Genomic DNA, 102127 nt, shown 5'->3' with positions numbered 1-102127 from the left:
TGAGAATTCACTAAATTGGTGAAATCACTGGTCCATACCAAAGTAAAATCTTTTATGCCTTTATCTAAAAGCAAGTTGTGGTTGGTGATGTATTACCACCTAATTAATTAAGCCCATCATACACTTCTTTATTGCATTTTGAATCTTCTGCCCTTTTCAATTTGCAGAGATTGTTTTTGCAGTGTTTCAGTCTAGAAGGAGAAATTAGATTTGTGAGTCACACAAACAAGACAGCTAGCTTTTTCTGGATAGATACTTTAAATTAATCAACTTGGTAATGCTGTCTATCCTTTGAATGGAAAGAAGAGCAGGAAAGAGTTCTAAATGTGACTGCTTGGACAAGTTATAACTGACCCATATCTAAATAAATATAGCTTACTTATTTTGTTTGTGATTTAGATACTAGGGTTGACCACTTCCATCAAAAGTTTACCTATTCTTTAAGTTGTTAATGTACTAAAAAGCACTTTGCTTCCTAAATCTCTTTTTAATTTATTTTTTTAAATGAAAGCCTCCTGTAAACACAGGGATTTTAACCCAAAGTAGTTTTCTGGTGGACAATTGATTGTAGTTCATTTTAGGAGCAGATAGGCAGTAGCTACCTGGCTTGCGAATTTGGATGTTGAAACCTTTGTTGTTGTTTATCAGTTGTGTCCATTTCTCCCTAACCCCATTTGGCAGATGCTGAAAGGGTTTATTTACCATTTCCTTCTCCATATTATTTTAAAGATGAAGAAACTAAGGCAAAAAGGTTAAGTGACTTGAACACAGCCACCCCAGTTAATGAGTGTCTGAGGCTGGATTTGAACCCGTCTTCCTGACCCCCCCAGACCCAGAGCTCTGTCCACTGCACTACCGAATCACTTAACCCTTAATTTAGTTAGGTTAGATCTACCATGTTGAATCACATAGTTACTTATGATACTTGTCCATCTTTCGGCTGTGCCATTGTACCACGTTTCCCTTGCCATCTCTTACTTTGGAAATAATAAAAATCACATTCTGGGAAAGAACAGTTCAGTCAGTTGCTCTATGACTCACTATCCCTGTGACATCCCAGATCAAAACACATTTTCCTTTATTAATGAAAATCCCTTGAAGACTGAGATTATCTTAAATTTTTGTCTTTGTTTCTCCAGGGTTTAGCACAATCCTGCATAATGAACACATAAATACTTTTTCTTTCGTTCATTGTCATTCATTCATATACACAAATTCAACCAAGTTCTGAATCAGGTTTGAATGGATACAGAAAGAATGCTTATGGGGCAACTAGGTGGCATGGTGGCATAGTGAATAGATCACTGATCTGGATGTCAGGAAGATCTGAGTTGAAATTTGACCTCAGACACTTGATAGTTACTAACTGTGTGACCTTGTGCAAATCACTTAATCCCATTGCCTTGCCAAAAAAAAAAAAAGGAAGAAAAAATGCTAATGGATTCATCTAAAATTCTCTTTCATTGGAAAAAATGGATGTGAAGTGATTAAGGACATGATGGATAATCACTAGCATTCAGGAAAACAAATGTAAATCACATAATTTAGCATAACTACTTAATTAGCTTATTAGAATTTTAATGTATTGATTTATTGATAGTTTCTTTTGCATAATGCTCTCTTCTATTTAAGCTTTTATGGAAAATCTGCATTTTTAGGAGGTATCCATTTCTTTTAAAAAATATTTTAATTGATAACTTTTGTTTTGCCAAAGTAAAAGTTCTTTCCCTCAATTATCTTATATTCTATTGAGGGGTGAGGAGTATACAAGGTATAAACAAAATAAATGCACAAAAAAATCCTCTTGAATGAAGTGTCACTTGATGAAACTTGAAGAGAGCTAGAGTTTCAAGAGGCAGAAATAAGAAGAAAAAAGTATTTTCCACATGAGAAGTAAGCCTCTTCCTGCAAAGTAATTGAGGCAGGAGATAGGAATGCTGCATTCTAGGGCAGTAAGTAAACCTCTTTGCACATTAAAGTGTGTAAAAGGATATGATGTGTAATTAGCCTGGAAATATAGGCTGGAAGCAGATTGATAACAATTTTAAGTGCCAAACAGAAGAGGTTTTATTTTATCCTAAAGGCAATGGAGAGCCACCAGAGAATCTTGTTCAGAGAAGTGATATAATCATGCTTTCTCTTTAGAAATATCAATTTGACAGCTTCATGGAGCTTGGCTTTGTGAATATTGGGTGCAAGGAAACCAATGAGGAGGCTGGCTGTTGGGGTAATCCAGGGAAGAAACAAGAAGAACCAAAACTTGGCCAATAGATTGTATGGAGAAGGGAGTGGTGGTTTGAGGGAGAATGAAGAGTTTTAGGATAATTCCTACTTTGCAAACCTGAATGACTAGCAGGGTGATGGGACCCTCAAAATAAATAGGAAATTTAGGAGGAGGGATGAGACCGGGTATAAGATGAGCTTGGTCGTGGACATACTGTTGGAAATATCCTAGCTCATCAAGGTATATATGATGCCAGCAAGTAATTGAGTATGAACTGCTCAGGTGAAAATGAAGGGATGGCTATGTAGATCTGGGAAACATCTGAATAGAGATGAAGGTTGAATCCAGGGGAGATAATGAGATCAGTGAGTAGGAGAATATATAGAGAGAAGAGTAAAGGATCTCAGAAACCTTTAACCTGGAAGAGAAGAAAATGCAAGGGCAATGTCATATTTTCAAGAACTTAAAAGGTTCCCACAGGAAGAAGAATTTTATTTGTTTTGTTTGACTCCAGAGAATGAAACTAAGAAGATGTAAAGAAAAACCATTTAACACTGAACTACGCAGCAGGGGAGACTTAGAAGATAGGTTCCCATCCACTTAAGGTCTTTAAGCAAATGGAGAAATGCTCAATACAGACTGGACTAGCTTGAAGCAAATTATGCCCTCCAAATAAAAACTTTGTATGATTCTCTAATCTGTGTGTGGGGGGGTTTCAATGCTAGTTTGAAAGTTTAATCTGGGAAATCCTGAGTTTTACAGTATAGGAAATAATGATTTGAGTTTTAGAAATTTACTTTTGTACTGTAAAGCTGCTCATTAATCATTAACTGATAGTGTGGAGGGAATAGTATTAATCCACCCCACAGTACTCAAAAGTGGATTTGAAAAGAGTTTTGAGACCTCTCCTCATCCCTGTCTAAACTTTTTTCTTAACAGTGATATATAGGGAGAATGAAGACAAAAACTATCCCTCTCCAAAAAAATTGAAGAACAGAGAAAAATCTCCTAAAAATTAGCAGATCAAATTTCAAACAATTCATCAGTATCACAAAGGTAATTGAGAGCAATTTAAGTTGATTCTAGAAGCTTCAGGCATAGAAAATTATAACATGAGCATACCCAACATAGAGCCAAATGAGGATTCCTTTATCAGTCTTATTTAGCATGCCTACCACACTTACCTACAACCGTTTCCTCCCACCTGTGTCATTAACCACTATGTTTCTCTTCTCCAGGTACCCCTCTGCTTCAGTCCACATCCCCCATTTCATCCTCCAAATTCTCTGTCCATTTTCACCTAAAGAGCACATGTGTGTGTATGCCTGTCTTGAATATATGTGTATCTGTTTTGGTTTCTCTATTCTTGTCTTGTCTATGTGCCCTTCTTTAGTCAAAATTCAATTGTTTTGATTTCCTTGACCACTACTTCTGTTTCTTTTAGACTGAGTTGATAGTTGTTAATGCTATCTTACAGCAGATTAGTCTTTTTTACCTAGTTTTCATTTTACGTTCAGAAAATAAAATACATAGAACGGAGCCTCAAGCGAATTCTTAGTAAACTAAAGGCAGTAAATTAAATGCTTGTGCCACTGCAGAGTATGAAAAAATAGTAAAGATGAGGAGATTTGCCTAGTTATTTTACTTATGAAGTCAAAGCCAAGCTAAGTTTAATATATCTGTAAATGTAAGAGAAACCACTAAAGAAGGAGTGGCCATTTAAGCATATTTTATTTTCTCATAGAAAGCAGATGTGAAAAGCTTAAATTGCTTTAAGCATTTTTTACTCAGGGGGAACATTTATTTTTCCAACATGAAGTGGTAGTTTTCATCAATCCTTTTTGGGGGGTCAAGATTTTATTCCCTTCCCCCTCCTGCCCGCCCCTCCAGAAAGCAATCCAATATAGATTCTGTGTTATTATAGTAAACATAAATCCATAGTAATCACGTTGTGAAAGAAGAATCAAATCCAAACAGAAGGACAAAAGACTTTAGAAAGAAAAAAATTGACATAATGCATAGAACAATTTTTAAAAATTGAAGATAGTAAGCTTTGGTCTGAATTTAAACAGTTCTCTCTGGATATTGATAGTATTTTTCAGGGGAACTTTTTTTCTTTAACGTTTTTTTGTAAGGCAATGGGGTTAAGTAGCTTGCCCAAGGCCACACACACAGCTAGGTAATTATTAAGGTTCTGGGGCTGGATTTGAACTCAGGTACTCCGGAATCCAGGGCTGGTGTTCTATCCACTGCCCCGCCTAGCTGCCCCCTCAGAGGAACTTTTAACAGTAATTCAAGTCCAATTTTAATTTATCCTAGGTGAAAAGGCTTTATAGAGTTGAATGTAAATCCAGAACATATCAGATACTTCAAGTGCTTTGTTAGTATTTCCACTCATCTCCAAAAAATATAAGAAAAAAACAAACCCCACAGGTTTCTTATTTTAACACCTTTGTAAATCATTCCTAGTTGATTTGGTCTCATTCGGCTGTTTCAATCGTGTCCAATTTTTTGTGACCCTGTTTGCAATTTTCTTGACAAAAGCACTGGAGTGGTTTGCCCTTTTCCAGCTCATTTTACAGAAGAGGAAACTGAGACAAACAATTTAGTGACTTGCCCAGGGACATACAGCTAGTAAGTGACTGAGGCCAGATTTGAACTCAGGAAGAGGAGTCTTCCTGACTCTCTACCCTGTGTTCTATCTGCTGCCCTCCTAATTGAGGAAGATTTTAAAAGTTGTTGTTCATCCATTTCCAAAGAAGACCAATGACATCACAGGTAATGTCTTGACTTGTTTGTGAATTGGATTTAAGTGAGGCTTAGTTGCACAAAGTTGTCAGCCTCATTCTCTCCTCCAGTCAACAAAGTCCAACAAAAGTCAAGTTGACTGGTGATGACCCAGGATGTAGTGGTTGACTGGTGTCTGATGTCTGACTATTTTGATGCCTAAGCATTCCACAGCACCTCTTTTAGCTGCCTTCATGTTTGTTGGAACAAATTGTTCTCATTTGCCCATTCAACTGGGGTGGAGATGTCTTCTCATGCTTGGGGTAGACATCTCTCTTAACTCACTGATGGCTTTGAGACTCATTTGTTACCCTACTCTGCTGAGACAATTTAGCTCAGGTGTGGCCCTTCACATGTTACAGCTTCTTGGAACCATAGGTGAAAGTTGGCAAAGGTGCGCACCAAAGGTAACCTTGTCATAATATCATAGCATCACAAATTTAGAATTGTAAGGAAACTCTAAAGCCATCAAACTCAGCCTCTTCATTTTACAGATGGAGAAAAGTGGCAAAGTGAATAGAGCACTGGGCTTGGAGTTAGGAAGATGAGTCTTCCTGAATTGAAATAAAACCTCAGTCACTCAACTGGCTACAAACACTCCAGAGTTTCTCCCAAACACTAGCTGTTTCAATATGGCAATTTAATATTTATATACTTCACTTTGCAAAAGAGATATGTTTCCAAAAGTTTCAGGTACACCAAATCATTTTAAGTACAGCAAGAAAACTCAGCATTTAAACAAATCCTATAATGAATCTTCTATTAGAAGGTTAACAAGTATAACAGAAGGCCTCATGCCATGGAATGGAAGGAGCTAAGTATAAGATTAGGGGGGATAGGATAGGGATATACCAGCAATCTTCAAGTTTTTGAAAAACTCTATCATTAGGTGTGAAAAACTTATTGGGTAAGTGACATAGTAGAAATGAGGATCATAAAGATTGTGGAGTTATTTTGGGAAAAGGATGTTCAAAAGTTAATATTTAGGGCCATGTAAAGTTTCAAATATTTTCATTTTACAGATAAAGAAATTGAGAATAACAAAGTCACTTGTCTGTAGTTATGCAGCTACAGTTTTGGAGCTGGAACTTGTTCCCAACTGTTTTGTCTCATTCAGTGTGCTTTCTATCTTCCTTGTACTCTTTCTTCTTAAATTACCTCTCTTACCATTTCAACCCTCTTCTTCATATAAAAAGATTATTCTTCATTTGCCATATAACTGGTCAGGAACATGGTTCATTCCTCCTAGTCAGTAAACTAACCAACTGTAGGAAGTTAGATTTTTGTTAGCTTTTCTCAGCACTTGTTGTCTTAACTAACAGGGATTTAATGTTTTAAGTTTTTGGGGTTTTGGTTTTTCCTTGGTTGAGGGCTCTGTAAAGTTGATTTCAAAGAACTAAATTTTCACATAGACTAGGGAGAGAGGCACTGAATATTGAGTAGTTCATTTTCTATTAAAACGTTTTCCTTTAGTTGTATCCCCTGGATCCTGAGGAGTGAAAAGGAATTGTACAGAATAAACATTGGCCACTCCATATATGGAGCAAGTATTTGTTCTGTTTACTTTAAGTAGAAGCACAGTCAGGAACATCATCCATCACAGCTTTGCCTTTCCTCAGGAACATGCATGGTCCAGACCATTTTATCATCACTCAAGAGCTGATGTCACCCTTTTTAATGACTGCATTCATTAGCCTAAAAGGATCTCAGACACTTCAGACTTTCCAGGCAGTCCTTAAAAGGCCAGCCAGGTCCATGACATGATCATCTGCAACCCTTTGTAACCCAGCAGTCCTAAGACACAGAGCTTTTTAGTGAAGCCTGGGGCCATGTCAGAGAGGGTTTCATTGATGCCTCACCCAGCAGGTGGCACTCCATTGAAGCTGATCAGGTGATTTGTGCATCAGAGACTCCCCGCGGGAGCAGACACTTGAACAGCAAGAATCTGAATAAGAGCAAAAGCAACACTTTTTTACAATCCTGGGGGACCAACCAAGAATGGGAGGAGGATATTCCTACCAGAGGAGGCTTAACATGAAGCGACTGCTCCTGAAATGAATGGTGACCTGTGGGGCCCCAGGCTCTGGAGGAACTCCTGTCATGCAGAGAAAGGCCAACCATGAATGGAACAAGGAGACCAGCCTCTTAGGGTCCCATGTGGGCTGGGAGCTCAGATCCTTGGTGCTGGGGCGGGCCCTGGACAAACGTCATTGAGGCCTGGGTTCAGAGCTTACCTCTGACCTTGAGAGGACATGTCATACTAATAAGAGCATTTATGGAGCACCTACTGTGTACTGGATACTGCATCCTCACAATTACCCCAGGGCCTCAAAACATGGAGGCAGAGGACTTGCCCAGAGTCACTCAAGGTTGGCTTTTCCTTCTACACAGGGCTTTGCCCACACTGTTTCAATATTGCCTAAGTCACTTCACCTCCCTGAGCCCTGATTTCATCTTCTACAAGCTGGATCCTAGGATTCTCTGAGGACTCTCACAACTCTGGACTTACCCCACTATCATTCTTCACAGTAACAAAATGGCAGATCTAGAAGCTAATGGACCTAGTCTCCTTATCCCATTATATGCTCTTATCCCTCTTATATGCTTCTAGGACATGACCTGGTAGTCAGGATGACAAGAAGAGACAGATAACATCCTCAGTTGTTAGAGATGAAGGATAGAAGGAGTCATGTTGTGGAAGGGTCAGGACTCCACAAAGATTCTGAGAAAACTCAGCTAATAATTGTGATTGCCAGAGAACCAACCAGTCATATGCTAAGACTAGCCATATAATGAAGGTCAGCCTGCAGGTGTGGGTCCTTGTATGTCATGGAAGTACTGCAGACCCTTGGGAAATATTTCTGCACTTCAAGTTAATCTGAAATAACAGAACAGGATCTCTAGGAATGCTTCCCACTACACCTTGGGAAGCCAGAAAGTGGCCAAAAAGGACATAGTTTGGGAGTGCCACCTCATGGGCTGCTGAGGCTCACACATGGCAAGGGAGATAGTAGGAGCTTTGGCAGCTTTGTCAAAGGTATCAACCAAGTTGACAGTTTTCTTCATGGCAATTCTCATGCCTTACTAGAGGAAAGAAACATTCAGATATAAAAGTGGTGCATTAGTTGTAAATCTTCCCAGATAAAGACAAATCTGAATTGCAAGGGGAGTATAGCCACGTAGTAGGTGCCATACTGTCCAAGAAGGAGGAGTTTTAGATTTTAATGTCACAAGTATAATGGAATAATTTTATGACAATGCCATTGAGCTAGTAAAGACAACTTTGCCCTCACAGTCACCTCATGCTTCTCTAGATTTTATGAGATCTGTCCTCCTGCTAATTATTAGAATGGCCAAGTAAGAAATTCCAAGATTGAAATGGTATTTAGCTCAGCCATACTCCATTGTCATTATTATGTTCAGTGCATGGATGATCTCAGAACATTTAAAGGACAAGGACAAAACAAGAGATACTTCAAACCTATTTTGAAGCCAAATGCCAAAGAAGAGACCGTTAATTAGTTTGGACTCTTTGATTAAAGATTTTATTTATTTTGAGTTTTACAATTTTTCCCCCAATCTTACTTCCTCCCCCCCCTCACAGAAGGCAATTTGTCAGTCTTTACATTGTTTCCATGTTGTACATTGATCCAAATAGTTTGGACTCTTCGGAAATGACAGTAGCTGACATATTCTTCTTATGAATGGCAATCCATGCATGGGACAGCTGTTTTAAAAAATCCAATATTTATACCTACTCCTCACCTAAGAGTCTCAGACAACAACAAATTACAGACAAATAATTGCTATTGCTGCAAATTAAACAATCTTGCATCTACAACTTGTAGAAAAGATCATCACCCATGAAAGATTTTAACTTTGAGGACACATTTATAATCAATATAAAATCTTTGAATTATAAAACCAACAAAATGTATAAGATAAATATTTTTAGCAATTGAACCAAAATAATTAGAAAATAGGATATTTTAATCTATTATTCAAATTTCAGAGGATTAAAATGAAAAATTATACGTAGTACCACAGCAAATCATTCATTTCTTTTGAATGCATTCAGAAGTTATTTTAATATCTTATATTTTCTCAAAATCAGTTGACAGTCTCCTTCATGGAGATCTGGGTTCAAACTCACTTCTAGTACCCCCTGGGAATCTTAGGGCAAGATAATGAACCTCTTGGACTGCAGTCTTATTTGTATCTCATTTCTTTCCCATGATGTTACCCTATTTTGATTACTGAATGTTAACTAGTAACTAGTTAACTAGTCACATGTCTAGGTGTTTTTTTATTTTTCCTTAGAAGCAGAATTAGATGGTCCTTTCTATGTTTGTAGAGGTACCATTATTAAAGTTTTGGATATTATAGAGATAATTGGCTGGTGTCTCTTGATTCTCTTATATCACTTTGAAAGTACGTTATATAGTATGTAATCAGTCAGTTTGTTTAGTTGTCTTTTTTGTCTTAAATTATAAGCCTTTGGGAAAGCTATTACCCATATCAAATTCAATTCTGTGCATTTAACCTTCATGGTTAACTCACTTTTTTCCATCCTGGTTTTTCTTTGTAACATTTATTAACCTTTTCTCTCCCTCAGCTTTGAAATGCTTGAAAAGGCAGGCAGTTGAAACTGTAATGCTATATTTATCTGAAATATTCAAGTTTGCATGTTCAGAATTGTTCTTTCAAATAATTCAGCCATTTTCAGTTAAACTATCTCTTAGTGTGTTGTGGTGTCAAACTTTTTAATCACTGCATTATAGAAAGAAGGAATTTGACCATTTTTTTTAAGGCAAATGGGGTTAAGTGGCTTGCCCAAGGCCACACAGCTAGGTAATTATTAAGTGTCTGAGACCAGATTTGAACCCAGGTACTCCTGACTCCAGGGCTGGTGCTTTATCCACTCTGCCAGCCGCCCCGACCCGAATATGACCATTGTTAAACCTGATGTTACTGTATTTTGACTAATGTATATTAACTAGTAACAAGTTACTTTCTTATCTAGGTTTTTTTTATTCTTCCTTTAGAAGCAGAATTAATCCTTTCCATATTTTGTAGATATCAAACAATTTTTAATAACTTTCAAAATCTTGATGGAGAACAATACTCAGTCATCTTTTTTTAAGGCAGTAATTGTTGGCTCTGAAATTTGTCCTAACATTTAATTAAAAAAAATACTGTTTACATAGCTTAGAACTAACCATAAAAGTCTTCCCTATTTTCTAGGATAAATAGAGTCATGGGAATTATTGCGAGAGATAGAAGAATGGGAGAATGTTTTAATTACTTCAGTCTATTTTACTACTTACATGATCTACATTTTATTTTACAGATGAATTTACAACTAATTTTCTGGTTTGGACTGGTCAGCTGCTCAATCTGTCAAGTACTGGGTCAGACAGGTAAGCTGTTGGATTCTTTGTTTCCCTCAAGGCTGTTTAATCTACATCTCTCCCCCACCCCCACCCCTTTCTTTCAGGTTCTTTATTTCCATCTTTTTCCTTTTCTCTTTCATAGCATAATGGAGTAGGAAGCACACTGTGTAGTCAGAGGATCTGGGTTCAAATTTCTCTTCCAATACCACCTGGGAGACTTAGGGCAAGTCACTAAACCTCTTGGGCTGAAGGCTTCTCTCTTGTTCAGGAAAGGTAGCTTCTAGCTCAAATCACCACCACATGACCCTAGCTTACTCCTCCAGATCTCCAAACTCCTGGTAGCCCAGCTATTGCTTCATCAGACCTGCAGACTCTCCTGCCTCAACTCACCAACTTTGGGGCTTCCTGCCCTGGCCCAGTCCAACCCTAAAGATAGCAGGAGATAGTGGAGAGCATCCTGGCTGATAGGGATGTGAATAGGGAAGTGAAAAAGCTAGATGAACCATGGAGTGCAGACCTTCAGCCAAGTGCTGGGGACACAGAGATAAGCAAAGAGACAGTGTCTGCCTCCCAGGAGCTTACATTTTACTGAAGAAAACAAGACATGGTGTGGAGGGAAGAGGGGCAGGGAGAAATGAAGGCACAACTGCCCTGGGCATCCCTCTTCTGTTGGAACCAGTTAAAGGGAGAGGCCACAGGAACAAAGGGTCCTTCCAGTGTGTTGTGTCTGGGCTCCAGGGAACTCCAGAATTAAGTTTCCAGGATATTGTAAGGAAAGTTCAGAAGTGCATCCTGAAGAGGAATCTTGTATGTGGAAGACATAAGAGGAAAGTACTGAGACATCAAGAAAGAAAGAAATTTTTGAAAGAATTCAGGTAAAACTGTGCAAGGGAAAAGGAACTTTACTAAGGAAAAAAGAATTGAAAATTATCACATCAAGAAGTCAATCAAAAGTGATGTTTGTGTACCTGACAGTAGGAAAGTGGAGAACAGGAATATGTCCATGTCATACAATAAGAAATTCAAGCTTGATTATAATAATGATTGATTTAGAATTTTTAAATATCCCTTTTTCTGCATGTATGTGTTCATACACCCATATAGGTACATCTCTGTAGAGAATTTTACCCCCGAGAATTTTAAAAACAAACTACATTTGTAATTATGAAAAGCAAACATTCTTTCATTCAGATAAAATTCCCAAGGCTTACTTTCCTTACAGACTCACTATTTGAATACAGTTTCTGTAGGAGTGAAAAGTGGAGTCTGTTTTATAAAGGATAACAACATCACTGAACATTCAAGCAGTTGTAACCTTTTGTAGTGAAATGTGTCTCATTAATCTTTTGGAATTCTTTGAGGGGACACTGTCAAGCCTTGGATACAAACCTCTCATCAGGGACTTTTTAAAAAATTAGTTTATCAAAGAAGGGATTGAGGAGTGGCATTGAATTTTTACCCATAGAAACAAGGATCCAAGACTGATAAGATTGTAGATTCAAATGTAGCAAATATAACCAATGAGCACAGACAACCAACATAGTCACTACATTTGACAGCATGTACAATATTTTCTTCCTATAATCCTCCCCCTTCCAAGAGGAGGAAATTAAATTTCATTATTTATTTTCTAGGACCAAGATTGATTTTTTTTCAGTTACTAGTTTAGCTAGCTACCATTTAGCATTTTTTAATTTACATTGTTATAGTCATTGCATTTTTTTCTTCTGGTTCTGTTTACTACATCTTCCATCGATTTGCATTCTTCAATTCATTCCCGTCCATGCCAACCATTTTTTCTCTGAATTATATTTTTTCATTTAATATATTCCTATGCCACAATTTTTGCATCCATCTTCAATCAATATTCAATCCTCAGTGGGCATCTAAATTTTTTCTAGCTTTTTATTACTACAAGTAGTATTGCTACGAGTATTTTGGTACATCAGAACCTGTGTTTCTGTCTTTGACCTCATTGGTGTTTATGACTAATTCTTCAGGAAGAATATATTCATGACAATAGGCATATCTAAGTCCTTTAGTGACTTAATTCTGAACCAGGTTTTTCCTCTTTCCTCTCCTGTGCCAACCTTCTCTTTGAAGCTGCTGAGTATCAATGTATTTGCTTCTTAGATTTGGAGGATTTTAATTCTTGAAACAATGTCTCTCTCTTTAATATTGGAATAGGTAATACCACAGAAAAGGTATTTACTTTCATGGTGATCTTTTTTGTTTATGTTCATCATGATGAAGAGGAGATGAACAAGTATCCTATGAAATAATGTTTTCCCCCCTTCCTTTGGATATACGGTGATTTCCTCTATATGTTACAAAAACAAATCTGTGAAGCTTTCCTACATGTTTGTTTGACAGGATCCTGCTGTTTGTTTGCTTATAAAGAATCTAAACCCAATAGAACAGAATTCTGCTTTAAAGACTCTGCTCTAGCCCAGTGGCTCTTAGATGAGTGTTCAGATCATACAGGACTTTCTGATAAATACAACTACAAAGATAATTTTATTCAGTAATTCCCTAGTTATCCAAAGCAAAAAAGCAGTGAAGTGCTGGCCCAAGGTGAACTGCATCAGATCCACATTAAAACAGGATTTATTAGAGATGGAGATTTTTTTAGCAATACCTACTTGAAAATGATGTTTTTGCTTAGTGCACAAAGCCTCAGAGTATCTAAAGGCCTCCTAAGGGAAACTCAAGGACCACTGACAAGATCAGCTTCACAATTCATGCTGAAAAAAATATAGAGATAAACAGTGACATAGATTGTGAAGGATGACTGAGTATGTTGGTGGTGAAATAGCATAATAGCATAGGACCATTCAAAGTGCTTTATAATTTCCCATATGTTAGAACAGATAGCTCTTTGGGAAATTATAGAGTGCTTTGAATGGTTCCATTTTACTTCCTCGCACAATTAACACTAATACTTCTCTGGTAATTCTTTTTTTAAAAATGTTTATTTGTTTAAGGCAATGGGGTTAAGAATGATTTGCCCAAGTCACACAGCTAGGATGTAACTGCTGTTATTAAGTCTGAGACTGAACTTGAATTCAGGTCCTCCTGACTAGGGTCAGTGCTCTAATCACTGCGCCATGTAGCTGCCCATTTCTCTGGTAATTCTTAAGTAATCATGGCATGGATAAAAATCATGAAGCAACACTCTTAAGAATCATTCAGGTGACTCAAAAGAGCAGTAGAGAAATTTGGTGGGGTTAAGTAGAGTGTATCCCATTACTGTTGGTGATTTACTTAGCAGAGGTAGAAAAGAAGAGATCCTCCAGAAAGAAGGTAGGCTTAAATGTAACAAACATGAAGGGCCTAGAGATGATTGGAAAAAAAGCCTTCACCATCCATAAGGATTGTGAAAGAAGGAAGGAATTTGCATCATTGAAAGTAACCCTCACATTAATGAGATAAGAGAAGAATTCTAAAAGCAGAGGCTAAGGGGGCATGCATTCCATTGACTGGCACTGCATTTGTGAATTCATGGAGACAGGAAGTAGCATACTGAGTGGGGAGGTGGCCCAAGTGATGTAGTATGTGGAAATGGGAATAATGTGAAATATGGCAGGATGGAGACTTCATATTGAAAAGCCTTAGAGGCCAAGCTGAAGAGTGTGTGCTTTGGAACTCCTGAAGGCTTTGATTAGAAGAGTTGCATGATCAGACTAGATCTTTATTTTCTCGATATCTGTATGAAGTATGGGGTCAGAGAAAAGAAGGGAGTGAACGCGAGAGGCATTATTGAGGTTGCTGCCACAACACTTGGCTGCTTAAATGGAACAAGTAGCAGGAGACTGACAGATTTACAGGACTTACTTCCCTTGGACAGTACAATCAGCACTTATAAGCCTCATCTGTGGATTTCTGTGGGCAACTAGGTAGAAGATGATAGAACTCTGGGCCCAGAGACAGGAAGATCCAAGTCCATATCCAGCCTCAAGCAAGTCACTTAACTTCTGACTACCTCAGTTTTCCTCAACTGAAAAATAACAAAATGGCATCTACTTTCTACAGTTATGAGAATCAAATGAGATCCATTTATAAATGATTAGCTAGGGGGGCAAAGCCAAGATGGCTGCATGAAGGCAGAAATTCCTGGAAACTCATTCCCCCCCCAAAAACTTCAAAAGCCATCAAATTATGAGTGATACAGTTTCCCAGTCCAAGACAACTTACAAGTTCCACAAGAAAGGACTGTACCACCAGGACTGGGGTGGGGGGGCAGCCTTAGGGCAGCACAGCCAGGCTGAGCGCCTGGGTCCATGGCAGAGGGGGAGGTTTCTAGACCTCTTGGCCCAGGGATCACTGGGGACAGCTGGAAGGGGTGGTGAGAGAACTCTGCCGCACCAGATTGAGCGTGGAGCAGAGCTCCAGCCTCAAGAGAGCCTTGTGAGGAGAACCTGCAGTGGGAGTTGGCAGAGCCACCCAGCATGTCCAGAGCTCTCAGTCATAGACAGTAAGGGGATCAGGGGAGACTGCCAGAGGTCTCTCTGCTTTCCCTGGGAAAGAACTCAGCTGTTGACACACCACACTGAGATCCAGATTTCAGTCTGGGCCTCCACAACATCACCATAGCCAAGCAGGGCCTCTCCTCCAGGGCAGAGGGGCGGGCCTGAACACAAGAGAGCAAGCAGAACTCCTAAAACTTTGGAGGAATTAAGATCCCTGTGGATTGTCCCAAAAACTCAAAGCCTTGAAAGTGCGATAAATCAGTCATAGGCTGAGAAAATGAGCAAACAACAGAAAAAGAATAATCTGACCATAGAAAATTACTTTGGTCCCATGGAGGACCAAAATACATACTTGGATGATGACAAAATTGAAGCTTCTGTATCCAAAACTTCCAAGAGAAATAGAAAATGGACTCAGGCTCTAGATGAGCTCAAAAAAGACTTTGAAAAGCAATTAAGGGGGAGGTAGAGGAAAAGTTGGGAGGAAAAATGAGGGTGATACAGATAAATCATGAAAACCAAGTCAGCAACTTGGTTAAAGAAAAACAAAAAAAAAAAAATACTGAAGAAAACATATTAAAAACCAGTTTAGGCCAAACAGAGAAAACAACACAAAAGGCAAATGAGGAGAAGAATGCCTTAAAAAACAGAATTGGCCAGCTGGAAAAGGAAACAAAAAAGCTCTCTGAAGAAAATAACTCCTTCAAATGCAGAATGGAACTAAAGGAAGCTGATGACTTTGTGAGAACCAAGGAAGAAATAAAACTATACAAAAAAAAAAATAGAAGAAAATGTGAACTATCTCATTGGAGAAACAACTGACCTTAAAAACTGATCCAGGGAAGATCATTTAAAAATTATTGTCCTACCTGAAAGTCATGACCAGTAAAAGAGCCTAGACTTCATTTTTCAAGAAATAATACAGCAGATTTGCCCTAAGATCCTAGAAACAGAGGATAAAATAGAAATTGAAGGAATTCACTGATCACCTTCTGAAAGAGATCCACAAAAAAAAACTTCCAAGAATATTCTAGCCAAACTCCAAAACTCCCAAGTCAAAGAGAAAATACTAAAAGCTACCAGAAACAAACTACCATGGCTCTATAGTCAAGATTACACAAGATCTGTCAGCTTCTACATTAAGGGCTTGCAGGGCTTGGAATATGATATTCTGGAAGGCAAAAGATCTTGGTCTATAATCAAGAAGCAACTACCCAGCAAAACTAAACATCCTCATTCTGGGGAAAAGATGAACTTTCAATGAAACAGAGGACTTTCAGACTTTCCTATTGAAACAACCAGAGCTGAACAGAAAGTTTGATCTCCAAATACAGGACTCCAGCAAACCCTAGAGGACGTGGACGAGAAGGGCCAATTATGAAGGATTTAATAATGTTCAACTCTTTGTATTCCTGCATGGGAAGATACTGATAACTCATGAACTTTCTCATTTATAAGAGCTGTTAGAAGGAGTATATATAGACAAGGCACAAGAAGGAACTGAATATAATGGTGTAAAAAGTAGTAAAAAGATGGAGTCAATGAGTGATAAAGGAAAGTACTGGGAGGAAGAGAAAGGAGAGGAAGAAGGGGCTAAGACAATTCACATAAAGGTCAAGAAAAAGCTTTTACATTGAAGTGGAACGGGGGGATGGCAAGGGTGCAGAATGAGTAAGCCTACATTTTCATCAGAAATTGCTCAGAGAGGAAATTACATACACACTTAATAGGTTTTAGAAATCTCTTACCCTACAGAAAAATGAGAGGAAAGGGATGGAATTGTTGAGGAGTAGGTGATAGAAGAGAGGTAAGATCTTGGGAGAGTGTACTCAGGTACATCACACTTCTGAGCAGGGACAGGATGAAAGGAGAGAGAGTGGAATACACGAGAGTGGGGAGGAATCGAGTAGAGGGAACTCTACAGCTAGTGATAGCAACTGTGGGAAAAATATTGAAGCAACTTCTCTAGTGGCTACAATGGGGAAGGCAACTCATCCCAGAGACAGAGCCAGTGGATCTGTACACAGACTGAAGTACACCTTTTTTCCTCTCTCACTGTTCTTGAGGTTTCTCGTCTTTTTTGGGGGGAGGGGGGCTTTATGATTACTCTCACAATAAGATTATTATAATAAAATAAACAAAAAATTGTAAAATAAGGTATAATCCAAAATATTAAATTTTATCATCTGAAAGTTATTGTCAGTGTCTAGGTAAATATCTTTTTATGATACATAGCTGGAAAGGATTTTGTTATTAATAAAATTGAATCATTGCGATGATTAAAAAGTGATCAAAATATTCATAGCAACCCTTTTCATGGTGGCAAAAAATTGGAATTTGAGGGGATGCCTATCAGGGAATGATTGAACACATTGTGGTATATGAATGTGAGGAAACACTATTGTTCTATAAGACATCATGAGGGATGATACTTCAGAAAAGCTTGGGAAGACTTGCATTAATTGATGCTGAGTGAGATGAGCAGAACACATTAACAACATTGGATGATGACCAACTATAGTGGACTTGTTCATTTCAGCAGTACAATAATCAGACAATTCTGAAAGACTTGTGATGGAAAATACCATCCATATCCAGAGAAGGAACTACGGAGCTTAAATGACCAAACCTTAATATTTTTAAAAGTTATTTTGTGTTTTATGTTGTTTTTTCTCTCTAATATTTTTTTCTTCAATTTGGATTTGATTCTTTTTTCACATGATGGATATAGATCTGTGTTTAGCGTAAAAAAAAAATGTTTAGCTAGTGCCTGTCTCTGCTGCTGAGAGCACAGTCTGATATGCTGACCTCTTCAAATATCCTTTTACCCAAAAGACTGTTTTCTGGAGAACTCACTCAAGGCAGGCCCTCCCTTCAAAGAAGCAATACAAGAACTGCCCTAATGTCTCTTTGAAGAGAGATTTAGAGTCAGGTGTATGATGTAGGAGACACTGACACAGCACTATCAGTATTCTCCCATCAGGGAAGGCCTGCTGCACTCCATGACTGGAACAGAATTGCAGCAGCTCAAAAGGAACTGAGACTTGCAGATTGAGAACCATCTCCACTCCCAAGTGTTTGTTCACATGGATTCTTAGTGCTCAACCTGGGCTCAGACTTCTGAGCTCAGGACTGGTCTGATCAGCCACAGGCGGGGTATATTGTGCCAGCATGGTGATATTGTTTTGGTCCTTTTTGAGAACCCAGGTCACCACCTTGCCGGGCCCATTAGTTGTTGACTCCCTTTACCAGGACATCATATATTGAGTCCCTTCCTGGACTCCCTCAATCTTTCCCAGGTGAGTGTTGAAGGAGTGGAAGACAAGGATAACAAGTTCTCCAAGATCCCCAAAGTACTCTGTTTATTCACCAAAACACAAGTGCTTAAATATCCCTCCCAGTCTCTAATCTACTCCCACTCCCATGGCACTTAGTAAAACAAGGTTCTGGTGCTCAAGGACAGCAGGTGATGATAGTTTACAAGCTCCCACACACAACAGTCTCTAACACATAGTAGCTGCTGTGTAATGTGGGGCTTTTCCCCTTATCCCTCCTCTTTTCCTTCAGAGTAGCCAAAATATGGAAACTAAGTTGTAGTGTATGAATGTAATCAAATACTTTTGTGCCATAAGAGGAAAAAAAAACAAATGGACCATTTCAGAGGAGATTGGGAAGACCTGTGATCTTAGGAAGAGGGAAGTAAACAGTTTACACAGTAACAGCAATTCAGAGAAAAACCATTTTGACCTCTAAAACTATGAGGAGTATATTAAACCACAAGTCCAGAGAATTAAAACTCAGTCCTGGGGCAGCTAAGTGGTGCAGTGGATAGAGCACCAGCCCTGGAGTCCCAAGGACCTGAATTCAAAGACACTTAATAATTACCTAGCTGTGTGATCTTGAGCAAATCATTTTGCCTTGCAAAAACTTAAAAAAAAAAGAAAGAAAGAAAGAAAAAGCTCAGTCCCCACCTCCACTTCCTTCCAAAGAGACATTGATTTAACATCCAGTTAACAGTGTACTTACGGACTTGGCTGTTGTGGGGATTGTTGATTGGACTATGCCTGAGTATGAAAGATTTGTTGTTGAATGATGGTTCATTGGAAGGAAAAGATAATAAAACATTATCTTTAGTTAGAAGAGATCTAGAAAAAAGATCTTTGTGATCTCTAGGGCCTGTAGTCATCCTTCCTTACTCCAGGATTTTATTGATTTTGAAAAACTTCATTGGAAGGAAAAGATAATAAAACATTATCTTTAGTTAGAAGAGATCTAGAAAAAAGATCTTTGTGATCTCTAGGGCCTGTAGTCATCCTTCCTTACTCCAGGATTTTATTGATTTTTGAAAAACTTTAGTGTTTTAGCCTTTCTCTTTGTATTCCATCAGTCACTTCCTGATCCCTCCCCCCCCCACCTCAAGTACTTCCCCCAAGACTGGACTTGGGAATCTCCTTGAGATTCCTTTCAACACCTTGTCAGTTTGGATCCCTTGCCCACAAGAACCTCAGAGTTGCCATGTAGGCTGATCCTCTTGTTCCCATTTCTCCCTAGACTCTCTTTCTTTCTTTCTGTTCATCAGTGTTCAATACAGAAAAGTCAAGGTTTTTTTTTTTTTCAATATGGGAAGATGGTGGAGAGGATGTTTGGGAAAAAAATATCTTTTGCCTTGGGGGTCCAAAGATAGAAGGAACACACTTCTCCCCCAGCTCCTTTCCCTTGTTTTAACCTAATCCCCTTCTCCTGAACATGTCTGAGTAGGATCAGTCTCTGTCTTTATAGATTCTTGGGGAACCAGCAAGGAGAGTGGTGCAAGGAGGAGATATCAGGCATGGATCCAGACTCAGACTTTTCTTCTCAGTTTGTGCAGCCCTCTGTGGAGATGGAGGCTGGTATACCAAGTGCCTCAGGGATTAGTGTTTTTCATTTTTAATTCATAAAGACTTTATGTGGTCAGAGAATTCACTTTTTTTTTTGGTTCTGTGAATTTAGTTGTAATTGCTCAAAAATCTGACCTATATTGTTTCTTTGGGAGGGGGGGGAGTAAGGGGATTAAGAGTTAGTAGGACTTGGGGAAATTATCGTTTACTTTTTCATTATGACATTTATCAATGAGAACTAAGTTCATTTTATTAGAAAATCATAGAATCATAAATCTTGAGCCTGACAAAATTCAGAGACCATCTAATTTAGCACCCTTTTTATAGATGAGGATAATGAGGTCCAGGGAATCAATATCAGCTAGGATGTGAACCCAGATCTTCTGATTCCAGAAACAAGAATGGTTTTTCCATTCTCCTGTGCATAATTCAGCATTATTATAGTTTATATTTTATAATGTTTTGAATTTAAATGACTTCAGGGTTTTTTTTGGACAGGTGGAAATGATTGCTTAAAAGCAAATGCGAAATCATGTGGAGAATGTATACAAGCAGGACCAAATTGTGGATGGTGCACAAATTCTGTAAGTAGTGTAAATTGCATATCATTTTTAACATGAATTATAGTACTTTCATATATATTCATTATGCTTGGTTTTTAAATTTTTGTTTTTGTTGTTGAGGTTTTTGGGGGGGCAGGGGAGGATTCTGCCACCATATTCCTTTTGGAGACATTGGATAACTCAATTCTATGATTTGTTATTCATAACTTTTCTTGGGTTTGTGTGCTTATAGAATGACATCCTTTCCATTATATCTTTTGAATATGCCTCCTGCTCTTCAAAAATAGTTCATATCTTCTACAGTACCTGCCCCTTCTAACTAAATTAAATTGTGGACTCTCAGAAACCCTCAACTTGACCAAAAAAGTATTTATAAATATGTATATATCCATATCTAGTAAACTTTTAAGTTATTATAGAGCATTTTGTTTAGATCTCAGCTATGACCAATCTCTTTTTATCCCTCTAAGATAAATACAGCCTATTACAAGGAAGGGCCTTCTCATTTTTAAACTCTTTAAATTGCTATCACCTAACAGACTTTTTGCATAGAGTAAATGTTTGATAAATATTTAATTTTAACTTACCTAAGTTAATGAGAATATTTATCCCAAGAAGCACAAAACCCATGATTCACATGTATTTGACTTTGAAATGCCCTAGAATTATTTTGACTTTTGTCACAAATGAATGTTTCTAATTTCATTTGCTTTGACTTAATTGTAAGTTAATTTTTCATTTTCTGAGTATGCAACAACTAATGATAAGGGAATCTAGTCAGAAATGGGGTGAAGCAGTAGGGGGAAAGCTCAAGGGTTGACTGTATAGACAAAACTATAGGCAGATCACACCAGATTGCATGCTCTGACTTGTAAACATAGATACCTAAAGAACAGATAGTATTTTCTTAGCCTTAGCTTCACATGGTTAAAATCTCCAACTATTCTAGGTATTCATGGTTGGAAACTGCCCAGAACCCTGTTCCCCTCCTTTAGGAGCAGTTGTGCCAACCAACTGTTGATTATTCAAAGTAATGTTTATAGACTTAGCATACTCAACACAGTTTACATTTTTTTATTATGAAGTCTCTTTATGATATGGATTATCAGTAGGACAGAGAAAGCTGAATTATCTCTAGTAAATTATTTTTTTAAATATTTCTTTTTTTAACTAACTTATTTTTTGTTCTAACTACATGCAAAGATAATTTGCAACATTTTCCATTAGTCATATTGTGAAAGATGAATCAGAACAAAAGGGTACAAAAAAGTCATGAGAGATTAAAAAAAATTCAACATAAAGACATAAACCAGTTTTTAAATTGAAAATAGTAATCTTTGGTCTGCAATCAGACACCATAGTTCCTTCTTTGGATGTGCATATTTTCCATCACAAATCCTTAAGAATTGTTTTTGGTATTATAGTGCTGAGAATTATCAGCCCATCAGAGTTAATCATTTGATAATGTTGCTGTTAGTGTATACCATGTTCTCCTAGTTCTGCTCACTTCAGTTCATGCAGGTCTGTTGAGACTTCTCTTAAATCCAATCACTCTTGATTTCTTACAGAATAATAGTATTCCATTATTTTAACATACCATATTTGTTCAGCCATTCCCCAGCTATTGGGCAACTCCTCAATTTCTAATTCTTTACTACCACACAAAGAACTGCTATAAATGGGGTTTTTTTACACTTAGATCTCTTTGGGATACAGATCCAGTAGTGATATTGGATGCAAGGGTATGCATAGTTTGATTGCCCTTTGGACTCCACGAAACCTATTTCTCAAATAATTCAGTTAGTTGTTGCTGATGATACTAAATTGTGTTTCAAAGAAAAAGGATTAAAGATCTTTAGACATGAGCTGTATGTGTAGTGTTCACACCTCTTGTGACTTGCATAGCTGGGTGTGATAATGCCTGGAAGAGTGGAGGTTTGGCTTAAGTGATGTTCTGTCCTTTTAATGATGCAGATTTTCTTAAACCATTTCTTCCATCAAGTGCTATTTATCTTCAGGCCCCCCCCCATACAGACTAGCTTGTAAAAGCTCATATATTTTCTGTGATATTTCTGTCTCAGGCAGTTTGATATGTTTTTTGGATGTTTAACAAATATTAATAATTGACTATGATGAAGACAAATTATAGCTAATATTTATATATCACTATTTGCTTGGCACCAAGTGTTTTACACCTAGTCTCATTTGATTTCCTCAGAGCCTCTGAAAGGGAAGGTGCTCTTATCCCCATTTCACAGTTGAGGAAACTGAGGCATGCAGGTTGAGTGACTTGTCCAGAATCACCTAGCCAGTGATGGCTGAGGCCAGAATGAACTCAGGTCTTTATTGACTCTAGGCCTAGTATTCTTTCTACTGTGCCACCTAATTGCCTCATTGAATTAGTATGTATTAGGAAACAATTGATCTAAGATTTATTTAGGGTCTGTATTTCAAGAAAAATAGTGAGTCTAGGTTGTTAAAACACAAACCAGTCCTTGAATGGTATTCTTCAGTTCATGCTTCCTATAGAATAAATATAGTTGTTTTTCTTTTTTTTTTTGAAAAAAAAGATTTTACTAATTTTTTTTAAAGAAAAACTTATCATTTCCCAGTAACTCCTATCCACCCACCTAATCGAACGTTTTTTATGGGTTGTCTGACTATAAATACCTCATTTCATATCTGTAGTTAACTGCTTCTCTGCTGAGAAAAGGGAAATAGGCCTCTTTATCAGTCTCCTGGAATCAAGATTGGTCAGTTGCTTGATCCAGGTTCTGATGCTTTTCCTACTTTTTTGTTTAAATTATTGTAGTTGTGTATATTCTCTTAGTTCTGCTTATTTCTTTTTCAATTCACCTAAGGACTTCCCAAAGTTTTCTCAATTTTTCATTTTCATTCAAATTATTTTCTCTCTAGTGAAAGTACAAGCATTCATACCTGGGTAAGAGAAGCTTGTTCAAAAGTTAGAAAATGAAGTAAATACCTACCAAGTGTGTTGAATCTTTTGTGTAATGAATTGTATTTCAGTTCGATTTTTTAAAACCATAATTTCTATATATATTTATATATGATTTAGACATTTTTACAAGAAGGAATGCCTACTTCTGCCCGGTGTGATGATTTAGAAGCATTAGAAAAAAAAGGCTGCCGTCCAGAGGACATTGAAAATCCTCGAGGCTACAAAATTATCCAGAAAAATAAAAATGTGACAAATCGCAGTAAAGGTACAGCAGAAAAACTGCAGCCTGAAGATATTACCCAGATTCAACCACAGCAACTAACCTTGAAATTACGCTCAGGTACTTGTGACTTTAACTCCAGTGTCATTGCGATTTCAATTTCACAGGTGCTGCTGAGGACTGATTTTCATAAAGCAAGCTGGCATTCACTTAAAGACAAAAAGCATATTGAACTTTAGAAATTAAGTTATTTTTAGCAGATTCAGTAAAAAGCTATCAGTAACTCCTTCATTTAATATGTCCCCAAAACTTTATTTTCATGAGTGCTGCTGGTACTTATGCTCCGGTGAACTTGAGCAACTCTCCTTTAGTTCCAGCCTCATCAGCCTTTAGCAAATGGTTTTATGAGTTACTCTGACCCAAAATGTTGTCAATTCATGAAATTAATTGGCTGGACTTGTCAGAGGTTGTGTTCTGATGAGCTTTCAAAAAAACTTGGAGCCATCTTCAAACCACAGTGAAATGTCCAACTCTTTAGAGGAGGCCTTGTATAGACTTACATTTAAAATAAGCAAATTGGTCTTCCCTCAGGAAGCTTGTAGTTACTAAAACCTTCCTATCCTGTCACAATCACGGTTGTAGAGTGTTTTCTAAACAGTGTGTCACTGGAGAATTTGATGTCAAAATAATAGAGAAATTTTTAGGAACTAAAATGAAGTAGAGCTAACTCTTGCATTTATGATTTTGTCGTAATCCTATTTTCTAGTACTGTAAAATGAGTACCTGCATTAGTCAGCCGTGACAATATTAAAGCCATAAATTTTTAGTAGAAATGGTAAATCAGATATGAAATGAATGTAATATTGATCAAATTATTTTCATTTTTTCTTATTAATTTTCTTTGGACTTCTAGTGACTTAATTTGATTTCTTTTTCCAACATTTGTCTTACTAGGAGAACCACAGACATTTACATTAAAATTCAAGAGAGCTGAAGACTATCCTATTGATCTCTATTATCTTATGGATCTCTCTTACTCTATGAAAGATGACTTGGAGAATGTGAAGAGTCTTGGAACAGATCTAATGTATGAAATGAAGCGAATTACTTCAGATTTCCGAATTGGTAAGAGTATTTGAAAGATACAAATGGATTTGATTTTAATTCCACCACATAGGAAACATGCTTCTTTTTGTAACACAGAATCCTAAAAATGAACAGATAGATGCTTTATTTCCCCAAGACAAAACCAGAATCCCCTTTACCATGTGTCATTTTAGTACTTAAATTTATCTGCTAGCCACCAAATTTATTTTAGACTTAAGCTTCCATTTCACAGAATTCTCATTTCTGATTTGTTCATGTTTTCTACTTCACACATATATAACTCTTTCGTGTCTTTCTCAAATCTTTATCTTTTACATATACTAACTGGAGCACTAAAGACCATATGTTGAAATTACAACATAACTTTTAGAAATCTCACAATTGGTGTTTGAAAAGACTAGATCTTTTTCTCTCTTCTTAAAACAATTTTTATTAAGGAAATGCTATACTTCCCAAGTTTACTTACTGCTTAAAAATCTGATGGGGTGGTTATAAGCTATTTGTGATAAGAAGATAGTTTCCCAGATTTTCTTGGATTGTCTTTAGGGTCAGAACATCAGACTTAACCATATTGTAATTTAAGCAAAAACACATTTCACAGCCAGGATGCTAGGGAAAAAAGATTTTGGGGGGTTTTGAGTATGGCATGGAATTGTTGACTTGAATATAACAAATTTTAAACTCACAACTTATCATTTTTCTGATAGGATTCGGTTCCTTTGTGGAGAAAACTGTGATGCCATATATTAGTACAACACCGGCTAAACTCAGGAACCCCTGTACAGGCGACCAAAACTGCACCAGTCCATTTAGCTACAAAAATGTACTCAGTCTCACAGATAAAGGGGAACAGTTTAATGATCTTGTAGGAAAACAGCACATTTCTGGCAATTTGGATTCTCCAGAAGGGGGATTTGATGCTATTATGCAGGTTGCAGTTTGTGGAGTAAGTAGTTAATTCTTTATAATTGGTTACTATCAGCAGAAATAATAGACATATATCCATATTATACTTTGGCCTTCCAGAATTGTATAATGCTATATATGTACCCTGTGAAAAAACATTTATTATAATAATAATTGCAATGATTATTATAATTCCACTTATGGGGGCAAAGTTTGAAACCCCCATATTACATAGGGTTTCAAAAAAATCAGTTTTTTAAGAGATTTTTGAAACAGTAGAGGAACTCAGCCAGAATACTGATTCTTGAGCTCATGTCCTCTTCTCTTCTGCTCCTGGTTTAAAAACATAGTTAACCCAGGTATCCCAATATTGTGGTGCTTCTTCCTTCTTGGTTTTATGGCATCAGAGAAGCTTTGGAAGAAAAACTTTGGAACTTAATCCATAAGATTAATTTTTATTTTGTGTGTGCTGTAAGAGGAAATTAAGGTACAAAATGACACTCTGAACTTAAATCAATAAAATCCCATTTTAATCTTTTCTTATGCTATATATGTGTCTGTGTATATAGTATTGTGGGTTTTTTAAAACAAACTTAATGGTTTATATTTAAAATTCATTCCAGAGGACTAGTTTTTCAGTTAGCATGTTTTAATAGATATCTACAGGGTCTCTACACTCAGCACTTAGGGACTATGTTGGGCAAGGGATTGGTAATAGAGTCAGAGTTAATCCTAGGCAAAATTTTGAAATTTATGAAGTTTGCCTTTAATACATTCTTCTTTTCTGCCCTTCATCTTCCATTCCTGGCCTTTTTATATTCCTGGCTCCTCTAGGAACCTGGCAAATGCCCCTTTCTACTCTCAGTCATCTAAACATTAATGGTTCATTAAGGTATAGCTCCATTGTTGTGACCCCCAGTCATGATCTTTGTATTTCCAAAGAGGATCTTAATGTTAGTCTCGTTTAGAGGGTGATAGATGCAGAAGTGCCATGGCTGCAAAGCCAAAACTGAGAGGGCATTTATAGCATCTTCAGAGTTGTAAAGAACCTCAGAAGTTTAGACAACTATTTTATCCTCAGTGGTGACTGTATTCCCACTTCCTGCTCCCTTCTCAAAGAATGGCATTATCTGTTGTCTACTTCACTCAGCCCTTAAGCATTGGAGAATTAAAGAATCCCTACAAGTAACAGTCTTCACCTTCATGGAGTTCATATTCTTGATTCTCTAATTAGGAAACAAATTGAGACAGATTTATTCAATAGATCAAGAAAAGAATGTGAATAAAATAAGTAAAGAACTATGAAGGAGCCCTAAATCAGTAATCTTCTAGTAGGTTAGAACATCAGTAGAGTTCATTGAGAAAAATATTCCTAGAAAATGTGGGTTTGGGATTACAAGCTCTAAAGAGAAGAATGTAATATGGTGGTGGCTTAGCCAGAAGAGGCAATGTGAATAATTACAGTTTGAGGATGGAGTATGAGACAGACACAAGACCTGACAGAATAAAGGTTCAGGAGGGTTCACAATCAGATCAAGAAAGAGGTTTCAGAGTTAGGTCGTGGTATTAAAGGAAGAGTTCCTGTTTGTTCCTCATAGTCTTTTTATTTATCATCTTTTAGGTATTTAAAAAGATAGGAAAAGCAATCCAAGAATGATAGAAAAAGGGTATCATTAGAGATTTAAAAGAACTGAAAGTTTAAATATGTATGTTGGGTTATTTTTGTTTGGTGTTTAACATATTATTTTTCTTTCAAAGCCATTAATTGGTTGGAGAAATGTTACAAGATTATTGGTTTTTTCCACTGATGCTGGGTTTCACTTTGCTGGAGATGGCAAACTTGGTGGAATTGTTTTACCAAATGATGGACGATGTCATCTAGAAAATAATATGTACACGATGAGCCATTATTATGTGAGTGCTTTATTCCTTCCTTATTAGATTTGTTGATGTTCCATTAAGTGTTTTCAAGTATTTTGGACAGCTAAGTTATGAGGTTTTGGGGGTTTGGGGTTTTAGTTTTTCTGTAGGTATGAGACCTAACCCATACTTAGAAAAACTAGTATTACTGTTTTTAAACATGTGGCTTTGCATTCACTTCCTCCTAGACAGTCATGTTTGGTTTAAGTAAAGATGTTTCCTGCTCCTTCTCCACTTTCATTTATTCCCATGTGGACCACTCTTTTGTGGATTGTTATAGACAGGATTTTTCTTTTCCTTTCTCATCTTAGGGTAGAACTTGTTAATTATTTTGAATAATGTATTTTATTTAAACATGAATTCACATTAACCTTTGTCTCCTCTTTTTTTTTGACCATTGCTAGCTCTGATTTAAGGCTCATAGTTGCAGAATTTTTTTTTTGTTTCTTCTAATTTTTTCTTTATGTTTGAGTCACCTTTAAAATGAAATTTCTGTCCCATGTTTTTAATGAACCATTTGAATTTTCATTCATTTCTGCATTACTTTGGAAAGCCTCCTCAAAGTCAGCTTCTTCATTATTAATTTTTCATTTGACATTAAATAGCTTTTTAAAAGATATTTGTTTTTCTGATGTGGCCAAGTGAAATGAGAGGTCCCAAGCTTTACCATTATATAGCCATTCATTATTTTAGATCTTTCTTCTGTTATATTTCTCAGCAATTAATTGTTCGTAGTCCCCAAAGGCTTCCATTCTTGGAGGAAATGCTTCTTATGAAGAATCAAAGAAATGCTATTATTGTCAATCTTTATCAGTATTTCAGAAGAGCTGTTATTTGTCTTTGTTGCTAGAGCTCCTGCCTTCATTGACAAGTGTCACAAGGGCTGTACCTCATGGTGACTTCAGAAGTCACTGTGGTTGAAGCACCCCAGTGGGCCCCTACCCCATTCTGATGCCCTTCTCTACAGTCTGTAGCATCAAAACTGGCTGCTGGACTGATCTCAAAACCTTACTACATGTAGGCCCTGCTAGAGCTTGTACTCCACTGATATTTAGCCTTTGAGAGTCCAGGGCTAGTTACACACAGTAAAGCTTTGAAGCAGGGATTCAGTGGTTAAGTTCTATGCCACCCAGTGCAAAATTAATACAAAGATTGTAAATTTTGGAGTGCCCCTAAATTTCATGAAATATTTGAGTTGGGCGAAATCTTTAAAGATCATTCAGTCTTTATTACTACATGTTATATTTCTGATACTATAGAATTAAAGTAGAGAATTTTATAGAATTGCCCACATTGAACTGAGACCTTACATACTTTATCATATCAGTAACATCTTGCAAAAATTTCTTGAAAACCAGAATGGATTTTAGATTATATATATATATATATATATATATATATATATATATATATATATATATTAATCAAATACTGATTCTTTATTTCCTAGGATTATCCTTCTATTGCTCACCTTGTTCAGAAACTCAGTGAAAATAACATTCAGACAATTTTTGCAGTTACAGAAGAATTTCAGGCTGTTTACAAGGTAAATACAGAGTGGCTACATTTGTCTTATATAAGTTCAAACAAGCTATTCATGTATATATTTTACTATTTAGTGTATATGTATTATATATAGTGTATATATTTTACTATTTAGTGAAAAAACAAGAAGTGTACATTAAACCATAGGAAAGTACTCTCAAGGCAGACTGGTCAGAGTTGCAGGTTGTGTCTTAATCACTTTTTTCAAAAATTCTTTATGTCTAGCTTCCAAATATTCAGGCTATTTATCTGAGTTAATTAACCCTGGAATTTAGTATTTCAGAATTAGAATTTATTCAAAACAGGTGTTAGATCATTTTAGTACATGGTAGTATAATAAATATGTTCATGCTCTTCAAATGTTTTATATTCTTTTAAGGAACTGAAGAATTTGATCCCCAAGTCAGCAGTAGGCACATTGTCTGCAAATTCCAGCAATGTAATTCAGTTGATCATTGATGCATACAATGTAAGTAATGGAAATTAATTTGTCCTCATACCTGTTTAAAGTTTGTCAAATAAGAATTTTCACTCATTTCCTTAAGTTAGCAAGACTTTAGACAATATGGGAAATTTCAGAAACTGCCTAGTTCAAATTCTGAGTAAAAATTATATTCTCCTGGACTTTATCAGTATTTCCCTAGTCCAAATAGAAAAAAAAAAATTAAACAAAATGTCTTGTGTAGAGTTATCCCTAAAAAAAAAATCTGAATAATTACAGAATGATCTTGTTACTATCAGTCAGATGTTAGAAAATACAACTTTCATTCTTGTTCTAGCTTCACCCCAAAGGATACTTGCCTTTAGCTTGAAATAAAACTTACTTCCCGACTCCATTGAAGGGAATCTCCTTGTCCAGTTCTTCTTTGCTATTTCAGAGAACAGAATTTCTTGGTTCAAAGAATATTTATGTCTCATCTGTACTTTCTAGTTTTGCCTTTGAAAGAATGGAAGAAATAAAATTTTCTGATTTTTCTGATGAGATCCATATTCTAATTCACATTGTTTTTAAGAACATAACAAATATGGTTGTTGAACAAATATTTGTTCATTAATTTATAGTCATTTGCAGAAAACAGTAAAATAGAAATATATACGCTTTCATGGAATCCCATTCATTTGAATTTTGAAAGAAAATTTTTTTTGTGTGAGCCAAAGTCCTCTGAATTTAATAGATTTAAATTTTTTTACTTATAAATTAGAATTCATTTTTTTTTGGTTAAAATTCATCTTTATTTTAGTCCCTATCTTCAGAAGTCATTTTGGAAAATGGCAAGTTACCAGAAGGAGTAACAATAAGTTACAAATCTTACTGCAAGAATGGAGTGAATGGGACAGGAGAAAATGGAAGAAAATGTTCCAATATTTCCATTGGTGATGAGGTGAGTGAAGATCATTACTTAAAGTTAAGAGTCATCACGGGACAAGCCTAACACATAGTAGTAATATAGATAGATGTCCATTCTTCACCTTACAGGTTCAGTTCGAGATTAGCTTAACTTCCAGCAAATGTCCTGAGGAAATGCGCAACTTCAAAATTAAGGCTCTAGGTTTCACTGAAGAAGTAGATATCACTCTCCAGTTTATCTGCAAATGTGACTGCCAGAGTGAAGGTCATCCAAATAGTCCAGAGTGTCACGAGGGAAACGGAACATTTGAATGTGGTGCCTGCCGGTAAGCAGGGGCTGGTCTGAGAGGGGGATTAGTGGGGGGTGCTGGCATGCTTCTTGAGTCAGGGAATCTTACATTTTTGTCTTTGAATCACTGGCATTTTGCCTGTGATCACTGCTTAATAAGTTCTTGTTGAATTGAATTTGATGAATTATTAGTCATAAAGCTTTATTCAACAGCCTTCTGTTTAGTCTGTTTCCACAGCACATAAAGAAAACCCCACAGGGATAACAAATGATTTAACAGGCATGGAATAAGTACTTTTACATATAAACAATTAAACAATCAAGCTACATATTATAGTTTTTTTATAGCTTTAAAAAATTGTATTTCATGGAAAAACAGATTTATTTTACTGTAGAAATTAGCATTTTGTCTCATAAAATAATTTGAATTTTTTGAATCCACATATAAGTAAAACTCTTAAGAAAATGAATGTACTCTGAAATCAGTCTTTATCCTTTAAACAATAGATTATAGGAAACATCAATAAATCAGCCAGCATTGAGTAAGTGCCTTAGAGGTTCCAGATAGTGTGTTAGGTACTCAAGATATAAATTTAAGGTGGAAAACAGATACGTATATAAGAAAATACAGAGAAGGCAGTGGAATTAAGGAGGAAGGGCATCACTAACTGTTAAGAGGATGAGAAAAAAGCTTTCTTTAGCTACTCTTGAAGAAAGACGGTGTCCTGCAGGCAGGGAAGGAGGAAGAGCATCTGAGCTAGAGTGAAGTCTTCGAGGAATAGAGGAGAAAGATCTGTGTTTTGATAGATCACAGAGCTGGGGTGGGATGGGGGGGGTGGCACATCCTTCCAGTATACTTCCATTATCATCAGGACTTCAACATGACTCAATTTTAATAAATTTTTTTGGAATTTTTTTATTCATAGAGGTTCAATGTTAATTGCTCTTCCCTCAGGTGCAACGAGGGGCGTGTAGGGAGACATTGCGAATGTAGCACGGATGAAGTGAATAGTGAAGACATGGATGCTTACTGCAGGAAGGAAAATAGTTCTGAAATTTGCAGCAACAATGGAGAATGTGTCTGTGGACAGTGTGTTTGTAGGAAGAGAGACAACGCAAATGAAATTTATTCTGGCAAATTCTGTGAATGTGACAATTTCAACTGTGATAGATCCAACGGATTAATTTGTGGAGGTAAGAATATATTCTGAAGTGTTTAATCTGTGCTTGATTATATTTGAAGGAGCATTAGAGGCCGTTCACTTGGTGACAAAGTGGTAGGTTCTGCAGAACAGAGATGACTACCTCTATCTGCTGCCCTGGATAGAGATTTTTAAAGTGCTTGTGCAATTGTTATGTTGTCTTGTGAAATATCAAATTTTGAATTTCAGGAAATGGTGTTTGCAAATGTCGAGTATGTGAGTGTAACCCCAATTACACTGGCAGTGCCTGTGATTGCTCTTTGGACACATCTTCATGTATGGCATCAAATGGTCAGATCTGCAATGGTCGAGGAGACTGTGTCTGTGGCTCCTGTAAATGCACCGATTCAAAATTCCAAGGGGCAACTTGTGAGATGTGCCAGACTTGCCTTGGTGTCTGTGCTGAGCACAAGTGAGTATTTCTTTTTTTTTTTTTACTATATTTATTTTCGAATACAATTTTCCCCCAAATCTTGCTTCCCTCCACCCACCCCCCACAAAAGGTAGTCTGTTAGTCTTTACTTGTTTCTATGGTATACATAGATCTAAGTTGAATGTGTCGAGAGAGAAGTTACATCCTTAAGAGAAAAAGATAAAATGTAAGAGATAGCAAAATTACATAATATAATAATGTGTTTGTTTTATAATTAAAGGTAGTAGTCTTTGGTCTTTGTTCAAACTCCACAATTCTTTCTCTGCATACAGATGGTACTTCCATCGCAGATAGCCTAAAATTGTCCTTGATTGTTGCACTGATGGAATGAGCAAGTCCATCAAGGTTGATCATCACCCCCATGTTGCTGTTATGGTATACAGTGTTCTTCTGGTTCTGCTCATCTTGCTCAGCATCAGTTCATGCAAATCACTCCAGGCTTCTCTGAATTCCCATCCCTCCTGGTTTTAATAGAACAATAGTGTTCCATAATGTACATATACTACAATTTGTTCAGCCATTCCCCAATTGACAGACATTCACTCAATTTCCAATTCTTTGCCACCACAAATAGAACTGCTATGAATATTTTTGTACAAGTGATGTTTTTACCCTTTTTCATGATCTCTTCAAGTTATAGACCCAGTAGTGATATTGCTGGATCAAAGGGTATGTGCATTTTTGTTGCCCTTTGGGAGTAATTCCAAATTGCTCTCCAGAAAGGTTGGATGAGTTCACAGCTCCACCACCAATGTATTAGTGTCCCAGATTTCCCACATCCCTTCCAACATTGATCATTGTCCTTTCTGGTCATGTTTGGAGTGTTTGTTAATAACTGTCAGGCTTCATGAATTGTGTCACACACTATAAGCCAGTCTCATTCTTATCAGTTGGAATAAAAGGTATAAAGCCATGCTTATATGTGGCTAAATATTAGCTCCTGTAGAAGACCAATCTAGCATATTTATCTAAAATATTTTCCTTGTTAAATTTTTTCCCTCTAATTTAAAAATAAAGTAACAGAAGAATAATGCAACATTTTGCTTCCATTTCCCATTCAATCAAAGCCAATATATAAGTTGAGTTTAATTCTTTACTTACATATATAAGCTGAAAGCTAACTCTTTAAGACAGAGCCAGGCAATCATGTATCTCAGCAATCTAGCAGCCATATAACCTATAATTCCCTTTAAAAGTACATCATTGGCTTCCTTTTAGACAAGGAACCTACCTATGGAAGTTGTTTTACCCCCCTGTTTTAATGTTCCTTTTCTGATTAAAATGTTTTTAAAATTCAGAAATGTTGATCTAATTCTTATTTTACATTTGGGAAATTATTTCAAACATTTAAAATGTTACAAATTTGTGTCTTCACAGAGAATGTGTTCAGTGCAGAGCTTTTGAAAAAGGAGAAAAAAAAGACACATGTGCAAAAGAATGTATGTATTTCAACCTTACCAAAGTAAAAAGTCGAGACGATTTACCCCAGCCTGGCCAGCGTGAGGCCCTGTCCCACTGTAAGGAGAAGGATGTTGATGATTGCTGGTTCTATTTTACATATTCAGTCAATCGAAACAATGAAGTTGTTGTTCATGTGGTGGAGGCACCAGGTATGAAGTTTCAGAGGGTCTTCATTACCTTTCTTTTTCATTCTTATTTGTCTGTTATCAAATTTTTCAGTATTCAGAAAAGATTCCCAAAAATCTGACTTGAAGGGAATCTGTAAAAATTTGTTTTTGAACAGTGCAGTGTTTGAAATAAATTGTAATTAATTTACAAAATAACAACTTAAGTAGGAAAAGGACATCTTATATACAAATATTCAGACCCAAATTTGACCCTAACTTAACAGAAAGAAAAACCTATGTGTTTTTGTGTTGTAAATATATTACAAAGTAGAACTATTCTGAATGATTTTAACATTCCTAACTCATCTGCAATCTATGTATAAAAAAGCCTCATTCCCTTCTATGCCCCAAACTGGAAGGGACCTAGAGCCCAGCATTGGTTGGCTCTCATTCTACCTCTCTGTCCATACTATATTGCTAAATAAGAATGCTAAACTATGACTGGGGACTGAGTGAAATGGGATAAATAAGAATACCATCTCAGGTCATTCTAGAGAAAACAGACATTACTGAATTTAACCCATGTTAAGTTATGGATTGGCAACAGAAACTCAAATCCTGACTGAAAACCCCAGGTCCTTCTTTTGCTTCATATGTTGTTCCCTTACATCTTAGTGTAGAAGAATAGAAAAAGAGTACATCTATCCTAAACCTAATGCAGTTGTTTATTTGGAAATGCCATTGAATATAAATATCACTTTTGAGATTCTATTTATTTTTAATTCACAGGTTTCTTGAGTTAAAAAAAATTGATGAAGGAAAAAAAGCACATCTAATGTAGTTCCTGTTCTGCCCTTTCATAGGGCCAAAACATATTAAGTACTTTGAGTTTCTGGAAGTGTCTAAATGGATTTTCTTTTTTGCAAGGCAGTGGGGTTAAGTGACTTGCCCAAGGCCACACAGCTAGGTAATTACTGTGTCAAGGTCCAATTTGAACTCAGGTCCTCCTGACTCTAGGGCCAGTGCTCTATTCACAGTGGCACCTAACTACCAGTTTTCTTTTTAAAAAGTTTTATTGATGCTTTCATATGACCTTTGGTTATTAATATATTCCTCCCCTCTTCCTTAACCAGTATATGCTATTCTTTGTAGTAATTTTTTTTAAAGAAAGGGGAAAAAAAGTTCAGCAAAGTCAGCCAGTGTAAAACTGTCTTCACAGTAGTAGGCAATATGTTGTCCACTAGCTCTCCCAAGATATTTTGTTGACTCATTTTCATAATTACACAAGATTCAGCTTTGATCTTTTTTGATCTTTTTTCTTCCAGTTTTCAGCATTTTAATTTTTGTTATTAGTGTTTTCTTGGATTTGCTCATTTCTATATCAGTTCATGTTTTTTCATGCCTCTAAATTATTCAAATTCATTGTTTCTTACAGTATCTCAGTGACATATCTCAGTTAATTTTTAGCTATTCCCCAGCTGATCTCATCCATGGATAAAAGACATAAAGGGACCAGTATTTCATACCTAGCAGAATAGGGAAAAGTCTTTTTTTCCTGTTTCCACCACAGTTATATTTTGAATAGGAGAAGTAACCAAACATCTATTAAGGACTTAGTTTGTGTACCACACTGCTATATACTAGAGATATTGATGCTCCTTGTTCTTCTTAACATGCAAAGGAAATTTCTCATAATCGTTCCCTTGAGTTCCAACTTCATTGTTACAGATTCTTACCCTCAGAAAAGGAGATTAAAACTTAAAGAAAGGGGGGGGCAATTAGGTGGTGCAGAGGATAGCACACTGGCCAGAAGTCAGGAGAACCTAAGTTGAAATCTGGCCTCAGACATATAACAATTGCTTAACTATGTGACCTTAGGCAAGTCACTTAACCCCATTGCCTTAAATAAAAAAAAAACTTTTTAAAGGAATTATGAGCAGTAGATATAAGGAAACTGGAAAAAAAACCTAAAGAAAGGAAAAGATTCATCAAGCAATTTTGCCATAGATGGCATCATTTTCATAAAATCAGGAAGGATGAATTGGAGGAGTTTCTATTAATAGAATTTTTCTGTAAAAATTTTTCATGTCATAATATAACATTCCTGGCTTTTTACTTGTTCTATTCTCTCTGTTTACCCTCTCCTTTTCACCTTAACAGAATGTCCCACTGGTCCAGACATCATTCCCATTGTAGCTGGAGTGGTTGCAGGAATTGTGCTAATTGGCCTTGCTTTATTGCTAATTTGGAAGTTGCTGATGATAATTCATGACAGAAGAGAATTTGCTAAATTTGAAAAGGAGAAAATGAATGCAAAATGGGACACGGTGAGTTAAAAAACAACCCAGAAAAGTAATGTAATCCAAAAAGTGAATCTTGATATTTCTGAAATTATATTATACATATTTAAAGCTTTAATTATTCCAAAATATATTTTTATTCCTTTAAAAATATCCAGAACTTTGAGGACAATTTATATTTAGTAACAATCAAGAATACATTCTATTATAATAAACAATGAAAGTATGTCTTCTGATTTTTATTGACATATACATTTGATTTCTAGATTATCTTATATCATTCATTGTAATAGTACCTTTTTCAAAAATGCCTGAGTACATTAAAATTAGAAGGGATGAATGTCTGTTGAGAGTACATTGTTTTTAGAGATCTATATTTTCAGGGGGGGAATAAACAAAGCATTGGTAGATCATATAAAAATTTCTTACTTATGTTCAGGAAGACTCATATGTTTGAAGGTCTAGGGAGAAAGTGGCTGATCTAGATTCAGAGCTTTGGGTGGGAAGGGTGATTGGACTAGCCACCATCTTGACCATCTTCCTCTGGACTACAGCCATCAGATATAGAGGCTTATAAAGTAATTTGAATTTCATTATCAGGTTAAAGGGTTGGGTTTTTCATAATGCTCACTTTCTTAAGTATATAGTGAGACTTTTCTTATGGTATTTGAGAGTGTCACTTCGTTTTCTTATTATTGAAATCATTAGAAATTGACTTTTTTTCACTTCAGCAAGAAAATCCGATTTACAAGAGTCCTATTAATAATTTCAAGAATCCAAACTATGGACGTAAAGCTGGTCTCTAAATTTCCGTTCGTATTTTCTTTCTGTTTTCTGCCTTTTCTCTGCATGTGAACTTGATTCTGACTTTGACCGCACTGTGTGTCCTCCCATCACTCTTCAGACCTTCGTCAGCCTGGCTTTAACAGTCCTGCTGCTTTTCTTTTGTTCTTTTTTTTTATAAGATGTGTATGCCAGAAAGTTCTCACAGGCTTTATTCCTAATTGCAAATTATAATTTAATTTATCACTATTTTTTGCAATGTTAGTTGAAGGGACCTTCAGGTACTTCTAGTTCCTTATTTTATAGCTATGGCAACCAGGTGGTGGTAAGTGAAAGAGCAGCTGGCCTGGAGTCAGGAAGACCGGAGTTCAAATGTGGCCTCAGACTCTTAGGACCTGGGGGACCCTGGGCAAGTCATTTAACCTCTTTTTGACTCCATTCCCTCATCTGGAAAATGGGGTGGTAACAGTAGTTTGGTTGTTGTGGGGAGGTAATATTAGTACCATCCCCTAGCACATCAGAAGATCTGTGTAATTGTTAACTATTATTGATAGTTATATATAGTCATATATACTAATCAAGTTGGAAACATTGGAACTTGCCCAAGATCACCCAAACATTAATTTGAACCCGGGTCCTCTGAATCCAAATACTTTGAATTTCTTTCTAACATTACAACAAGGACTTTATTCAGAAAGAAAGCCTGAATTCTTTGGGTGGTGTTACGTTTTGCCTTTTTAGCTATAGAACAGTTCTGGTGCTTTCGTCTAAGCTTTCCTCTGGAAATGCTTGGAAAGGAACCTTTATAAATAATTATTTGAAAACTTTGTATTTGTACATGCTTGAGATGAGTCTCCTTTGGCACATTCTCTAAATGCAGGCAGTAACTCTGTTACTGAATTTATTTTTCACCTGACTGACATATTTACTAAATATAGAGAGTTGTTTTAATGTAAGATTTCCAAATTCATGCACATCTGTGACTTGCTCTACAACTCAGATTGTTAACTTTATAAGCCAAAAGTAGAATAATTACCTTGAGGATCTCACAATCTATTGAGAAAGAAAACATACAAATAATTGTACAACCAAAGTATATAGACAGAATAAATTAAAAATCAGCCAACAGAAGAAATTAAGGAGGATTGGGGAAAGGCTTCCTTTAACCCACTCTTGAAGGAAACAAAGGCATCCAGGAAACAGATGAGATGGAAAGGTGTTCCAGGTGGAGGGGAAGGTCCAGGGAAAATGCTCAAAGTTGGGCAATGGAGGATTTTTTCTGAGGCACAGCAAGAAAGCCAGGGTCACTGGATTACAAAGTTATGTGCTGGGGTTTAAAACTAAGAAAAGTAGTAAGGGGCGGGGGCAAGACAGCTAATTTATGAAGAGTTTTGAACACCCAACTGAATATAGCGTTTTATATTTTATCTTGAATATGAAAAGGAAGCCACTGGAGCTTATCAAGGGGGAGTTCATTGGTTGGTCTGCAGTTTAGGACAATCCCTGCAATGACTGAGTGGCCGGGAGAGCAATGCAAGTTCCTGCATAAGGAGTCAGAGTTAGGAGTCAAGGATGATCCCTAGATTTTAAGCCTGGAAGAATGATGATGCCTTTGACATTAACAAGGAAATTTGGAAGGGAAATGTAGTTAATCTTCACATCCACCCTTGAAGCAGGTCAAATAGTTGTACTCTCTGCTTAGGGAGAGAGGGAGAAATGGACCTCAGAAAAGTTAAGTGATACAGAGTCAAGTTAATAAATAAATGCCCAAGAACTAAAATCACCATTGAAACTTGGGCCTAGAAGCTGCTTGATCAAGGGTCTTTGGAGGATACAACAAAAGAGGAACCACAGAGAGAAGCTTTTTTCTTTTCAGCTGCAGTATAGAGAGGACTTTGATCCCTTTAAATGTTGTTAACTGAAAACAGGCAAAAAAAATGTTTTTTAAATGTTTTTAACTGAAAACAGGCCAAAAAAAGGATGAAATTGAAGGAGATCGGCAAGGTATTTAGATAATATACAAAGCATATGATAAAAAGATAATTTCACCATATTACTCCTGAAGCTAGGATTTCCATGCTATGTATGTATGAAGGATACTGTATATCCTACAGATACAGCACCTTGACCCAAGAGATAGCTTATTCAGACTTTGAACAATTTATATAAACATATATCCCTCTTCCCTATCTCTCCTGCCATCCTTTTTTAAAAAGTAAGTTAATAAAGATTTGGAGAAAAGTGATCGGCAATAGAATCAGAGGTAATAATAAAAGAGCAGAGTTGGGATTTGAACCCAGATTCTCTAATTTTAGAGTCAGTATTTCTTTCCACTTTATGCATTGCCTCTTAGGACAAAAAAAAATGTATATTACTGTATAGTGATAGACTTCGTTGAAAACATGTAACAAGACCAGAAAAAACATCGAAGGGGAAGCTGCTGAGACATGGAAATAGTTTTCATATTTGTAACCCCTCTTTGTTGGTATTGTACACTATATTGAGTTATTGATTTTCCTATGGAATGATAAATTTACAGAAACTATCATTTAATAAATTCTTTAAAATTTTTCATTTAGTACATTAACATATCCAACTTGTTAAAATGGTTACTTTCTAGATGTTTTTTCATTTCTTAAGTCAGTTTTAGAATTTGTCAAATGACTAACCTAATCTTGGTAGTAGAAAATCCTTTCCAAGTTCATAAATTTTATTATTATTTTATTTCAAAATACTACAGTTATTAGACTTCTGTTGACTTACATGACTTTTAGTGAAAAAAAATTATCAGTCTGGGATTTTGGAAAACTAAGTTGCTGAACAACATTCTTTTTGAGTCTTCAGTGTCAAGTGTGAAGATTAGGTGTTAGCCAAGACAGACTCCTTAGGGCTTGGGTAGAGATGAGAGAGCAGTAGGGTCATCTTTCCTGAATAGACTTAATTTGTGTAGGAAAACAATGCAAATCAACCCAGATGGATGATGTAACTACTCTTCACTTAACTAGGGGGGAAAAACCACTAAGATGACATTTCATTCAGGATGGAAAGCTTTATTTTATTACATTTCCAAGAATCTTTGGTTTAATTTTTGTGATATTAACACCTTGCTCCCCATTCTTACCTTTCTCCCTTCCTTTCTAATTAACAGAAGCTAGTTGGGGTTATTTTTAGTTTCATTTGCATTAAAATCAGACCTAATGGTTTCATTTGCACAGGCATGTGCTCTTAGTTGAATTTAATGTGCTCTGCTAACTTATTGCATGCTAGGTTTTTTGCTCATTTGATTTTACCTTGAAATTACTCAGTGAAACATTTGACTTTGCAATGAATTTTTCTCGTAAGGTAAGGTCTTCTTTTAAACTCTCCTGTATTATCCAAACATGATTTCACTTTTTCATAAGAAATTATGTCAGATTTTCAAGTTATGAAAAACTCATAAATGCAAACTCTTTCCATATAAATACATAATACAATAACCAATATTAAAATTATTATAAATGGACTAGAAACATCAACAAAATGAATTCTGTGCTTTTTGGTTTGCTATTTTTAAAAACTCAAGTGTAATTTTCTTTTTATTAAAATGAATTTTTAAAATACTTTTGGTTTTTTATTATTTAAACATCCTGTTATCAATCCCCTTTCCTCTCCCAGAAAGCCATCTCTTATGACAGAGAAAGAAAGAAAGAAAGAAAGAAAAAGAGAAAAGATAGAGGAAAAAATCAGTGAACTCAACCTGTACATTGGAAAAAAATCTGACAGTATATTCAATGTTACCATTTCCATACCTCTGCAAAGGAATGAGGCAAGGGGATCAAGTCTCTTTGGGACCAAATTTTGAACCTTATTTTTAAAAAAGAATCATAATAAATGGAATATTATGTTTATTTTCACAACATCTCTGTTAAAGAAAAGAAAAGGCTACCACTCTATTTACAAGAGGAAGAATGGAAATAGAACAAATTTAGATGATTTGCCCAAAATAGTTTGGTAAAATTTGTGGTGAAATCAACATTACTACTTTGGTTTCATAACTGTAAATTCCTGCCTAGTCCCACAGCATCTTTATTAAATGTATAGAATTTCACTTTATAGAATCTTCTCAAATATATGATGTTAATATGACATCAGAATAAGTCAGGTGATGAGCAATTGTGGTTTATTTAATAGTCCATGACATATTTTTTGGGGGGGAACAGGAAATTGTGTGTGTGTGTGTGTGTGTGTGTGTGTGTGTGTGTGTGTGTGTGTGTTATAGGGTGCATTACTTTTTCCTTTATCTTTTGATTTCTTGTGCATCTCTCTTGTAAATTCTCAGCTCCCCATGTAGTCACATACTCAGTTTCATCTTGCAGAAATCTGTCGCCAAAAAAGATGTGCATAAACAAATAACATTTTCTGAAGTTTTTACACATACAGTTTTTTACAACTCACTTCTGTTGAGTATATTCTATAGCACTAGAATAATATCCTCAGATAATCACACAGTCTAGAGTTTCTGGACCACATTTCTTATATTACTTCCCCCCAAAAAACCTGCAAACCTGTGCATGTGTCATTGTAGCTGCTGTTGAAATGGGACCAAAGAAGAATATTTTCCTTTATAAAATACAGCTGCCAGTGCATGCAGGGAATTCTTGTATAATTTCTCAGCTATCTGGTTTGATCAACTTGGTAACTCACATATAGGTGATTTAACAATGTGCTATAGTTGTGGTTTTAAATGTCTTAGTAGGATATTAAGGAATATAGGAATATATTGTCACCATAATAAAAATCAAAACAAATGAATTTATGCAAAATGATTTATCATTTTACTCACCTTTCATAATTCAGTGATATTACTTATTGAAGCAGTTGCTAAGATTTTTATGGTTAAGTTACCCAAGTCTTCTGAAATATCCACAAACGTATTGGGGTACTCTCTCACCCCCCCACACCCCAAGGAGAATTCTTACCCTAGAGAGAAGGAGGAACCAGTGATACTTTAGATGTCTTTCCATTCATTCATTTTCCCATTGATTTAACTTGGAAATAATGGTTAATTGTTTACTATGACTGAGAGATTCCATGTCCAATAATAGAGAACACAACAGTACAGTCAGCTCAGCCACAGAAGAGTCCCACTTTCTTCAAGTAATGCATAAAAATGGTAACTGGGGAAATCTAGTAGGAGAATAAAAGTCCCTGCTCAAGTTAAAAGACCTAAGGATACCTTTCAGGGAAGAATGAATGAAGTTTGAATGTGTTTGAAATAGCACTATTGTGTTTGTGAATGCTTTTAAATTTTTTTAAATTAATGATTTTTTTTTTAAAATACCACTATCCCTTTTGAGGAACAGTTCCCCAACACCACCGTCAATGGAACCCTCCTTTGAAAAACAGGGACAATTAAGGAAAATAAAACATGGGTGACATAGATTGCATCATTCCATAACTATTGTCTGCCCCTTTACTGGAAGGAAGCAAATGTGTTTCGTCATTAGCCCTCAAATCAAAAATGGTCTTCACTTTAATTTGAATTCTGATATCTTAATGTTTGTCTTTACAGTTTTTGGTCCTTATGTTTTGTTCCCTTGGTTCAGCTTTCTTGTTTTGCATCAGTTTCTGCCTCCTAGTAACAAGTCTCTTTGAATTCCTGACTTTGGTCAGTTCCATTGTATAGCTTGAGCATCATTTTATTCAACCAACAGACAAAAGATTTGGGTCTGTTGTGATCTTATTCCTGTGTGCTTATTCCTGTTTAACGAAAAACTCAAAAGGCAAAATGGATATAGTAACTTACTTATATTACAACAATTTTTATGTGGTGTTTTATCAAATAGCTTAACTTTACAAAACTAACTTTATAAAACTAATTTATATTTCTTCCTTTTCTTTTTAGGGTGAAAATCCAATTTACAAGAGTGCAGTGACAACTGTGGTCAACCCTAAGTATGAGGGCAAATGAACACGCTTATGCAAGACCTCACCATTGACTGCTGGGGCAGTTTTTATAGTCACAGTAAGATAGCTTTAGGGCAGTACCGCAGTGATTTTACTAACTCATTTCATGTATGTGTTTCCTATGCAGGTTTTGAAAATGTACAGTATGTATAATTTTTTGCAAATAGTTATAATCAGTGCCAGGGACTGACAGAAAACTTGAGATAGGATCTTGATCCTAGTCAGCTGAGGTCACATTGTGCCTTTTTGATCTTTTCCCTTCAGATCTATTGATATCTTTAGGAAATAAAAGATATTGCTAAGAATACTTGGAGAGGGAATTGGTTAAAGTAATCAGCATGATGAGGTCTATCCATTAAGTATTAAATGGAATTTTAGCTTTACAAAACTATCAGGGCTTGAGTTTGCAAATACATTGAATTTTAAAGTAATTGCTTAGCTATTAGCTTAGTTAGAAATATTGCTTTTAAATTTATCTTGAGATTTGTCTGTGAGGCACCTCTGATTGATTACACTGCTGGAACTTAAGCAAATTGAGAATTAAATGAGTAAATAGTTTTTAAAATGTTTGATTAGTATTTTCCTACTGTCTATGAGAGAACTAAAAAATAGGGAATGATTTGAAAGTAGTAGGAAGGTGGAAAATAGCTTTTAAAAACCTGTCTGCTATTTTCAAGAGTTAATAGTTTATACACAGTAATTTGATGAATAACTGTAAATAATTTAGCAATTCTCAACAACACAGTGATCCAAGACAATCCCAAAAGACTAATGATGAAGCTTACTGCTTCCAGGAAAAAAAACTGATAGACTGAAGCTTGCTGTTTTTCCAGTTTTTTTCCTTTTATTTGAATCTTCGTGTACAAATGACTAATATGGACATATTTTACATAATTGCACATATATAACCTATATCCGATTGCTTACCACCTGAGGGGATGGAACGGAGGGATAGAATTTGGAATTCAAAATTTTAAATATGTTTAAAACTTTAAAAATAAAATTTCTGGTAATTTTTATGCCTTTATTTGTAAATTCAAGCCAGGTCTATAATACTGCAAACTGTCCTGCAATACAGTTCTTGAAAAATATTATTTACACAAAGGCCTTAATTCATGTGGTATATGCTGGCTGGTTACTTTTTAGCTTAAAATACTTTTAATTTTATTTTATTTTGTTGAAAGCCTGGTGCTTTTTGTCACCGTTTCTAATCTTTTAATGTATTTGATTACCATTTTTTGTAAAATTTTGTATTGACACTTTTTTTGTCACCTGAGCTGTAAATTCTGCCTTTTCAGAAATACAGGAGCTTTTCCTTCAATGTCTAGGACGATCGTTGCTCTCTCCTCTTATTTTCAACAAGTGCCATAGCAGAGCATTGTACATTTTACCTCTAGCCAATTGAATTGCCCATCTTATTCCCTACTAGTCACATTCTTATTTTAAGTGCCTTTCTGTTTTAACAATTGTTCACTTTTTACAATGCTATTGAAGTTATTTATTGAATAAAAATGCCTAAAATACCCAAATCCAATTTGTTTTCTTTTTAGTGTATGTTCCTCTCCCTCCTCCATCCCAGAACTTTGGACAAGTTGAACATGGAGGTAGGAAGATTAATGCCTGAGGATACAGACCAGTGTTCTGGAAATGGTGAAGCTAGGGTACTACAGAATAATGAGGCTTCCCATGTGTTGTGTAGGGTTGGAAATAAAGAAGTAGCACTTAAAGCTTTAGACAGATGCATCCCCAAAAGGAGGTTCCTTGTTCCCTGAAACAGGAAACAGTGTACAAATGGAGTAGATTGAGGAAAACAGGAAATGGGGAAAGAACTCTGGGGATGCTGAAGCAAAGAGACAAAAGGCAAGTGGAAATTGTGAGCCCATCTGTTCAGGAGCATTCTAGAAGGCATTCCTGGCATTGAATGGGAGAGAGGATGTCGATGATGTCTGAAGTTCTTCCAATTCTAAGATTCTGTAAAGCATCTGTTCTATAACCCAGCTGTCTTCTAATGTAGCCCATTCAGTAGATATGTTATGAGGCATACTGTTTATGAATTGTGGCACAAGAAACCCTGAGGAAGGGCTCGAAATCTGATAGGGTGATGATAAAAAGGTTCAGGTGTTCCACTCTCCTGCCAAGAGAGCATGTGGGCTAAGATATCACTTTAAAGCCCTTTCTGGCTGGGTTACCATCCAGGTTTCCCCAATTTACTTTGTTAAATATCAAATTCTTTGCCCAGTTTTGATTTATAGGCTTATCAAACATTTATAATATTTTTACACATTTGCTTTAATGGACATTGATTCTGTTCATTTGGTGTGTTTGTCTTCCCCCCCCCCCATTATAAGTGGTTTTGATGTGTTATATGTTATGGGAGATAAATTGATATTTTGTTTCATTTTCCCAGATAAATTTCATAATGTTGTTTAATTCTTGAAATCTTTGATTGGGGGGGCCTTGGGTTTTTTTTGGGGGGGGGGTGTTTTTTGCAAGGCAGATGGGTTTAAGTGACTTGCCCAAGGCCATACAGTTAGGTAATTATTAAGTGTCTGAGGCTGGATTTGAACTCAGGTACTCCTGACTCCAGGGCTGGTGCTCTATCCACTGCACCACCCAGCTGCCCCAATATTTGATTTTTTTTAACATTTTCATTAAAATATTTGAATAATGCTTCTTTTTTTCCTATATTCACTTGACCTAGGAACACTGAATGTTCTTAGTTATTTATATCCTCCTTTGTTTTTGGTTGTGATTTTTTTGGATATACTTATATAGGTCCCATACATTCCTATATAAACTCCCAAATATGGGCAGCTAGATGGTATAGGGGGTAGAGCACTGGTCCTGAAGTCAGAAGAATCTTGATTCAAATCTGCCTTCAGATCACTTACTTGATTCATGTCTAACCACTAGATCCAGATGATTCCAGAGGAGAAAATGAGGCTGGTGACTTAGTAGGGTCCTCCCACATTTGGATCCAATTCATGGGCATATCATGGCATTCTCCCTGAAGTCATATGGTCTTCAGGAAGGAAGGACAATCAACAATTTCCAAATACTTTATAGTCTCTATTGTTATATTTTCATTATTTTCTATCTTAATAAGAATGTAGATGATTTTATGTTCTTGATTTGGGGGTTTAAGTAATAATTGGGTTTTCTAGACTGTGCTGTCATCTGCAAACAATAACATCTACTCAATAAGTGCTCATGACTTCCAAATGTTTCTAGGATCAGATATAAAATAGAAGCTTCTCTTTACATTTTAAAGTTCTTTCAACCTGAGAACCTTCCAGACCATGTTCTGCATCACTCCCATTTCCAAGGTCCAGCCACAATGAGCACGTTGTGTTCTCACACACTGGACCTTCACTGTTACCCATCCGCAGAAGGTGTGCCTGCCTCTCCTTGACCTCTTGGAATCCTTTGTTGACTGAATGAAAAATTTTGTTCAAGCATGAAACTTTTCTTGTCCTCCCAGAAACCATTGCCCCTTAAAATCTACCTTGTATCTGTTTATTTTGTCATTTTCTGGGTTGTCTGATGATTGAATGTGAACTTTCTGGGAACAGAGGCTTTCCTTTGTGCCCTTGCATCCCTAGCATCTTAGCACAGTGTTCTAGCCCACTGCCCATCATAAGCACTTAAGTGCTAGACCTTCACAGTTAACTTGAGTGATTCAGATACCTCAGGACAAGTAGGAAGGCTGTTCCCTTTCTAGCCATCCTTCTGGGCATCTGTGAAGTGATGACCTGGCTCCTCTGCTCATGAAGTAAAAGAATGAGAGGAACATGTATAAATTCAGTCCTTGGATGTCGGACCTAGGATTGTAGATTTGATCTGGAAGGGATCTTGAAGCCTCTGAGACCCTCAACAGAGTAGTAAGGTTTCACCCACCTTGCCCTCCTTTCTAAGGATGGTCCTGACCCAACTCTGAAGGAAGAGAGGAGAATTACATCCTTTAGAGACCACTCTGATTCTGGGTTTTCTTTTTCTGTGGGTTTGGGAAAGGACCATCAAGTACCAAATGTTCATTGTTTCTGTGAGAGATTGCATGAAAGCCTGGGATCCGTGTTATGCACATCTCTGGAACCCTAAACAAGCCCTAAATTCAAAGTTATTGGGGGTGGGTATCAGAAAGAAAGTGATTTGGAAAGTGAGGGCATGGGGGATGGGAGATTACCCTGACAAGTGAACCAGGTCCCTCTAAACCCAAGCATGAGGAGCAGGGATATGGGCTAAGTGTTTATAGATAGAATTGTAATTTCTCCAACAAGGATATTTGAGGAAACCAGACCTGACATAAAGGGGAAAAGCAGCTTTTCCCTGTAATCTCAGAATAATAAACATCATGTTTTCCTTGTTTGGACAAAGAACAAGTATAACTAAAACTATCAATTACTTTTTAACATGTCATTTGGTAAGGCTTCCTTTGGACCCCTGGATGGTATATACTGCAAGGAGTTTAAAAAGCGGAGGAAAAGAATGCTTCCACATCCCTGGAGTCAGGAGTTCTGAAGCACAGATGGCTTTTCCGTTTTTAAAGATTCCCATTTTTCTTCTTAATGCTTATCCCCACTTTTTTAATACCAGTTAAAATGAATATTCCCACTTAGCTTGTAAGTGCTTCCAAATAAAGATCCACATATTTCATAGTTCTCAATTTAAGCGGGTGCTCTGCAAACAAACTGAGAATTTAAGTAGTATGTGAAAAAAATCTGACTTCTGATTTGTGCATTTTCCCCCTCGATGCAAAAAAAGAAAGGAAATAATCCTAAGAATTCAACACAGGCTTCATTTAATTGATAATAGTTGCATTTCTCAAAATATGTTTTCACAGTTCTTGTTTCCCAATCACATTTAACAGATTTCATTTAATAGTTCATATTCAATCAGAACACAGCAAATCCAATTATACAAACTAGAAAGAATTACATCATTTGAATGTTTTCTTAACTGTAGAACATCTTGACTTTTGTGGTATGAAAATTTTTCCTGGAAGTAAATTATGATCCTGGAAACAAAATAATAGGTAGATAACCATTTTTGAAAATTTAAGTGCATGTCATTGCTCAGTGAATGAATTGGGCACTTTCTTGGTATTTTGCTTTGTCCTCATAAGAGAACTTCACTCGCAACAACCTATCCTTTCTTTGGAAGCTACCCAATTTAAATATTCCTTTTAGATATTGAATGCTACTAGATGGAAATTTGACTAATTTGGTTTTGTAGATAATGAATCTGCTAAAGAGGGTTTATATAATATATAGCACTGGTCAGTAACTCCTGTGAACAAATACAAGAATCTACCGGCCACTCTCATTGACAAACTTTATGAGATTGTATATTTAATTTTTGTAGCTATTCTTCTCGAGGCTATGATGAAGGTGAGGGACCTAATATCATTCAGTAGCGTGTCCTTAAATGGTGCCTAGAAGCTACTTACATTTATTTAAAATGTTAAATCAGTGTGAATATTCAATTAATGAATGAATTTCCTTGATAAAGAGCTCTGGATTGGTGCTATCTTCTAAATTACTCTTCCCCTCCTCTCCCCCCTCCCCCCCAATAGAGAAGGAAAGTTAATCTTTATGCTCACTGATATTTAAATTTTCCTCATTAAAAATCAGATTAAGATGGACCTTTTTAGTGTGGGGATAGTGAGGATTGTCTCTAGCCACCAGATGTTTTAGTTTGGGGGTTATTTTTTCTCTCTCCTATCTTCTTACCCTTAAACTTAATGTGCTGACTATTCTTGGCCTTTCCCTTTTTAAATATTCTCAAATGATTTCAGAAATAGTATTTCTGCATGACCCTGCTACAATGCAAGTAGAGTTGCCCTAGAGGTCATTTAGAATAGACAGGCAGAGACTATGCCAGCAAATCCAGAAGAGACCTTTTCTCATAGGGCAGTCACTTTAGGACCATCCCACCTCCCCCTACCCCCATTCACTATCATTGGCTGTACTCAAAAACTTGTTTTGTATTAAGAATGATGGTTGTGGTGCAGCAGCAGTCTTTGGGGTCAGCTGCATAAATTCACATGGAACTTTCTTCTGTTAGCTTCATTGTCCACTAGTCTCTAAATTAGGGTTTGTAGAGAATTTTTCTGGGGGCCTTGGAAGGTGAAGTAACACAATCATACCGCTGGTCTAGATCCATCACTGCTTCCGCAAAGGAAGACGTGGCTTGGTGTGACGCTATTGAGAGTTTGAACAGTCCTGGCAGACACCCTCAAAAGTGTGTGGTCTTAGCTCTGGCTGAGTCTGCCCCAGTCCTCAAGACTGTTGGACAAGCTAGTTAGGTTGAATGCATGGACATCTAGGAATAACAAGGTTCTTTATAGTTCTGGGAGATTCATCCAGTCATACATAGATTCCAACACAGGAAGTCACAAAAAAATTATTGACTTGGTTTAAAATGTTCTATCTCGTTATAATGGGTCCAGGAATGTCATCCTAAGACAAAATGTCAAGCATGAGAATGAACTGAACAAGGGTAAGTTAATAAAACATCAACAAGGCATACTAAAGGACTGAATTTTAACTATTCTCTTATTTTTCAAGAATTTAAACTTTCTCTTCTTCATGCATTAGATTGTGGAAAGCAACAATGATCTTCCAAGGTTAGCATGTAGTGTAACAACTTACTGATGACAATGAATATACACCCACAATATTTTATATAATTCTTTGGGACTTAAATAATTCTCAAAAACATAAATTTGAATTTCTAAAAAAATCTAAATTGAATTTACCATACAACTAGCCAAAATCCAATTCTCATTTAAATATGGGCAATTGATTACTTATTCCGAATGCAGAAAAATATTTGAAGTGAAAAATGTTTTTAAAACTTGTCTTGGACATGTATTTTTTAATTCTTTGCAAAAGTCAAGTGAGGAATTTTCACAAGTTATTGAAATCTACTCACCTGATGTTTTAGCACTGGTGAAATGGTCCAAATGTTGACAACATGCATATACCCTATAAAAAACATTTTTTTTATTTCTTCTGTAACGATGTAATCTTAACATCTCAGAAATCTCAACTTAAAGGAAAGTCATTCTAAGCTTTTAATACTGGATCCTAGGGTCAGCTAAGTGGTCCTATGGAGACAGAGCCCTAGATCTGAAGTCAGGAAGATCCAAATTAAAATCCTATTCCAGGCATTTCTAGCTGAGTGACCCTAGGGAAATTATTTAACCTCTCTCTGCCTCAGTTAACTTATTTGTAAAATGGGGAAAGAAAAATTGGACTAGATGCCATGAGATGACCCTTTAATTCCAGATCTATTACTTTTAATTATTGTTCTGTGATAATATCTTAGAACTGGGAGGACAATTAGAGAATACCTAATTTAAGTGCCAAAACCACTTAGCAACAACCCTCAGATCTAAAATCCAGACTGTCAAAGACTATTTCCCCTACACCACACTGCCTCCCTTCTTAACGTAGGTATTAATCATACAGATAGATTTAGAAACCCTTCTTTTTGATCCCAATATTGAGTCTTGTTCAAGCACAATCTCACCCTTTTTCCCCTGCTCTCCTCAAGGGTAACTACAACCGCTCTCACCATTTCTATTCATCCATTCCCTTAAAGAGCTCTGGACAGGAGTTATCATCTAAATGACTCTGGCTTCCCTCATCCATTTACTAAAACCGTATTTTCCAGACTGAACTCAGGCATTTCCAAATAAACTTCTCTATTCACCTAGACCTTTCTAAGGTATTGGACACTGTCAGTCTAATACACACTCAAAGCTAGTTTATCTTGGCTTCCAGAACCCTGCACTTCTCATATTCTCCGCAATGTCTCTTTCTTCCTCTTATTTGTATTTACCTGGCCTTCTCTCCTTCCTAAAACTGAGGATGTTCTACAGGCTCTGATTAAGGTCCTCTTAAAATACAATGAAAATTCAATGAAAAAAATTTCCAACCTAGGTGAAGATAGGTTGATCTGAGTATAAAAGCTTCATGTTACATACCTTTATCTTTCAAAGTTTAAATATTTCATTAGCATGCTTACCAGCCATATATGGAGCAGTGTTTTGTTAATACCTGAGTCTGTCTCCTTTTTTCTATAGGAGGGAATAGTCACAGGAGTATATCTCTCTTGCTGATTCTGTATCTTGGATGATAATTCACTTTTCTTTTCTGCTCATAATAAAAATAAGCATAGTGTCATCACATTAAAACAGAAAGAAATTGAATCAGTAATGGGAAAGAATGCTCAAATAAGACTTTAATTCCTTTGTAATTAATAGTTTCCTTTTTTAACTCAACATCTCATACTTTTGAATTCCAGTAATAATTACAACTCTAATAAGTTATATTGATGGTGACTTTAAAAAGGGAACAAAGCCAAAATATATCCATGTGCAGTGAAGACAATGCCATGAACATTGTAGTCACTAGAAGTTTATTAAATAAACTAAGCAATTCATAAATTCCAGACCTGAATAGTATATACATTCAAATTAAGATAACAGCATTCTAAGGGCAAGAAGAGGGAATGAAATGGAATGTATGATCCCATAGAAATGCAGTGACACCAGATTCCAAAGGACTTAAGGGCAGGTCAGAAGAGCACAGTGCCATAACCATTTTAAGCTGTGTAGCAAAATTTTTTTCCTTTTTTAAAATAGTATTTTACTTTTCTCCCCAATTACATTTTTTTAGGTTTTGTTTTGCAAGGCAAATAGGGTTAAGTGGCTTGTCCAAGGCCACACAGCTAGGTAATTATTAAGTTTCTGAAGCCAGATTTGAACTCAGGTCCCTCCTGACTCCAGGACCAGTGCTCTATCCACTGCACCATCTAGCCACCCCTCCCCAGTTACATCTAAAAATAATTTTCAACATTCAGGTTTTTAAATTTTTGAGTTCTATATTCTATTTTTCCTTCCCTCCCTCCTCCCTGAGACAGTAAACAATCATGTAACACATTTTTTTTGGGAAAACTCAAACCAAAAAAAAAAAGAAAGAAAAACAATATGCTTCAGTCTGCATTAAGATATTATCAGTTCATGGGATGGTTAGGTGGCATAGTGGATAAAGCACGGGACCTGGAGTCAGGAGTACCTGGGTTCAAATCCAGTCTCAGACACTTAATAATTACCTAGCTGTGTGGCATTGGGCAAGCCACTTAACCCCATTTGCCTTGGCAAAAACCTAAAAAAAATAAAAAAGTTCTTTCTTTGGAAAGTGAATAGCATTTTTCAACATAAGTCCTTTAGAATTGGCTTTAGATCATTGTAATGCTAAAAATAGCTAAGTCATTCACAGTTGGTCATTTTATCAATATTGTATAAATTACTGGTTCTCATTTCACACTGTATCAGCTCATGTGGGGTCTTAAAGTTTTTCTGAAATCATCTTGCTTTTCATTTCTTATAACACAATAATGTACCATTACAGTCATATTCCACAACTTGTTCAGCCATTCCCTGATGGATATTCCTTCAATTTCTGTAGCAAATAGCAAACTATACTTCCTAGTTTAATGTTTAGCCTATTAATCTGAATGGGGCAGCTAGGTGGCACAGTAGATAAAAGCACTTGGCCTGAAGTCAATCAGATTCCTCTTCTGAGTTCAAATCTTGCCGAAGACACTAGCTGTGTACCCTGGGCAAGTCATTTCATTCTGGCTCAGTTTCATCATCCCTAAAAGGAATTGGAGAAGGAAATGGAGTGTGTCTTTACTCCAGTGTCTACCCAGAAAACCCCGAATGGGGTAATGAAGAGTTGAACACAACTCAAGAATAACAGAACAACATTAATCTGGATGAAACTGAAAAATTGAATACATTTTGCTGAATGACATGACAGAGCATTTCTTTATGTAAGGAAACAAGTGTTGGGAACCATTGTGTATTGGGAGTATTGCGAATTATCTTCATCTGGTATCCTTAAATACCAGAATCTTATTTTACTAAGTGCTGTGGGAGTGGATTAGAGACTGGAAAGGTATTTAGGCACTGGTATTTTGGTGAATAAACAGAGCATTTGATGGAATACTTGTCTCCTTTGTAATCCTTGTCTCCCACCCCTCCAATGCGTGCCTGGAAAGATTGAGGGAGCCTAGTAGTGGGGCTCTGCATAAGAGTCCAGAAAAAGACAAACATCTCACCAGGATGTTAAAATCTACAACACAGATATAATCTGTTCAAGTCTCCAGTTATTTAATCGTGCTATGCACAAAGGGTTAAGCTTACCAAGCCAACCCACAAAATCTCTTTAACCCATGATGAAGATGGGGATATAATATTTTATTATCATAGAACATACCTAATATCAGTGTTTTCCATTGAAAACTGTGTTCAGAGGGCAATTTGAGATGCCAAAAACACATGCCATAACACAGTAGGAAAGAGGCTCTTCTTCAGTGACTTCCCTAACTCTGAGCTATTGGTGTCCTTCATGGTGAGGGAAGATTGGGAAGAATCCTGGGAAGAATCCCAGAGGGTGGGAAAGAAGAGAACCGAGAAGGGGAATCAATGTCAAAGGGCCATAGCAGCCAACCAGAGAGAATTTTTGCCTGAAGGGCCCATGCAAATAGTTTTTATAGAATCAAAAGGGATCATAAAAATAAAGAAAAAAACATCATTCAGAGGCACGCAGCCCCTGAGTTCTGTTCTGCAGAAGCCAAGACAGGAGAATCTCCACTGCTACCTTTCAAATCTCTTCCTCCCTTGCCCACCTTCCTCCAACCCCAAGGATTGGCTTGTCAGCCTCTAACCCCCTCTCTTCCTCCTCCCCTTGCTCTAGTCTGCCAGATGTCACTGCATCAATCTTTATTTCTCTTTTAAGTTTTAATAGCTTACCTGGTGGGAAATAGGGAGTAAGAAGCTTTTTCTCTGTACATTTTTTTAGTGGTTATAGGAAGAGACAGATTTAAAAAGTAGCTCTGAATTAAAAGATCCTCTGCATTTCAGAGGAAAAACCAGGCTCAGGGGAGAGAGAGATGGTGAGTTGATATTGCAAATGCGATGAGTGCTGAGAGGTTGGGGTGAGTGCTGTGAGGGACCCTCAGCAAAAACAGATTCCATAAAGATGATAAAAAGAGAAAGCCTTAGGGTGTCCCAGCTGAAGGAGCTATGCCAAAATGAGTCAGATGGGCAGAGGTTGGACATGGAACTGATATTCTCCTCTCCTGTCAATTCCAGAAATAAGGCCATGACATTAAGGCTTGCTCACATGGTAACTAACTTTTTGTTTCTCCTTAATTAAGTTCTTTTCCACAATATCCCAATAGGCATTAAAATATGGTATTTCTAAATTACCTGCTAAGATTTTACTTAATGGAGGAAAATGGCTGGCCCTGGGGCAGTTCCTTCTGTCCAGCAGAGATGGCTTAACATGCAGCTTTAAACCAAAGCTTGTCAAAGAGGATCTCCGACTTTTTTCCACTGGAAAAACTTGCTGTAGAGCTTTGGGTGGAAAAATAGGTGAAATGAGACATTAGGTTTTATTATCACACACACACACACACACACACACACACACGCATAATAAGTTTTATCTAAAAAGTATCAAGCAGGAGGAGAGAAAAGAGGCCTTGGGGAGTGAGGGTAACTAACTGTCTATGCCCTCATTTGACTGCCCTTCTGGCTGAGCCAGGCTCCTTGGTTCACTCGTTGGGAGGAAAGCAGGCCTAATCAGAATGTACACAAGGCTCTTCCTCTTCCAAAGAGCCAGGCAGGGATAAAAGGACACAAGGCTCAGACAATGGGGGACACCTGAATGGAACTGATTTCCTCTTTATTACCTAAGCTAAGGAAAAATTTGGATCCCTATGAAACTACTCCCCTTTACTCTTCAACCCCACAGAGTTCCTGGGGTTTATAAAATAGCATATGGATTATGGAAGGGTCCCCTAAGGATGACAATGTAAATTCAATGCCTTAGTCAGAATTTATACAAACCAATCACTGAAGATATTTAGGCTGATTCTCAATCAAGGCATGTCAAGGAGCTTGTTTTTGTGTGTGTGTGTGTGTGTGTGTGTGTGTGTGTGTGTTCCTTTCTATCCACAGCTGCTTTAATATATAACATTTACCTTTCTTATAGAATGGAGATGAAGAGGTCTGTTTTGTTGAGTACAGATGTGGGATTGGTGTTCGCTTACCCTGACCTTCCCTTCCATCTTCCAGCAAGTCTGCATTGACAAGTAGAAGAGAAAAGCACAGGGGTCTGGGTGAGCTTTCCTGTCTTCACTTCTCCTTTGCTAGAGCTCCTTTGCTGGGACCTCAGATCCCTTTGGTTGGATTGCTCTCTCCAACCCGAGCCCGGGCCAGTCATAATGAGGAGGAGGAGGAGCTGCTCAGCACTGTTCAGAAGGCACAGCACCAGTGACCTGAGGCTCTACTGGAGTCTGGAGGACTTAAATTCAAATCCTGCCTCAGACACTGGCCAGACGTTGGACCCTGGACAAGTCACTTAAGCACTTTCAGCTTCCATTTGCCCATTTGTAAAATAGGAATAATCAGAATCTCTGTCATGGGGTTAGTGCAAGGATAAATGAGATGACAATTTACAACGGGATTCCAGGAGCCTTTGAGGACTAGTAATAATATTCTGTCAACTGTTACCATTCCTTTCTCTTTGAGGAGAATAAAGAGAACTCCACCTGGGCTCCTAAGTAAATCACTTTACTTTTATAAGTGCCTTCTCTGTGCCTTTGCTAAGCACCAGAAATACAAATTAAATAAAAATAAAGCCAGCCCCATCCCTTGAGGAACTTACTGTCTAAAGTTGGACAACAAGATAGAGAAGGAAGTGAAAAGTAGGAGGGGAGGGAGAAAAAGTCACCAGCAAAGGTCTGATGGAGAGTTCCAGAGAAGTTCAAAAGCTCAGGCTGTAGGGATAGATCTAGGATACTACCTCCAGATAAGGAGAACAGAGATGAGAAGGGAGAACATTCCAGACCTGGAGGACAGCCAGGCCTGGAAGACAGCCAGGAGATGAACTAGGCATCTTCTAGGGTAGAAGAGCAAGGCTAATGTCACTGGAGACCAGAGTATGTACAGGTGAGGAAGGTGTGAGGAGACTAAAAGGGGAGGAGGAAGCCTTTGAACACCAGAGGATTTTATATTGATCAGTGGAGTTTTCTGAACAGAAGGGCAATACAGAAAGATTTACACTTTAAGAAGATCAATAAAAGGACACAAGGCTCAGACAATGGGGGACACCTGAATGGAACTGATTTCCTCTTTATTACCTAAGCTAGTAGACTGGACTGGAGGCAGTGGGACCAAACAACCAACTTTTTCCAACAGTTTAGAAGTAAGCCTAAAGCTATGAGAGTCCTAAATCAGGATGGTGGCAGGGTTGAAGGAGACAAGGGGGCATATAAGAGAGATGACAAGATTTAGGGGATTGGAAATGATCTGGGTTGGAAAGTAAGAGTGAGGAATCAAGAATTATGTCTAGGTTATAAGCCTGAGTGATTGGTTGTAATATCCTCCACAACAGCAAGAAAGGATGGTTTTGGGGGGGAAAATGAGTTCAGTTTTTGGACATATTAAATTTAAGATAGAAGGGTACTAGAACAATCTCAAACCAGTTCACAAGAGCTGATCGTTAAATTTTCAGGGTGAGCATTTATACCTTAGAAGTAAGAATTTGAGTCTTGATTTATTGTTTTGTTTTATTGTCTAGAATTAGGAAAATGATAAAGAACATATAACTAAGGCAAATTAAACTTAATGGGATGTAAATGTATTTGCCTGTCCCCCAAGAGCCAGTTGTTAAACATATGCTCCTGGTTTAAAATGTCTATGGGATATTCAGTTCAAGGTATTCAATAGGCAGTTGAAGATGTGAGATTAAAGGTCAGGCTAGAAGTTAGTGCTAGATAAATAGGGACAAGAATCTTCTGCATAGAGATGATGTTAAATCCATGGAAACTGGGCAGAGAAACTGGGGACACCCACAGCTAGTGGACACTAGTCCAGAAGCAAATCCAGGAAAGAAGACAAAGGAGAGGTCAGATAGATAAGTGTAATACCAGGACAAAGCAGGGTCACAAAGAAGTAGAGAGAAGAGGGGGCAGCTAGGTGGCACAGTGGATAGAGCACCGGCCCTGGAGTCAGGAGTACCTGAGTTCAAATCCGGCCTCAGACACTTAATCATTACCTAGCTGTGTGGCCTTGGACAAGCCACTTAAACCCCGTTTGCCTTGCAAAAAACAAAAACAATCAAAGGAACATATAACAAAAATTGAGTGATTAGCATGAAATCAGAACTAGAGAGAAGAGAATATTGAAGAGGGCGATCAGTCATATCAAACACTGAAGAGAGACCAAAAAGGATGAGGACTGTGAGGAGGTCATTGGAGCTGGCAATTAAGAGATTGCTGGTCTCTTTGGAGAAACATTTTCAGTTAAATAATAAGTTTGGAAGCCAGACTGTACAGAGTTAAGAAGAGACCAAGAGGAAAGGAAATGGAGGTAATGGTTGTAGATAACCTTCTCTGGGAAGTCAGTCACAAATGGGAGGAAAGGACGAGAGCTGTGGGGATGGATGAGTCTTGTGCAGGGTGTCTCAGGTAGAGAAATGTTCCCATTTGAACCTGTAAGCAGCCAGTGATTGGGAATCTTTGTTGTGAGAGCAGAACATGCTTCCAAGAAGGTCATTATATCAAGTGATACCATTAGGAGTTTTCCTGAGGTTGTCAGATGGGAAGTGAAACAATCGCCCCAAAGAGCATGTCCCTTCATGACTAATCTCTGCGCCAGGAGGTACACCTGTATTGTCAGTAACTTTGTAACAGCCTTAGTACTTATGACCTTAATTCAAAGACTTTATTTTATCCCTGATCCAGAATGGTTTCCTTCTCTTAGCCCATAATGCCTTTTTTAATGCATTCATCTCTTTCAGTCTTCCACTCTACTTATTCCCCTTGAAGTTTGTTTTACTATAGCAAATAAGTAATAATAAATTAGCTTAAATGGTTATCCCACTTTTAAGTGGGGGTGATTATCACTTTACTAATATTACTATGAGTCCTACACAGAAATTGAGTAGCACAGAAATTGGGGTGACAGGCAGAAAATGAGACAATGCTAAGCATTTTACAAATATTATCTCTAGAGGACTTTCCAAATCTATATATCTAGATAAATTTAGTCTTCTGAGTTCAAGTCTTACATCATCATTGCCTGCTGGATATCTCTACCTGGAGAGCCCACTGACATCTCAAAATCAAGCTAAGATGGAAATCACTATCTCCCCTGCTACAACTCACCCTCCTCTAAATTTACTTTCTGCTAAGATCACCTTTATCCTTGCAGTGGTCCAATTTCTCAATCTGGGAATTGTTCCCAATTCTTAAAGCTCCCTTACTCCCACTCCATGTCTGACTCTTTTTGAGCCCATTTGGAGTTTTCTTGCTAAAGATCATGGAAAGGTTTGCCATTCCTTCTCAAGTTCATTTTACAGATGAGGAAACTGAGACAGTTATTGAGTAAATTGCCCAGGATCACACAGCTAGTAACTGTCTCAATAAGGGCATCTAACTGTCTCTTCTCTTCACTAACCTGACCAAGACCCTTATTCACGCCCAATCATATCCTTTCTAACTTAGCCTTACAGTTAATTTACCTTCTTCCATCTGTCTGCTATCTCTCTTCTCTCTATCTGTTCTCTAATCCATAATTCAAATCTTTCAAAATAAAATAAGATTGAATTAGAAGAAGAGAAGGATAGCACTTTAGCCAGACTGAGTGATGAAAGAGGGTCAGTCTTATTTTGTTTTGTCTTGCTATTAAGGACATCTGAACATATTTGCAGGTAGTTGGGAAAGAATCTGTGAGGAAAGATTGAAGATGTATAACAAATTGCTGGTGCTAGAGTCTGGGGCAAATTGAAGAATATATGATCAAAAGAACAAAGAAACGTCACCTCTAGGATGGGAGAGTAGATACTGACATGAAGGAGGAGGCAGGAAGAAGAGAATTTGTTAAGATGTTTTAGCTTTGGAAATGTAATGGACAGAAATTGTTCTGGGGAAGGAAAATGTAGGAAGACTTAGATCTTTGAAATACTGGGAATCATCCTCACCCTAGGTTTATTCCTAGGAAGGCCTTTCCCTCAATCTTTGTGCTACCACTCTGTCCCACATAGACCATGAACAACACCCCCAATCTGTTGTCTTGTTATTTCTACACACTCTGTTACCCAGATATGTTGCTTTTCCTCACTAATCAGTAACCATTACTCTTTCTTACCAAATTTCTTTCTTTGTGGAAAAGACTGTGATAATTTTGAACTTTTTTTTGTCCTTTAGTAAATCTATATTTATTTCCAAAGAGATAAAAGAAGATAGATTTCAATGCTCCATTGGTGGGAGTAGACCAATATAGATGGAACACTTCCTTGCTTTATTAGATAGCTTTCATGAATTGCTGTTGCCTAAACAATTACTTCAATCATAATTTATAGAAGTTCTAAACTTTGTACTCCAAATCTATTTATCTTATTTGAATTTGTATAATAATTGTCTTCCTATTTACTGATTCTCACTACTGACTACCAAACTTGCCCATGTCTCCCCCTCCTCTACCCTTCTGTTCCTACTATCATGTTCTATCTATTTTGCCCTTGGAGATTAAACACCTTGGAAAGATTGTCTACAATAAATGCCTTGGCTTTCTCACCTTTCACTTTTTTTTAGGTTTTTTTTTGCAAGGCAAATGGGGCTAAGTGGCTTGCCCAAGGCCACACAACTAGGTAATTATTAAGTTTCTGAGGCTGGATTTGAACTCAGGTACTCCTGACTCCAGGGCTGGTGCTCTGTACACTGCGCCACCTAGCCGTCCCCTCTCACTCCCTTCTTAATTCCCTAAAATCCTTTATCATTCAATCATTCCTAATTGTCAAATCTAATGATCTTTTCTCAACCCTGATTCTTCTAAATTTCTTTAAAGCCTTTGATATTATTGCTCACTGTCTTCAACTTGGTACTTGCTTCTCTCCAGATTATTGGACACTGCTCTCTACTGGCTCTTACCCATTCCTTTAAGTTCCAACTAAAATCCTACCTTCTACAAGAAGTCTTTCTGATTCCCTATTAATTCTAGCACCTTCCCTCAGTTAATTATTTCCTATTTATCCAATATATATATATATATATATATATATATATATATATATATATATATATTGTTTGTACATATTCATTTGCTTATTATTTCTGTCATTAAATTGGGAGCCCCTCAATGGCAGGACCTATCTTTCTTCTCTTTTTTTTAGGTGTTTTTTTTTTTGCAAGGCAAACGGGGTTAAGTAGCTTGCCCAAGGCCACACAGCTAGGTAATTATTAAGTGTCTGAGACCGAATTTGAACCCAGGTTCTCCTGACTCCAGGGCCGGTGCTTTATCCACTCACTACACCACCTAGCTGCCCCTCTTCTTTTTTTTTTTAAATATACTCAGCTCTTAGCATAGTACCTGGGTTGTAAAGGTTACTTCAGAAATGCTTACTGGCTGATAATCTTTCTCTTACCAGATATTTTATCTTGCTGAAGAGGCTTCGGAGAAGTTTTTGAGGAAACAGCTGTCCATGCTGCCATTGAACTCACTTCTTTTGTGTTCTTTAATAAATCATCTATGCTTATCTCTAAAAAGATTGAAAAAGAAAAGTAATTAAGTACAAGGTTCATGACTTCAGTGGCAAAAAGACTGGCTGGACCAATATAACTCTAATCCCTCCTTGTCTCAGTAGACAACATTCATAATTTACTATTGTGTAAACAATTATGTCAACTGTAATTTATCAAGGTTATATTTGGAGATTTGTTTTTATATATTTCTTATCATCATCACCTAGATGGTGATATTTCTACAGAAATAATCTTACCAATTTATCATTGAAACATGAATCAAAACACTTGCTAAAGATGAGGAGCGATCACAAAATCCTAGTGTTTAAAGAGACCAAAAGCTAAACACTATTTTACTTCACTAAAGTGCTTCCTCCTAGATTAAAATGTACTTGTATGAAGTTAGACAATTTTTAATGTATTTCAGTTCTTAAATCACACTCATCTGAACCCTTGATTCAGAAATGGAAGGTAATAGTTTCACTCTACTCTGCCTTTGTCAGAATTCAAGATCTGTATTATCTATATTATTAAGAGGGTGTTTGAAACCGTGTTATATAAAGTATATTTAAAGGAATTAGTGTCATGAAGAGAGACTTGGTAGGGACATCATAGTTGTCATCAAGTATTTGATAGATTACTTAATGGACCAGGATTTAGGTAGCCTACATAACACAGAGAGCAGACCTAAAATTAATAGATACAATTTATGAATTGGCAGATTATTTTCTGATTTAGGTCTAAAACAAAGCTATTGAAAAGTGGAATTGGCTGTCTGAAGAGGGAGTGAGTGAATTGCCCTTCACAGAAAGCATTCAAGCAGAAAGCACAGACATGTCCAGGGATTCAGACATCCAGGAGGAAATGACTGACTGACCTCTACATTATCCACCATGTTCACGATGAAACTGAGAAACCTAGACTAGAATCTTCTTCTAGGTCTCTACTTTTTCCCATGGGTTGCATCTCTCATCATCCATCAGTAACATCTCTTTGATGGAAGAACTTTGCTTTATTTTCTGCTCTCCCCACCATAAATATTGGTTACAACTATGATGGATGCAGCTCCTCTCAGTAGTTCAGAGATCTAGGACAACCCTGGGAGACCTGTTGTAGACCACATCATACACATCCAGAGGTATACAGAGTAAAATGAACAAACAATGCCCCCCCCCCCACAGAATCTGAATGAATATTATCTTCAATTTTTAAAAATTTCTCTCATGTTTTTCCTTTCTATTGAATGGTTTTTTTCTTTACCCTTAGTCCTAATTTCTCAAGCAAAATGACTAATATGTAAGCATATTAAACACAAATAAATTCATACAACTTTCACTAGACTGTTTCCTGCTAAGGGGAGGGGGGTGGGAAGGAAGGGTGGTAGAAAAGCATACAACATAAATATGCAAGTAATGAATGTTGAAAAACTTTCATAACATGTAATTGGAAAAATAAAGTAAAATAGCAATCAAAAAATGAAATATTGGATTAGTTGATTATTAAGGGAATAAATTATTCAAGGAGAAATCCACAACTTTTTGTTCATTTTTTCATTATTAGTTTAAAAAAAGCATTATACTTTTCATTCATTTTAACTTCTAGGTCTTTTTCTGCCACTTTCACCTCTAAATGAATTTCAGAATTCTACCACTTTAATTCCCTACTTACCAACTACTTTGTCTAAGTCTAAGTGCTGTATCAGACTTGTAATTGAGGTGATCACATCTGAAAGTTTTGAAGATTCTTCATCATCTATAATGAAGAAAGGAAAAGGAAATTGGTATTGTCAGAATTGAAACAAATTTACTGATTATCTACAAACCTTTTAATTTCTATGTGAAAGCATTTCTGTAAATAAACAGATCATAACACTAATTGGTCTCTATGAAGCTGTATTATTTGTATTTTTTATGAAACAAACTAATGATGTTAATTAAGTTCAATAATCTCTTAATACATGTTATTGGTTTTATTTTTATTTTGAGCAATTTGGGATTCATCAAGAAGCCACTCTCTAGGGAGAGACTATTCAGTCTTAAGTCAGTAGCTGAACACAAGGGCTATATAGCACAATAAGAAAGGAAAGGAAAGGATCCAGATTCTATTGGACAAGTTGTGCATTATATATAAGACCCATTTAAGGTGCAGGGACACAAAATATAGTGCTATAACTGATGGTTTAAGAGCTATCATCGTTCAACCCTCTATAACTACAAAATTAGAAGTTTGCAATCTATTCAATAGAGGAAAACTACTTAAAATATATTCTATCAAAGTTTTAGAAAAACTATAGAAACAGTCTTTCCTTATTTTAAATTATAGGTCTGTGACAGTGAGGCACAACAGAGCCTAGTAGGTAGACAATAAAGAAATGAAGATTTTCATGGATAACTTGAAGAATGACTCTAATTATAGTCAATAGATGAGGAAGTCACTTTTTTTTTCTACTTTTCTCAGGGCACTTTTCATCAAGTTAAACTTTAAACGATTAAAATTCATATTTATGAATCAAAGAACTGCCGAATTTAAAAATGTCTTCAAAAAAGTTTGCTAATTGTTAGTAGTGACTATGTCATTTTGGGCAAACTCACTTGTATGGTCTTTATACTGCTCTTCAGAGTTCATCTGTAGATCCACGGGAAAAGTACTTCTATCTTTGATTTTCCCTTTTCCTGAACTATAAATAAGATATATTTAGTTCATCCAATAGAAGGAAATTGTTTTAACATGACTACTCTGAAAAGGCTGAAACATTTATTCCCTCATTTTATTAGTCTGTCTTTTTGCCTTCTGTAAACGTATAATTAAGGATGCAATAAGGTTTGTCCTAATTTTCTTAAAGTTATGAATACATGTGATGAGATACTGCATGGAGTATTGGACAGAGTAATGACCTTGGAGTCAGAGTGGCATAGAATATTAGATGAAACAATGACAGTGAAGTCAGAAAGACCTCTGTTCTATTCCTGCCTCTGCCAGGTATTGGCTGAAGGGGTGGGAGAGAAGTAACCTTTATTAAGCAACTCCAGTGGGTCAAGTACCATGCTCAATATTAAACAAAGAGTATTTGATTTTTCACAATAGGACCCATACTATTGTCATCCCCATTTTAAAGTTGAGGAAACTGAGATAGACAGAGATTAACTGAACTGCAAGGAAATATCATCAAGTTCATATTTTTATTTAGGTGGTCTGATTTATCCAAATGATTTATCCACTGGGCAACCTAGAAGCTTTGGATCATGGAGCTGCTTCTGTCCTTCTGCCTCTCCATGCCCCAGGCATGTTCTGCAACAGTTGTGACTCTGTTTTGTTAAAGGGAGCTTCCTCAACATAGACTCCCTATATCCAGGAAATCACAGACTAAAGAAAAAAAGTAGATGATTGTTGTATATGATTGAACATGCAAGGTTTGATGGCAATCTTAATAAAGAACATTTTTGTGCATGACTCAGGCTGATGACTTTCTGGTCATACCTTAGAGGTCTCAACTTTCTGTGTTTTCCTGGCTACCAAAAGATCAAGGCAAATTTTAAAGATAAAACAATGATAAGGCTTTGACTCATAAGATAAAAAAAGTTTTCTCTTAATATAATTTGAAAACATTGACTAAATAATGTACTTACTAATTAGATCAACTTGATTTGAAGACAGGTCAGGCAAAGCAACTTTCTTAATATCATCCTCTTCATATACTACACGATTAGGTATTTAGTCAGTTCAATGATGAAAAACTATTTAAATAGGCCTACTATGAAAATTGTAAAATAGACAAGATTTTTTTTATTTGATCAATTTGCTTGTTTTCTCTCTTGAAAATATAAAATTCAGTACCCAGAAATTTTCATTCTGATTTAGTGTGAGTAGATAGTTAACTGTATTGTAAGAATATTAACAATGAAAATTGAGTATAGAAGGTCTGACAACAAAGTAAGAAGGATATTCATGTGTTTGTTGAACTCATAATAGGAAACAGAGGATTTTCTACTCTAGAGACAAGATAGCTAGATATCTTTAGACCTCTATCTCTGTCCAAAGTAAAGTAACTAACAATCTCTGGCTCTCCCTTGCTGTTAACTTCATTCTTCAAAATATGAAGACAAGTCATAAGCAAAATAAGTTATTCTGGACCTGACAAGAATGAGGATACCTGAAAGGAAAGTCTCCACTCTAAATCTTGGTTTCCATATCTGAAGAGAGAAAAAGATACTCTAATAATAGAAAATAGATTCTCAAGGTTCAAAGAAAGGCTTTCTAGAATGTCCTGGAAAATCTGTTAAGAGGGACAGAACCAAGATGGTGGAGGAGAAATAACAACCCAACTGAACTCTCCCAGCATTCCCCTCCAAATAATTTTAATATAGCTCCTCAAACTAAATTCTGGAGCAGTAGAGTCAAAAAGGGTCAGGGTAAGGCATTTTCCTATCCTAAGACAAATTTAGGAAGCTGGCAAGAGAGATCTGTGGCCTGGGTTGAGGGCAAGGCCTGTAATACCACACTGAGGTAATACCAACCCTATGGTTGACTATAACAGGGACAACATCAGGGAGCCCTCAGTCCAGAGATTTTAAGGGGATCAGAGAGCTGGTCAGAAAAAGATTATATGGGACATTTCCTGGCACTTGCTACAAGACCTGGTGCTGTTTGGCAACTCTGTTGATCACAAGGGAACAGGTCGCAATTTCAAAACATTGGAATTTGTGGCTGGAGGAAAGCCAGGATCTAGTGGTCATAGTTCAGGCCATAAAGGAACAGCAGCACCTGCAACTGCAGAAGAGTTGGGGCCCTTCCAGTGTAAAGACCAGAACATAGACCAGAAGAACAGTGACAACGCTTCTCCTAGGATCATACCACCTGGGAAACACCAAAATGTTGGAGACCCCAGAACTTGCTCTGAAATCAGTAACACCAAAAAACCACTTTTGGGACAGTGACCCCTCTCATTCTCAGGTGAGCAGAGCCCAACTTTAGTATAAAGTTCAAAGTCAAGTAATAGGTTAGAAAAATGAACAAACAACAACTAAAAAAAGAATTTGTAAAAAAGCTAATATGATGGCAGGGAAGACCTAGACACAAACTCAAAAGAAGATAATAATATGAAAACTATAAAGCTCAACTTCAATTTCTGACAAAACACTGGAACTTATTTTTAAGGAAATAATTAGTGAACATATTGAAAAGGAAGTAGTAAGCAGAAAGGCAGCAAGACTTCATCAAGAAAGGAGCAATGATAGACAACTTCCCTTTCTAACAGACTAAATGGAAGAGTAAGTAAGGATAATGCTAAAAAATCTAGTTGACTCAGATTTTAATAATACATTTGGCAAATGTCCCTAATGCTATCCTGTGGACAGGAGAGAGAAATGTGGACTAGCCATCTATAAATTCAGAATTGTTCCAATGCCAAGAGCTGGCATTACTGGTACAGTGTGAATGTGGATGAAGGCAAAGATGGCAGCTTATCAGATTTATACATGGAACAACCTGGGAGGGGAAGCTGAAACACAGGGTGATGGGAGCCAAGATCAAAAAAGATCTTAATTGGCTAGCATCATTTAACTAAATCTAATACAATGCTGCTTAAGGGAACTAAATGGAAAATCAAAAAATCAACACCATCAGTACAAGATGGGGAAGTATAGTTATGTGATTTATGGGGGAAACACAAGGGAATTTTAATGGGCTCAAAATGAATAAACAACTCAATAAGACATTTATCCCACTCCCAAACCAATGTAATCTAATTAAGAAACAACCAGAATGAGACAGATGTTCCATTGTGTTTATATTCTTGAGGTAGCTTTAGTTGCTATTCAGCTGTTTAAGTCATGTCTTCTAGACTCCTTTTGGGGTTTTCTTGACAGATTTATTATAGTGGTTTTTCATTTCCTTCCCCAGACCATTTTACTGAAAAGGAACTGAGGGAAACAGGGTTAAGTGACTTGTCCAGAGTCCTACAGCTAGTAAGTGTCTGAGATCAGATTTGAACTCAGGAAGATGAGCCCTTTATGACTTAGGTCACTGCACCACAGTGCATAGAACTCTGGGCTTGGAGTCAGAAAGACCCAAATTCAGATATGACTTCAATATTTATGGGGAGATAGAATAACTTTCTTCAAATATCTCAAAACTGATAAGTGGGAGTCCCAGAGGAATCCAAGAGCAACAGTGGAATCTTTAAGTGAGGCAAATTAAAATCTTCTAGAAGGAAAACTTTCCAAACAAATAGAACTTTCCAAAAGTCAAATGAGTTATTCAAGTAAAGGTGGAATGACTACATATAGATGACATAGATGGAACTCATTTCTAGTTGACTAGATGGCCTCCAAAATTCCTTCTAGTTTTGAAATTGTGTGAATCTCTAAATCTCTAATCATATTATAATTCAATCTCATTTATTCAGAATTTTCTTTCTGATAATCTTAAGATATTCAAAATCGAAGGCAAAAACAAAGGTTAACAATTACAGAGTTGACCTGATTAATAGAATATTAATACACAGTTTAGAAACTTTTAATATTATTGTACTTATAAGTGATCATTTCTTTTTGGTCATCTTTACTTGCTTGAGCTACCTTTGGTCTGCTTGGTGCCATTTTAGATACATAGAAAAAGGACTTAAAATCATTAATTTCAAAAGTTTTCTGATTTATATAATTAATAATTTGGAATTTGGAAATTATTTTACAAATATTATCTTAAATTGACCTTCAAAACAACACTTTGAAATAAGTACTACAAGGGCTGGGTGGCACAATGGATAAAACATCAGCCCTAGAGCAAGGAAGACCTGAGTTCAAATTTGACCTCAGATACTTCAAAATTACCTAGCTGTGTGATCTTGGACAAATCACTTATTCCCCTTGCCTTGCAAAGTCCCCCCACCCCCCAAAAATTAAGTGCTACAAAATTTAAAATCTTAATTTTACGGCTAGGGAAACTGAGGCTCGGAGAGGTTAAGGGACTTGCCCAAGATCTTAACTCAGATCTTCTGACTCATATCTGCTCCTCTATCCACTATACTATGCTGTCTCATTCTTAGAAAATAGGCTTTTCATTCATTAGGAAAAAATGAACATCTACTACATAAAAGAAAAACAATAACAAAAAACATTTTTCCTTATTTAATTAATGAAGTTCTACTTCTAAAATATATAACTGAGTTCCCAGCAAGATTTGTTCCCTCTCCTTTTTAAAAACTCATCCTTTATACTGAGATTCTATCATAATCTAATCTAGTCCAAATATTTACAAGTACCTATATTACATTTAATGAAATTTAATACATTGACTATTTCAAACATAGTGATTATATTATGTGCAATTATCATACTCAGGAGAAGAAAATCATTGGAATATATTGTGTATTGTGGAGACTCTGGAAAAACAAAAGTTGTTTCTTCTCTCTTTTATACATCTGTTGATTTCTTTTTTGTTCTTAAAATACATAAAAGATTGCTCAGCAAGATACTCTATAGTTCCACTAATTTGTGAGGAGTCAACAATGTTGTGGTGGCAACAAACAAGTCTTCTGTAAAATACAGAATTGGGTCTGCTTAGAAGGAAGGTCAATGAATAAGAACTCTGGGTCCCTTTCATCACTTTGAGAAAGCAAGAAATTAGTAAAAGGGAAGGGAAAAAAAAGGAAAAATAACTGAAGGAAGATAAAGGAATGAAGTTCTTATTAGGAAATTAAGAAATGTACAAACAAAGAAAAGCATCTCATATAGCTATAGTAAAGAAATACTTTATGGTTAAAAAAATGTCAAGAAGAAGAGAACAATTCTTAAGTAATTGTTATTAGAATTCAGGAAAAAGGGGCGGCTAGGTGGCATAATGGATAAAGCACCGGTCCTGGAGTCAGGAGTACCTGGGTTCAAATCCGATCTCAGACACTTAATAATTACCTAGCTGTGTGGCCTTGGGCAAGCCACTTAACCCCGTCTGCCTTACAAAAAACCTAAAAAAAAAAGAATTCAGGAAAAAAAATACTCATAAGAATGCCCAGAATTGCAAAGTATAATTAAAGATCTGCAGCAAGACATAAGGAACAGAAATAGAATTCTTAATAGAAAAACATAAAAAAATTGATCTTAGAACATTTTCAAAAAGAAATGAATGGTGGCCACTAGGTGTCAAAGTGGATAGAACACCTGCCCTGGAGTCAGAAGTACCTGAGTTCAAATCCAGCCTCAGACACTTAATAATTACCTAGCTGTGTGGCCTTGGGCAAGCCACTTAACCTCAATGCCTTGAAAAAAAAAACCTTAAAAAATTAAAAAAAAACCTCTGGTGTTCATTAGAAAGCACTGGATTAGTGGCAGCTAGGTGGTGCAGTGAATAGAGCACTGGCGTTGGAGTACAAATTCAGCCTCGGTTAGCTGTGTGACCTTGGGCAAGCCACTTAACCCCATTGCCTTGCAAAAAAAAACCCTAAAAAAATGAAAAAATAGATACCCTAAAGAAGAAAGTAAGGAAGATGAATCTCAAAAATGTAAAGATGCAGCAAAATTATTAGAACAAAATCAAAGATGCAAAAGTAGAAACACAACACTACTTCTAAAGTCAGGCACAGCTAGATGATGCAGTGGAAAGAGCACCAGTCCTAGAGTCAGACTGGTTCAAATCTGGCCTCAGACACTAGCTATGGACAAATCACTTAACCCAGATTGTTTAAAAAAAAAAAAGACATGGGATCATAGGTTTAGCAATAAAAGGGACCTTTAAATCCAATTTCCTCATTTTGTAAATAATAAAACTGAGGCCCTGGTAGAATAATAATAGCACAGAGACAGGAAGAGAACCCAGGTTCTATTCTATTCTGCTCTAGAGAAAGTACATTTTTCATTGTAAGTAGGGTTCAAAAAGAAAATTTAAAAATCATTAACTTCGGGGCAGCTAGGTGGCACAGTAGATAGAACACTGGCCCTGGAGTCAGGAATGCCTGATTTCAAATCCATCCTCAGACACTTAATAATTACCTAGCTGTGTGGCCTTGGGCAAGCCACTTAACCCCATTTGTCTTGCAAAAACATAAATAAACAAACAAACAAACAAATAAGAATCATTGACTTCTGTAAAGAACATGATGAAATAAATAACATAGTTAAGAAAATCAAGAAAGAAAATTCCATAAAAGTATTATAATCAAAGGGTAAAATACACATCAATACACTTAATATGAAGATAACAGAAAGGTACTCAGATTTAATTCACCAAAAAACGTGATACCCAAGCCTCAGAATAAGAAAAAATTTTGTAAGTAGTAAGGAAACAATAGCCATGTATAAAGGAACTTCAATCAGAATTAAGCAAAACTGCTCATCAACAGGGGAAAAGTTGGAAAGCTGGATTAAGATATATGTAAAAGCAAAGGAAAATGGCTTGCAATCAAGGATAATATTCTTTCAAATGGAATGCAATTATACAGGGAGAAAATTGACTTGTAAATATTTCTTTCAAGGGAAAAATGATTTGGGAAGTATCTTTAATATATAAATGAATAATTTTGAATAACCCAAAGGATTGGGTGTTTATATGCTAAAATGAGAAAACATATTGTTCTCTTGGGACAAACTAGAGGAGGAGAGCAGGGAGAGAAGCCTCATATTTCTTGAAATCAGGATACCGCAAAATCTTTAGGATATAGAGATGGGGGGGTAGGTTATAGGGGAGAGATAGGAAAGGAAGAAGACTCTAAACCAACCACACTTTAATCAAGGTGGACAAGGGAAAAATAAAGGTAGAATAAAGGGATGAGGGTGCTGGGCTAAAATAGTGAGGTGAGAAGGAGTTTGGAGTCAGAAGGTGAGGTCAAGGGACTGCCTCAAGAAAAACAAACTATCTAGACAAGGGCAATTTCAAAAGGAAGAAGAGAGGAATCCTTTGATGTAGATCTAAGTTGGAATTATTAAAAGCAGAAGGAGAAGGGAGTAGTTTGTGATTGAATTATTCCAAGCTTTCATCCACTGCACCACCTAGCCGCCCCTCTACATTGCTTCTTTGAGCCTTCGGTAGACCCATTGGCTGCACTAACTCCATCTCTTAACTTTCCTACAAGAAATATGGATGCTGCACTTGTCTCCATTGTACTCTTCACCCTCCATGTGATCAAGATCAAGGGGTGAAACTTCCCTGTGACTCAGAAAAACCTAGGAAAGATGGGGGGAAAAGGTACATTTTCCCTTGCCTTTATTATAAGTAGTATCCCTTCCCAGTTTCTCCTTTACAGATAAGAACATCATCATTTCCCCAGTTTCCCCAGTTTTCAAAAACCTGAAACCATTTTTAATTTTCTTTCCTTCATTCTCTATACTTGATATAACATTGTTATCATTCCTTTGTTCAGTTCTTTCTCTTTAATGTCTTTTTTTTTCTTTTCCTTTCTATTTTCACTTCTACCACAAGTTTTCCTGGTGTTCCTTACTTTATGCTGCATTATTACTGTGGCAAACATCCTAGTTGGCACCCTTGAATCTACCATCTCTCCATTCTAATCCTCTCTAACAAAACTGTTAAAATAATCTTCCTCAAATAAAATTTCTTTGATCAAGAATCTAAGGGGTCCCTACTACTTCTTATTTAGTCTAAATTTTTCAAGACTCAGCAGTTCTTTCAGTCTCATAGATCGGATTGGAAGTCCTTTACATTCCCAACTTGCCCAGTATGCCTGCCCTAATCCCTCTGTAATCTTACCAAACCCATTTCCGGTGATGGTATTTGCTTGTCATCCTTGCATATGACTAGTTTTCTCCCTCTGACCATGTAATTTTCCTTATTGAAATACCCTCTCCTCTTCTCTCTGACAATTCACAGTCCTTAATTTCTTTCAAATTAGATTCAAAACTCTCCCCCCAGGACACTTCAATTGAACTCGCTGTTCAACCCTTTTCACACTAGTTCTTCCATACTTTATTCTGATTGTTTACTTTATGATTATCCATTATTTACTTTATGATAATCCATTATTTACTTGATGTTTACTTAATGTTTTCTAAATGTTCTTGAGTCATTTCCAATGTATATATGTTTTTGGGCTTAGAAAAAAATTTAATATCAAGGGTGGGAACAATAATATCTCCTAATCTCTTTGATTTAAGAAATACTGAGTCAAAAAATATATATGCCTCATAATATAAGGACATGCCTAATATTTAATACAAATGAAGAATAGGTCTAGGGAATAAAGCTTAAGCAAGGAGTGCATATGCCTAGTGGATATAGTTGAAACTGGGAAAATGATGAAATTTCAGATTGAGAATTTTTCTATATTTAAAAAAGACCCTAGTGTAAATTCACCACGAAGAAAACAATTTTAGAGAGCTAAATTATTTTCTAAAATTGTTTGCAAAAACGTATCAGTATGGAAAATACCATCTATATCCAGAGAAGGAACTTGGAGTTTGAATGAAGACCAAACATATTCAATTTTTAAAAGTTGTCTTATGTATTATGTAACTTTTTTCTCTCTAATGTTTTCTTTCTTCCATTTGTATCTGATTCTTCTCTCATAACATGTTCAATATTGATCTATGTTTAGCATGATTAGAAATATAGAGCTGCTATCAGATTAATTCTGTCAGGGGGGAGGAGGTGGGATGGGAGGGAGAGAGAAAAATTATAAAACTCAAATCCTTGCAAAAAAAGATTGGTAAAAATTACCATTACATGTACTTGGAAAAACAAAAAAAAATTTAAATTTTTAAAAATGTATCAATAGTCACATTTCTACTGTTTTGGCAATATTCTTATTGGATTCTTCTACAAGAGTCTGCTCAATCTTGTTTTCTAGCGCAATCAAATCAGTTGATCCTAAAAAAAGAAAGATTATAACTAGCACATAGTATATATCTGTGTGTTTATAAAATAAGCATATATGTTGATAATCTAATAGGTCTAGAATTTAAATCCACAAATTTAAATTGACTTGTCTAGAATTTAAATTGATAAAAGAAAAATGTTGGGTATAGATTGAGCATACAATCAAAAAGAAGGCATTCAAAAATTATTTTTTTCTTTTATGGTTTCATTTCATATTAATACAATAATCTTGTTGTGAGAGTCAACAACACCTCCCCCCCCCAAGATAGAGAAACCTCAAGAATAGTGAGTGAGGAAAAAAGTGTACTTCAGTCTGTGTTCAAATTCCAATAGCTCTGTCCCTGGGATGAGTTGTCTTCTTTATCATACATAAGTCCATCAGAGAAGTTGCTTCAATATCTTTTCCCACATTCACTATTACTAGCTATATTTCCATTTTATCTCTCCCCAATCTCATTTATTCTATTCTCTCTCTCCTTTCACCCTGTCCCCATTCAGAAGTATGTTGTATCCAAGTACGCTTTCCCTCGATCTTCCCTTGCCCCCTTTCCCCCCTTATTCCATCCCCTTCCTCTCATTTTTCTCTAGAGTAAGATAGATTTCTATACCCTATTAAGTGTGTATGTTATTCCCTCTCCGAGCCATTTATGATAAGAATGAAGGTTCACTCATTCCCCCTTGCCTTCCCCCTTCCACTCCATTACAAAAGTTTTTCTTAACTCTTTTATGTGAAATATCTTAGTCTATTCTTCCTTTCCTTTCCCTTCCTCCCAGTAGTTTCCTTCATCACCCATTGACTCCATCTTTATACTATTTTATACCATTATATTCAGCTCCTTCCTGTTCCTTGTCCATATATGCTCCAACTGCTCTTATGAGAAAGCTCACATGAGTTATCTATCTTCTTCCCATGAGAAAGTATAAAAAGATACTCAAGTGAATTGAGATGTGGTGGAGAAAAGATAACACTCTACAAATGTCATTGGTTTTTATAGTGATATGTGAGATGAGGTCTTCAGCTGAGTGGATTGAAAGTAGTAATGCCTTGGAAGACATGTGAAGAAATGATATCTTTTGGAATGGCTAGATGTGGGATAATAAATAAAGAGGAACAAACATTTTACTACAGTGAGAGACCAGTTGAGATTAGTTAACATGAATCTGTAGTACACTCAGCATGGATTCATAATTTCTTCCAACTCAATTCAACTGCATGTGAATAAAGCAGCTGTTCCCTTTTAGAATATGACACTTGACAATTGAAAATCTGCTTAATTCCAAAACTTATTGCAATACATGCAAAGCATTAAGCAGTTCAACATCATTAAATCCCTCATAATTAGTCCTTCTCATCCACCCTCTATACACTTCACCCAAGTCCCTTATTTGGAGATCAAACTTTCTATTCAGTTCTGGTCATTTCAACAGGAAATTTTGAAAGTCCCCTGTTTCATTCAAAATCCATCTTTTCTCCTGAAAGAGGGTGTTCAGTTTTTCTGGGTAGTTGATTCTTGGTTGTAATCCATGCTCTTTTGACTTCTAGAATATCATATTCCAAGCCCTATGCACCCTTAATGTAGAAGCTGCCAAATATTGTGTAATCCTAACTATAGAGCTACAGTAGTTGAATTGCTTGTTTCTAGCAGCTTTTAGTATTATCTCTTTGACTTGGGAATTTTGGAATTTGGTTATAATATTCCTGGAAGTTTTTCTTTTGGGATTTCTTTCAAGAGGTGATCAATAGATTCCCTCAATTTCTATTTTACTCTCTACTTCTAGGATCTCAGGGCAATTTTACTGCATTATTTCTTGAAAAATGAAGCCTAGGCTCTCTTCCTAGTCATGACTTTCAGGTAGCATGATAATGTTTAAATTATCTCTTCTAGATCTGTGTTCTAGGTCAATTGTTTTTCCAATGAGATATTTCACATTTTCTTCTAGTTTTTCATTCTTTTGGTATTGTTTTTATTGTTTCTTGATTTCTCGCAGTCATCAGCTTCCTTTAGCTCCATTCTACATTTGAAGGAGTTATTTTCTTCAGAGAGCTTTTTTATCTTCTTTTCGAGCTGGCCAATTCTGCTTTTTAAAGCATTCCTCTCATTTGCCTTTTTGGGGTTGTTTTGTTTCCATTTGGCCTAAACTGGATTTTAGCATGTTATTTTCTTCAGTATATTTTTGTATTTCTTTCACCAAGTTGCTGACTTGGTTTTCATGATTTACCTTCATTGCTCTCATTTCTCTTCCCAATTTTTCCTCTACCTCTCTTACTTGATTGTCAAAGTCTTTTTTGAGCTCTTCTATTGCCTGAGCCCATTTCCTTTTTCTCTTGGAGACTTTGGATATAGAAACTTCGACTTTGTCATATTTAGAGTATGTGTTTTGATCCTCCATAAGATCAAAGATTTTTCTTTTTCTGCTGTTTGTTCATTTCCTCAGCCTATGACCAATTTACTGCACTTCCAAGGCTTTGGGGTTTTTTTGGGACACCCCACAAGGACCCGAATTCCTCCAAGGTCTTATGAGAAGCTCTGACTGCTCTCCTGGACTGTGCTCTGATCTATGGATGACCACAGGTGCTCTCATCTGCCCTGGAGCTGTGAGGAGGGTCTCTGTTCCACTATGGTAGTATGGGGGCCCAGACTGCAACCTGGATCTGAGTGTGGGCAAACAGCAAAGTCCTGCCCCAGGGAGAGCTGAGAGACCTCTACAGTCTCCCCCAACCCCCCTTACCATCTGTGGGCAAGAAGCTCTGGAAGTGCTGGATGGCTCTGCTGATTCCTGCTGCAGGTTCTCACCGCAGGGCTGCTCTGAGCCCAGTGCTCCACTCCACACCCACTCTGGTGCAGCAGAGTTCTCTCACTGCTTCTTCAAGCTGTCCCCAGTGATCTCTGGGTCAGGAGATTTGGAAAGCAACCCCTCTGCCATGGACCCAGGTGCCCCCAGGGACCCAGGGATCCCATGGACTATTCCTTAAAGACTGGAACAGATTTGCTCCTGCCCAGCTGCTCTGTGGTGGGGCTACTCTGCAGCTCTTTCCAACCTCCAGTCCTGGTAGAACAGACCTTTTCTGCCAATCTTCTAAGTTGTCCTGGCCTGGGAAATTGTATCACTCAGTCTCTGTGGGTTCTGCCCCTCTAAACTTTGACTGAAGTCATAATTTGACAGCTTTTGGAGTTTTGTGGAGGACAAGTTCCCAAGCATTCCTGACCTCAAGCTGCCATTTTGGCTCTGCCCTCTCAAAAATTATTCTATGAAGAATAAATTTAATAACTTTTCTTCTTAAGAGATTAGGTTAATGTTATTTATTTTTAGAACTTTAACCATTTTCCATAGTTCAACTTCAAATCACATAAATTTCCTTTCCCCACACATAATATACCTCCACTCACAAAGACATTCTATTTAGAATGTACCTCTCTCTATATATACACCGGGGTTAGGTGTATAATAATGCTTGCAAAGGTACAGAAAAGACTACTAGGGAATGATAAGCCCTACAAATTATGACTTCATTGAAAGGTTTATAAATCTGCATACCTTTTTCCCTTACTCAAATGAATTATTTTTTTTACTCATTGTTATTAAGTGGATGGAGCTAATGATAATTTGATTAAAGGTTGTATCCAGTATCCAGTTTTATCTGCTCACAATAAGTACTAAGATTATTTCAGTTTCATGACATTTTAATTCAGTTTAATTTCTTACTATATATGAAGTTCTTATTAGGTTGAAACTAGGATCTATCTCATTTTTCTTTAGCATTCGTTTTTTTTTGACAGATCTTAATTTTATGTTATATATGTGTATACATATATGTAGAAATGTATAATATGTAGAAATATATTCTACATGTGGGTATCCAAGAGTTGACTAGCTAATAAGTCATTCATTGCCAGGATACCTTTCCATCTAAATTGACATTTGTACTGTGAGCAGTATTCACCTTGTAAAGGAGAGAGGAATGTGATTATCTTGAGGTTCCTTTTTTTGAGGCTTTAGTAACAACAAATTTCAAATTAGGTATGCTAAATAATATTGACTAATGCCATAATTTATTGAGTGACAGGACATAAAACACACAAATTTAGAATAATATATATTTTATAATATATACTATAACATAATCATATAATATATAAATTATATGAAATCTTACACTTCACAGAATGCTTCAGTTTTCAAAGGGTATGTATTAATAAATTTGGGATAGGCAGGACAGAAATGATTATCATTGTTTTATGGTTAGGAAACTTAGACTCACAAAAGTTGAATAACTTCCCCAAGATGACCAGCTCTTCTGCTATGTTACTGTTTCACCTTAAACAAGCTACCTCTCTGGATCCAGTTTTCTCCATTTTAAGAAACAAGGATAGATAGTTGAACTAGCAAAGTGACTTTATAAATGACTTGGATGAAGCCATAAGAATTTGTTATATTTGCAGATGACAGAAAGCTAAGGGTAGAAGATATTGGATTAGATGGGGAGGGAAGGATTCAAAAAAGATTTCAAAGGATTAGTATGATGGACTGAATATATCTACAGGCACCCTTTGTTTTCTTGTGCTTTACTGAACTTCACAAATATTGCCTTTTTGACAAATCGAAGGTTTGTGGCAACCCTGTATGGAGTAAATCTATTGGTGCCATTTTGCCAATAGCACATGCTTATATCATATCTTTGTATCACATATTAGTAATTCGCACAATATTTCAAACTTTCTCATTATTTATTAAATCTGTTATGGGAGAACTATGATCATCTCTTATGTTACTATTGTTATTGTTTGGGGTTCTAAACATACCTATATAAGACAGAAATCAATTGATAAACACTGTGTGTGTATTCTGATTGTCCCACCAATCATTTCCCCCTCCCCACTCATCTCTCTCCCACTCCTCAGGCCATCCTATTCCTTGAGACACAATATTGATATTAGGCCAGTTAATAACCCCTAAGTGATCTTGAACATTAGAGTCAATCAATGCAGCAAATTTAATTTTTTTTCTTATTCTAAGAAATTACCACAGCCACCCCAAATTTCAGCAGCTACTACTCTGGTCAGTCAGCAGTCATCAAAATCGAGATAAGACCCTCCACCAGCAAAAAGATGATTCACTGAAAGCTCAGATGATGGTAAACATTGTTTCAGCAAGCATTTTTTTAAATTTATTTTTATTAAAGATATTGAGTTTTATAATTTTCCCCCAATCTTACTTCCCTCCCAGCAAGTATTTTTAATCAAGGTATTACATTGTTTTTTTAGACTTAATACAATTGCACATATAATAGTCTACAACATAGTATAAATATAGCCTAGCTTTAATGTGATATTCACTTTATTGTGGCAGTATGGTACTGAACCCACAATATTTCCCAGTTATTCCTAGAATAGGGATCAGTGTAAAGACCTACAATTATGTAGTTGAAATTCAGCTACATAAATTCAAGGATGGAAGGCCCAGCTACAAAAAGTCTCATGTAATTCGAGGGTTTTAATCCGATATAAGTACAATAAGGGGCAGCTAGGTGACAAAATGGATAGAATTCTGGGCTTGGAGTCAGGAAGATCAGTTCAATTCTAACTCTGGGCAAGTCACGTAACCTCAGTGTGCCTCAGTTTCGTCAACTGTGGAACAGGGATAAGAAAAGCACCTACCTTGCAGGATTGTGGCAGGGAGCAGAGGAGACATAGCAAACTGCCTTTATACAGCAGGCACCCTAGAATGCTCATTTCTTTACCTTCTCCTCCATTCCAGAGACATTAACAGCATGACATGGCAGCCAAAGATGTTGGGTACTGCTCTCCTTGGCTGTGGTAAGAAGACCAGAAGGAGGGTGGTCAGACACCATCTGGATAGCTATGGCCACATGTGAGGATGGAACTAGACAAGCCGGAGAATGTCTAGAAGATGGCCTATGGCAGACTAGGACCAGGTGAAGGGACTGGGGAATGTTGTGCCTGGAGAAGAGACCAAGGGGGGAGGCTTGAGAACAGGTACCTCATTATATACAGAAGTCATTTCAAGGCAAGGCTGTCCAAAGAAGAAGGGCTGCTTTGGGAAGTAATAGATGTTCCTTCACGAGGGGAAGTTGGCAGCTAGAAGTACCCCCATCCTTTTTCTGAGTGATGCATGATTAGAAACATTCCAAGCATTGTCTTCACTGTCTGGAGATGATAGCCTAATCTGTCCCCATAGACTCTGCAAGTCTAAGGACTTTTTCTTGGTCAGTGCAAATACAGTCATTATCAAACTTGACCAAAGTTAACCTTTTTCATTCATATGTAAATCTCCAGTTTCCCATCATGCAGATGTCCAGGAACTAGAGTTAGACACCCACCCCCCACATCCACCCTCCAGTACCTCCCATGGACAGGACTTCCATCCCTAACGCCTCCCAACTCCTCCCTTGGGGAAGAGTTTTTATTTCTCTTCCTTGTTCAAGCCCATAAAAGACCACCACTACCCCCTAAACCACTCCAAAGCTCACCTAATTCAACTAGTCCCTGATGCTGCTTGTTTCCAAATGCTTTGTGTCACTAAAGCTTCACTACCTAAGAAGCAAACTTGGCCTCTCAGGTAATATCTACTGCTGAATCAGTTCTCCCATTCCACATTCTTAGATTGTGGAATGCTATGTGACATTCCCTGAATCTAAAACCCTCTAGATAGTCATTCCAATAGACTTCCTGTCATCACATACTTCTTTGTCCTTATTAGTCTTTCTCTATGACTTTTTTCACACCCTTCCTACCTCCCAGAGGACTGGTGACAGGTGATATCGCAGAATCACATCCTTTGAAAACAAAGATGTCATTCAGCTCCTGGAGACCAACTTCCACTATATCTATAGATTGTTATAGTAACTACATTCTTAGCACTATTTGGTAAGGTGGGCAATGTGGTATAACAGCTGAAGGTGGTGAGAAGAATGTGTTTCCATGATATCAGGGAGGTGATGCCATGACAAGCATATGAATTGGATCCAAGTGAGGGGGACTGTGCTAAGTCACCAGTCTCAGCTTCTCCTCCAGAGCCATCTGGATCTAATTTCCAGATATGAATTAGGATGACTGCAGGTAGCTCTGGATGTGAGGCCATCAGGATCAAGTGTTTTGCCCAAGGTCACACAACTACTAAGAGTCAAGTGTCTTGAAGACCCAAACTCCCATTCTCCTGACTCCCAAGACCAGCGCTCTATCCACTGTACCACTTAGACCATTTTGTAAAAGGAGTCTGAGACTGAAACTTACTCCCTTCCAGTTCCCAAAAGAAAATCAGTCAGTCCATCAATCCCTCTGTTTCTGTCCTTCAATTTGACCTTCTTGCCTGACTCATGCTCTTGAATCAAGACTGCAGGGACCTGGAGATTTTTGGAAATGTCATGGTTATGACCATGCACAAACTAGGATTTCCTTTGACTGAGGTACTTGGAGCCTTAGGACAATACCAAGATTATTATTACCATTTGATTTTGTCCATTCCCAGTCATATTGCCAAGTAGACTAGTCATTTAATGCAACCCAGGGGAAGATCATGATTCACTCTTTTTCCTTTTATAGGGCCAGGTGGATGCTGGGCCTAAGGGGTGGTATGGGGGCTCGGGGCCTCTTGGCCCCAGGACCAGGGATCTGTCTGCTGCACCACTCAGATACCCTACAGCAGAGTCAGAGTGAAAGGAGAGAGAAAATATAGTACATGGTAGTGGAGAAATACAAAAGGAGGGAGCTGCGATCAGCAATGGCAACGGTGGAAAAATATGAAAGTAACTTTTGTGATGGACTTATCGTAAAGAATGAGATCCACCCACGACAGAGTTGTTGGTGTTGGAACAAAGACTGAAGCACATTTTTTATTATTATTATTTGGGGGGGGTGCAGGGCAAATGGGGCTAAGTGACCTGCATGGGGCTGCATAGCAGGGTGATCTTTGGGTGTCTGAGACTGGATTTGGACCCAAATGCTCCTGGCTCAAGGGCCAATGCTCTGTCCGCCACCCAGCCACCCCTACTATTATTACTATTTTATTTTATTTTGCATCTTTTCTTTCTTTTTTTTTTTGTTTTTTTTTGCAGGGCAGTGGGGTTGGGGTGGCTTGCATGTCACACGGCTGGGTGATTGTTGGGTGTATGGGGCCGGATATGGGCTTGGGTGCTCCTGGCTCCAGGGCTGGTGCTCTGTCCATTGTGCCACCTGGCCATACCTACAATTATTACTATTATTTTTTCTTAATTTTAATTTTTTCTCTCCCCTTTACTTCATTGCTCAAGCGAGTCTATATTTTTTGGGGGGAGGGGTATTTTATTTACTCTTAAACAAGAATATTTTATTAATGTATAAAAAAATTTGTACAAAATGAGAATATTAAATATTAAAAAGCTATATACAAATTTAATATTTAAATAAAATGCAATACTAAAAAAGTGTGACGTGATGTTATTTGGGGAGCAAATAGCTATACAGGAAGTATTTAATTGCAACTAAATAAATACTTGTACTCAAAAAATAATTTCTAGTCATAAGGGAAAAGATAATGAAGTCCATAATTAGGTACTCTTTTTTACAATATATGTCTGACAGTGAATTTCCTGTCTCCAACAGTGATGAGTAAATGAAAGTAAAGTGGGTGGGAGGCATTTGACAGTTGTCCCATTAGATTCACAAGTGGCCAGATATTTTTCCTGTAGTGTTATGTTCAGATTTGGAGGATTCAGTATCAGCTATAAAAAGGGTTGGAAAGGGGAAAGATTAAAATAACTGCAGTTATTTAAACTATTTTTTTTAAATAAAGATTGAAGGGCTACTTAGACTCTTCAACTATGTATTTAATTCATATATCAGAGGGTCAAACAGCTGGTTCTCCACCTCTCCTGACCAATATGAATAAAGTTAATTATATCATGTTTGTCCTTCATTTTCTTTTTTTTAAGATTTTTTTCAAGGCAAATGGGATTAAGTGGCTTGCACAAGGCCACACAGCTAGGTAATTATTAAGTGTCTGAGAATGGATTTGAACCCAGTTACTCCTGACTCCAGGGCCAGTGCTTTATCCACTGCACCACCTAGCTGCCCCTGTCCTTCATTTTCGAAGAAGACTTGACATCAGGGAGGTGATGCCATGACAAGCACACAAATTAGATTTGAGTGAGAGGGATGTTGTGCTAAGTTACCAGCCTCACTTTCTCTTCCAGAGTTATCTGGGTACAGTGGCCAGATATGAATCAGGACAACTGGAGAAGACCCTGGATGCAAGGTAGTCAGGGTTAAGTGATGACTTGCCCAAGGTCACACAACTAGTAAAAGTCAAGTGTCTGAAGCTGAATTCAAACTCCTGTCCTCCTGACTCCAAGGTACTCTTATCTATTGCATCACCTAGTTGCCCTAATTATACCATAAAGTAAACCTGTTAAACATAATGAAAATTTGCTAACAATAAGAATGGTTACACATTTGAATGGATTATACAGGGAGATGGTATAATCTCTTACCTCTTCAAAATTATGACAAATTTTCATTCATAGAGAGTGATCCTTGCTAAAGGTGGGAATTCTTCAAAGGTGTTTTGTCATCCTATATATATATATATATATAAATTTGTATTTCTAAGCCCTTTCTGTTTTTGAAGAGCTAATCCAGGAGCAAACACACACATAAAGTGAAGTCTCTAGATGGTTTCAGTTGTGGAAAGAGGGAAGCTATGCAGAACTTGAACATTTATCCAACACCAGATGTATCTTTTCTAAGATGTATACTAAATTTTGTAGCTATAAAATATCCCTTTAGAAATATCTCCCTTTTAGAAAATTTGATAAAGTGTGAGTAGGTGTATATGTGTTTACATACAAACACATACATATATATATGTGTGTGTGTGTATACAAACACATATACACATATATATGTTTATATATATATATATATATATATATATATATATATATATATATATATATAATTACAGCTAGAAGGATGGAAATACAACAAGGTGCTGTATCTTGTTGGCCATGAAGACTATCTCTAATGTAAGAAGGGGTCAAGATCTGTAACCATGAGAGAAATTCCCACACCAGTGAACTCATGGATTCTTGAAGTAGTGATGTCACATGCAACCATTGTCTGTTAGAAATCAATTTGAGTTTCTTTAAATCTCTGCCAATAACTCATTTGCTATGACCAAATAAATTACTAAAGTGTACTTTATTGTACAGCAACATCATGAATCGTTTGAGTTGGAACTCTCCTTCTTTCATTCCCTTCCACTCTCTGCAGGTTTGGAAGACTTTCCAAAGAATTTCAGAAATTCTATTAGGATCTATGGAGTAACCCAAAATGAATTTTGATGAATAATATTGTGTCATTGGGCTTAAATTTTCCAAAAATTTATTTTATATAGTAATATTTAGTTGTTTCTCTCAAGGGTCATAAATGAATACTGCCTAGGAATTATTAAGTAATCTACCTGAATAAGTTAATCAACATAAACTTAACAAAATATTGCAAGGACAAGCTATTCATGAAATGCTGTGGTTTCTTCTATAACCGGTATTCTTTACTCCACCTCTTACCCCTTGACTTTATGCATTACAACTTTCTCCCATTTGCCCCAATTCTATCACTTCCAATAAAATATTCAGTTCTACAGAAATTTATGAATGTTGGCAATAGCAGCAACTTATATTCTTGGAAAATTTTTCATCATCCTATCTCCACATAAAAATATTTCCAAGCATTTGTGAAATGAAGGAGAGATTGCTATTCAGTATAATCTCACTATAATCCTTGCAATGACTTCATGATGAAATTCAGAGAGCTGATCATGTTGAAACCATTTTTATGTGAACATAATATGTAGAGTATTTAAAAGCATTTGAAAAAGTATTTTGATAATTCACATTGTCAGCAGTCATCAAACAGGAAAGATCAACTATCTAGCAAATTTAATAATGCTAATTTTCACTATTAAAATGGCATCTCTACAAAAAAGTAGGGCATCCTGGTCTGAAGTGCTGCAGTCTATCTTTAAGGAAATGTTATATAGAGAAATGTCAAGTGTTAAGGTAACTCTTCCTCTCAAATTAGCCATTGACATGAATTACATTGATAAATTGGGAGTGGCAGATATACAAATTCTCCTTCTACAGATGTAGTGAACTCAAGGTTTTTCTTTTCAATAGCTTCAAAATCAATACCTCACTTAGTTACAGAGTCTGGTTTGTGATCCATATCATTATAATCATGGAGTGTTCACAAAGACCTAACCTATTTATTTATTTATTTATTTATTTGTTTGTTTGTTTGTTTATTTATTTGTTTGTTTGTTTATATTTATGCAACAGTTAAATGTCTCCATGACTACTGTTTGTCTAATATATCGTTTTTACAGTCTCTGATTTTTTTATCATTCCACCTTTTCATTTTAAGTCTGGCAAAGAATATAAGGCAATAAAGGAGGAAATGACAAGAAATGTGCTCACATATAAACTTCATTATGACAAACAAATAAATCCAAGTCTTATTTTTCTTGAGATCAGAATAGCATTTAATTTATTAAAATATTAATAACCCTTAAGGCACTAAGTAAAGCATTTATCAAATTCTGACTATGATCAGTTGGAATTAACATCACTTAATTCAGACAAACCTTAATAGGTCAGTAATTTTGGAACCTCTGAAGATGAATATTATGCAAAGATATTAACATTCTTTAATATTTTTTCTGACATCTTACCCACCTACATGGCAATTATAAAGTTTAAAAACTCTTTTTAGTCCTCTAAAGATAATATATAAACACTTAAGATACATCAATGCAATCAAGGTAATAGTTGGAAGCACTGACACAGAAGATATTTATTGAATAGCAAACCTCTCAGTGTTAACTTAGAAATATGAGAGTAATGACATTTTATAGGTTCAGTAGACATTTGCTAAGTAAAATTTACTAATCAATGAAGAGGAAGGATATAAATGAGTTGAAATATTCAGCTATATTGGGAGAGGAGGAACAAAGTAAATAGGGTTATGAGGTATAGGCTTCTGACCTATTGTGGGGTGACAGAAATATGAGAATTCATGTATTTTGGGAAGTGGAGTTTGAAAATAATAAGCAAAAAATTTTAAAAAAAAATTGATATTGGCGGGAACAATTTTGGGCTGTCTGCAAAGAAGATTGCCATCTGTATCCAGATAAAGAGTCGTGGAGTTTGAACAAAGTTCAAGGACTATTCCCTTTAATTTAGGGGGAAAACCCAGCTATCTTATTATCTGATCTTGTTACCTCTTAGACTTCTTGTCTCCTCCTTAAGGATGTGATTTCTCTCTCATCTCACTCAATTTGGATCAATGTACAACATGGAAACAAAGTAAAGACTGATAGATTGCTTTCCGTGGGGGAGTGAGGGGTGGGAAGTAAGATTGGGGGGAAAATTGTAAAACTCAAATAATATCTTTAATAAAAAAATTTTTAAAAACATTGATATTGAATGGAAAATTATAAGAAGTCATGGGTATAGGAAAGAATTGTTTTGCATACAAAGGTATTATACACATCACTGCGATTTTTGATCCACTAAAATGTACTTCCCAAGTCATTCTTCTTGACAGGCAGTTCAATGGGATTTTGAATTCAATTGAACTTCTACAATTTCTTTTTAAAATTCAGTTTTTATATTGACCACTATATTTCAGTTTTAATAAAAAGCCAAGAAGCTTTTTTCTTCAATATTATTATTCAAAATCTAGGGTTTTTTTTATCTTCACATCTTTTCTTTTGCTGATTAAGAACTCCCTTCCCAAGTAAATGACTGTGATAAGGTAGGTAATGATGTAATTAAAGTTGTGTTTGGAATGATCACCATCCTTTATGTTTGATGGAGGAATGGAAGGATATGTGAGGGGATGAATAGAAAGGCTAAGAAAAATAATGTTTTTTTTTACCTTTATCCAGCTGTTTTTGCTTTTTCAGCCTGCAAAACAGTCAATAAAAATTTTTAAATGTACATATAAACACAAAATAGTTCATTTGGAAAATTCTAGAATTCATTTAAGGTAGTAATTATCATTGGTCAATCAACAGAACATTATTATGGAATTTTAGAACTGAAAGGACTCATAATCTCAGTTATCTTAATGATTATAAAGAAAATAGAACTTTCCAGCAAAGTTCACACAACTAATTAAGGTACAAGACAGTAACAGAACCTATGCTTCCTAAATCCTAAGCCAGGATCATTTCTGCACACCATACTGCTTCATTGAGTGATGAATGAATGTGATGGATATTTCAGAGTCTTCTGTTGGATAATCCTAGTTATATTGGATACCCTTTGGAAACCATTTCAACTCAGTTAGGTCACAAAACTACTATTTAGTAAAAGTACTCTGTGAATTGTTGATTCTTATTAATATTTATGGTAAATCTTTCCCTAATGGAGATGCCTCTCAGAATTCTTATCCTGCAGTTCAAGGGAACTAGAAAGGAAGATTTTCAAGTCTCCTTTACAAATCCTAGTTTAGCCACCAAGAAAAATCTCAAAAATCCTATTATTCCATCTCTCCCATTCCCTATTAAATTTGTTCTTTACCTTCATGACAACTTCTAATCCTTTGAATTCTCTCCTATAGACTCAGCTCATCAGGTCCAAATTGACTTCACTTGCCTCTTTACTTAAATCCCATGGCCAACTATTTCAATAATGTTCTAATATCCTAAAATTTCTTTCTTCCTTGTTAAGCACCTTTGCAATTCAGCAGAAAAAGTAGAAGTCAGTCACTGATGCCAACAACTCAGCTCAGCTTAGAGGGGGAAAAACAGTCCCCTAATTGTCATCTGCTGACAATTCTTTCATGAATTAGACTCCCACAGCACCAAGTCAACATAATCAAATCAAAAATAGATCAAGTTTGTTTTTGAACTTCTGTGCTTCCCCATCAGCACCAACCGCCCCAGGCCTGCCGGACATCTATGTTCAGGTGAGTGTGAGTATACTTGATGGTCAACAGATCCCTGGAGTAACGCTGTGGAGATCATCTAGTTTCTTTCAGGAAATGAAGGGAGCCCAGGAGAACTGCAGCTAGATTCAGTGATCACTGCTATCAAGCAAAATTAAGGAAAAGGGATAGAAAAAAAGAATGCTCAATTTTGTTTATTGTTTATTGATTATCAAAAACAACCCAAGAGGTTCTCCTCCAACCAAGAATCTCTCAAGCATATGTTAAAGTCATATAAGATTCCTTTATAAATGCAAAGATAATTTTGTTTAATGACTCTCCAATCTAATAATGACTAATATCAAGAAAAGTATTAAACAAAGAGAAATGTTCATTTCTATTATAGAAGATGTTTTGCACAAGATCCTAGTGAAAAAAAAAGATTGTCTATAGTTGATGAGAGTCTCCTGATTCCCCCATTTATAGGTTACTATCTATTGACTTCCTCAGACCTCAACACATTATGGAACTTCTTCACTGAGTACCATGATTATGCAAAAGAAATCAGCCTAATGATCTATTCAGGAAAAAACTGTCTGGGGGGGGAAAAAAAGAACCACTAAAAGCATAGTGTCCAGATGGTAGAAGGTGAATGTCCTTTTATACTTTGCCACAATAAGATCGCACCCTGATCAGAGAGTAAGAGGACTGGGGCCATATCATGTGGGAATATTTAGTCTGAAAAAATAATGATGAAGGGAGGGTTGTTGATTTTGTCAGAGAGATTAAGGATAATGCAATCTACTCCTTGGGTGGGGTGGCACATTTCCATTCTCAGGCCATCAAGGAAGGTTTGTAGAAATGAGGTACAAAATTGGTCCAGATGACCTTTTAGTTCTGAGATTCTGAGATGACTCCAATTAGAGTCAATTCAATTAAATATTCAAATAGGCACCTGAGCAGAGCATGGTATTTTTCTTGTTGTTGCTGTTTGTTTTGTTTAATCATTTTTTCAGTCATGTCTGATTCTCACGACCCCTTTGGGGGTTTTCTTGGTAAAGATAATAGAGTGGTTTGCCATTTCCTTCTCCAGCTCATTTTACAGATGAGGAAACTGAGGCAAACAGAAATTAGATGACTTGCCCAGCTAGTAAGTGTCTGAGGCTAGATTTGAACTCAAGTCTTCTGACTCTAGGCCAAACCATTTTGCTACCCAGAACATGGTATTGGGTGCAATAACACAATTTTATGTTATAGATAGGATCATTGATTTAGAAGTGAAAGAAACCTTGAAAGTCATCAACCTTCCTCACTTAAAAAATAAGGAAACTGAGGCCCAGAGAGGTGAAATGACTTAACCAGAGTCACATTGATGGTAAGACACAGTAAGGTGGGAAATTTGTGTTTTTTAGAATTGATAAAGTGATCGAGTTTATAGATGTATGGAAAAGTATCAGGAGAGAAAAGATTCAGGATAAATGAGACAAGAATGACTGCCAAAGTAAGGTCTTGAAGGAAGATTTGTCAGATCAAGGAGTTCTTCATCTGTCAACATAAAGAAGAAAGGAGCAGGTAGCGCTGCTAAGAAGTTTTAAGACTGGAGAAAGAGAACCATGTGGCCTTAGTCTTCTAATAAAAACAAGAGACTAAAACATCTGGTTAGGATTTAAGAAGAGAAGAAAACACTTAGAAATATCAAAGTAGAATATATGATAGGCAGTCAATCAAGTGATTGGTTAGTTGACTGTTATGCCAACTCCCATACTCTCATACTCCCATACTTCCACATGCCACCTGACTGTTGTGAGCAAGAAGTTCAGAGAGTAGACGATCTGGTCCCAGCTAGGGAACCCTTGAGCATGAAAGCCCTCAAGACAGCTCCAGGACTTTGGCAAGGTGCTCCTGAAATCCCAGGAAATGTCCTGGTCTATTGCTTTTTATCTCTTTGTGGGTAGCTTTTACCTTCTTTTGGATGATTGGTGAATTGCTTTCAGCCAATGGAGAAAAATGAAAACAGCAGGGGAGAGAGTCCTTTGGGATCGGTGATTGTCTCATGGTGACATATCTGTCCCCATGCAAATTAGAAAATGAGGCTTAATTGGCTGGTGAGAAATGCTGGGCAATGCAGGCAAAGAAGTCCAACTCAGCTGGATCAACTTGAGATGACCTCAGAGCCTCCCTCCCTCCCTAAAAAGCCCTCTACAGCTAAGTCCTTTGCCTTTTGTTAACTGTTGAATGACCTATGAGTAGCTTATTTTGTTCTAATATTGAACATAAACTACCAGTGTCTGAATCAGGACCCACTTAGAACTGTGAGGATGGAAAAAAAAGATTTAAGCATATAGTTAAAATAGAAGGTTAAGATAGAATCGAACCCATTTCTTTCGATGTTCCTTTTTTATACTATATCACACCAGCTCTCCCCCCCAAACTTCTCATCCAACTAGATATTTTGGCAACCCCCAAAAAATTTCAGAAAGAGTTTCCTTAAACTTAGGTTAATAGTAAAACAAGCAAAATAAATAAGTACCTTATTCTAACCCCCAGACAATAACAAGGTAATAGTTGGTGACTTTAATCATGCAGTTATTACTTGCCAGCCCACATGTGATTTAGGTCTATAGAGAAAGAAAAGGAAGCAACTTACTTTATCTCCCTTACTTCCCAATTTTTTATACTTTCCTCATGTAGAGCAAAGCTGCAAAAATCATTATCCCTTAGGAAGCTGACTGACTGGTCCTTAGCAACTTGGTAACTGCCATACATTTAGAAAATTTAGCTGAAAATGGTATGGTATATATCCATCAGTTCTGGCTTTAATGCTTTATAAATTTAGTATTCAAAGTTTTCAAACACTTCCTAACCCAGAGAAGCAATATAAATAGAAAATAGTTTCCTTGACCACAGCTCTGAATTTTTTTAAAAAAGCATTTGATATAAATATGTATGTTTAAAAGTACAAAAGTTTTCCAGGGTAAAACTGAAATCTTTCTGATATCACCTCTGAACAATTAAGAATGAAGGTTAAAGCTTCATTTTGCCCCTTAGATCATCTTGTGGTTGCAACAGGAACATATTGAAAGGTGGACTCTGAACATTAAGGAAATCACCTAAGATCAATGCTTCCCCCTTTCTATTTTGGATGGGACAGAGTGAGTCACAAAGGACTGGATGGATGGTGATCTGAATCTTAGCTATTATTACTTTCTTGCCCTCCACCAAACCTACTTATCTTCTAAACTTCCCTATTATTGTTGATGGCAACATCATCCTTCTAGTCCTCCAGATTTTCACAACTTTAGTGACATCTGGACTCTTTATTTTCCCTCAGTTCACATCCAAATAAGCAACCAGTTGTCAGATCATGTCATTTCTAGCTCCACATCTCTCACATACAGCCTATATTCACCACTTCCATAACTAACCACCCTAGCAGGTCTCTATCACTTCTCACTTAAGCAATGATCTCCTCATTGGTCACCAACCTTAAGTCTCTCCCTCCTTCATATACTTCAAATGCCAAACTGATTTTCAAGTGCAGGTATAAATGTCATCTCCCTAGTAAATTCCAGTGGCTATGCATTGATTTTAGGATCAAATATTTTATTTTTATCTCATTCTCTTTTTATTTTATGTAATTATTAGTACAATAGTACCTCCAAATAATTTTAAGTATATATGTGTGTGTGTGTGTGTGTGTGTGTGTGTGTGTGTGTGTGTGTAATTAGTGCAAGTTCAAAAATTTTACCAGTGTGGTCAAAATTTGGAGACTTTTGGTTTAGAGGAATACCTGAGATCAGGGAACCGCTAGTTCTCAAATGATTTCATTGTCCTGCAGATTCTTAAAACTTAGTATTCCCACAGGAAAAGTGGCAATCATGAAGGTAACTTTAGGTGTATAATATATCAAAAAAGAATAAAAAAGAATAAATTATGCAATAATATGAAAACATATTTTTTCCTGTACCTTTGATGTTTTTGCTTTGTCTTTTTTTTGACTTTCCTTTTCCCTTTTTATCTTTCTTGCCTTTTTTAGAAGCTATACTTTCATTGTCACTTCCACTTTCTTTTTGCATTTGGGCATTTGATGCTTCAAGATCTTTTTTCGTTTTTTCAGCATCCTGTTCAAAAATAATTAGCATTGATTAGCAAACTTTTTTGTTCAGTTTCTCCACTCTATTCAAGACACATCTCAACCGCACCATGCCCATCCATTTCTAACATGTTTTAGAAGTTCACATTTGCCTTCAAAATATGGTCATTACCTAAGAGTTTTTATTTTATGTAATTTACAATATTTTATGTAACATACAGTAGTCCATGCATAAAATTTATAAAGTAAATACACACATTGTTAGTGCATATTCAAAAATTTTATGAATGTGATCAAAAAGTTTGGAGACTGGTTTAGTGGATCATCTGAGATCAGGGAACCTGAAATCTCAAATGATTTCATTGGCCTGCAGATACTTAATTTTCTATCTTAATGTCAAAGCAAATGGAAGAATGGAAAAAAAAGAGAGAAGTATCCCAGAAATTGGTTCCTGAGGCTTGTTCCCTATTTGAATCTTTTGTTCTGTCAATATTGTTATTCACATGTTCCCCAGGTAAATAAGAGTGTTAATAATTCCTTTAAAATGGAAAATCTGTAATTGAAAGAGGGGAAGTTGCACCTGAATTCTATCAAATTCTATCAATTCTATCAAAAAAAAAAGAACAAGTGGAGTAGAAAATTAACTGATGTTGTAAAAAAAACTATAATTATGAGAGTGGATATTTAATACATAAAATGATAATATGTTCAAAAACATGCAGTCATTAAGTAATGAAGTCTTTATTTTTCACATAAAAGCTATGCCAATAAAAAGTATTTTAGGGGTGGCTAGGTGGCACAGTGGATAAAGCACCAATCCTGAATTCAGGAGGACCTGAGTTCAAATGCAGCCTCAGACATTTAATAATTACCTAGCTGTGTGACCTTAGGCAAGTCACTTAACCCCATTGCCTTGCAAAAACAAACAAAAAAAGACCTTTATAAATAATTCCTTTAATTGCAATTTATATCAAAGTGTCATTCTATCCTTTACCTGTAAAGCTTCTTCCAATTGTTCCTCAAGAAATCTGTTCTTACTTTCCAGAGAAATTACTATTCTCTATAAGATAATAAGAAAATATTTAATTTTTGCTCTATGCTCACATTTAAGCACACTTAAAAGTAATTATTACATTTTGTTTTTGACAGAAAAATTAAATTTTTCTTTAGTTGACCATTTTTATTCTTTCTAAATTTTATCATTCCTAAATTTTAAACCTAAAACAAGAATTGTTGTCCTTAACTATCACAGAAAGTTCTGGTGATATCACTTAATTGCAAAAATGGTGACCTGAAGGCATTTAGAAGAGATTGACCTTAAGATATCTGATCTAAAAATGATTGTTGACACACTCATAAGCATACATAATACCGTTGCCCCTGGTGTTTGAAATGTGACAACAACCACCACCACCAAAAAGTTTAGTTGAGATCCCTCCTTAAACTTCGTATGATCCCCAACAGCAGTACTGTCAATGACAAAGCTACAGTCTGTGTATGTTGCCCATGAAGATGATATATGTCCTAATGATTCTGTCTAGATGTGGCATGAATAGATAGTTCTATAGTCTCTTTGAACCATTTTTCCTCCTGGATGACTGATTCCTACCAGGCAGGGAGGCCAGAGGACCACAAGGTTGACCATTCAACTTTTCTCAGCAAGAAAAAACCAGACTGGGCCGCATAGCAGGGTGATCATTGGGTGTCTGAGGTCAGATTTGGACCGGGGTGCTCCTGGCTCAAGGGCCAGTGCTCTGTCCACCACCCAGCTGCCCCTACTATTATTACTACTTTATTTTATTTTAGGTCTTTTTTCTTTTTTGGGGGTTTATGCAGGGCAGTGGGGTTGGGTGGCTTGCATGTCACACAGCTGGGTGATTGTTGGGTGTATGGGGCTGGATATGGGCTTGGATGCTCCTGGCTCCAGGGCTGGTGCTCCATCCACTGCACCACCTGGCCATACCTACAATTATTACTATTATTTTTTTAATTTTAATTTTAATTTTTTTCTCTCCCCTTTATCGGTCAAGTGAGTATATTTTAGGGGGAGGGGGTATTTTGTTTACTCTTAAGCAAGAATATTTTATTAATGTATAAAAAATTGTACAAAATGAGAATAAATATTAAATAAATAAGAAAAAAAGAAAGAACCAGGATAGAATGATCTCCCATAAATATTGATAATTTATGAGAAATAATTTTATGTTCAAGCTTCACTCCTAACTTTTTAAAAATAAACTTATTTTTAACATTCTTTTAAAAATTTGATTTCTGAATTCTCTCCCTCTCATCCCTCCCCTCACACTTTGAAAAAATTGTGATATCAATTATTCATTGAAATCATGCAAAACATATATTTCTATACTAGTCATGTTACCAATAAGAAATAAAATGGGAGTGGCTAGGTGGCGCAGTGGATGGAGCACTGGCCCTGGAGTCAGGAATACCTGAGTTCAAATGTGGCCTCAGACAATAATTACCTAGCTGTGTGGCCTTAGGCAAGCTACTTAACCTCATTGCCTTACAAAAACTAAAAATAAAATAAAACAAGAAAAATTTTTAGAATGTAAAAAATTAAGCTTCAGTCTGCACTAAAACTCTATCAGTTTTCTCTCTGAAGGAGGAGGAGCATTTTTTTATCATGTCTTTCAGAATTGCCTTGGATCATTATATTGAGTAACTAAGTCTTTAACTCCACTGTTATCTTTCTAATGGAGTTCCAGGTTGTATATCTAAAGGCTTAATTCCCTTCTTACCAAATGTCAGTTCCATCAAGACCAACACACACACACAACAACAAAAGCCATTTATTCAAACTGACAACAAACAGAAATCAGAGAAGTTATATAGATGTGATGTTATGCAGACAATATACAGGGTGAAATGAGGGGAATAGCTGGCTGAACAAATTGTGCTAGGTGATTATGATAGAATACTATTCTATAGAAATGAGGAGCAGGGTGCTCTCACAAGAGACCTGGACTCATGTGAGCTAATACAAAGGGACATAGACATGTAAACAGCAATAGCAAAAATTGTAAGAGTATCAGCTGTGAATGGTAGCTATTCTCAGCAATACAATGACCCAAGACAATTCTATACAGATTGAAATGTACTTTTTTACTTATTTTTCTTGAGTTTATGAAAAGGGGAGTCTATGTTTTCTTTCACATCATTGCTATTATGGAACTATTTTGAATGACTACACATGTATAACTTATATCAAATCACTTGCTTTCTCAAGGAAGGGGAAGAAAGTAGGGAGAGAATTTGAATTAAAATTAATTTTAAAAACCAATTTTAAAAATTTTTTCACATGTAACTAGGGGAAAAGGAAATATTAAATTAAAAAAATGAAAGAATGAAAGAATTCTTACTAGAAGAGCAAGCTGTGTTGCTTCATCCAAAAAAGACAGTCCCAGATCTCATCCAAGGGGAATTCCCCAAAAGCTTTAATGTGACAAACTGGGGAAAGGGACACAAGAGCAAGGTGCTGGCTCTTTTCTGGGAGTCAGCTTCTTCCCAGAGTCTTTCTGAACTTTGATAGGAATTTTTTTTTCCCCTGAATCTGGAACTGATTGCTTCCCCTTTCAAAGGTAGAAGCCAGAAGGACAAGCTCTTTCTTCTCCCAACCCCACCCCTCAAACAAGCATGAGGTACTGAGAAATCATTCTTCATTGAGGAGAGTCTTAGTAGAATGGGCTTGAGTCCTGACTTCTACAACAGCTGACTTTGTGCTGTGTTATCACCATGTCAAGCCAAACCCCTTAGTACATGCTGTTCTTTCATACTGTTAATAAACACAGGAAAACCTGATTAACTAACCCCCAGAGTTTCACTGCTCTGCCACGAAGAGATCTCACCTCGTCCTCTGGTTCCCTCAGTCTACCTTCTAGCTTCACAGTAAGCTCTGAAAAATGAGAGCCAGTTTAGTAACACACACCCAGAAACCTGAATTGGTTCAGCCTTTGTAGTCTGAGTACGGGAAGTCTCAGAGTCTGGTGACCTCTTTAGTGATTGCTTCAGTCTTCCTGCTCTATGGTTCTATTACCCAGCTCTAGATTTTAGTAACAATTCAAAGTAGCCAAAAGAATTAATACAGTAAGAATTTGACCCTTGAGTAACTCTCTTCTCCCAATTTTCACAAGTTTATTGATGGCATTACTAATTTCCAAATCACATTCATTAAAAGATTTTCCCCATTCACTCACCAAGTCCTATCAACTTTTCTTTCAGAATTTATTTCAGATCCATTCCCTCACTATTATCACTTCCATCATTCTAGATAAGTCTTCATTGATAGAACCCACAAGGTTTTGACTACCTTAAGAACCAGAGGAAGAACAAATTTTGAGACAGTTTTTCCCAGTGTCAGAAAACATGCAAACAAATATGGACCAAAAAAAAAAAAGCTATAGACAGGATGATAACTAGCAAGGAGAAAGCACTAGAATTAAGAGGGTTTTGGTTGGAATTTAAAAGAAGCCAGAGAAAGTATAGGGAAGAAAGATGAAGGCAGAGTATTCCAGACATGGGGGCAGCCAGCCAGAGATAAGTTCAAAAAATTGCACAATCCCAAAGGTGAGTGTGATCTTAGCCACCACAAAGTATGACCCTTGCTTGAATCTAAAACATGCTCAATCTTCCTCACCCAGCTTTTGCCTGAAGGCCTTCAAGAAGGCCATCCAGAAAAGCCCCGAAACTTTTGCAATTTGATTCCACTCACCATCAGTAGTACATGGAAGGTGCACACGCTCATAGACAACACAAGATCTAATAGACCCGAAAGTTCTTGTTGCAAGACAACTTGCGAGTATTCCAAATAGCAGCCCTGAGTGAAACAAGGCTGGCAAACAAAGGTCAGCTTTATTGAAGTCAGAGCTGGGATACATATATTTCTAGAATGGCCACAGTGAAGAGGAGCGCATGAAGCTACCATACATTTTACAATTTAAAACTAATTTAATTGACAGCATTGTATGACTCCTAAAAAGAATAAATAAAGTCTTGCAATAATGTGATTGCCACTTGCAGGAAAACGCCATGCCACCATCTACAATGTGTATGCTCCCACCATAACAGATCCTGCTGAGATCAAGGAAAAATTTTATGAAAACCTTGAGACCCTCATTGCTGAAAGAAGAGAAGTTTATAATTCTGGGTGATTTTAATCCATGAGAAGGTGCAGACTACCACATAAGGCAGTCTTTGGAAAGAGTAGAGTGGTAAAAGCAACAATAGTCACTTACTACTGAAGACTTGTGCAACTCATCATCTTCTCATCATGAACACTATCTTCCATTTACCTAAATATAATAAAACTTTGTGAATGTACCCTTGCAGCAAACATTGGTATCTAATAGACTACATTATTGTAAGGTAAGGAGAAGAGATAGACAAGTAGTGAGAGTGATCAAAGCAATGTTGGACTGATCACAGACTCATCCTCTCCAAGTTCACATTTAACAAAAGGAAGACAACTATCAAAGGATTTAATGTTAGAGCGCTCCTCCAAGTGGGAACAGGTCATAGCTAACTTGGAGGGAAAGCTGAACCGATGCATGTTTAGCAATAGTGGAGAAGAACAAGAGTGAGCAGCCTTCAGAAATTTGGTATGCAGCACTGCATTTATTCATCTGGGCCAGAGAGCAAACATCAAGAATAATTAGAAAAAATGATGGGGTAATTCAGTGGTTGCTAAATGAAAAATAAGAGTTCTACAGAGTTTACCAGCAGATAGTTCATCATATCTAAGAAGGCAATATTTACCTTCTTCAAAAGTAAAGTGCAAGTGAAGCTTAGATGCAGGATTTTTGGCTCCATAAGAAGGCAGATGAAATTCAATTTTATGTGGACAATGATGACCAAGAACCTAGGGAGCATCGCAGCTACTCAGTGCTGATGAAGGCACAGTGATCAGCGATAAGGACGTGATCCTGAAAAGATGGACTGAACATTTCCTTAAACATTTTCAAAAGACCATCAATTAATGCTAAATCCTTTGACCATATATATATATATACATACCTCAAGGTTAAGTCAGTGCCCCTGCAGTCAAATTTCCAACTGAAGATGATGTTTTGAATGTCATTAGGTTCCTCTCATGTGCTAAAGTATGTGGTGCTGAGTCTATTCTTGCTGAGATTTACAGAGTGGGGTTCCACTGATCATACAAAAATAGACTGAAATTTCCTGGCAAGAGGAAGTTATCCCCAGAAGGTCAAAGATACTTCCATTGTCCATCTCTATAAAGGTGAGGAAATAAGATTGTCCTATGAAAATCACAGTGATGTCTTTCTCTTAGCTTTTTTTTTTTTGGCTTTGGAGTCCTCCTAGCTGATCCTTCATCTGGAAAATAGTTGTCTGAGAACCAGTATGGATTCGAAAAGGGTCAAGGAATGGTCAATATTTTGTTTCCTGCCATAACAAGAGAAATGCCAGAAACAGAACAAAGGTCTGTATATGATGTTTGTCAAAGTGACCAAGGTCTTTGATATTGTCAGTCATGAGGGCTTGTAGAAAATTATGCCAGAATTTGGTTGTATATCAATTCCACAATGGCATGCTTGCATGAGTTCTGGATAATAGATGCCCTTGCACTTTCCCCAAAACCAAGGCTATGTGTCTGCTACCATGTTTACAGCAATGTTGTCAGATGTCTTCAATGAGGACAAAACCAGCATCAAGATCAGTTACTGCACACATGGTAAATTATTTAACTTGAAAATGTTGCAAGTCAAGTCTAAAGTGGAGAGAGGGTTGGTATCTGATTTTTTATTTGTAGATGTACTCTCAGAGCAGCCTTTGAGACTTGAATACAACAAAGTATGGATCAATTCTCTGCTGCTTGTGCTAATTTCTGCCTACCACCACCAAGAAAACACAGGTGCTCCAACAGCCAACACTACAACACCCAGATGTGGAACTATTGGTTACAACAAATGGAGAAATTTTGAATACTGTGGATAAGTTCCCCTACCTTGGCAGTCTACTTTTTAGGGATGTACACATAGATGATGAGGTTGAAGCACAAACTGCCAGAACTAGTTCAGTATTTGGGAGGCTCTGAAGGAAACCATGGGAAAGAAGAGGTATTAGAATGCCTACCATACTGAAGCTCAACAGTCATTGTGCTGACCTTGTTGTTATACACGTATGAAACTTGGAGAGTATACTAGTGTCATGTGAGGAAACTGAATAGTTTCCATTTGAATTGTCTTAGGAAGATTCTGAAGATTGCCTGGCAAGATAAGGTATAAGACTTGAGGTCCTTTCTCAAGCCAAAGAACAAAGCATTCAAGAGAGAGCACAGCTTTGATTGTTCAAATGCCAAATATATATTTGCCCAAAAGATTATTTTACAGAGAAGTGACACAAGACAAGTACTTTCATGGAGTTCACCAGAGTGACACAAGGGCACACTCAAGGTCTCAAAAACTTTGGAATTGATTGTATGACATGGGAGACCCCTGCACAGGACTGCCCCACATGGAGTGTACACATCAGAGAAGGTGCTGTGTTCCAGGAGTGAAGCAAAATTGCTATAGCTCAAAGGAAACATGAGATTTAGAGCCATCTCCCCTCCAAGTGTTCACCTGGACCATCTGTGCCTGACTTGTGGTTGAGCCTTCCATTTTTCGAGTGGTCTGATGATCCACAGTCAGACACATTCAATCTTGACTCCGACATATTGATGTCATTGTGATTCTCTTAGAGAAGGAGGAATAACCACCAACTGTTGTAGAGTCCTCCCCTCAAATGGGCCTAATATGATCTCTTCACAGCTTTCACTAGTTCTGCCCTCTAAGCCCATCTCTTCTTCAGCCAGATGCATGAAAGAAAGCTATGGTCTCCCCTCTAAGTAGTCCTTTTCAGAAGGATATATCTACATATATATATCTCTACAAATATGGAATGATCTCAAGGTCTTTCACCATTCTGACTGTCCTATTCTGTACACTCAAGCTTATTCATTCCTTTCCTAAAATATGGTATCCAAAACTGAACTGAGGTCAAATCTCTGGTGATGAAAGTTTCCACCTTAGCCCAACTGGTACTCAGACAACAAATATGCAGCCTTTTATTGGTTTGAAGTATTTCCAAAATAGGTGTGATCTGTAAAGTTCACCTCTGCTGGCATGCCCTTAAGGTCATTCATCCCTGATGAAACATCAGGACAATTCGTGTGGTTTTCTTTAGTTAATAAGTGCTACAACATGTGAGGTAGATATATTATTTTGTAAATGAAGAAATTGAGTCTGAGAGAAATTGACTTGTCAGGGTTACGCAATTTATTTTTGAAGCATGATTTGAACTTCAGTTTTCCTGATTCCAAGTCCAGCACCTTATCATCTATATCTCCTAACTACCTGACAGATGAGGATCTGTGGAAGGAAGTAAAAAAAACGAATTTAAGATGAGGATGTCACCTTCTTTTCATCTAAGGTTTTAAGCTAAATGAAATCTTCTTCCTACTAGTGGAAGTCAAATTTCCCAACTGTCAAATCATTTGTTGTAGACGATGGTGGACTTGAATAATTTTTTTGTAGCTGAGATTGTTTCCCCAAACTGACCTTGTTACCATCACATAGCATTGGAATACTTCAGAGACTGTCATTCATAATTTCCCAATACAAATCTGGGAAGTTAACATAAAGAAAACCTAAGTTTACTAAACCTAGGTTATACTAATTCTTCCCATTTTCTAGAGAAGCTTTTTAAATACAGTACAAACTGACCTGGTACAAACTATATATCACAGAGAGTACTTAGAATATCACCTTTTGCCAAAACTGTAGTGTTTAGCAGCACAAAGGGTCTTTTACACTTAATAATCATTCTTTATTGCCAATTGTACCCATTCTACCTGGCAATAATCACATCCAAAGAATTACCCATCCAAAAATGCCAACCTTAAGCCCTTACATAGACTATGTCATCAACTTAGAACCAGAGAGCTCAAAACAGCACCAGAGTTATAATCATTGACTGGTCCAGAAACCCAAGCATTTATGGAGTTTCTGGTGGTTCTACAAGTGCATAACCTCATAAATGAAATCCATAACCCATCAAAAGGTTTTGTCTTACTGTTCACAGTATGATATCTTGATTTGTGTGTGAATTGGATGGAACTAAGTGAGGCAGAGTTTTGGGATGCAGTAGATGACCTTGGTGCCTTTGATTTCTGTCTGGACTCTAAACATTCCACAGCACCCACTTTAGCTGGTTGAAACAAATTGTTCTCATCTGTCCTTTCTGAAGGAGTAAGTCGTCAAATGCCTGGGGTAGACATTCCCTAACTCACTGACAGATCTGAGCTCTGCAATTATGCTCAACCTGGTTTAGCCCATCTTTGAGGACAAGAGTATGGTTACTAAACTTACTACAGCTTCCTGAAGCCACAGGTCAGAGTTGGGTGACAAGTGGACACCAAAGAGGGAGGAGTAGCCCGAAAAGGTGTTTGGAAAGCCCTCATATAGAGCTGCTATTCTTCCCAGAATAATCCATAGACCACAATATCCAGTAGATAGATGTGTCAGGTTTGCAGGTACAAGGCCAATTGTGACCTTCAAAACTCCCTTATACACCAGAACCATATTAAAAGGTGATTTTAAAATGTTTAATAAAATAATTAAAAATAGGATTAATTTGTGATTTTTCTAAGTCAATATATGGTCCTTAAGGATCCATTTCTATTTAAGGTCTACCATTTGGGGACAAAGTTGGCAAATGGAACAGCATTATTCTTTGTCCTCATCCTCCTGGATCTCTCTGCAGCATAACACTTTGGAATATTCTTCTTCTTCTTGATATTCTCTTTTTCCTTGATTTTAGTGAGATTACAGCTTCATAATTCTCCTCTTATCTACCTACCCTAGGTCTGGAGTCAGGGAGACTCATCTTCTTCAGTTCAAATCTGGTCTCAGATTACTAGCTGTGTGAGACCCTGAGCAAATTATTTCACTCTACCCTAGTTTCCTCATCTGTAAAATAAGTTGGAGAGGGAAATGTCAAACTACTTCAGTATCTTTGCCAAGAAAACTCCAAATGGGACTCTGAAAACAACTGAACATAAGTTTCTTCTCCAACAAAGATGTCCCACCCCCAAGGTTCTATTCCAGATCTTCTTCTCTCCTTTAATTACCTGTTCAATTCCAATTGCTGCTATTGCTTGTTTTTGAATCTCAATCATATTTTTTCAATTCCAATATATTCCTAGAATTCTAGTATCACATTCCCAACTCTTTGAAATCTCCTCTTGAATATTTTATCCCTCAAACTCCATTTCTCTCCCTCCACACTCTACATCCAATTTGTCAACCTCTGAGTCAATCATCCAAAGACATCTTTGAAACTTCCTATACCTTTACAGAATCCTCACATTCACTTAATTGATAAATCCTGTCAATTCTACCTTAATAATATCTCTTTCTTTTCCAGTCCCACTGAAGTAAGGTGATAGAATAGAATAGAATCCCAGGAGTCAGGAGGACCTGAGTTCAAATCTGATCTCTGACATTTACTAGCTATGTGACATTGGGCAAATCACTTAACCCTAATTACCTCACATCCAGGTCATCTCCAGTTGTTCTGATTTATATCTGACTCCTGGACCCATATGGCCCCTCACTCAAATCCAATTCATGTGCTTGTCATGGCATCACCTCCCTGATGCCATTGTTTTCTTTGAGAATGAAGAACAAACATGAATATCATTATCATCACCATCATCATCATCATCATCATCAACACTCTCACTGCACCTCTTATCACTTCTCACCTAGGCTCTTCCAACAGTCACCTAACTAGGTTTCCTGATGCCAGTCTCTACAATCCATCCATCATGTCACTGCACAAATAAGCCTGCTAATGTCATCACTAAGCTTATTCAGTCATGTTCTACTCCAAAGATGTCAAACATGCTGAAACCCTGGACCTATAAGCTGCCCAGGCCTAATTAAAAATATAATTAGGAAATATTTAACAAAAAAAATGAAACAGAACATAGATCTTAATATATAATTTTCTAAGTCCAAATAAAATCTGTAGGGTTCCATATGGATTAGTAGTGTTTTTCTTGAAACTACTATTCTTCTCCCTGCTGAATGAAGTATAAACTCATTGTCTTGACAATTAAATGTACGTACAACCTACCTTTAATTTTTTTTCATATTCTATTTCATCCAAACTAGACAATTAATTGTGTTAATTGTGCTCTGCCCATTCTGTGTTTTTGTTGATTATGTTAGCTTTATAATGCATCCATATTATTTTTATGATATAATGAGGTAGCCCTATTTCAGTCAGATGCCTAGAGTCTTAAAGAATAAAGTTAATTTAACAAAAATCATGTATAGGACTAAAACAAATTAATGTAGTCCATTTTTTACATTTAACTTTTAATTTTTTCTATAGGGAATTCTTTAGAAGTTGACTGCATTTGTTGTAGGCCAAATACCTATCAATACAGAAATCAGCAGCAAAAGTACATGTTTATCACCAAATACAAGAGGGAAAACCATTGATATTTGGGATCAGGACTTATGTATTAAATTTCATAAGCCAAATGTAATTTTTGTAGGCATCACAACTACTAAAATTTTAAATTGTATTGTATTTCACACAAATTTGTATATAGAGGCTTAAATGATAGCTATCAAAAATATGATAAAATGTTAAAAAAAATCTTTGATAAAACAAAATTAGTTTAGAGAACTATCACTCAACACCAGTTTTGAAAAGGATTTCCAACACATTTTTAATTCATACAACTTTTTCAGTAAGGCAACTACAAACTTTGAAATCAAATATTTTCAAAAGCAAAGTACGTTATCAGTATCTAC

At 36.6% G+C, this 102127-nt stretch overlaps 2 protein-coding genes and 1 long non-coding RNA gene across 5 annotated transcripts; 1 reads left to right on the top strand and 2 right to left on the bottom strand.

The window, feature by feature from the left end:
* Positions 1 to 3152: 3152 nt before the first annotated feature.
* On the top strand, positions 3153 to 44368 carry LOC141504164 (integrin beta-1). Of its 2 annotated transcripts, XM_074208979.1 has the most exons (17): positions 3153 to 3280; positions 10362 to 10431; positions 20249 to 20334; positions 23390 to 23612; positions 24447 to 24617; positions 25307 to 25545; positions 27264 to 27419; positions 28876 to 28971; positions 29350 to 29439; positions 30212 to 30352; positions 30448 to 30644; positions 31563 to 31801; positions 31999 to 32221; positions 33620 to 33852; positions 35971 to 36137; positions 36842 to 36922; positions 42778 to 44368. In XM_074208979.1, exons 2-16 carry the CDS (start codon positions 10362 to 10364, stop codon positions 36914 to 36916), a joined length of 2406 nt encoding a protein of 801 aa, XP_074065080.1. In that variant the 5' UTR covers positions 3153 to 3280; the 3' UTR covers positions 36917 to 36922; positions 42778 to 44368. The 2 variants fall into 2 exon arrangements, with proteins under 2 accessions (XP_074065080.1, XP_074065081.1); XM_074208980.1 differs by lacking the exon at positions 36842 to 36922 and having other exon boundaries at positions 3154 to 3280.
* A 3311-nt stretch (positions 44369 to 47679) lies between these two features.
* On the bottom strand, positions 47680 to 64203 carry LOC141504165 (uncharacterized). 2 transcript variants are annotated; one of them, XM_074208983.1, is made up of 9 exons: positions 64070 to 64203; positions 63035 to 63120; positions 62112 to 62195; positions 60347 to 60460; positions 54900 to 54998; positions 54124 to 54270; positions 50903 to 50998; positions 49773 to 49825; positions 47680 to 47853 (listed from the first exon to the last, which is right to left on the bottom strand). In XM_074208983.1, the coding sequence occupies exons 2-9, from the start codon at positions 63066 to 63068 to the stop codon at positions 47776 to 47778; spliced, it is 705 nt and encodes a 234-aa protein (XP_074065084.1). In that variant the 5' UTR covers positions 63069 to 63120; positions 64070 to 64203; the 3' UTR covers positions 47680 to 47775. The 2 variants fall into 2 exon arrangements, with proteins under 2 accessions (XP_074065084.1, XP_074065082.1); XM_074208981.1 differs by lacking the exon at positions 64070 to 64203 and having other exon boundaries at positions 63035 to 63938.
* Positions 64204 to 82271: 18068 nt separating this feature from the next.
* On the bottom strand, positions 82272 to 90455 carry LOC141504163 (uncharacterized). The gene is made up of 3 exons (XR_012473236.1): positions 90159 to 90455; positions 85199 to 85227; positions 82272 to 82574 (listed from the first exon to the last, which is right to left on the bottom strand). It is a non-coding gene; the product is annotated as an uncharacterized LOC141504163 (long non-coding RNA).
* Between the last annotated feature and the right edge of the window lie 11672 nt (positions 90456 to 102127).

The sequence above is a fragment of the Macrotis lagotis genome, unplaced genomic scaffold (assembly GCF_037893015.1).
Source record: "Macrotis lagotis isolate mMagLag1 unplaced genomic scaffold, bilby.v1.9.chrom.fasta BILBYCTG500, whole genome shotgun sequence".
NCBI lineage: Eukaryota > Metazoa > Chordata > Mammalia > Peramelemorphia > Peramelidae > Macrotis > Macrotis lagotis.
This window is presented reverse-complemented; position numbering and strand designations above follow the sequence as displayed.

Bases quoted from the DNA above. Each gene is read 5' to 3' on its own strand.
- LOC141504164 (XM_074208979.1), top strand. From the start codon at position 10,362: ATGAATTTACAACTAATTTTCTGGTTTGGACTGGTCAGCTGCTCAATC. The intron at 27,420-28,875 runs GTGAGTGCTTTA...TTTATTTCCTAG, and splicing joins ACACGATGAGCCATTATTAT to GATTATCCTTCTATTGCTCA. The intron at 30,645-31,562 runs GTAAGCAGGGGC...CTCTTCCCTCAG, and splicing joins TTTGAATGTGGTGCCTGCCG to GTGCAACGAGGGGCGTGTAG.
- LOC141504165 (XM_074208983.1), bottom strand. From the start codon at position 63,068: ATGAACTCTGAAGAGCAGTATAAAGACCATACAA. The intron at 60,461-62,111 runs GTAAGTAGGGAA...CAATCTTTTTAG, and splicing joins AGACTTAGACAAAGTAGTTG to AGATAAGCATAGATGATTTA. The intron at 54,999-60,346 runs GTAAGAGAAAGA...TTGTCAATGCAG, and splicing joins TCAGCAAGATAAAATATCTG to ACTTGCTGGAAGATGGAAGG.